This window comes from Malaclemys terrapin, chromosome 18 (assembly GCF_027887155.1).
Source record: "Malaclemys terrapin pileata isolate rMalTer1 chromosome 18, rMalTer1.hap1, whole genome shotgun sequence".
NCBI classification, from domain to species: domain Eukaryota; kingdom Metazoa; phylum Chordata; order Testudines; family Emydidae; genus Malaclemys; species Malaclemys terrapin.
Genome location: NC_071522.1, coordinates 25,460,802 through 25,602,467, shown reverse-complemented (window position 1 = coordinate 25,602,467; position 141,666 = coordinate 25,460,802). Strand labels below are relative to the sequence as shown.

The 141,666-nt window shown below is 51.2% G+C and overlaps 2 protein-coding genes, 1 long non-coding RNA gene and 1 pseudogene across 4 annotated transcripts; all 4 read left to right on the top strand.

The window, feature by feature from the left end:
- The first annotated feature begins 11,125 nt into the window (after positions 1 to 11,125).
- On the top strand, positions 11,126 to 13,432 carry LOC128825870 (fibrinogen-like protein 1-like protein; annotated as a pseudogene).
- A 2,004-nt stretch (positions 13,433 to 15,436) lies between these two features.
- Positions 15,437 to 21,102, top strand: LOC128825708 (uncharacterized). Its single transcript, XR_008442705.1, has 2 exons — positions 15,437 to 17,080; positions 17,982 to 21,102. It is a non-coding gene; the product is annotated as an uncharacterized LOC128825708 (long non-coding RNA).
- A 31,280-nt stretch (positions 21,103 to 52,382) lies between these two features.
- Positions 52,383 to 119,859, top strand: MLXIPL (MLX interacting protein like). 2 transcript variants are annotated; one of them, XR_008442704.1, is made up of 19 exons: positions 52,383 to 52,882; positions 69,957 to 70,063; positions 70,391 to 70,473; positions 71,886 to 71,975; positions 73,082 to 73,126; positions 75,484 to 75,682; positions 77,284 to 77,364; positions 90,700 to 90,899; positions 91,132 to 91,702; positions 95,782 to 95,855; positions 104,760 to 104,934; positions 106,219 to 106,331; positions 106,580 to 106,699; positions 107,155 to 107,282; positions 108,591 to 108,714; positions 111,644 to 111,773; positions 112,725 to 112,873; positions 117,869 to 117,965; positions 119,664 to 119,859. XR_008442704.1 is itself a non-coding variant. In XM_054008449.1 (18 exons), exons 1-17 carry the CDS (start codon positions 52,587 to 52,589, stop codon positions 112,844 to 112,846), a joined length of 2,658 nt encoding a protein of 885 aa, XP_053864424.1. In that variant the 5' UTR covers positions 52,383 to 52,586; the 3' UTR covers positions 112,847 to 112,873; positions 117,869 to 118,013. The 2 variants fall into 2 exon arrangements, 1 of the variants encoding a protein (XP_053864424.1); XM_054008449.1 differs by lacking the exon at positions 119,664 to 119,859 and having other exon boundaries at positions 117,869 to 118,013.
- A 922-nt stretch (positions 119,860 to 120,781) lies between these two features.
- On the top strand, positions 120,782 to 141,410 carry TBL2 (transducin beta like 2). Its single transcript, XM_054008349.1, has 7 exons — positions 120,782 to 120,938; positions 123,799 to 123,929; positions 125,329 to 125,513; positions 126,470 to 126,621; positions 138,765 to 138,891; positions 139,943 to 140,095; positions 140,637 to 141,410. Exons 1-7 carry the CDS (start codon positions 120,821 to 120,823, stop codon positions 141,091 to 141,093), a joined length of 1,323 nt encoding a protein of 440 aa, XP_053864324.1. The 5' UTR covers positions 120,782 to 120,820; the 3' UTR covers positions 141,094 to 141,410.
- The last annotated feature ends 256 nt before the right edge of the window (positions 141,411 to 141,666 follow it).

Sequence of the window (141,666 nt, the reverse complement as noted above, 5' to 3'; positions counted from 1 at the left end):
TATGGGGGTGGGTTTGAGCACTGTGATAGGGGACGGTGGGGCTGTGGTGGGGCTGTGGGGGATGGGTTTGATGAGCACTGTGGCAGGGGACGGGGGGGGGTGGGGGACGGGTTTGAGCGCTGTGGCAGGGGGCTGTGGTGGGGCTGTGGTGGGTGGGTTTGAATGCTATGGCAGGGCACAGGGTGGGCTGTGGTGATGCTGTGGAGGATGGGTTTGAGCGCTGTGGCAGGGAACGAGGCGGCTGTGGGGGATGGGTTTGAGGGCTATGGCGGGGTCGGGGGGCTGTGGTGGAGCTGTGGGGGATGGGTTTGAGCGCTGTGATAGGGGACGGGGGGCTGTGGTGGGTGGGTTTAAGGGCTGTGGCAGGGAATGGGGGTCTGTGGTGGGTCTGTGGGGGATGGTTTGAGTGCTATGGCAGGTGTAATAAATGAAGAGGGGGTGTAGCTCCCTTTTATGGACACCAAGCCAGCCAGTTAGCTATAAAGTCCCTCTTGGTGGCTGTTCTCTGCATGCTTTACCTGTAAAGGGTTAAAAAAGTCCCCAGGTAAAAGAAAGGGAGTGGGCACCTGACCAAAAAGAGCCAATGGGAAGGCTAGAACTTTTTAAAATGGGGAAAAATCTTCCCCTTTGTGTATGTTGTTGTTCTCCGGGGAAGATGTATTTTCTTTCTTTTTGTTTTTAAATAAAATGTACCTATTTTAAGAACAGGATTAGATTTTTGGTTTCCTAAGAGGTTTAATTAGCTGGGGGCAACAGCTAATTTCCTTTGTTTTCTTTCTCAGCTCTTCCCCTGATGGGGGGTGAAAGGGTTGAGGGTACCCCACAGGGAGGAATTCCCAAGTGCAGCTTCCTGGGTTCCAAAAAGGGGGCGTTTGCATTTGGGTGGTGGCAGCATCTACCCATCCAAGGTCAGAGAGAAGCTCTATGATTGATTGTTTAAAAAGTGTGAATTGGGAGTGCTTTGTTGCAGGTGGGCCCTGAGTGGGCCTGACTGTTATGAAAAGGCAGTCAGCGACAAACAGCAGCAGAGAGGCTAACAGAGGAAGTTTGACTGGGAACTTGCCTGGGGAGAGCCCACTGGGGCTTTCAACTTGCAGGTTCCTCTGAGTAGTTGCTACAACAGCTGAGGAAGCTCTTAGACGGAAGGTAATATGGATGGTGAGTGTCAAGGCTGCTTCCCCACTTTGAACTTTAGGGTACAAATGCGGGGGCCTGCATGAAGACTTCTAAGCTTAAATACCAGCTTAGATCTGGTCTGCAGCCACCATTCCCAAATGGATTCCCTTCCCTGGGGGAAGCCTTGAGAAACCTTTCACCAATTCCCTGGTGAATACAGATCCAACCCCCTTGGATCTAAAAACAAGGAAAAATCAATCGGGTTCTTAAGAAGGTTTTTAATTAAAGAAAAAGGTAAAAATCATCTCTGTAAAATCAGTATAGAAAATAACTTTACAGGGTAATCAAACTTAAAGAGCTCAGAGGACCCTCCTCTAGTCTCAGGTTCAAAGTACAGCAAACAGAGATAAACACTCTAGCAAAAGGTACATTTACAAGTTGAGAAAACAAAGTAAAAACTAACACGCCTTGCCTGGCTGTTTACTTACAAGTTTGAAATATGAGAGACTTGTTTAGAAAGATGTGGAGAACCTGGATTGATGTCTGGTCCCTCTCAGTCCCAAGAGCGAACGACTTCCCAAACAAAAGCCTTCCCCCCCCCCCCCCCCCCCGATTTGAAAGTATCTTGTCCCCTTATTGGTTCTTTGGGTCAGATGCCAGCCAGGTTACCTGAGCTTCTTAACCCTTTACAGGGAAAAGGATTTTGGAGTCTCTGGCCAGGAGGGATTTTACAGTACTGTACACAGGACAGCTGTTACCCTTCCCTTTATAGTTATGACACTCCCCTCAAATCACAGATAGTGTTGGACAGCTGGTTCCACACTGGCTGTGATTTCTTCCTGGAGCTCTAGGAGAAAACAGAGTTAATAAGACACATGCACCTTTAGACATACTACTGATTATATAAAAACTAACAATATGTTCCACATTCCAAGAACAATTTTTAACCAGTTGATCCTGGGAAACTTTCCCAGGAGAGTGCATCAGCCACTTTGTTAGAAGCCCCTGAAATGTGTTGTATTTCAAAATCAAAATCTTGGAGAGCTAAACTCCACCGAAGAAGTTTTTTGTTATTCCCCTTGGCGGTATGAAGCCACTGTAGCGCAGCATGGTCTGTTTGTAGTTGGAAACGCCGTCCCCAAACATATGGGTGTAGCTTTTCCAGCGCGTACACAATGGCATAGCATTCCTTTTCGCTGATTGACCAGTGGCTTTCCCTCTCAGACAGTTTCTTGCTGAGAAACACAACAGGATGGAAGTCTTGATCCGGTCCTTCCTGCATTAAAACTGCTCCTACGCCCTGCTCGGACGCATCTGTGGTTACTAGGAACGGTTTGTCAAAGTCTGGGGCCCTTAGCACAGGGTCAGACATGAGTGTCGCCTTAAGCTGGTGAAAGGCCTTTTGACACTCATCAGTCCACTGAACTGCATTTGGCTGTTTCTTTCTGGTTAGGTCTGTCAGCGCGGCGGTGATTTGGCTGTAGTGTGGTACAAATCGCCTATAATATCCAGCCAAGCCTAAGAAGGATTGGACCTGTTTCTTTGACTTTGGAACCGGCCACTTTTGGATAGCATCCACTTTGGCCTGTAGGGGATTTATAGTTCCTTGACCCACCTGGTGCCCCAGGTAAGTCACTCTGTTTTGGCCTATTTGACACTTTTTAGCCTTAACAGTTAGTCCTGCCTGCCGGATGCGCTCGAAGACTTTTTCCAGGTGCTCCAGGTGTTCTGACCATGAATCAGAAAAAATGGCCACATCATCGAGGTAGGCAACTGCAGATTCTCCCAATCCCGCTAGGAGACCATCTACAAGTCTTTGGAAGGTGGCGGGTGCATTTCGCAACCCGAAAGGGAGTACATTGAATTCATACACCCCTGCCTGGGTGACGAAGGCTGACCTTTCCTTAGCGGGTTCATCTAGTGGTACTTGCCAGTACCCTTTGGTTAAGTCTAAAGTAGAGATGAATTGGGCATGTCCCAATTTCTCCAATAGCTCATCTGTGCGTGGCATTGGATAGTTGTCAGGACGAGTTACAGCATTTAGCTTACGGTAGTCCATGCAAAAGCGTATTTCCCCATCTGGTTTGGGAACTAGAACCACTGGAGATGCCCATGCACTATTAGAGGGGCGGATTATACCCATCTGTAGCATGTCCTGGATCTCCCTTTGAATAGCAGTTTGGGCATGAGGTGACTCCCGGTAGGGTGGGATTCTAATTGGGTGAGCATTACCTGTGTCAATGCAGTGGTATACCCGTTCGGTCAGTCCTGGGGTGGCTGAGAACATCGGCGCGAAGCTAGTGCACAGCTCCTTGATCTGCTGTCACTGCAGACGTCCAAGGGTCGCGGAGAGGTTCACCTCTTCCACGCCACCATTACTTTTTCCTTCATAGTAGACACCTTCAGGCCACTCGGCGTCATCTGTTTCCTGGGCTGTAAACTGGAAAACCTTTAATTCTCTGGAATAAAAGGGCTTAAGAGAATTAACATGGTATACCTTAGGCTTTATGTTGGAGGTGGGGGAGGCTATGAGACAGTTAACAGCTCCTAGGCACTCCTGGACCATGAATGGTCCTTCCCACGAAGCTTCCATTTTATGGGCCTGGAGCGCCTTTAAGACCATGACTTGGTCTCCTACTTTGAAGGACCGTTCTCTGGAATGTTTATCATACCAGGCGTTTTGCTCTTCCTGAGCTTCCTTTAGGTTTTCTTTAGCAAGGGCTAAAGAGTGTCGGAGGGTGCTTTGTAGGTTGCTTACAAAGTCTAGAATGTTAGTTCCTGGAGAAGGCGTAAACCCCTCCCATTGCTGCTTCACCAACTGTAATGGCCCCTTAACCTTGCGGCCATACACAAGTTCAAATGGTGAAAACCTAAACTGGGATGTGGTACAGCCCTGTAGGCGAAAAGCAACTGCTGCAACACGAGGTCCCAATTATTGGAGTGTTCATTTACGAATTTACGTATCATGGCCACCAAAGTTCCATTAAACCTTTCCACCAGGCCATTGGTTTGATGGTGGTAAGGGGTGGCAACCAAGTGATTCACCCCATGAGCTTCCCACAGGTTTTTCATGGTCCCTGCCAGGAAATTAGTTCCCGAATAGGTAAGGATGTTGGAGGGCCAACCTACCCTGGCAAAAATGTCTGCTAATGCCTGGCACACACTTTTAGCCCTGGTGTTGCTTAAGGGTACTGCTTCCGGCCATCGGGTAGCAAAATCCATGAAAGTCAGTATGTACTGCTTTCCTCTGGGGGTCTTCTTTGGGAAAGGACCCAGAATATTCACAGCTACTCGCTGAAATGGGACCTCAATTATGGGGAGTGGCTGGAGAGGGGCTTTGACCTGGTCTGGGGCTTTCCCACTCATTGGCACACCTCACAAGACCGGACATAATTAGCAACATCCTTGCCCATTCCCTCCCAGTGGAAGGACTTCCCCAACCGGTCTTTGGTTCTGTTCACCCCAGAATGGCCACTGGGGTGCTCATGGGCTAAGCTCAAGAGCTTTACCCGGTACTTAGTGGGAACTACCAACTGTCTTTGAGGATGCCAGTCTTCCTGGTGTCCACCAGAAAGAGTCTCCTTGTATAAAAGTCCTTGTTCTACAACAAACCGGGATCGGTTAGAAGAGCTGAGAGGCGGTGGGGTGCTCCGTGCCGCCACCCAAGCTTTCTGAAGGCTGTCATCTGCTTCCTGCTTGGCCTGGAACTGTTCCCTTGATGCTGGAGACATCAGTTCCTCCTTGGACTGTGGACTTGGGCTTGGTCCCTCTGGAAGCGATGCAGGTGCTGGGGCTGTTTCTGTTGACTGTGAACCGCTGTCTGCTGGTGCACTATGTGGTATTTCAGGCTCTGGCTGAGCCTCTTGGGTAGGGTTATCTGCTGCTTCTGCCAGTTCAGGCTCACTGGTGCCCTCTGGTGTTGGAGTTGTAGACGGGTTTGCAAGCGGTTCTGGGACTGGCTTTGGCTGGGTCTCTGGGATTGGATCCACATGGCTGTTGCAGTTGTTGGCAGGGGATCCGGTTCCACCACCTCTGTCTGGGTCTCTGGTAACACACACGGGGCCCTGGTGGACGGCTCAGGAACAGGGATGGGGGTGAAAGCTTGTTTAGCCTGGCTGCGGGTGACCATTCCCACCCTCTTTGCTAGCTTCACATGGTTGGCCAAGTCTTCCCCCAGTAGCATGGGAATGGGATAATTGTCATAGACTGCAGAAGTCCACATTCCTGACCAGCCCTTGTATAGGACAGGCAACTTGGCTGTAGGTAGGGTTAAAGAGTGTGACATGAAGGGGTGAATTGTCACCGGAGCCTCTGGGTTGATGAGTTTGGGGTCCACTAGGGATTGGTGGATAGTTGACACTTGTGCCCCAATGTCCCTCCACGCGATAACCTTCTTTCCGCCCACTCTCAAGGTCTCCCTTCACTCCGAGGGTATTTGAGAGGAATCTGGGCCTGGGGATCTTTGGTGTGATTGTGGTGTAATGAACTGTAGTCGGTTGGGGTTCTTGGGGCACTGGGCCTTTATATGTCCCAGTTCATTACATTTAAAACATCGCCCTGCTAAGGTATCACTGGGTCGAGGTTGGTTGGTAGAGACTGGTGTGGTGGGGTGAGAAGGCGTCTGGGGTTTCCCTTGGGATGTAGGGGGGGCCTTGGGTTGTCCCTGGTGGTAGGGTTTTGTTTCGGGTTGCCCCTTCTGATATTCGCTCCAACTGCTATTAGTTTTTTCTTTTCTGTCACCTCCACCCATTTGGCTCCAATCTCCCCCGCCTCAGTAACAGTTTTGGGTTTCCCATCTAGGATGTACCTTTCTATTGCCTCAGGAACACCCTCTAAAAACTGCTCCATTTTCACTAGGAAAAACAAATCTTCCAGAGATTTAACATTTGCTCCTGAGACCCAGGCATCACAATTTTTGTCAATGTGGTAGGCATGTCGGGTAAATGACACGTCTGGTTTCCACCTTAGGGCTCTGAACCGCCGACGGGCATGCTCGGGTGTTAACCCCATTCTGATTCTGGCCTTGTTCTTAAAAAGTTCATAACTGTTCATGTGTTCCTTAGACATTTCAGCTGCCACCTCTGCTAAGGGTCCACTGAGCTGCGGCCTCAGCTCTACCATGTACTGGTTTGTAGAGATGCTGTACCCAAGGCAGGCCCTTTCAAAATTTTCTAAGAAGGCCTCAGTATCATCGCTTGGCTTGTAGCTGGGGAATTTTCTGGGATGGGGAGCAGTACCTGGAGAGGGGTTGGCTGGTATATTTTGTCTAGCCCTTGCTAACTCCAGTTAATGTTTCATCTCTTTTTCTTTCTGCTCCATAGCTCTTTTGTGGCATCCTCTTTGGCTTTTTCTTCTTTTTCCCTCTCCTCCATAGCTCTTTTGTGTGCAGCCTTTTTGTTCTCCACAGCCTGGAATTTGGCTAACTCTAGTTCCTGTTGCATAGTTTTTTTCCCTTTGCCTGACATTTCCCCCCTGGTCTACCTTAGCTATGGGGGGGGGAGGGGGGAAAATAGCTTGGAATCTTTGGTTACTGTAATGTGACTCTTTAGAAAAAAAACAAGTAAAACAGGTTTTTGTGACTTGTCTTGGCAATATGTTGATGACCCTCCAGTGATCACAGCTGGAGCTTCCCTTCTAACAAAAAGCCCTCTGTTAGAAGCTCTTATCTGTTTGCCTTCAGGGTATCTCTCCTTCACTGCTTCCCCAGCGTCAAAAAGGAGGGGAAAAAAATCTGGCTTTTGGTTCCTAAAAAATCCCTCACCACTGCTCACCATGTCAAGGTTCCTTCCCCACTCTGAACTTTAGGGTACAGATGTGGGGGACCTGCATGAGAAGCTCTAAGCTCAATTAACAGCTTAGATCTAGTCTGGCTGCCACCACTCCCAAGCACTAGTTCCCTTCCCTGGGTAGCCTTGAGAGATTCTTCACCAATTTCCTGGTGAACACAGATCCAAACCTCTTGGATCTTAAAACAAGGAGAAATTAACCATCCCCCCTCCTTTCTCCCACCAACACCTGGTGGATCCAGATCCAACCCCCTTGGGTCTAAAAACAAGGAAAAATCAATCAGGTATAAAAAAAGGCTTTTAATTAAAGAAAAGAAAAGTAAAAGAAAACCCTCTGGGAGAGATTAGCATACCAGCTACTCTCACAGACAACAGATTCCAAACACAGAGGATGTTCCCCTGGGCAAAACTTAGTTACACAAAAAAAATACCCAAATACCCAATTTGATGATTCCTTTAATTGCACAAGACAGGTTACAAAGAAATAAACACAAACCTATTTATTTCCTTCACTAATACTCACTACTTAATAAGAGGCTGAATTCTGGAGCTTTTCCCTTCGGTCAAAAGTGAAACTGCACAGACAAAGGGAACTTCCCTCCTTCCCTTTGAACCATCTTGTCCTCCCATTGGTTCCTCTGGTCAGGTGTCAGCTAGGCTAGGTGAACTTCTTAACCCTTTACAGGTAAAAGAGGCATTATCTGTTTATGACAACATGTTATGAGCTTTCTTATAGATATCTTGCACATTGCTTTTTATGGATAAATATCCTGCAAGACCTGTGTTTGGTGTAGTGAGTTTGCAGATTCCCTCAGACCTGACAAAGAACCGGAGGACAATTTGCCTATGAGCCTCTGTCTCCACTCTGTCCACTATTTACAGAAAATGTTTACCCAAAATTTAATGAAGTGCATATAACTATATAACACATTTGCACTCACCTCAGATTACTTTACAGCACTGTTAATCTGCCACAGCTGTAAAACCAATGGAGTTTTACACCGGTCATCTAGAGCAGACATACACAAATGCATATCAAGAGAGCAGGTCGAGAGGGTCAGGAGTGCATATTGTTGGTTGGGACTGGGGGGGCAGGGGGGCTATCTGCAGGTCGTGTGCATTTCAGGCTCCTGGGAGAGGAATGTGTGGAAGAAAGCTATGCTGTCTATATGAGCTAGCAGTCAGTGTGCTCTCATTACTAATGCCTCACCTCCAAGAGATGGTGGCCCACTTCCAGGTCAGAAAGGGGGGGTTCAAATAAGATCTGGAAAAACAAAATCAAAAGGCTTATCAGCTGTTCTGACCCCTTGGATAGATCTCTTCACCCTGCTAAAGGGAAGTGCTTGAAACCCCTGCCATCATCTGAGTCTGTAAAAAAGCAGGCTGGACACAGCAGTACTGAACAGACTGCAGGACGGGGGTTCTCAACCTTTTTCTTTCCAAGGCTCCTCCAACATGCTATAAAAGCTCTACAGCCCACCTGGGCCACAACAACTGGTTTTCTGCATATAAAAGCCAGGGACGGCATTAGGGGGTAGCAAGCAGGGCAATTGCCTGGGTCCCATGCCACGAGGGGCACCACGTTGGGGACCCCTGATATACAGGGTTTGTAGTTTTGTTCAATGGTTTTCAGCACCTCCACTAGAAAACTGATTCCAGCGCCCCTGTTCAAAAGCCCCAGTTCTGGCTGGCGAAGAATTCCCTGGGCGCAGGAACTGAAGAAGGCGGTGATAAGGCTGTTTCCCAAGGACTCCCTCTCAAGCCTTGCGGGGGTGTCGGGGATGGGAGGGGCGTGTCAGGGGCTGGGCTGCACCATGCAGTCCTGTGCAGATTTTGGGCAGTGCTGCAGCCCACAAGGCAGCCCCGAGAAGCTGCCATAATTTAGGAAACATCTTCCCTCCCCCTCCCCCTCCACCATCTAAATTATGCTGGGGCCACTCCAGCCTCCAGATTAGTCAGGAGGACACAAAGGTGGTTTAAAGACACCTTAAGCCCCCTGCATCCTGCCTGTAGTTAGAATAAAGCTAGCTTGGGTATGTCTGCATGCGCTGCAATCACACTTCTCACTCAGGGCTGATCTACACTGGGGGAGGGATCGATCCAAGATATGCAACTTCAGCTACGCGAATAGCATAGCTGAAGTCGAAGTATCTTGGATCGAATTACCTGGGGTCCAGACAGCGCGGGATCGACGGCCGCAGCTACCCCGTCGACTACGCTACCGCCGCTCGCTCTGGTGGAGTTCCGGAGTTGACGGTGACCGTGTTCGGGGATCGATATATTGCGTCTTAACAAGATGCGATATATCGATCCCGGATAAATCGATTGCTACCTGCCGATACGGCTGGTAGTGAAGACGTACCCTCAGCTGCAGTGTGGACAGACCCTGAGAGGCTCAGCACAAAAATGTCACCCTTCGATTTTCACTTGGCCTGTCCACACGTGTTTAATTGCAATGACTGATTTACATGTTTGGTAAAGGAAACCTTTCTTCAGGATTGCACATCCACCTCTTCCAGTAAGGTGTCAGGGCTCACAGTGAACTTCACTGCAACTAACAAAACCAGGGGAGACTAAATTTGACACCCTGGATATTACTAAAGGCTTGTCTACACTAGAAAGTTGTATGGCTTTTATTGTACCGGTACAATTACAGCCATACAACTCCACACTATGGGCTCAGTTATATCAGTATATACAGGAGGAGCTTATATGGGTATAGCTACTCCTGATACCCATATCAAGCACCTTTATACCAGCATAATGACATCCACTCTAGGGCTTTTACCGGTGTAACTATTTAGCTCTAAAATCACTCCCCTAAATTAAATCGTTCAATTGGTACAAAAATGGTGCCTAGGCCAGAAAGCAAGGCAAAGGGGAGGGGTGTAATCTTAAAATAACCCAACCTTTCAGACCTTCTTTATAGATCATAAAAAGAGCTAATGCTTCTACAGTGTTTTGAGCATATAAAGTGCTATCAAACACCAAGTGTTAGGATTTTTAAAAGAGCACATGAATAAAACAAGCCTTTGAGTAATCCCATATTCTGAACCAATTCCAGGCTGGGTAGTTGTATTCTGCCCACCTAAAATTCCCTTTCCAGTTGGCTAATGGTGAGCCCTGCACCTTGTGTCATCATTTATATGTACATCAGTGCAAAGACCTACCACTCTGACTTGGGAACATTTTCCACCCCTTTTGCATGTGGTTTTTCTCTTGGACTGACCCACATTCCCCCATCCCAAGATAAGGAGCAGGGCTAATCATGGAAGAACAGTGTCAGGGGAGGCAAAGGGCCTGATTCTGCTCTCATGTTTGGTGTAAAACAGGAGTAACTCGATGGACGCCAATGTTGGGACTCTAGTGTAAATGAGACCAGAATTGATCTCTGTGGTTGCCTGGTAAATTTCATTCCCCATTCAGGGCAATTGCTTCCTCCGCCTATTGGCATAAGTGCTTTGCTCATTAAAATAGGACAAAAGGAAAGGGGAAAGAAATGGTGACTGATAGAATATGAAGCTTAAGCCTCGAAAACAGGAAGGTCACATCAAGCCTGGGACGATAAGAGCCAAGGTCAGCGAAGAGCAGGGCACTTGGTGCCAAGGTCACTCAGAGAAAGAAAATGAGATTGACACTCATCTCTTGCTGTTCTGGATACATATTACTATCTCTCCTTTCCAGTTCCCCTTCCTGCCAACCTCTCTCTCTCTCTCTCTCTCTCTCTCTCACACACACACACACACACACACACACACACACACACTCTCTCTCTCTCTCTCTCTCTCTCTCTCTCTCTCTGTCTCATTAAGAAAGAGCTCATCTGCATGGGTCAACTTTCCTCTCATTCAGACTGATGCAACTCCACTGAGTTAATGCTGATCTACAACAGTGTAAGTGAGGAAAATCATGCCCCAAATCTGCTAACAACAAGAGGCAAACCCTCAGCTGGTGCCATAGCTCCATTGGATCTGCCCCCAAATAGCTTTTCTGGAGGAATGGGAAAGGTCGTTAAATGTGGAATAGCAGCTCCACAGTCATTTTTGTTAAGATTAGCACTGCTGTCATGGCAGCCACCCAGGAGGGATGGAAAAGAACAGAAGCTTCTGTCTCAGATGCTGCAGGCAGGACATAAGGACAGTTCACGCTCTCGGCCTCTGGATCCTGACTCACGCAATGGGCTTGGGAGAACATCTCACTCTAGCTTTCTCATTCCCAGAGAGATGCTGCTCATGTTGCTTCAGCCTGTGGTGCCAAGTACAGTGTATAACAGCACTGAGTCATTTTTAAGGCTGGCCAGACTTGGAACAGAATAGAGAGAAAGAAAAAAAGATAGGCTAGTATAGAGAAGTGGAGTGAAATGATGCACCAAGATAGAGGCAGCAGGAATCTAAAACGTCAGTGTGACGAAGTGGGGATTTTCCCTTGTTATGTTGTATGTGGGTCTTACTGTTGAGCCTATGTGAATTTTACTGTTTGCATGAATACTGTGTGTGCCTCAGTTTCCCTGCATGCTGCACTAATACCTCGGTGGTGGAAATAGGGATGTGTGACTTTGGCTGAGACCTCTGGGGCAGGTGAGGCTGCTCCAGCTGCCTGCACATATCCTATGACTGGTGCCCTTTGTAACCTGAGACCCAGAAGGGGGATGCAACCAGGTGATGACCAGGTGACTCTTTGGCCTGGTCCACACTAACCCCCCACTTCGGACTAAGGTACCTTAGGGTTACCCCTTTGGAGTGTGGGCCCGGTGCCATGGTGCCAGTGGTGCCATCGTAAATCCAGTACTGATGCAAAGTAGCTAGTTAGAGAATAAACTGCCCAGGAGTGGGTGGCAGAACTTAATGCCAGGGCTGTGCCAGCAGGTTCAGGCTCAGTGTCTGCATCCATTGTTGAAGCCTCTTTGACAATGGGCTGGCAAAGCATGCGGGGTGTCAGTGCAGACACTGCTGTCTGTGGCACACTGGAAGGGCCCTTTCTCACTCACCCAGGGTGGGAAGAGCTGAGCAGGGTTCTGTTGCACGGGGTTTAGTGAAAGCGATCTCTCTCTTGTGCACAGTCTGGCCCAAGGACTGCAGCAAGATAACCTGGAACAGGGTCAGTGGCGTCTTCGTCATCCAGCCCACAGGACTCCACCAGATTGTCATTTACTGTGACTTGAACAGCACCAGCAAGGACTGGACGGTCCTCCAGCGGAACTGGCATGACACACAGATCACCTGGGCTGAGTCCTGGAGCACCTACAAGTACGGCTTTGGCAACGTGCACGATGACTACTTGAAGGGTTAAAATTCATGTGCATTTTATATAACAACCTGGTATATGGATTGTGCCAGCTCTTTTTCAGACCCGAAGTCCAGAGTATGGTTAAGAGACCAGAGGCCTAGCTAATAGTGATCAGCTAAGAGAAAGCTGGGGTAAACAAGATAACATTGCCTTTGCTAAGATCTGCTTGGTCAGTAGAAATGCCAGATGTTGAAGCAATAACTGAATAATTGTGTCTTATTCAAAGTTTCAAATTGAACAAAGGATCCCTGTTCCTATTGAGTCAGTCTCTTCTGTAGGGAACGTTCTTCCCACAGATCCAACCTTGAGTGTATGGAAATTGGCACATGTCAGTATAAAGATATGGCATCCTTCCACCTCCCTGTCACAGGGACCAATGCCCTGCCTTAAGACAATCTGTATTATCATATCCTTTCATTGTTTCTTTGCTTTAACCCCTAGGACTGTACCTGTTGGACAATCAAAGGAGTTGCTCCATTCCTATGGACCCCAAATCAGAATTCAACATATATATATATATTATACTAATAACCTTTTATCAAAGTATTAATTAAATGTTAACTTGCTAACTTGAGACTATGGGCGGAGACATTATGTAACCTTTTAACCATTGGCTAATGTGCTATCTTGTCTTGCTGTAAAACCTATCCCGGGATGTGGAACTGCCTACCCCGTCACTTTCCCCCGCCCATGGAAAATCTATATATTCTATTGTAATCAATTGATTGACAGTGTCTCTGAGCCTAATAAGCCAGGTGACACTCTGCCAGCGCTGTGTGTAATAAACTCCTATGCTTGACCTCTACACGGTGTGGATTTATGTCCTTCACTACTGGCTGGGGACGGAGTACATCTATCAGATCGCCAAGCAGAAGGTCTACCAGGTCAGGTTTGTCATCCACGATTCATCCGGCACCATGAAATACGCAGACTACAACCTCTTCGGTCTGGAAGACGAGTCCAAAGGCTACAGGCTGAGGCTGGGCTCTTACACTGGGACTGCAGGCGATGCCATGACTTCAAACAATCCTACCACCGTGCATGACAACATGAAGTTCTCTGCTAAAGACCTGGATCAGGATGCTTCCAGTGGGAACTGTGTGTCTAGCTATGGTGGGGGCTGGTGATACTTGGCTTGTTATTCTGTTCGACTGAATGTCAAAGGGAGCATCACTCGGGGTAGTTTCTGTAGTGGGAAGTGCCAAGCCTCTGCCATCCTCATCAAACCAGCGTCCTACTGTTAGTCACCCCTTCCCCACCCTCCTGTCTGCAGTGAGGCCAACCTCTGCTCCATGAAGGGATGGAAAAACTCGTGTGTGTGTGTGTGTTGTCTTGATTTAGTTATATTCATAATCAGAACAATTGTTTGCAAAACCTGAAGTATCCCGATACAGCAGGTCTGGGGAGAGTAAATGCCTCAGATCTGTAGCGACTTTTCACTGTCTTTTAGCTCTTAGACTCATGTGCAGTTCCAGAAGTCACTGGGTTGGGGAAATCCAGAAACACAGAAGGATTTTTATAAACACCCACTCTATTGCTCATTAGCAGGGATTAAAGCTTTGGAGTAAAAAGACATTTTAAAAGTGGTGGCCTCAGTTGGTAACTTTCTGTTCTGTGCCACTTTCTGCTGTGCTGTCGTGGGCACCTTCCTGCCTTGGGTGTGTAATGCCCCCTCTCCGGTTACCTTCTTTAATGCCAATCCACTTACAGATTTTGATGGACAGGTCTGGGTTCTTCTGGATCCCACCACCCACTCAGCAGGGTGTATGAATTTATTTGGCGGTGCCTCCACTCCCCTTGCTCCTTCCTGGCAGGGTCACCAGGGCAGCTTGGGAGGAAAACTCTAACCACAGGGTAATCCCCAATTACTTGCCAGATAGTTGGAGACTTCCAAGAAATAATTACAATATATTCAACACAATAATTATATTAAACAGGAGGCAAATATAACATAACAGGGTAAAACATTATTTTTAGGGTCACCGGTGCCCACTCTGATAATACCCGTGACTTTCCCCAGTCATGTGACTTGAGGTAGCAAATGTAAGATTAGTGTCCCATTGGTACTCATAAGAACATAAGAATGGCCGTACCGGGTCAGACCAAAGGTCCATCTAGCCAGTATCCTGTCTACCGACAGTGGCCAATGCCAGGTGTCCCAGAGGGAGTGGACCAACAGGCAATGATCAAGTGATCTCTCTCCTGCCATCCATCTCCATCCTCTGACAAAAAGAGACTAGGGACACCATTCCTTACCCATCCTGGCTAATAGCCATTAATGGACTTAAACACCATGAATTTATCCAGTTCTCTTTTAAACGCTGTTATAGTCTAGCCTTCACAACCTCCTCAGGTAAGGAGTTCCACAAGTTAACTGTGCGCTGCGTAAAGAAGAACTTCGTTGTATTTGTTTTAAACCTGCTGCCTATTAATTTCATTTGGTGACCCCTAGTTCTTGTATTATGGGAATAAGTAAATAACTTTTCCTTATCCACTTTCTCCACATTACTCATGATTTTATGTGTACTTTGTTGGGGCCCTTGATGACCTATGACCACAAAATTCTTCTCTGCAGTGGTTTAGCAGTGTGGCTGATGGGGTTCAGTACAGCCCAAAGGACTCACAAGTGGGAGAAGGTGGTAAATCCCTCCACAGGTTTAATATGCAGCAGGTTATAAAATCCCCAAACCCTCACTCCCTGGCTTGAGGACACAGTTCAGGGAGTAGGGGGTCCCCAAAACCAATTCCCTGACTGACTGACTAAAGGATGGTGTACTCACAAACTCCATGAATGATCCTCAGGTTCAGATATGACTCTGGACACCTCAGTCACTGCAGAGGGGCTGATCTCTGCTCACAGGGATCTTCTTTAGGCAGGAGTCAGGCTGCTTCGGTCCCAGGATTTCCCCTCACCACAAAGGGATGCAGGGCTCAAGGTACAGATTACACAACTGTACTAAAATCCAAACTGTCGTCTCTTAGCCCAGCGTCCAGACACACTCCCAGCAGACAGCAGCCCTGGACTAGCAGCCAGAGCAGAGCTGACCATGTGGGGCTGGTCTCCCCTAGGGAGCTAGAGGGCTAAATCAGCCTGGCTGGGGAAGTTTCCCAGCAAAACTCTACAAACTGGGAATCATCAGTGGAGAGGGAAAAGCCCACTGAGGGATCTTGCTTTCAGGTCTCTAGAGGCCAGTAACGTAGCTGCGGGGGAGCAGGGGTAGCGGCTGCTACCCCACTAAGCATGTTTCATAAAGTGGCGCCATAGGGGTTAACATGGCGCTGTTAGGTCCAAGGAAAATGGAGTATAGAACAGGTTGTTTGGCCAGCTTAGCCAAAGTTCGGCTAACTGTAGTTGCTGGGCCATTCCTGTCTCTCTGTGAAACATGAGGACATGCTTGCTTGGGCTTCAAAGAATGAGATAAAGGGGGGGACCGTATTCTTGTACCAAATGTACTAGGAACGGTTTGTTTGGACATATGGAGACTTGCAGTCTCCACTCCCTGTTTCTGTTCTTAACTCCCTCCTTTCTCCTAGTTTCTGGTGCATGACAACAAAGCTCATAAGAAGTTGCTGAGGCATCATGAATTGTTTGTAGTGTCAAAGAAGATAGATATGCATGAATATTAGAAGCTTTCTAACTAATAAAGGGGGATTGGATTGCTTTAACTATGACGCGACGGAACTGTCTATATAATCTCACTAGTTATTGTAATCGTGGCTGGTTCTCTCTGGAGACGGGCCGCTCTCTATTGTTGTGTGCACTCTTCAATAAAGAGCTTGTATTGGACCTTGCTGGTGTTGCCTGTCTCTCACTCTGCGGTCAGACAACGAACCTTGCCGTCTGGGTTAAAAAGTCCCCGACAAATTTGGCGACTCCGCCGGGACTTGTCTGACTTTCCGGTGCGGGATCAGACTCCGAAGCAACGCAGCGCGCATCCTCTGGCTTCGAGGAGCCTTGCCCGGTAACCTGATCCCTGCATCGGCGATAAGGCGAGTTCTGTGAACCAGCTGAAGCCCGTAGAAACCCAGCAATGTCCACCTACCCGTTGAGTAGGATCCAGGTCTTCGGGGTTCGAGTCCCTGGGGAGGTCAGGTCTTTGGGGTTCGAGTCCCTGAATAAGGTAAGCGATCGCCATAAAGGGGTTAAAGTCCCTGGGAAAGGGGTTAGAGTCCCCGAGAAAGGGGTTAGAGTCCCCGGGAAAGGGGTTAGAGTCCCCAGAGAGGGGTTAAAGTCCCCGCAGAGGGGTTAGAGTCCCCAGTGAGGGGTTAGAGTCCCCGGAGTAGGGTTAGAGTCCCTACAGGCTAAATGGGACAGTTTGGCAGCAAGTGCCCGGGGGACGCCCCGTTGTCTCTGGTACTTAGAAATTGGAAGGAAATCTCTGGAACAACCGGTTTGACTAAATCTAAATGAGAAACTTATGCCAAATTCAATGGCCTTCCTTTACTACCCATTTGTCCCCGACTAAAGACTGGCCAAGGTGCAGAACCTTTTTTGTTGACAGGGTGGATTCCCTCAGGAATATCCTGGTTGATCTTAGACCGGGACAAATGGATTATTTATTTGTATGGTATAACTATAAACCAAAAGAAAAACTGCTTTCGGCCCCAGCTGGCTGTGAAAAAATATAGACAGAGGCAAACCAAAGGCAGTACAAGTTACAGTGCTGAGATTACATTTGCAAAGCTTAACTATCAAGTGAGATCCAACAGTCTGCCTTTGAGACCCTGGAGCTGGCGTGGTTTGGGGACGCTGAAGAAGCCACAGGCAGCCGGCCTGGACTGGAATCTCTGAAAGAGACTCTGCAGGAGAACCCAGGGTGTAAAAGAACAGCCCTCCCAAGAGTGAGAAGTTAACTCTATAGTTGCTAGAGGGAATTAAGCAGTGAAACTTGGTAAGAATTTCTGTAAGTAATCCAGGCAAGAAGTTATTTAAGTGGGATTATTCGACTATGAATACCTTAGTCTAATTTGCTGAAGAACACTCCTGCTGTGTACAATCTGTATTTTATAAGTTTAAGATGAATTGGTATTGTTTAAAGTTGCAAAACCGAGAATACTTTTGCCAGGCACAGGAAACTAGTGTTGTTTAAGGTATTTAGCATTTAATCCTTAAAGTGACTTAATGCTACAAGATTTAAAATGTTTTAAATAAAGACCAAAGGTTGTGGCTGCAGCAGGGTAGTCAAAGCCAGAAGAATAAAAGATTTAAATTTTGTTTTTGGGTAACAAAATAGCAGATAAAAGATCTGGTAAAGAGAGAGAAGGACAGTGCCCCTGGCTCTGTGTGGTCGAGCTGACACTTTGCTGTGGGTGCATGGAGATTTTGTAAGCATAAAAGAAACAGTTACACCTTGTGTAGAAATTGATGTGGCTAGTGTGGTAGAAATTGAATTGTAGAGAGGATGTGCATTTTCCCCAGAACATGTGCAGTGTATATTGTAGCAGAGGTAAAAGAAATGCAAACCTGCCAATATAGGTTGTGTTGTCTTTTTCAGATCACTGTGTGTTTGAAAGCAGGAGTTACAAGTAAAAGGCAATCAAAAGTCTGGGAAAGTTAATTGTGTCCCTTTTTAAGTAAGAATCTTTAAGCTGTGGATAGCTTTGGATCTGGAAGCAAGCCAGAAAGCATCTGTATTAATGCAAATTATCTTATTAATAAGGTAGAAGCCACTGAAACCTGGGCTGCCTATAAAACAAATACAAGGAAATATAGGGTAATTGCTCTGTTTTGTCTAAAATCAACAAGAGTATGTGTATATAAAGGAAATATTTTAAGTAAATAATGTCTTTCAGATCATCAGAGAAAACGGATGCCAGCTGAACAGCATTCAATGTACCATGCATTTACTGGTACAATAGGAATTATTTTTGTGTTCTATGTCCTGTCTTGTGGTGTTTGTCTTGTGGCCAGAATTGTTGTGTTTAATATTTTCATAAGACAGTCTAGTTCAAAATTAAATAAAAGAGTTAAATAAAAAAGCAGATACTTGTTTTATTCAACTTAGAATACAAAGTGTTTAAATAAATCAGGAAAAATGTGATATACTAAAGTCTAATACATTTGCTTAAGTAAAAAAAAAAGGCTTCATTGGTCAAATCTTTTAATTAAAAAAAATTTTGTTAAAATTTGCATACCAACAGTCTTTGGAAGCAAGGACATGGAAGGTTAACCCATTCCCCATATTGCCCATGGAATCCTTCTGGCTACCTCAGATTTCTAGCCAGAGGGCTGGGGAGGGAGGAAAGCTATTGGACACCAGAGGTTGTACCGAGTGGACTCCTCAAAGGTGGGTGTGCTGGTCCTGGGTTGTTGCTCCAAAGCTCTGTATAGAAGTTATTTTACTGGAAGGGTGTACATGGCATACATTGAATAATAAGACTAATGTACTGTATAATGGCAATGTGTATGTGTTCATTGTTGGGAAAAGGTGTATGAGTGAAGAGTGGAAGTTTCCTTTGTAGGTTAAAAGAAGCCAAGAAAGGAAAAAAAAAAAAGGAACAGAACGAGTTAACTGGAAAAAAAAATAGCTAGGAAGCTCAGTCCAAAGATAAGATGCTGGCCCATCCAAGGGCACTGCCCACAGCTAAGACTTGGCTGACAGCCAAGAAAAGGGGGGCCTGAATGTGCCCAAGCAGCTGTAAAATCTGCAAACCACTGCCAGGCATTAATGAAATGTGTTAGGTTTTTTCCACAGGTAAAGAAGCACTACCTAAAGACGGTAGCAGTCCTGCCATTCATTGAAACCAGGAGACTGAGTCTACGTAAAGTCCATTAACGAAAGACTGCTTTGACTCCATGCTGGAAAGGCCCTTTCCAAGTCCTGTTAACCACCAACACTGCTGTGAAGTGCCAAGGACTGCCTACCTGGACTCATACTTCTCACTGCAAAAAGACCCCTAAACCTCGGGAGGACTCTCCGACTGATGATCAGCCTATTCCTCCTTCTAACTCTGCTGTGCCTTCTGGACAGCAGGGTAAAGGAAAAAAAAGACAAGGTGAAGTGCTAGTAACCTCTCCCTTGTCCACTGACAGACCTACTGTGCCTTTGGATTTTTTTCTAAAAGAAGCAAAACCCATTACAGGGTAATGTGCTAGTAACCTCTCCCCTGTATGATGCTGAACCACACTGTTTCAGAAAAAGAGAAGAAAAAACACTCGCTCCATTGAAACCACCAAAGTCCAGGAATTCCTGACTACAAAAAAACATTAAGAACTGACCCTGGTGAAGAAACAAAGAATTATACACTGGCAGGAAGAAACTTGTGGGACCCATGCTTGGGAATGTGGTTTTGATTGAATTTTGGGGTTTATTCTACAGGCTGCGCCCTGTGTTTTGAATAAGTCCTTCAGCATGTATTGCCCTCCCTAATTGGATTTTAAATGCAAAAGGGGCTGTATTAGATTAGCACAACAGAGAGCTTTGGTTATTTCCTCTAGAAAGAAGAGAGACTTGACCGGATCCCTATGGGATAGGGCCAACAGTACAGCAGCAGTTTAAAATATTTTTAAGAACCAAAAACATGATAAAAAATTAGGGCAACTAAAGAAGGCCACAAGCCTTATTTGTGGAGCACAGCTAACCCAGGTACAGGCTGGAATTGGTGAGTTACATGTTATCTCCACCCTTAGTTCTATGACCAAGAAGTTGCTGCCAGAAATGGTATTGAATATCACTGAGGCTGGGAAGGCATTGCAGTGGGATCTAGCATGTTCAGGCTTGGCCCACTGCCCTTACAGACACATCAGGAGTACCATCTGATCTGTGGCCATAAAGAAATACTTGGAGACTTTCCTGGTGGAAGTGCGGACATTCTCAATGCTCCTTCCAAGCATATGGACTGGTTAGGGAGGTGTGGGCTCCCACATACCGAATCCTGCCGGGTCCATGGGGAAGATGCATGTGGGATTGGGTAATTCACCGAGACATCTGGGAAATTAGACTAACGCCGATGCCCTGGTGGACTTGGCAACCGCACAGAGAAAACTAAGGCAGATGGTTCTCCAGAACCACTTGGCTCTAGATATTTTACTGGCCTCTCAGAGAGGAACATGTGCATTAATTGGACAAGAATGCTGTGTGTATGTCCCAGACGTTTATAATGCCACTTGGGAAAGAGCAAACCACCTTATGGAGGTAGCAAAGGACCACGGAAGGAAGCGAATTGAATCCTGGTGGAGTAACCTGTTCAATTGGATTCCAAATATAGGTGGTTGGCTCCATAATGTACTCCGAAGCGCCGTTGTAATTATATGCAGCTTGCTGGCCTTGTATGTTATGATAAAAGTTGGATGGGCGCCAAGGTGTGTTCTATCCAAAGGTAACAAACTCCCAAGTTTACCACTCACAGTAGTTAGTTGTCCCAGGAGTCCCTTCAAGGAACTCCAGGGACAAAGGGGGGACTGTTAGGTCCAAGGAAAATGGAGTATAGAACAGGTTGTTTGGCCAGCTTAGCCAAAGTTAGGCTAACTGTAGTTGCTGGGCCATTCCTGTCTCTCTGTGAAACATGAGGACATGCTTGCTTGGGCTTCAAAGAATGAGATAAAGGGGGGGACCGTATTCTTGTACCAAATATACTAGGAACAGTTTGTTTGGACATATGGAGACTTGCAGTCTCCACTCCCTGTTTCTGTTCTTAACTCCCTCCTTTCTCCTAGTTTCTGGTGCATGACAACAAAGCTCATAAGAAGTTGCTGAGGCATCATGAATTGTTTGTAGTGTCAAAGAAGATAGATATGCATGAATATTAGAAGCTTTCTAACTAATAAAGGGGGATTGGATTGCTTTAACTATGACGCGACGGAACTGTCTATATAATCTCACTAGTTATTGTAATCGTGGCTGGGTCTCTCTGGAGACGGGCCGCTCTCTATTGTTGTGTGCACTCTTCAATAAAGAGCTTGTATTGGACCTTGCTGGTGTTGCCTGTCTCTCACTCTGCGGTCAGACAACGAACCTTGCCGTCTGGGTTAAAAAGTCCCCGACAGCACCAATGGTGCCAGGGGGCCCACGCTCCGCTCTAAAGCTTGGCACTGGGATCTTGCAGCAAGGCAGGCTTTGTCGGCAGCAGCCAAGCTGATCAACTGTCTCCCAGCTGTTGGGCGGCAGGGAGGGTAGGGGGAAGAGCTGAGCTCCAGCAAGCTGCTGGCCGCTCCTGGGAGCAGGAGAGGCGGGGGCCCAGCTCCAGCAATACTTGGGGCCGGGTGTCCTCCCCCACCTGTGCCCCCCCCCGCGACTTCCCCGAGTGTCCCCTGGCCCCGACTTGCTGCCCCCGGTCCCCCCGACCCCCCCGCTCGCCTTTCACGGGCCTCCTGGAGCAGTGTCCCTGTATCTTCAGTGTGCTGCCTCCCGGCAGCAACTGCTGCTGCAGGGTCCTAGTGCCCCCCAATTCCACTGCCGGGGCAGACTGACTCTGAGCCTGCCCTTCCCCCTCAGACCCTTTCATTTTCCAATGGGACCCTCCAGCAGCACAGGGGCCCCCCTGCCCGCGGTCACCTCTCCTGCCCCATGCTGGGCAAAGGGCAGCCCCATCCCTCACCCCAAGTGAGGCTACAGTCAGGGGCAACAGCAGGGGAGGAGGCGCACGCAGCACCCACCACGGGGGAGGCGAGGGAGATTCCTGGACCTGAGAGGGGCCCTAGGAGCACATGCTGTGACAGTGGTGGGGGTGAGTGTGTTGCTGGGGGGCGGGAAAGGGGGGCTCCTCCCCCAGAGCTCGCTGCTGCTGGCAGGGAAAGGGCTGGGGGGAGTCCTCCTCTCTGGCCCCTGTCCTGGAGCAGCCTGCCTGCACCCCAAACTCATTTCCAGCCCTGTCCCACCCCAGAGCCCACATCCCCAGTCAGAGCTTTCATGCCCCCTCCACGCCCTCAACCCTCTACCCTGGCCCTGAGCCCCTCCAGCATCCCAAACACCTTATCCCCAATCCCAGCCAGAGCCCTCAACCCCCACACCCCCACTCTCGCCCTGAGCCCCTCCCACACTCCAAACCCCTCATCTGCAGCCACACCCCACAGCCCTCACCCCTGCACCCCATCCCTCTGCACCCCTCCCATCCCCAAATTCCCTCCCAGAGCCTGCACCCCAATCCCCTGCCTCAGCCTAGGGCCTGCACCCCAGACCTCCTCCCTCACCCAAACTCCCTCCCAGAGCCTTGGGCAGGTGGGGATCGGAGTTTGGGCGGGGGCGGGTTTTGGGCACCACCAAAATTTCTACAAACATGCCACCCCTGGGCATGCCCCTCCAGCCATAGGGGCAGGGGCACCCACCCACCAGTCAACTGTTTATGGGGCCCGTGGGGGCCACGAGCCATCAGCTGTTCGGCCGGGGCGGGGGCAGTAGGGTAGCTAGGGGAGTGCTGTTTAGCTGGTTTTTGGCCACCAGCCAATCAGTGAGGGGAACTCTGCTCCTGGAGCAGGGGCTGGCTGGGCTGAGCTGAGCGACCCCACCAGTGCGGTGCAGCCCCACCTGCTTCTCCTACCTGCTTCTTGTGGCAGGCGTGCTTTCTCTGGCTCTGCAGCTCCTAACCTCTCACCCAACTAATGGCAGCCAGTAGCAGCACCTGGTAAGTGTATTTCAGAGGGGGTCTTGTGGTGAGGGTGCTGGGGGGGGGGGGACTGAAACCCTGTCCCGGGGGCTGTGCTGAGAGCTGGCACCTGCCTGCTGGCGGGGTGGCCATCTGCATGGGGGGGGGGGCACCAGCTGCCACCCAGCTCTCTGCATCTGGCAGGGGGCTCAGCCAGAGGCATCTACAAAAACATCCCCTGCAGCCCCGCAGCACAGAGAGACTGAGTGTACCAGCCCCTGCCTGGCATCTGGACCAGGATGGGCATGGTGGGTGGGGGGGTATCTCCTGGTCTCCTGTGGGGTGTGTGGTGCCCCCTCTGCTTGCCCTCCCTGCCCAGGCAGAGACGCTTGCCTCTCAGAGACAGTGGCCACGTCCATGTAGTGCGCTTAGTCCCCCTCCCTGGCATCTGGGTGACAGCCTCAGTTCCCCTCTCCTACCCCTTCCCCACTGCCTCTTCCCTTCCACCCCCCAACCCCTAAGAGGCAATCAGGGGAAACCTTCCTAGCAGTGCAATCTCTGCCTTGGGGGTGTGGATGGAATTGTCTCCCAAGGGAAGGCTGGAACTATCTCCTGTTGTAATGGTATGTGTTTAGTCCATGTGCTCTGGCAAACACAAGTCCAGGCACCATGTTGGGTCGGAGGGGGAAACCTGAATTGTCTCCTAAGGGAAGGACTAGTGATCATGTTGGCGGGTGCGGGGGAGGCATTGCTGAGTCCCAGGGTTGAGAACAGGGGCAGAGCCCAAAGGATCAAGTCAGCGGCTGGTCATCCCCAGCCCACTCCTGGGTCTGCTGTGCCCAGACTCCAGCTGCGCAGGGAAGGAGAGCCTGGCGCGAGCAATCTGCTTCTCCTTTGGAGCTTTTAATTTAAAAAAGGCAGAAATCTGGTGGCTCCAGACAATACGAAGTCTTTTTTTCACATGGGGGCTAAGCTCCCACTTTGTCCCCCCCCCGCCTAAGAGGCTGCCTGCCCCGCTTTGGGGGCTTTCCCCTTACAGTGCTCACCTGCCAGGAGGTTGCAATTTGAGGCTGGGGCTTTGGAGAGACAGACCCCTGGTGGTGTCGCCCCCACACACACACACCCCAGCTGGTCTCAGCTGATCCCTTTGCTACAGTGTGTGCACGGGCCAGGGGGTGGGGGCTGCAGGGGCTGGGCCAGCTTCGCAGTGCTTAGCTCTAGTGCCTCTCCCGAGTTGGCAGAGAGGTTTGCGGAGTCGGGGGGGGGGGGCGCCCTCCCCTCCCCCAGCTTGGACCCAGCCTTGGGCTTGTGACACAGCAAATCTGGAGTTGTGGGGGGTATGGTGCGTGCGGGGAGGAAAGCTCCTGGTATCGGGCAGTAGCTTCCATCACATAATCAAATGTGGTAGAAACGTCATCTGTACACTTGTAACACTTACCACTACAGCATTAGTCAGTCTTGTAACATGTGAATCCCTTGCAAGAGCCAAGAGGCCCACATTTTTTTAAACATTTTGTCTTCACCTTTTTTAAAATGCAAAATAACACAGTACTTATAAAACAATATCATTCTTGTGTTTTTATTTTAAGTATAAAATAAATATGTATAACGAATTTAAAAGTATGTAATTTGATATGTGGGGTGGTGCCTTTTTTTATGTGTTCGCTCCCCCTGATGTTAGAACCTGGCTACGCCCCTGCTAGAGGCCAGTTCTCAGGGGGAACCTGCTTGCAGGCCTGGGACTCACCAGCTCCCCACACAGCCAGTCCTGCCCTTGCCCTGGCTGGCTCCAGACTGACAAAAAATGGCTTCTCCCCTTTCCTGAACTCCCTAGGAGGGCCTCTCATTCCTTATTGGTTGCTGGGCAGACTCTGAGCCTGCCAGGGACAGTGTGCCTCTCCCTGAGCTGCCAGCAGACAGAGCCCCAGGAATCTAGGTCATCTCCTTGGGGGTTACAGGGGAGTTGGGCTGCCAGACCTGACTGGGTTCATTGCCCCACAGTCTTAGGGGTCTGCAGGTTCCTATGAGGGAATTTTGAGCAACGGCCTAGTAGGATTTGAAAACTAGGCCTTCGCATCTGAAGACATCTGGGTAGCTGCAGCAGAGGCCTTGAGGGGCCCTTTAATCAGTATCTTGAATTACTGTCCACATGTGCAAGTAGGTCCTAGTCCAAAGCCAGTTGATAACAGACAATCTTCCATTGACTTCAGTAGGTGTTGGATCAGGGCCCTGGAGTAGGGTTGTTGAGATGGGCCCGTTGCTCTCAACTGCACCAAAATTAACTCTTTGGGACACCAGTCCTTTCTCACGTTTCGGGGAAAAGAGACTGGGATGCTGGGAGAGGAGACTATGGGCTACCTGCTATTGATGCATTACCCAGAGAGAGCCTGTGGGGCAGACACGGGGTCTATTGTGCTCCCACAGCAGGCAGAGCTGCTCCTCAGCCTGAGAATCAGGGCTCTGCCCCAATTCTGCCTGGCCACGTGCTTCGGTGAAGAGGACACAGACCCAGGGGCTGTCTCCTGTAGGGGTTGTTGTTTGTTGGCCTGCAGTCATACAGTTACATGGAAACAACTCTGGGCCTCAGGCTAGGACCAAGCAAAAGGGGAGGGAAGGGATTTCCCAAAGGGCATGAGTTATTTAGGAGCATCTCTTTCTTGCTTGGTCCCTGCAGGCCAGGGCTGAGACATGGGCTGTGGTATGTTGGAAGCCTGTGCTGCCGTTGCTCGTTGTACCTGTTCTGTGGGTAAATGAAGGATTTAGCCTCCAGGGCTAATTTTAAAAATAAAAAATTGCAAAACACTAGCTGGGAAAAGGTGAATCTGGGTCTGCTCTAGTGACTGATCTCGCCAGGAGGGGCAGATTAACAGGAGGATTGGAGTGTTAATTTACATAGAGGCCTCTGTCCAGTACCGCTGTATCTCTAGGCGTGAGTTTAGCAATATCCCATAAGTCAGGGGCTCTCAACCTTTTTCTTTCTGAGCCCCCCCCCCCCCCCCCCAACATGCTATAAAAATTCCATGGCCCGATTTTGGTTGCATGATTTTAGGTCTTTTCTTAGAAATCTATGTCTACAGGCCACAGGCCTTAAGTCTATTACAGACTGTCTCCCGGAGGAAGGCCAAGTCAACTGGCCCCATCATCATAACAAGGGTGTGGGGAAAGCTAGTCCTATGTCTGCCCTGTTCTGTAGACAGAGGTCTTCATTCTCCAGCAGTGGCAAATTACCATATGGGCCCACGGCTAAGGCAGGAGGTTTCTGCCCAGCCTGCTGAGAACTAAAAATCACTAAGAGACCGATCTACAGAGGTGACAGCAGAGAGGCAGGGGGCTGGCAAACAGTTGTCTGGCTGGTGGGGGGACCAGGTAGTGAGGAACAGCGGCTGGCAGGGTGTGTGGCGGAGAGGAGCTGTGGCTGGTGGGGTGGCCCACTAGAGCAAGTGCTCAGATGGTGGCACAAGCAAGAGCAAGGGGCCTTCTTCCCTGGGTGGGAGGTGAACTCACACAGATGCACCTCTGAACACTGGGTCCTCACTGACCAAGGACAACCACTGTGTGTGGGGTGTGGTAAGAAAGCAGAGGGGGGCAAAAGGAACTGAGTTGTAGAACTCAAGAACATGAGGCGGAAGGCACTGCCCCACACTCTGGGGTGGGTGTCCTGCTCACAGCTTTAGCAGATTTAAGGGTAGTCCTGCAGCAAAAAAACTTCAGGACCAGACTTCAAAGAGAAACTGCTGAGCTTCAGTTCATCTGCAAATTTAACACCATCAGCTCAGGATTAAACAAAGACTGTGAATGGCTAGCCAACTACAAAAGCAGTTTCTCCTCCCTTGGTGTTCACACCTCAACTGCTAGAAGAGGGCCTCATCCTCCCTGATTGAACTAACCTCGTTATCTCTAGCCTTACTCATTCTTGCTTGCATATTTATACCTGCCCCTGGAAATTTCCACTACATGCATCCGAAGAAGTGGGTATTCACCCATGAAAGCTCATGCTCCTATATGTCTGTTAGTCTATAAGGTGCCACAGGACTCTTTGCAGCTTTATGGTTATGAAACCTGCATGCAGCATTTTCTCTAATTAATGTTGGGTGACTTCCCTCCTTTCATTAAAAGTTTCTTTGCTACACTCAGACTCTGTGCTTGCGGGTAGGGAAGTATTGCCTCTCAGAGGTGCCCAGGGTGGTGTATAATTTTCTCAGGTTACTGGGTGAGGCCCCGAGCCAGTTCTGTGTTGTATTGTTAAATAGGAACCCCTAGATCAGGGATCGGCAACCTACAGCATGTGTGCCAAACACGGCACACGAGCCGATTCTGAGTGGCACGCTGCCTGCCCGGCGAGAGGAGTAGGAGGGGCCGGAAAGAGCCACGCTGGGGGAAGAAGCAGGGGAGGGGGGAAGCTTGGCTGCTGCAGGACCAAGCTTCTGTCTCCTGCCCCGGCAGGGGAGAGTGGTGGGGGGGCGGTCCCGGCCCCCCGCCCCACTCAGCCCCCCCGACCACCGCTCTCCCCTGCAGAGTCAGGAGGCAGAAGCTTGGTCCTGCAGCAGCCAAGTTTCCCTCCTCCCCCGCTTCTTCCCACAGCTTGGTGCATTCTGGCCCCTCCTCCTCCTCCTCCTCCTCCCCCTCCCTGCTGGCGATGGCCCTTGCGAGGGGGAGCGGAGCCGAGCCGAGCTGAGCCGAGTGGAGCGGCAGCGTGCACACAGCTCCGTAGAGCAGGCAGAGAGAGGTAGGGATGGAGCCTGGGGGAAGGGGGTGGAACAGGGCATTTCCCTCCCAGCCCCCTGCCATGAGCCGGGCAGGGCAGGGGGCTGGGAGCACCCCCATGAGCCGAGCACCCCAGCCCTCTGCCCTGCACCCCACACACACCCCAGCCCTCTGCCCTGAACCCCCCCACACCCAGCCTTCTGCCCTGCACCTCCACACCCCCCAGCTCTCTGCCCTGACCTCAAGTTGCCCCAACACCCAGCCTTCTGCCCTGCACTTCCACACACACCCAGCCCTCTGCCCTTACCCCTGAACTCCCCACACATCCAGCCTTCTGCCCTGCACCCCCACATCCCCACTGCCCTCTGCCCTGACCTCTGAACTCCCCCACACACCCAGCCTTCCCCAGGTGTGTAGTATATCTAGAGGTGCATGTGTCTTATTAACTCTGTTTTCTCCTAAAGCTCCAGGAAGAAATCACAGCCAGTGTGGAGCAGGCTCTCCAGCACCGTCTGTGATTTGGGGGGCGTGTCATAAATATAAAGGGAAGGGTAACAACCTTTATGTATGCAGTAATATAAAATCCCTCTTGGACAGAGGTACAGAATCACTTAGCTGTAAGGGGTTAATGAGTTCAATTAACCTAGTTGGCACCTGACCAGAAGGATCAATGGAGAAAGAAGATACTTTCAAATCTGGGGTTTTGTTTGTGCTCTTTTGTATGTGTTCCCTCTTGAGACAAAGAGAGAGACCAAGCAGATAATCCAGCTCCTACTGAAATGATACATCTAAAATTACAGAAATTGTAACTAATAGCAAGGAAATGCGTTAGATTATCTTTCATTTTAGCTTGTGAATTTTCCCTATGCCAAGAGGGAGGTTTATTCCTGTTTTGTAACTTTGAAGCTGAGCCTAGAGGGGAATCCTCTGTGTTTTAAATCTTTTTATTGCCCTGTAAAATTACCTTCCATTCTGATTTTACAAAGGTGCTTCTTTTACTTTTTTTTTAATAATAAAGTTCTTCTTTTAAGAACCTTATTGGTTTTTAGTGTCCTAAAAACCCAAGGGTCTGGTCTGTGCTCACCTTGTTAACCTATTTGGTTGGTAGTTTATTCTCAAGCCTCCCCAGGAAAGGGGTGAAGGGGCTTGGGGAGATATTTTGGGGGGGATAGGGCTCCAAGTGGCCCCTCCTGAATGTTTGTTTAAATCACTTGGTGGTGGCAGCAATACCATCCAAGGACAAGGAAAGGAATTTGTGCCTTGGGGAAGTTTTTAACCTAAGCTGGTGGAATATAAGCTTAGGGGATCTTTCATGCGGGTCCCCACATCTGTACCCCAGAGTTCAGAGTGGGGAGGGAACCCTGACAAGGGGTTATTCAAGTAATTGGGAGTACTTGGCTAACAATGGACCTTGATAGACGCCAATCCACACTTGAGCTTTCCTGGGAACGTCCTGTAAAGAATTGAGTCACGCATGGAAATGTGACTTGCCCATGTGACTCCAAAACTGCATCTTGGAGCTGGATACTGCATAGGAGAGGAGGAGGGGTTTCCACCCATAAGAGAGAGTCTATTTAAGCCCTGGGAAATCCCTCTGTTTTGTCTTCAGCTGGCTCAAGAGATAGCCTCTCCACCCCAAAGAGATGCCTGAAAGAAACTGGAACAGTAACTACAGTAACTACAGGGGTGTGAGGGATTGCTGGACCCAGACTAGAAGGAGGCTAGTCTGTCAAAGAAGCTTATTGGAACATCTCTGAGACTGAGATTTACTTGCATTTAGTTTCCTATTATATTAGGCTTAGACTTGCTTGTTTTTGTTTTATTTTGCTTGTTAATTTACTTTGTTCTGTCTGTCTTTACTTGGAACTACTTAAATCCTACTTTTTATATTTAATAAAATCACTTTTTACTTATTAATTAACCCAGAGTAAGTATTAATACTGGAGGGGGGGCAAACAGCTGTGCATATCTCTCTTTCAGTGTCATAGAGGGTGAACAATTTATGAGTTTACCCTGGATAAGCTGTCTACAAGGTAAAACGGATTTATTTGGGGTTTGGACCTCATTGGGAGCTGGGTATCTGAGTGCTGGTGACAGGAGCACTTCTTAAGCTGTTTTCAGTTTAGCCTGCACTTGTCGGGGACATGGTTCAGACTTGGATCTGCGTTTGCAGCAGGCAAGCATGTCTGGCTCAAACAAGACAAGGCACTGAAGTCCCAAGCTGGCAGGGAAAACAGGCTCAGAGGTAGTCCCAGCACATCAGGTGGCAGTCCCAAGGGGGTTTCTGTGACCCAACCCGTCACAGGAACTTGTCTCTGTAAATATGATTGATGTTGGTTACATTGGTAATGGCCTCTAGATGGCGATCTTGTCCCAGGATTGGTCAAGCTGCATTTGGTTGTGAAATGAACCAGTACTGCGGGGGCTAACCCGGACCCCTCACCCTGCTCATGAATGTGCTAGAGGGGGGTGTTGTCCTTTAAGTCAGGGTTCTACAGGTGCTGCCTAAAATGTCAATTCATATTTCTTTAGCACGCTCTCCACATGCCCCCTCCACTGCAGGGAGCAGACGATGTTACTGCCCTGTGGGGATAGTTTCCATTGGCTAATTGGGAAAGAGACCATCCCAGGAGAAATATACCCTGTTGTAGGTTGTAGCTCCCACTGCTCTGGAGTCATGATGGGTGAGCTGGCTATTGGCTTTTCCCTATTCTTCCCAACACTCCCCTCCCCTGCTGAGGTATCCCCCCAAATCCCACAGACAATGTCAATACCCCCTTCACCAGGAGGATGCAAAGCAGGCCTGCTACTGCCTCCTGGGGGGTTCATGGAAAAGTGACTCAGGCCTGGGCATTATGGGCCAAGGCTTAGAAGAGAGATGTCAAAGAGGCAAGGAAGAGGTATGAGCCTAGGTACTGGAAACATCCCTATTGGGGGTAGTGGGGGTGTAGTACCATCTCCTCCTGCTAGACCAGACTTTCCCAACCTTTTTGTAACCTCTTTCAAAGGAATGACCTATTTGGGGATGCCCCCATCCCTGCCCAGCAAACTGATACTTGGCCTTCTCTGCCCTGCCTTTTTTCTCCTTCTCACCCCAAGGTCTCCTCTACCTCCCCCCACCCTATCCCCAGCAAAACCTTTATCTTCTCCACCTCTCTCTCTCCTCCCAGCCTCTTTCTTCCCCCAGATCTCCTCTGACCCAACCCATCAGACTCCCTCTCCCAAATCGGGAGATGGCTGGCAGGTGTCCTCTAGTTCCTCTAGTTCCCCCCCGCTCTCCTAGCTGCTACGTTTTGTGCAGCCTCATGTGTGACACTTTATGTATATTATTCAATGTGCTAATATGCATATTTTCAGATCAGTTGCATATAACTATAAACTTCAGGCAATGTTCAATACATCCTTTCCCTAGCAGTGGTGGGGGTAAGGCAGCTGTGACGTTCGGGCAGGCAGGAAGATGGGGTGGTTCAAGGGTGCTGGTGAGTGCCTGGGATCACTGTATTTGGTTAGGTGGGTTGGTTCTGGAGTGCTTGGGTTGGGGGATGCCAGAGGGTGTCTGGGGTAGCTGGGAGGGTATAGGCCTTGGCATGCTGCCAGTATTAGCTGGGGTGGGTGCTGGAGTACATGAAGTGGGGAGGGCAGCTGGGGTCATTTCTGAGGGCAGGGGACTAGGATGTATCTGGGTCTCTGTGTGGTAGAGGTTTGGGGTCTGGCTGGGTTCTCTCTGGGAATCTGGAAGTGCTCTGGGAGTCAGGGGTCTAGCTAGGGTTCTGACTAGGGGTGGGTAGGTTTGGGGTCTGTCTGAAAGCAGGGAGCTCACTGGAGATTGGTAGAGCAGGGGTCACAGTGGGGGCTGACTGGGGAGCCCTTTGCTAGTACTGAGCCCTCTCACCTCATCGCCCTCCCTTCCAATCAACTAGCCACTGCGGCTACCTCACACCCTCTCTCAACTGCTTCTTCCCTGCGTGAGCCCAGCAGGGAACGCAGCCAGAGGAGAGCCGAGCAGGCCGTCTGAGTCCTGACAGTTCGAAGCCAGGCTCTGCAGCCTCTAGGTCCTGTCCCAGTGCAGCTGGATGCTGCAGTGAAATGGTGGCTGAGCAGCAGGTTGGCATGACCACCCTGCCAAGTGTGTCACTGTCATGCAAGGTGTGTGACATCTGGCAGCCCTCCCCACGGAGCCCAGGCATGTGGGGGGCAGCACCTCCTCCACATGGGTGAGGGGGAAGCCTGGCTCTTGCCCCAGCTCCCCAGCTGGTTAAATCTGGTGCTGTCTCTGCAAACAGCTGCTTCTCCTCAACAGGAGGAAAGGGAAGTAGGAGGGAAGGCGCAGTTGCAGTGGCACACCACAGCTCTCCTGAGCCTGGCACTGGTTCTTGCTTCAGCTCTACCCATCCACAGGAAGGGACAGCCTCCTTGTGGTCTCCTCCAGAGCTCGGGACTGTCAGGATTGCGCTCCAGGCACTCTGTAAACCCTGGGACAGGGGGTCGTGAGTGCAAATGAAGGAGAAGGAGTCACGGTAAAACAAGGTAAAGAATAGAAGAGACAGGATGGTTTCCCAAGGGTTTTTTGCTAGCTTCTTCTACTGTGGCTGAAATGAACATGTGTGATTCTTCATGTGTCCTGAAGCTGTGAGCATGGTGGGTGTAGCCTGTGCCCCATGTAGCCGGATAAAGAACAGATGAAGACATTCCAGTTCATGGATCTGCCTTTGGACAGCTGGGAAAACTCCTCATAGTATTTAGCACCTGTCTCTGTGAGGGCAGAGTCAGCTGAGGTGGCATGAGGCCAAGGGAGCGAAGGAAAAGGGTGTAAAATGGGCTGGGAGGTGGCTTGAACACCATCTTCAGTGACATTATTGGCCCACTGGGAGGATTTGAGGACTGGCCCTGGCCCTAAGGTTAATTGAGTTTGAGACCCCTTCATTAGATGTTTGGGTCATAAGGTGTATCCTTCAGCTTCTCTTCTGGTTAGAATTGTGAGCTGCACCTGACCAAATATAATTACAGTCAGTGGGACACAGCAGCAGTTTTTTTCTAGCAAGCTGCCCCCTGACTTAATGGATGAGTTGAATTCAATTTGCTCAGGTCAGCTCATTGCCAGAACCTCTCTTCAGGCAGCTATAGGCCATGTCCACACTACTCAGTTTCGTCGACATAAGGCAGCTTGTACACACTGCAGTGCTCCTCCTGCTACACTGACGTCGTAAAACCACCTCGACGAGAGGCAGAGAGCCTAGGGTGATGTACTTAGAGCAACACAGTGTCAGTGTAGACCTTGCGTTATTTATGTTGACCTAAATGGCCTCCAGGAGGTATCCCACAATGCCCTCTGTGACCGCTCTGGTCACCAGTTCAAACTCCGCTGTCCAGAAGCCAGGTACACAGGTGAATGCCCCTTCCCTGTTAAAGCCCCAGGAAGTTTAGAACTTGCTCTTCCTGTTTGCTAGGTGTAGAGAGCTCACATAGCAACTGCCCAGCTGAGCCTGGGCTCCGTGCAGCAAACATGTTCTTGCCTGGAGTACACGGGAGGTGATGGTGGATCTTCTGGGTCTGTGGGGAGAGGAGGCTTTGCAGGCACAGATCCACTCCAGCTGCAGGGACTTGCTTAGGGCATGGAGGGGAAGGGCAAGGGAGGCAAATAGTCGCTCTGGGGCGGAGCCGCAGACATGCTGCTTCTATGAGGAGGGGGCTGGGGTCAGGATGGCAGTGAATATGCCCCCATGGAGCTCTTCCTATCGTCTTGTGTTCATAACACACAGCACATGACTGAAGAGCAGTGCAGGATCCATGCTTTCTGACACTGATGGCTGGCTCACAGGTTACCAGAGCAGTTGAAAAGCAGCTGGAAACCTAGTAGGAAACCCATGGAACAATGGGATTGAGAAACCTGCATCATGTGACGCTGAACCTACCCCCATGAGGCATTGCAAACCCTTCCGAAAACTTCCTGCAGCCAGTTGCACAGTGGGATAGCTACCCACAGTGCTCTGCTCTCTGTGTTCATGCAAGAGCTGCTACTGTGGAAGAGCTCAGTCAACACAAGGAACTAGTGTGGACATGCAACAGCAGCTTAATTACAGAGGTGGCTGTATGTCAACGTAATTTAAGTTGACTTAGCTTTGTAGTGTAGACATAGCCTTAGACTTGGCTGATTCGGGGGCTAGATCATTGGCAACTGGGATTGCCATAAAGAGAGGCTCTTGATTAGCTGCTTCAGGATTATCAAAAGAGCTACAGCATGTGGTACAGGTTTTAATGCTTGATGGAAGAAACTAGGTTACTAAAGAGATGACTAAGGGGGATATGGTAGAGGTCTATAAAATCATGACTGCTGTGGAGAAAGGAAATAAGGAAGTGTTATTTACTCCTTCTCATAACACAAGAACTAGGGGTCACCAAATGAAATGAATAGGCATCAGGTTTAAAACAAACAAAAGCAAGTATTTCTTCACACAGATTACCAGTCTGTGGAACTCTTTGCCAGAGGATGTTGTGAAGGCAAAAAAAGAACTAGATAAGTTCATGGAGGATCGATCCATCAGTGGCTATTAGCCAGGATGGGCAGGGATGGTGTCCCTAGCCTCTGTTTGCCAGAAGCTGGTAATGGGTGACAGGGGATGGATCACTTGATGATTACCTGTTCTGTTCATTCCCTCTGGGGCACCTGGCATTGGCCACTGTTGGAAGACAGGATACTGGGCTAGATGGACCTTTGGTCTGACCCAGTATGGCCACTCTTATGTTCTTATGTTTTTATGTACTAAAACAGATGACACGCTGCACTCCCAAAAGATTCTTGGGCCATGCTTTGATCTCTGGGCTTTTGTCCTTCCAACTTTAAAATAAACAGTATAACCCTCATTATACCGCTTGTCAGCAATCTCATTCGTCTTCCTCCTGGTATCACCAAAACAACCAGTTTGGTTCAGGAAGGGACAGAGGTTCTTAATGTGGAAACCAACTTCTCCATTCACTTTTCAAGCACTCCAATAGCAGAAACAACAAATTTGAGGCTTCAGTTGAGGATACCAAGCCAGCCTATGTGGATCTGCACCTTTCACCCCCATCCCACCCCACCCCCGTTTGGTTCCCCCCTCTCTTCAGGGAGGCCTGAACTGCAAGAACCTCAGATCCTTGGGACTTGCAGGTCATTCAATAGAGGTTTGCCCGACAATGTCATATCATTCTCTCTCCCTCCCATCAACCTAAAGAAATCACATTTGAGCCCATTCCAATCCATAGAGTTTATAGGCGCTCCTGGATTCCAGGCTGGCAATCATCTCTCTCACCTCTCACACCCACAAACACTGATAAGAACTGGTTTGAGGTTACTAGGTTGCATGACCTTTTCCACACAGGTGACCCTCTTTGCCAGATTGGGACAGATCTCTTCAGTCCTGGATAACATCTGAGCCTGAACCAATGTATCGGGATTCCTCAGTCGATTCTTTTGTCCCTTTGTTGGTGGTTAGATTAGGACTACGTTTGTCAAGGAATAGCTGTCTGATCTCTCCCACCCAGACACTAGTCACCAATGCATCCACAAGCAGCTTGGGTGCATATCTGGCTCAATTCCACAGTCACAGCCTATGGACCTCTGAAGATCCATCAGCTTGCAGTATTGGAGCTGAGGGTGATTTGTTACGCCTGCAAATCATTCCTACCATTGTCGAGAAACCAAGCAGTGACAATATTAAACAGACAATGCCACAGCAATGTATTGTATAAAGAGACAGGGAGGAACCAGATCAGACCCCCTCTGTCAAGAAGACATTCTACTCTGGGAATGGCGCCTCAGTCACTACATATATCCCATAGTGAGCCATCTCCCAGGGAATCGAAGGTTCTGGCAGATAAACCAGTTGGACCCTGAATGGCTGGTGCAGTTTTCGGCCTCCCACTCTCAGTTTGTGGGTACCCCAGCTTCCTCACTCACAGTCTGTGGTTCCAAGAGTCCAGCAAAATCAAGGGCCCGGTTTCATAGACAGTTGGGGCTCTACCTCCTGCCCTGCTATAATGATGTCAGCAGCTAGGACAGGGAGGCCTCACCAGAGTCACTAGGCTGATGTAGATAGTCACTATGGATTCCTCTGCTCCCACTGGCGTGCACCCAACTCCTCTCACTCCGATGCTCCATCTGCTGGAGGCTGTGGCCTGTGGCTGAATCCCACTGCGCTTTGCGCTGCCTGCTGGGGGCTGTGGCTGGGCCCAATGGCTGCCTGGCTCTGCCTGCTGCTCAGGTGAACAGAACTGCTGCTGGGCTCTAGCCTCTGTCCCGCTGGCTAGACAACTGGCCCCTTGGTGAGCTCTGCCTGCATACAGCAGGGACAGCTCATGGCTCAGCTCTTCCAGATAACAGGGGATCAGTGGGCTTGGGTACCCATCAGAGTCCCTGTCACCCCCCGGAGAGGTGTTCCCAGCAACAACCCAAGAATGATGCAAACTCCTGCTCTTTGCCCTCTAGTTTTGTCCAGGGCCTCTTACCACCCTCTCCCTCGGCAAACATCAGCGATTGTTAGGGTGACGCCACACCCAGTCATTGGCCAGGCTTTGCCCCGGTGGGTTCCCAACAGGATCATCTCGAAAATATGGGCCGCAAACACAAAACTTAGTGCAATTATACCCAAAGTCCCCAAACGACCCGCAGTTACAGTAATAGGCAAATAAGGTACTGCCTCTCTCTGTCCACTCCCCGTGCTGTCCAATAGATGGCACAGCTGATATTTAAATGAGGTGCTGTCTCACTCATTTAATTCCCCTTGCTGTCCCACGGGTGCCTTCAGAGAGCTCACCGATACCTCCCTCCTCTGGTAAGTTCAGGCTTCAGGGCTGACATTTCACCCATGTCTCCAATTCCCAGGATGCTACAGACAGAGAGGTCGGAGAGGGCTCAGCTGATCCTGGTGGCCCCAGCGTGGCCTTATCACTTCTGCTATCCAGACCTACTGCGTCTATCCAATCATCAATTCATAACTCTTCCACCTCTGCCAGACTTAACCACGCAGGGTGCAACCTCCCTCTGCATCCCTGTTCACCGCTGGACCTGGGAACCCTCTGGTTATCATTACTGCGTAAAGGCTGTTCTCATGACATACAGGACATTATCATGGAAAGTAGAAAACCTTTGACCACGGAGCAGATTTGGCTAAACTGAGGAGTTTTTCCCTATGGATGCATTCTGCTCCTCTTCAATCAACTATTCCACCAATCCTGGACCATCTTCAGTTGCTAAACCAGTCAGGACTTTCACTTAATTTGATGAGTGCACCTACCTGAGATTTCAGACTTTCATCCTCCTAGTCAAGGTTCCTTGGGTTTTTCTCAGGCACCAGTCATAGGATTCCTTGCAGACTTATTGCTCATGTATCTGCCAATAAGAGAAATGCCACCTTCTTGGGACTTAAACTTGTGGAGCTCCCTTTGGAAGCTCTGGCCCACTGTTCTTATTGTCATTTATCAATTAAAGTGGCATTTGTCATGGCAATCGTTTTGGCATGTACAGTAAGTGAGATCCAGGCATTTATGCCTGCTCCTCCATATGCAGTATTCCTTGCAAACAGAGTAACTATGTAACCTCACCCTCGGTTTATCCCTAAGATTGTCTCAAACTTTCATATTAATCAATACATACACTTACTGGTATTTTGTCCAAGGCCTCACCTGTCCCTAGATGAGACAAGGTTATGCACCCTAGAATAAGAGCAGTTAGAAAATCTCCTAGACTCTTTGCAGCATATGGCAGTGCATTAAAGGGTAAACCAACCTGCTCTCAGAATTTATCCACATGGATTGTGGATTGCATCAAGATTTCTAACATCATTAATAAATTACAACTCATAGACTTTAAGACTTTAAGGCCAGAAGGGATCATCGTGCACATTGCAGGCCATAGAACCTCACTCACCCCTCCTGTGATAGACCCCCTAACCTCTGGCTGAGTTCCTGAAGTCCTCAATTCATGATTTAAAGACTTCAAGTTATGGAGAATCCACCAGTTACACTAATTTAAACCTGCGAGTGACCCATGCTCCAGGCTGTAAAGGAAGGCAAAAACCGCCAAGGTCTCTGTCAATCTGACCCTGGGGGAAATTCCTTCCTGAACAACAAATACAGTGATCAGTAGGACCTTGAGCATGGGAGCAAGATCCACCAGCCAGAAACCTGGGAAAGAATTCTCTGTAATAACTGGTTTCAGAGTAGCAGCCGTGTTAGTCTGTATCCGCAAAAAGAACAGGAGTACTTGTGGCACCTTAGAGACTAATAAATTTAAATAAATAAATTTGTTAGTCTCTAAGGTGCCACAAGTACTCCTGTTCTTTCTGTAATAACTCAGAGCCCTCCCCATCCAGTGTCCCATCACCATCACAAGCCACTGGAGATATTTGCTGCTAGCAGTCACAGATGGGCCACATGCCATTGTAGGCAGTCTCATCATACGAGCCCCGCCATAAACTTACAAAACTCAGACTTGAAGCCAGTTAGGTTTTTTAGCCCCACTACCCCCTTGGAAGGCTGTTCCAGAACTTTACTCCTCTGCTGCTTAGAAATATTTGCCTAATTTCAAGCCTAAATTTGTTGATGGCCAGTTTATAACCATTTGTTCTTGTGTCCACATTGGCACTTAACTCTTCTCCATCCATGCCATTTATCCTTGGATGTATTTATAGAGAGCAATCATATCTCCCCTTAGCCTTAGTTTGGTTAGGCTAAACCAGCCAGGCTCATTGAATCTCTTCCTGTAAGGTAGGTTTTCCATTCCTCAGATCATCCTATGAGCCTTTCTCTGCACCTGTCCCAGTTTGAATGAATCTTTCTTGGGAGAACAGAATTGCACACACTATTCCAGATGAGATCTCATCAGTGTCTTGTATAATGGTACTAATACTTCCCTGTCTCTACTGGAATTACCTCACCTGAGGCATCCTTGGACTGCATTAGCCTTTTTCATGGCCGCATCACATTGGCAGCTCATAGTCATCCTGTGAGCGACCAATGCACCCAGGTCTTTCTCCTCTACTGTCACTTTCAACTGATATGTCCCCAGTTTGCAGCAAAAAATTATTGTTGTTAGTCCCTAAGTGTATGATTTTGCACTTTGCACTATTAAATTTCATCCCATTTCTATTACTCCAGTTTTCAAGGTCATCCAGATCTTCTTGTACGATATTCCGGTTCCTCTCCATATTGGCAATACTTCCCAACTTTGTGTCATCCCCAAATTTTATTAGCGCAATCCCACTTTTTATGCCAAGGTCATGAATGAAAATGTTAAATGAGATTGGTCCCAAGCTGGATCCCTGAGGAACTCCACTAGTAACCTCCCTCCAGCCTGACCAGTTCACCTTTCAGTATGACCCGTTGTAGTCTTCCTTTAACCAGTCCCTTATCCTCCTTTCAATTCTCATGTTAATCCCCATCTTCTCCAATGTAACTAATAATTTTCAAACTGGGCCTTATTGGAATTGAGGTAGATTAGATCTACTGCATTTCCTTTGTCAAAAAAATTGGTTATCTTCTCAAAGAAGGAGATCAGGTTGGTCTGGCATGATTTACCTTTTGTAAAACCCTGCTGTATTTTATCCCAATTACCATTTACGTCTACGTCCTTAACCACTTTCTCTTTCAAAATTTGTTCCAGCTACCAGATCAAGCAATTGCTCATTCTACCAGGCCCAAGTTAGCTCAGCAGCAGGTTTCAGTAGACTCCCAATCATCTAAAACTGTAGAGCAGCAACATGGTCCTCGGTATATACCACAAAACCTTACTCTTCAGTATTTAGTGCGGATACTCAGCTTCTGCAATCCACGTGCAGATGGGCTCCCAGCTCCCACCCGTAAATGGGGGATAGGTAGACATGGGTGGCAGGTGGAGCCCCCCCTTCAGGGAGGCTAGTCCCTGGCTCTGCCCCTTTCACCCATGGCCGGAGCCCCAAGACCCTCCTACTCATGCTGGCTGAAGCCCCAAGTCCCCCACACCTGCCTGAAGGAGCCCCAAGCCAGCCATAGCTGTGCTGCGCCTCACCTCCCCAGACCCCAGCCTGCCCTGGGGAAAAGCATCTCACTCTCACGAAGATGCTTTTGCTATGTCCCATGCAGGTTCCAGGGCGGCTGAGGAGGCAGTATTTGCTACTCAGCTTCCTGGGCAGCACCAGGAAGGCAGAGTCTCCCCTGGCCTGTTATACCCACCACCCATGCACGTGGGCAGGAACTGCAAGAGGAAGAAACAATGACTTACCTTATACAATACAAACTGCTGCTCTTTGAGATGATCTGTGTTCATGGATCCCACAACCCATCCTCCAGCCTTGCAGCTCAGAGACTTCTCTGGAAACTGTGGATGGCAAAGGAACTGAGGGTGAAGGGTCATGCTGCCCCCTTATGCCTGTGAGGTGGGATGCAAGGGCATGAACTGCTGTTTGAACTCCCGAACTCCTGGGCCAGGGGCACTGCCACTCCCTAGGTGGGAGCCACATGAATAAAACATCTCCAAGAACAACAGTTACTATCGGGTAAGTAACTGTTTCTCCTAGTGGGGTATTGCACTTATCAGTAGTCTTCTACCGCCGCAGCTCTAGACTATGGTCCATGGAGCCTTTCCTGGTTCTTTGCAGATTGAAACACTTTGAAAAGCATGCAGTGCGGGTTGGGAGGGAGCTGTTTGCATGGGGATCTTTCTCTGTAAATGCGCTAGGAGGAAAGAACTAGACAAGCCCAGTTCTATTGTATTGATTGCAGGAAGGACTGTGCTCAAAGTTGGTATGTGTGACACTGACAGACTGGTCAACTGGGTATGACCCGTAACAACTTAACAGGCATTGAAATGTAATCAAGACAATCTACAATCAAGACAATTGTATGTGAATTTCAAAGAGGTGTACTAAACCAGAAATCATTAACCCATTTATTTGTAGTGATAGAAATCCAGGCTAAGTGTATTTCTCTGTGTTTACCTGTATCTTCTTGGAAGTTTAACAATGTAACCAGGTTAGCTTGTAGATGCTAATTCCCTTTCATGTCTTAATGGCATTATATTATGCATGCGGATGGTTCAATTAACCTTAAGATCAAAGATGTAAGCTACTGTAGGAATCAATAATATTATTTACTTTGTCTTCAGCTTAATTATCTAGGCTATAATCAACTGTCTTGATAGTTTGAATGGCTAATTGCCTTATGAGGGTCCTGTGGCACCTTTAAGACTGACAGAAGTATTGGAGCATAAGCTTTTGTGGGTAAAAACGTCACTTCTTCAAGTCATCTGAAGAAGTGAGGTTTTTACCCACGAAAGCTTATGCTCCAATACTTCTGTTAGTCTTAAAGGTGCCACAGGACCCTCTGTTGCTTTTTACAGATTCAGACTAACACGGCTACCCTCTGATAATTGCCTTATGTAAATGAATGCCACTAGTTTACCTGTATATGCATAGGAAATAAAAGTTTAGCTTCTAAGCAACAATATGCGCTGCCTATTCTTCATGCAGGAAAGTCCTGCTGTGACAATTGCTGTCAAGAGGCTTATCAGCTTGCTAGAAAACTATACAGAAAAAGCCCCGGATCTGATCCTTTTTATCTCAGGTCTGCTTAAACTTTGACCGGGACAGTCTAAGCCACAAGACTGAGGTCTCCAGGTTTACTCTGGATTTACCATGGGATTCTCATGAAAGAATTTGAACAAACTCTGCATTTGGACTGCCTATTGGAGTATAACCTTTTAAATTGATTCCAGAGAGATTTTGTAAATCAGTAGCCTTCCCATCTCCACTGTGAAACTGACCTAAGGACTTTTCCCATACCTGTATGTATATTGATCTATTAACCACTGCAACTCTCCTTTTTGTTTCTTTCTATTATTAAAACATTTAGTTTTAGTTACTAAAGGGTTAACACCTGTGTGATTATTGGGTAAGATCTGAGACTCATATTGAGCTGGGGATCAGCATCTGGTTCTTTAGGACTGGTGGACCGAACATCTGGGGAATCTGGTTTTCAGTAACCACTCACTATATTAGACTTGGCTGTCTAGATGGGGATCAAGAGCTGGAATGCTTAAAGGGGACTGTATTTTACTTCTTGGTAACCAGTCTGGTATTTCAGAAGCTGTTTCATTACGGGCTTGGTGAATCTAATTCTAGAATAAACGCTCAGGAGAGGGGCGGCAGGTCCAGGTATTCGGTGGCAATTCGGCGGACGGTCCCTCACTCCGCCTGGGAGTGAAGGACCTCCCGCCGAATTGCCGCAGCAGATCGCGATCGCGGCTTTTTTTAGATCGCGATCGCAGCTTTTTTTTTTTTGGTTTTGCTGCTTGGGGCAGCCAAAACCCTGGAGCCGGCCCTGCTCCCAGTGTTGTAATGAATCTGCAGGGCACAGTGATGAGGTACAGGCTTGTTTTTCTCTGAATTGTGAGCAAATGAAGAGTGGGTTGGAGAATGAAAAAATGATTCCTGAATGATGCTTGTGCCAATCAACAGAAAAGTCAGTCAAATAAACTCTCTGTGCATGTTATTCACCCAGCTCTCAACAATGATCTCCATACTGAATGTCATGGAGACTACTCACCCGGGCAGGGACTACTCATCTGAGTGCAGATTTGCAGGGTTGAGCTCTCAGTGGGAGTTGAGGACACTCAGCACCTCACAGGATCTGGCCCTCAGTTTGGAAATCAGGCCCTATGAGACTGACCCCAGCTCTATGCCGCTGTTCGCCCTGGTTATAATCAGGGGGCTATGCCAAGAGTAGCTGAGGTAGACACTTCCATATGCCTGTGCTGGGGCTGGTCCATGCTGCTCTTGTATATTTATTCTGAAGAAATTGTGTGGGGGGGAATGATTAAAATAAGAATTTTTAATCTCTGACCAATTCATCCTCCTGCTGATCTAGTGACAGTGTGGAAGCAAAACTGCGTGACTGGCCAACAAAATGGCAGATGAAATTCAATGTTGATAAATGCAAAGTAAGGCACATTGGAAAATATAATCCCAACTATACATATAAAATGATGGGGGTCTAACTTAGCCATTAGCACTCAAGAAAGAGATGTTGGAGTCATTGTGGATAGTTCTCTGAAATCATCCTCTCAATGTGCAATGGCAGTCAAAAAAGGGAACAGAATGTTGGGAAACATTAGGAAAGGAATAGATAATAAGACAGAAAATATCATGTTGCCTCTATATAAATCCATGGTACGCCCACATCTTGAACACTGCATGCAGATCTGGTTGCTCCATCTCAAAAAAGATATATTGGAATTGAAAAAGGTTCAGAAAAGGGCAACAAAAATGATTAGGGGTATGGAACAGCTTCCATATGAGGAGAGATTAATAAAATTGGGACTTTTCAGCTTGGAAAAGAGATGACTAAGGGGGGATATGGTAGAGGTCTATAAAATCATGAATGATGTGGAGAAGGAAATAAGGAAGTGTTATTTACTCCTTCTCGTAACACAAGAACTAGGGGTCACCAAATGAAATTGATAGGCAGCAGGTTTAAAGCAAACAAAAGGAAGTATTTCTTCACACAACGCATAGTCAACCTGTAGAACTCTTTGCCAGAGGATGTTGTGAAGGCCAAGACACTAACAGGTTTCAAAAACGAACTAGATAAGTTCATGAAGGATGGGTCCACCAATGACTATTAGCCAGGATGGGCAGGGATTCAAAACCATGCTCTGAGTGTCCTTAGCCTCTGTTTGCCAAAAGCTGGGAATGGGCGACAGGGGATGGATCACTTGATGGATCACCTGTTCTGTTCATTCCCTCTGAAGCACCTGGCATTGGCCACTGTCGGAAAACAGGAGACTGGGCTAGATGGACCTTTGGTCTGACCCAGTATGGCCGTTCTTATGAGGCCATAGTGACATTCGTTCAAGTCCGCATGGCGCCAGGAAAATTAATAGATTCATAGATTCCAAGCCCAGCAGGGACCACTGTGATCATCTAGTCTGACCTCCTGTATAGCACAGGCCAGAGACCTGACCCTAAATTCCTAGAGCAGATCTTATAGAAAAACAGCCAATATTGATTTTTAAATGGCCAGTGATGGAGAATCCATCACAACCTTGGTAAATTGTTCCAATGGTTAATTACCCTCACTGTTAAAATGTATAACTTTTTTCCAGTCTGAATTTGTTGAACTTCATCTTCGAGCCGTTGGATTGTTAGACCTTTCTCTGCTAGACTGAATAGCTCATTATTAAATATTAGTTCCCCCTGTATATACCTATAGACTGAAATAAAGTCACCCTTAACCTTCTCTTTGGTAAGCTAAGTAGACCGATCTCCTTGAGTCCATCACTATCAAGCAGGTTTTCTAATCTTTTCATCACTCTTGTGGATCTTCTCTGATCCCTCTCCAATTTACCAACATCCTTCTTGAATTGTAGGCACCAGAACTGGACACAGGATTCCAGCAACGGTCGCACTAATGTCAAATACAGAGATAAAATAACCTCTCTATTCCTACTCAGGATTCCTGGTTTAAACATCCCAGGATTACATTATCTGTTTTTGGCCACAGCATCACACTGGGAGCTCGTGTTCAGCTGATTATCCACCACGACCCCCAGATCTTTTTCAGAGTCACTGCTTCTCAGGATAAAGTCCCTCATTGTGTAAGTGTGGCCGACATTCTTTGTTCCTAAATGTATACATTTATATTTAGCTATATTAAAATTCATATTGTTTGCTTGTGCCCAATTTACCAAGTGATCCAGATCACTCTGAATCAGTGACCTGTCCTCTTATTCATTTACCACTCCTCCAATCTTTGTGTCATCTGCAAACATTATCACTGATGATTTTATGTTTCCTTCCAGGTCATTGATAAAAATGTTAAATAGCCTAGGGCCAAGAACTACCCCACTAGAAATACACCTGCTCGATAATGTATAATTACCTGCTGAGACCTATCAGTAAGCCAGTTTTTAGTCCATTTAATGTGTGCCATGTTCATTTTATATTGTCAGGATTCTTTTTGTTCCTAATATATTTTAAAAACTCCTTCCTATTGTCCTTTGCTTTGTTGGTCATAGATTTCTCCTTGTGTCCCTTATTAATCTTCTACAGTTCATAACTTCTGATTTATATTCATTACTATCAATTTCCTTTTTCTTCCATGGTTATATATTATTTTTTTATTTTTTATAGCTGCCTTCAGTTCCCCTCTAAATCAGGTTGGTTTTTTAACCAGCACAGTTTTCTTCCTCAGTTGTGGGATTGTGGCTTTTTGTGTGTCTAGAAGGTGTTCTTAAACAATTTCCAATTATCGTTCATATTTTTCTGCTTAAATTCTTCCTACTAGCTGATTTGGCTCATAATTGTTATTGGCTTTGTGAAACTGGAGCTGTTAAACTGGCCTGAAGTTTATTCTGCTTGCACATTACAAATGTGATCAAGTCATGATCACTTGTACTTAAGCTACCATTAATTTTTTTTTAACTATTTATTTAGGAAGTTTTAACAAGTTTACAAATCCTTGCCATGTAAATATCAGAAACAAAACAAGCATTACAACAATTAGCTTTTGTTCAAAGAGATGTTATACAGGAATATAGTCATCTGAACTTTCTATTTAACAGGATGTTACCATATTACAGTGTAAGCACCATTTCAACACCTATGTTGTTTCTAGTGAGTTTGTCAAAAAATGAGTGAAATAGAGTCATAGACTTTAAGGTCAGAAGGGACCATTATGATCATCTAGTCTGACCTCCTGCACAACGCAGGCCACAGAATCTCACCCACCCACTCCTGTAATAAACCCCTAACCTACGTCTGAGCTGTTGAAGTCCTCAAATCATGGTTTAAGACTTCAAGGTGCAGAGAATCCTCCAGCAAGTGACCCATACTCCATGCTGCAGAGGAAGCGAAAAACCCCCAGGGCCTCTGCCAATCTGCCCTGGAGGAAAATTCCTTCCCAACCCCAAATATGGCGATCAGTTAAACCCTGAGCATGTGGGCAAGACTCACCAGCCAGCACCCAGGAAAGAATTCTCTGTAGTAAATCAGATCCCACCCCATCTAACATCTCATCACAGGCCATTGGGCATATTTACCGCTAATAGTCAAAGATCAATTAATAGCCAAAATTAGGCTATCTCATCATACTTATCTTAGGCTATCTCCATAAACTTATCAAGCTTAGTCTTGAAGCCAGATATGTCTTTTGCCCCCACTGCTCCCCTTATGTATGTTTATCAGATCAGACATGTCTGTCAAATGTTAATATTCAAAAAAATTGGACAGTTATACTGGTTCTTTTGCAGGCAACCATTAATTTTTAGTTCTGTGATCTCTCTTTATCTGTTAGGACAAGGTCTAATAGAGAATTCCCCCATGTTGGTTACAAGACTTTTTGAGTTAGGAAATTGTCATTTCTAATGTTTGAAATTCCAAGAATGTTTTAGTGCTGGGGCAGCATGAGACCTCCAGCATGTGTCACTCAGATTGAAGTCCCCCATGATCACGTAGCTTTTCCCCTACACATTACAGATAGGTGTGTAAGGAAGCACCTAGTGTGATTTGGTGGTCTGTAGCACACACCAATTAATACCCTGGTCTGTGCTTTATCTGTTAGGACATTGCTCCATAAGCATTCCAGATCATTTTCTTCCGAGTTATCAGTGACATGGAAACAGGTCATGGCATTTTTGACAGAGTGCCACTCGCCCTCCCCTTTTGCCTTTTTGATCCTTCCTACATAGGTTACAACCATTGATTTCAACATTCCAATCGTGCAAATCATCCCACCAGATGTCAGAGATACAGCATGCTCCCGATGATCTGAATGACCTGGGGGACATGGATTTTATTCGGATAATCGAGAGGGCAGGAGCCATTGAGCCATTCAGCAGTAGGGTGGCCTCCCCTTGGCCAGGGCCGCTCCCTCCTCCTCCTCCTCCTCCTCCTCTCAGCCCTGGCTGGGGGTCTCTGCTCGGCCTGCTCTCTCTCTCTCATGAAAGCAGGGGTGGAGAGTGCTTCCTGCGCTGCCACAAGAGCCATTCAGCTGCAGGGTGGCCTCCTCTCAGTGGGGGACCATCCTCCTCCTCACAGCCCAGACTCTGCTGTATTATCTGAGCTTCTGCATCATCCAAATCCCTTCCTTGTCCCCCAGCATGAGATCCACACCCTCTGCAGCATCTGTCTCCAGCTGGGGGACAAGGAAGGGACTCGGATAGTGTGGAGGTTCAGTTAACAGGGTTCCAGATAAACAGGCGTATATAGTACCAACTAGTGCAAATGTAGGCTCCTAAATGAGCAATTCCTCTTGTTTGTAACCCAGTCTCCTAGCACTGGTGTGTAGGCAATTCAGTAATTCCTTCTCTTCACGTCCTTTGATTCCTTGATTAATTTTGTTCTCAACATCTCAATTTTGTGCTGTTTATATCTTCCCTCCCCTTTTGCTATCAGTTTAACACGCTCCTGTCTACTCTAGCCAGCCTGTACCTGAGGAGGTTGGTTCCCCCTTCTACTGAGGTGGGGACCATCCAAACTATACGTCCCCCTCTCCACATAGAGGGTAGACCAATGTTCCACAAAACCCTCTACCCTACACCGTTTACTCATCCAGCGCTTCACTTCCAGAATCTCCTGCCTTCTGTCTTCCTTGGCATAGACTCATAGACTTTAAGGTCAGATGGGACCATCATGACCATCTAGTCTGATCTCCTGCACATTGCAGGTCACAGAACCTCACCCACCCACTTGTGGCTTGTGGGACTGGAAAGATCTCAGAGAAGATCATTTGGACACTCTTCTTCTTCAACATGCTTCCAAGTTCCCTGAAGTCATCTACTATCTACTACTACAAATGATACTGCGCGGTGTGACACTGAGCGGATCAAGAGTGACTACAGGGCTCTGGGAGTACGGGTGAAGGAGTTTGGAGGGCAGGTGGTATTCTCTTCAATTCTTCCTGTCAAAGGTAGGGGCCCGGGCAGAGATGCATCATGGAGGTGAATGCCTGGCTGCGAAGATGGTGTCGCCAGGAGGGCTTTGGCTTCCTAGACCACGGGATGCTATTCGAGGAAGGACTGCTAGGCAGAGATGGCGTTCACCTTTCGAGGAGAAGAAAGACCCTATTCGGACACAGACTGGCTAACCTAGTGAGGAGGGCTTTAAACTAGGGTCGACGGGGACAGGTGAGCAAAGCCCACAGGTAAGTGGGGAACATGGAGACCGGGGAGATGGGTCGGAAACGAGAGGGAGTGTGGGCTATATTGGCAGAGAGAAAGGAGGGTCAGGACAAAACTGGGAGGAAAGATCAAACCAGTATCTTAGATGCCTATATACAAATGCGAGAAGTATGGGGAATAAGCAGGAAGACCTGGAAGTGCTAATAAATAAATACAACTATGACATTGTTGGCATCACTGAAACTTGGTGGGATAATACACATGATTGGAATGTTGGTGTGGATGGGTACAGCTTGCTCAGGAAGGATAGACAGGGGAAAAAGGGAGGAGGTGTTGCTTTATATATTAAAAATGTACACACTTGGACTGAGGTAGAGATGGACAGAGGAGGTGGAAGTGTTGAGAGTCTCTGGGTTAGGCTAAAAGGGGTAAAAAACAAGGGAGATGTCATGCTAGGAGTCTACTACAGGCCACCTAACCAGGTGGAAGAGATGGATGAGGCTTTTTTCAAGCAACTAACAAAATCATCCAAAGCCCAAGATTTGGTGGTGATGGGGGAGTTCAACTATCCGGATATATGTTGGGAAAATAACACAGCGGGGCACAGACTATCCAACAAATTCTTGGACTGCATTGGAGACAACTTTTTATTTCAGAAGGTTGAAAAAGCTACCAGGGGGGAAGCTGTTCTAGACTTGATTTTAACAAATAGGGAGGAACTCGTTGAGAATTTGAAAATAGAAGGCAGCCTGGGTGAAAGTGATCATGAAATCATAGAGTTTGCAATTCTAAGGAAGGGTTGAAGGGAGAACAGCAAAATAGAGACAATGGATTTCAGGAAGGCAGATTTTGGTAAGCTCAGAGAGCTGATAGGTAAGGTCCCATGGGAATCAAGACTGAGGGGAAAAACCACTGAGGAGAGTTGGCAGTTTTTCAAAGGGACACTATTAAGGGCCCAAAAGCAAGCTATTCCGCTGGTTAGGAAAGATAGAAAATGTGGCAAAAGACCACCTTGGCTTAACCACGAGATCTTGCACGATCTAAAAAATAAAAAGGAGTCATATAAAAAATGGAAACTAGGACAGATTACAAAGGATGAATATAGGCAAACAACACAGGAATGCAGGGGCAAGATTAGAAAGGCAAAGGCACAAAATGAGCTCAAACTAGCTACGGGAATAAAAGGAAACAAGAAGACTTTTTATCAATACATTAGAAGCAAGAGGAAGACCAAAGACAGGGTAGGCCCACTGCTTAGTGAAGAGGGAGAAACAGTAACAGGAAACTTGGAAATGGCAGAGATGCTTAATGACTTCTTTGTTTCGGTCTTCACCGAGAAGTCTGAAGGAATGCCTAACATAGTGAATACTAATGGGAAGGGGGTAGGTTTAGCGGATAAAATAAAAAAAGAACAAGTTAAAAATCACTTAGAAAAGTTAGATGCCTGCAAGTCACCAGGGCCTGATGAAATGCATCCTAGAATACTTAAGGAGCTAATAGAGGAGGTATCTGAGCCTCTAGCTATTATCTTTGGAAAGTCATGGGAGACGGGAGAGATTCCAGAAGACTGGAAAAGGGCAAACATAGTGCCCATCTATAAAAAGGGAAATAAAAACAACCCAGGAAACTACAGACCAGTTAGTTTAACTTCTGTGCCAGGGAAGATAATGGAGCAAGTAATTAAGGAAATCATCTGCAAACACTTGGAAGGTGGTAAGGTGATAGGGAACAGCCAGCATGGATTTGTGAAGAACAAATCATGTCAAACCAATCTGATAGCTTTCTTTGATAGGATAATGAGCCTTGTGGATAAGGGTGAAGCTGTGGATGTGGTATACCTAGACTTTAGTAAGGCATTTGATACAGTCTTGCATGATATTCTTATCGATAAACTAGGCAAATACAATTTAGATGGGGCTACTATAAGGTGGGTGCATAACTGGCTGGATAACCGTACTCAGAGAGTTGTTATTAATGGTTCCCAATCCTGCTGGAAAGGCATAACGAGTGGGGTACCGCAGGGGTCTGTTTTGGGACCGGCTCTGTTCAATATCTTCATCAACGACTTAGATATTGGCATAGAAAGTACGCTTATTAAGTTTGTGGATGATACCAAACTGGGAGGGATTGCAACTGCTTTGGAGGACAGGGTCATAATTCAAAATGATCTGGACAAATTGGAGAAATGGTCTGAGTTAAACAGGATGAAGTTTAACAAAGACAAATGCAAAGTGCTCCACTTAGGAAGGAAAAATCAGTTTCACACATACAGAATGGGAAGAGACTGTCTAGGAAGGAGTACGGCAGAAAGGGATCTAGGGGTTATAGTGGACCACAAGCTAAATATGAGTCAAGAGTGTGATGCTGTTGCAAAAAAAGCAAACATGATTCTGGGATGTATTAACAGGTGTGTTGTGAGCAAGACACGAGAAGTCATTCTTCCGCTCTACTCTGCTCTGGTTAGGCCTCAGCTGGAGTATTGTGTCCAGTTCTGGGCGCCGCATTTTAAAAAAGATGTGGAGAAATTGGAAAGGGTCCAGAGAAGAGCAACAAGAATTATTAAAGGTCTTGAGAACATGACCTATGAAGGAAGGCTGAAAGAATTGGGTTTGTTTAGTTTGGAGAAGAGAAGACTGAGAGGGGACATGATAGCAGTTTTCAGGTATCTAAAAGGGTGTCATAAGGAGGAGGGAGAAAACTTGTTCACCTTAGCCTCTAAGGATAGAACCAGAAGCAATGGGCTTAAACTGCAGCAAGGGAGGTCTAGGTTGGACATTAGGAAAAAGTTCCTAACTGTCAGGGTGGTTAAACACTGGAATAAATTGCCTAGGGAGGTTGTGGAATCTCCATCTCTGGAGATATTTAAGAGTAGGTTAGATAAATGTCTATCAGGGATGGTCTAGACAGTATTTGGTCCTGCCATGAGGGCAGGGGACTGGACTTGATGACCTCTCGAGGTCCCTTCCAGTCCTAGAATCTATGAATCTATGAATCTGTAAAATAGCCCACGACACAGGGTCATTAGTGCTGATATGAACCATTGCCAATATGAGCCATCACCCACTAACTTCAAAAGCCTAGCCAATTGAAGAATGACGTCTCATGTCTTGGCCAACCTGTGGTCTGCCTCTCCCTTGCAGAATCTTCTTTTGATTCTTCTGAGTATTGAATCTCCAACAAGAATTGTTTGTCTTCCTTGGATGATTGGAGACCGCTTTGTGGGCAAGCTTGCTTTTTTTACAGGTTGGGCTAAGCTGCCATCCCCAGGTGTGTCTCGTACATCTCTCCCTCCCCTTGCCCCTGCAGAATCTTGACAGGCACCTTCCAAAGTTTCCAGATGGAGGCCCTGGTGTTGATTGGAAACTTCTAGCTGTGTGGAATTCCGCTTGGTCCTTCTCTCTGGTGGCCACAGCCTGCCTACCTCCTATGTCTCCATCTGTGCAGAATGCTGCCGTGACCTCTTGTCTCTGGTGGTTATGAACTGCTGGGCCTTCTCTCTGTCTTCCTCTCTCCCCAATTCCTTGGTGGCCAGCTCCATTCTTCTTTGAACCTGAGCTACTGGTGTTTCCCAAACCTGGCAGTCTAGGAACATCTCAGCTTCTCTGCTTCTCAGCAGCATCTCTGTTCGCCTCTCCAATCCAATGATCTTTTCCTCCAGCACAGCCACCAACTTGCATTCCATGCACAGGAAAGAAAGCATGACAGGCACATCCGTTCCATCGCTGACCATCTTGATATCACATGTGATGCTGAACCTGGAAGGAAAACCTCTCCCACTCGCTCTCTCTAAACTCCTCCAAACTCCTGTTAGCTGCTTGTTTGCAGCTCTGTGATGCCAGGGCAACTCTTTTCATTAATATTATTATTCAGTTGAGGTCTGGCTACAGTACTGCACCATCCTTTAGACTTCCCCCTACGCAGACCATCATCCACAGCCAACACAGAGCATGGAGACTTGGGCAGAGGGTCCTGCCTGCCCACTGCTACCTTCATTGGCTGTAGAAACCTCCTGGGTCTAAGGGAGAGATTCTCAATGGTACCCATGGAGCTGGCTGCCTGACTCCCGCTGAAAGTCAGAGGCAGGTGGGATCCATCTTTGAAAATCTCCCCCTAAGACTTTTGTTTGAACTTTTCAGGCCCTGAATGGACTAGGTCTGCTGAACTTTCTCTGAGTCCTTGCCCCCTCGGAGGTCCCCGGGGAGACACTATCTGTATCTTTGCCTGACTCCGAGAGAGACCCTGGAGAAGCCAGTTTAAAGCAGGTTCTCACCCCGTCTGTTTCCAAGGCCCTGGGGCATGGCTCAGTGAGTCGCTCCCTGCTTTGTGCTGAGCTGGACCCTGGTTGCTATAATCTCCTCTGTTTTTGTCCCTTAATCTGTATTTGTTCCCCGGGAAGTGTTGCGGGATACATTAGTACAGAGGCGCTAGGTAAATACCATGTATTTTTCTCCCACACGCAGGCAGAGCAGCCACCGAGCCAAGGTAAACAAAGCCGACTGAGCTCTCTAGCAGCAGAGTGAGGACCTGCTGCTTGTGAGTCCTGTCTCTGGCTTCCCAGCTAGGGGGGTTGGGAACAGGAGGAAGCTGGCGCAGCTTCTCCTTTAAATTCAGGTAGCTTGTTATGGAAATAAAATCTAGTGTGACCCAGAGGTGCCACCTTTTCCATGGATCCAGCAGACAAGGAGTTAACTCTCTGCTTGACTCCTGTGCCCACCCCTAGCCCCACCCAAGGGCATGGCTGGGGTAAAGAAGCTAGGCTGAGGGCTGAGGCAGGGGCGGGATTACACCCTATAGATAGGACTCACGGGGAGACAGCAGGGGAACTGCAAGCTTAGCAGGGAGTCTTAGAGGAGACCGAGCAAGCAAGCAAGGGACAGGGTGTGGGAGGGAAAGGGTGTGGAAGCAACATGCTGACCAGGGGGCGTGGTGCACACTCATTATGCTAATGGGCATGTGTGGGGTTGCTGTGATGTGGGCGCTCTAGGTACCCAGACAGACAGAGAGGTTTACTGGCAGGCGGCTACTTGCTACCAACACCGGGCACAATGGCTGAAACGCAGGTGGGGTTGCACGGACCATTCCCGGACCCACAGGTCAGGTCAGGTCCAGAATCGGACTCTGATTCAGACTCAGAGGGCCTGGGTACGGGCAGTGCTGGGCCAGGCTCAGGCTCCCTGCCCCACTCGCAGGTCATCCACAGCGGCCACTTCATGGTCTCCTCGCCGCACAGCGACTCGGTGCCCCGCCGGCGCCACCATGGTACTGAGCCGGAGCCAGCTGATCCCCACACCATCGACCTGACCCTCACTCGGCTCTTCGAGTGCATGAGCCTGGCCTACAGGTGAGTCTGAGGATCCTTTTGCCCGGGACCACTGGGTTCCCTCTCCCCTGGGATCAGTGATCCCCTTCCCCGGGATAAGCCTCCTGGCCCAGAACTTGTGGGCTGCGGAGGACGGGGGACAGACTGAGGAGTCTGCTTAGGAATTTCCCCAACCAAACAACCGACCAACCTTCTCCCTCTTAACCAAGAAAGGAAGCAGCAAAGGCCCGCGGGACCCCATTTGGCTGACCAGATGTCCCGTCACCCTGCAGCCCTTTACAGGGCACACACTGGTGCTAAGGAGCTGCAAAGCAGCTGCACAAACCCTTGGGGAATGCTCCTGGGGCAGTAGGGTCACCCTGCCCAGTGCAGAGCTGGCTCTGCTAGCTCTGGACCGTCCCCTCCCCCAAGCACTCCCTGGCTCAGGCACATTCTGGGTGAATGAGGAGTGTTCCAGAAGCAGAAAGGGATATGGCTGTGGCAACTATATCCTGGCTGCCACTAGTTCCATAGGGACCCTTGGAAAGCCAGGTACAGGGTAGGGCAGATTTCAGGGCTGCCTTCAGCTGTGCCTGGGGCAGGAGGCTGAACAGAGCCCTGGCGGCTCTGGGATGGAGCAGTGCAAGCTTCAGTATATTTAATACTATTACAAATGCTGGAGGCAAAGCAGGGTTTGAGGTGGAGGGTGACAGCTCATGACCCCCAGTAATAACCCCCCCATTCCCCACCCCGAGGGGTCCCGACCCCCAGTTTGAGACCCCCTGGGTTAATTTAATTTTAGCACCCTGTGTCCATTCACATGCATGTGCTATTTTGAGCATTTCAGTTTTCACAACATCCCAGATTCTGGAACAAGCTCAAATGCTCAGTTCGTGGAGTATGTACATAAGCTATACTAAAGACAAACCCACAGTAACCGTCTCCAGTTTGTGAGGGACCCCATGGAGCCAGTCTCTAGGAAACAGATAAATTCATGGAGGTTAAGTCCATTAATGGCTATTAGCCAGGACAGGTAAGGAATGGTGTCCCTAGCCACTGTTTGTCAGAGGGTAGAGATGGACGGCAGAAGAGGAATCACTTGATCATTACCTGTTAGGTTCACTCCCTCTGGGGCACCTGGCATTGGCCACTGTCGGCAGACAGGATACTGGGCTAGATGGACCTTTGGTCTGACCCGGTACGGCCGTTCTTATGTTCTAACCTAAATGAACCCAAAGTTATGGAGACAGATATGAGTCAAGGAATCCAGCAGAGTATCAGAAACCTGGAAAAATCTCTGACTGGATGCGCTCAGGTGTTTGGTCACAAGCTGAGGTGGTTCAAAAGTTTTGGATTTTTTTTAAGCAGAATTTTTTTATTGTTTCTTTAAACACAGCAAGCAGCAAATATTTGGCCACATGCTTCTGAAACCCCAAACCATGTTCAGGTTTTGGCAGACTAATTTCAGCTTTTCAATTAAAAAAACCACAACACATTTTGAAGGAAAGCAGACACTGTCCGTGATTTTTTCTGCTTTTTAAAAACCCCTAGTTTTCGATCCAAAAAAAGTTTTGACGGAAAATATTTGTCCAACCCTTTTAATGAGTGATACCTTGTAAAGGTGACTTGAAAAGAAGTTTTCTCAAAACTGGGTTTGTGCTGAGATGCGGAAGGTTTTAAAATGTTTATTTTTCCCAGGGCAGCCTGGGGGGGGGGGGCAAGTGGGGCAATTTGTCCCGGGCCCCACAGGGGCCCCCACGAGAATATAGTATTCTATAGTACTGCAACTTTTTTTTATGGAAGGGGCCCCTGAAATTGCTTTGCCCCAGGCCCCCTGAATCCTCTGGGCGGCCCTGCCTTTACGTCCCATCAGCACAGGCACATCTCACCTAGATACATGTTTAGCATCTTTTGCTAACGAGACTGCCAGAATTCAGCTCTGTGACTTCCAGGAATGGACTCGGTAAACAGCACAGCGCTAGGTCACGGTCGGCACTTTTCATCAAAACAAGTTTTTAAGAGAAGCCTGTTCTGTTCCCCGGGACGAGGGAAACAGACAAGCTGCAGTTTGGTAGACGCTTTCCAAGTTTGGGATGAAAAGCCAGAAATGAAGAAATTTTCTGGACAATTTTTTGTTAAAAATGTTTAATGTTCAGGTTCACTTTTTTAATACTTTAAAAAAAAATTTGAAATCCAACATTTTTCTTTTTCATTTTTATGTAAATAAAACAAAAGCAAAAATCTTTCATGAGCAGCTAAAAAGAAACCCACCATTTATTTTCAAAATTCCCCTCCCAAGCCCACTGGCATTTTTAACCAGCTCTAAAATTTGGGGGTCACACGCTTTGTAGCTTCTGTTGGCCAAGATGCCACTAGACATCAGGGGCTCCTTGTATCCCCCCCACAAATTTCTTGTGTGCCATCTCCCATCCCACTTTATTTTAGGGACTTTCTGCAATGCCCACAGGAGATCTGTGTGCCCCCATTTGCCATCCCAGGGTCCTCTTTTCCTCCCCATGCCTGGGGCTCTGTGTACCCCTCAATTTCCCCCTCTGCATACCATTGTCCCCCTTTCTCCCTCCATGCCTGGGGCTCTGAAAACCCCCTCATTTTGCTCCCTCACTTCATGCCAGGATTTCTGTGTGCCCCCCATTCACCTCCCCCGCACTATTGTCGCCCATACTCTTCCCCTACCCCGGGGCTCTGAGTATGCCCCCATGTGTCTCTCTTCCCCCTTCTAATCTTATTTCTGTCTGACAGCTCAGTCCATTTTACACTGTATTGGGAGGGAGGGCGGGTGGGCGGGCAAGGCCTAGACAGGGTGTTGTTATAGTGGAAGCTGGTAATCGCTGCCGTCACAGGTTCTTTGATCTATAGACAGTTACAGAGGTGGACGAAACTGATGGCCCTGCTAACCCACTGCCAGTTGTCACAGTTTCAGGGTTACTGCACCTGTATGCCCCCTCCATGGTCCCTCAAAGGCTCCCAGTTAAAGGTTTCCAGCTCCCAGCCATCACCTCTCTTGGGCAGAGACCCATGCCTCGCTCTGTCCTGATCAGGGGTTGCAAAGCTGCATAGCTCCCTGGATTTACTCTGTGATATCCCCAGCAAGCCAGGCTGCCTAAACAGGCCAGCGCCTGCTCTTTGCTTTCTCTCCTAGGGTGGTGACCTGGGTATTGCCTACAGCTGAAGTTACCACCCAGCTGTTTCTAAGCAAGCCTGTGTAGTGTTAAGATAAAAGCATTACAGAGAAAACCTTTTAAAACAATAGAAGAACCTACACACATGCTAAAAAGCTCACCAGAGCTCACCCCAAATCCAGCCTGGAGCAGTCAATCCTTCAAAACCGCAACTGGGTTTTCCCCCTGGTTACAAGTTCATATCTGTCTTAGACCCAGAACCAAATCAACAACTGGGCAGAGCAGCCATTTCTTTAGGCAGCTTGGGCCTTTGCTATTTTTCTTCTGTAACAGGTAATCAGCAGACAAAGACCCACTCCTCAGAGCATAGCTTCAAAAGGCTGGGTTTTTGCATAACCTCTGCCATAGGATTCCCCAGGAAATCCACTTCACACTTTGTCCCAAAACTCCATTCTGGTCTGACACATTTTCACTATAACCTTTTGAACTCTCAGATCTTATATTTGTCACCCTAGAGAGGTTACACACAACCCCGGCCCATAATAATATGTACGCTTAATACAATCAGATCCTGGAAATTGCCATGTCTGTCACATCTCCGCCTAAAGAAATGAGTGTTACGGAGTATAGCATTATAGGGGGGCCTATTGACTTGTTTCCTGCACAGAGCATCAGCACCAAATTTGCTTTCCTTTTAACACGAGTCACGTCTATAGAGAATCTTGGAGTACCAGGCTCCATTTTAGCAGTTTGGCATCTGGCCCTTTCATTTCCTGTAGCCGGGTGCATGGGAAGTGGTCAGTGAAGTGGTAAGCAAGGACTGTCATTTGCTGAGCGCTCACAGCATGGCCAAACATTATTTTTCCACTGTCACCTCATTTTTCTCTCAGGGAAGCAATTTCTTGCTTAGGTACCTAAGGGGTGTCTCTCCCCCTTTTCACCAGTTTGCATCAGCACTGCCACAAACCCTGTGTCAGAGGCATCTGCAAACACCACAAAAAGCTTGTCGAACTGTGGGCTTACCAGAACAGAGTCTGTGCTCAGGGCCTCCTTCATAGACTCATAGACCTTAAGGCCAGGAGGGAGCATCGTGATCATCTGGTCTGACCTCCTGCACATCGACCCCTAACCTCTGGCTGTGTTACTGAAGGCCTCAAATCATGGTTTAAAGACTTTAAGTTATAGAGAACCCACCTGTGATGGGTTGGATCACAGAAACCCCCTTGGGAACTGCCACCTAATATGCAAAGACTATCTCTGCTCCTGTTTTCCCTGCCAGCTCAGGACTCCAGCACCCTGTCTTGCTGAGCCAGACACTCCTGTCTGGCTCCAACACAGACCCAGGGTCTGAATCACTTGTCCCAAAGCTGCAAGTTTACCTGAAAACAGCTCACAGTAGTGTGCTTGTCTTTAGCACTCAGATGCCCAACTCCCAATGGGGTCTAAACCCAGATAAATCCGTTTTACCCTGCATAAAGCTTATGCAGGGCAAACTCATAAATTGTTCGCCCTCTATAACACTGATAGAGAGAGATGCACAGTTGTTTGCTCCCTCAGGTATTAATACATACTCTGAGTAAATTACTAAATAAAAAATGATTTTATTAAATATAGACAGTAGGATTTAAGTGGTTCCAAGTAGTAACAGACAGAACAAAGTAAGTCACCAAGCAAAATAAAATAAAATGCACAAATCTATGCCTAATCAAACTGAATACAGATAATCTCACCCTCAGAGATGCTTCAGTAAGTTTTTTCTCAGACTGGACCTGTGTTACTGAAGGCCTCAAATCATGGCCTTCCAGTCCTGGGCACAATTCTTTCCCCTGGTACAGCTCTTGTTCCAGCTTAGGGGATTCTTCATGATGGCTCCTCTCTCCCCTTTGTTTTCTTCCACCCCTTTATATATCTTTTGCATAAAGCGGGAACCCTTTGTCCCTCTGGGTTTCCACCCCCCCTCACTGGAAAAGCACCAGGTTAAAGATGGATTCCAGTTCAGGTTACATGATCACATGTCACTGCAAGACTTCATTACTCACTTGCCAGCACACACATATACAGGAAGGCTCACAGGTAAAGACAGCCATCTGCAGACAATAGGAGTCATCAAGATTCCAAACCATCATTAATGGCCCACACTTTACATAATTACAATAGGCCCTCAGAGTTATATTTTATATTTCTAGTTTTAGATACAAGAGTGGTACATTTATACAAATCAGATGATCACACTCAGTAGATTATAAGCTTTGTAATGATACCTTACAAGAGACCTTTTGCATGAAGCATATCCCAGTTACGTTATATTCACTTTTTACCATATTTTTCTAAAGCTATCCCAGTTACATTATATTCACTTATCATGTTTTTATAAAACCAAATAGACTGCACAATGTCACACCACCATTTACACTAATTTAAACCTGCAAGTGACCCGTGCCCATGCTGCAGGGGAAGGTGAAACCCCACCAGGGTCTCTGCCAATCTGACCTGGGGGAAAATTCCTTCCTGATCCCAGATATGGCGACCAGTTAGACCCTGAGCTTGTGGGTGATGTGTCGTTTTGCAGAAGGCCTGTTGGCACTGTTTGGACCCTTGTGTTGCTGACCGTTTTTACACAGATCAATGAGGGGAGCAGGCAGAGGGAGGGATAAACCTCCAGTGACACTCTGCCATGCCAGGAAAGGATGGTATTGTTTCACTGTCTTGGGAGCGGGCCAGTCCGTAATCACCTCCACTTTGGCAGGCTCTGGTTTTAGACAGCCGCTCCCCACTCTATGGCTGGGACAACCCACTTCCACCATCCCCACCTTGCATTCCTCTGCCTTTACAGTCAGGCCTGCTGTCTGAATGCTGTGAAACACCATACTTACCTGGGTCTTGTGCCCTTCCAGCTCTGACTGAAAACACAAACATCATTGATATATGCCAGGCCAAACTCCCCTAGCCTATCCAGTCACCGATCCACCAGCTGCTGGAAGGGAATCAGGGCACCCTTGAAGCCAAAAGGGAGCACCAGGAACTTAAAGAGCCCTGTTGGGGTGGCAAATGCCAATTTGAGCCTGGCACCTGAATCCAAAGGCATCTGGGGGAGGTCACTTGTGGTCAGGAATTGGCCCTTCCCACTTGGTCTGATAGGACACCAGTCCATTCTAGGCATGGGGTATGCATCCACCGCAGTGACTGTAGCGAGCTTTCTACAATCCCACAGCATCTGACTGACCCATCCTTAGGCACCAACGCACAGGGGCATGCCCATGGAGTGTCTGACTGTTGGATCATCCCTAATTCCAGAATGTCAGTGATTTCCTCCTCCAGGCTCTGCTCTGTTTTCCCAGTAACCCAAAGGGTGGACTTTTAACCGGGGCCGGTCTCCACTCGGTGGATAGCAAAGCAATGCCTGTCCAGGCTTACGGGAAAATACCTGGTGCTAACCCTACAGCACACCCCTGATCTCTGCTTGCTGTGTGGGGTTCAGTGATCACAGAGGACTGTGGAGTCAGGGGAGGGGCAGGCCTCTGTTTCTGCCCCCAGATCTCTTAGAGGATCCTCTCCCTCCTCCTCCTAATGCTCGCACCCGGCCAGCGCTGGAGTCTCTTGGTCAGAACAGGGGTTCATCACGTTCCCATGCTACCCTCTGTGGAGGTGGGAGAGGTTAGCGGCTCCACCACACAGGTCACCTCATTGAGCTGTTTCATGGTTTTAAAGGGCCCTTCCCAGGCAGCCTGGAGTTTATTCCACCACACTGGGATGAGAACAAGCACTCAGTCCCTGTGCCATACATCCAGGCACGTGTTGTGGTCAGATCAAGCTTCTCCTGAGCGCTCGCTGGATTCTCCTGGGCAAAACCCAGTGGTTCAGTGAGTACTCCCAGAAGGCCAGCACATCCTGCAGCAAGGACTCCCCTTGGGAGAGGCCGTACCTTCCCACTCTGCCCTCATTAGGTTCAGGGGCTCCCATACTCTCCTCCCATAGAGCAGTTCAAAAGGGGAGAATCCTATAGATTCCTGGGGAACCTTCCAATAGGCAAACAGCTGGTAAGGTCACATTTATCCCAGCCAACAGGGGGTTGGTCCACAAAAGTTTTCAGCATCATTTTAAGGGTCCTATTAAATCTTTCAAGCAGCTCATTAGCCTGGGGTTGATAGGGAGGTGATGGTAAGTGCTGAACTCCATGTTTCTCCAATAGACTGATCTGCATGGGAGAGAGAGCTCGGTGGTTTGAGCATTGGCCTACTAAAGCCAGGGCTGTGAGTTCAATCCTTAAGGGGGCCATTTAGGGAGCTGGTGCAAAAATCTGTCTGGGGATTGGCCCTGCTTTGAGCAGGGGGTTGGACTAGACCTCCTGAGGTCCCTTCAAACCCTGATATTCTATTCTATGCAGGGCAGACATAAAGTTTGCCTCCTGATCAGTCAAAATATCCTGCAGAAATTCTGCCCAGCTGAATAGTGCCAGCAAAGTGTCAGCCAACTTTTCTGCCTCTGTGGAGGATGGAGCTGCTGCCTGTGGAAAGTGGGTGGTGTAACCTACTACCACCAGAATAGCCTTTTCCCCCTTCTGGTTAACTTTGCTAAGGGGCCCCACAATGACCATCTGAATGGGTTCCACTATGATGGGCAGGAGGATCAGAGCAGCCTTGCCCATATCCTGGCCCTTTGCCATCTTCTGGCAGGGGTTACAGGACTTACACTATTTTTGCATTGCCTCACAAACCCCAGGCCAGTATGAAACGTGTAGTAAGTGCTGCTATGCATGTGCCCTGAGAAGGGTATATCACGGGCCAGGCTGAGAAATCTAAGGCAGTACTTTTGTGGTACCACCAGTTGTCTCTGTATTCCCCGTGGCTCAACTTTCCCAGGGGGCAGCCACTCTCTATGGAGCAGCCCCTGAGACCCAGAAAACGTTTTCAAGGGCTGCCAAGGGAGTCTGTTGAAGTCCTCGTTTTTTCTAGCTAAGGGTCAATCAGTTGCAATCAATTCCAAACTGGGAGCTGGGATTCTCTGCTCAGCCTGGTCACTGGGGCCCATCCCCAGTCCCCCTCAGATCAGCATATCAGCAGGACTCTACATGGCCGTGGCCACACACTCACACTATCAGACAGCCACTCAGAGCTTCTCCTCAGTTGCCAGCATGCAGCTCAGGGTCACAGCCTAGGGCTGCAGCTGCTGGCTTTTGGCTCCAGGAGACCACACAAATGACCTGGCCCCAGGAACGTTTGTCATTTCCCAGCAAGACCTCTCCTGGCAGTTGGGAGTGTAACCCAACATCCTTAGGCCCTTTACAGTCACCCCATTTCAGATGGATCTGAGCCACCAAGGAAAGGGGGTCCCACTAGTCCCTGACTGGTCAGAAAGCTATCCGGGATGATGCTCAAGGGGCCAGCACCCTTTTGTGAGCCAGAGTTACCTGGGCCCCAGCATCCCTCCATCCCTGGGCCTTTCCCCATCCACCGCCACAGGGAAGCTGGTTCCCCTTTGGGGTCTGACAAGGTCAGGTTTCTGCTGGGACCTTTGGGGCTGGTTCCATCAGTGGTGAGGTCATTGCTACCTGGACCCACTGTGGGTTACCACTAGCCCCTGGTCTCCCTAGCACTGGGCAATGTGTCGCCTTATGGCCAGACTTATGGCAATAAAAACATCTTACCTCCCTGGGTTCCCTTTTTGGGCCCCTCTTAGGGTTTACCTACCATCCAAGTCTGGATCTAGCCCATTCTCCCTTCCTGGGAGGTCCCCTTCTGGGAGGGCCAGATTGGGGTCCACTTTGTGGCCATCTCCCTTGATTTTCCTCTCAGATCCAGGCCGACTATCTGTATATTTTTTGTTCCATTTCCCAGCTATGGTCATATCTCTAGGATCTTGGTCTATTAACCATGATTTCAGGCCAGAGGGGCAGAATCGATAGAACTGTTCTAAACCCATTCATTCACCGGCCTCATTGACTCTGGTAACCCCTTACGCAGTTCCCCATTTTCTTACGTAACCCCTAATTTGAGCTGAAACCTCAGCATAGGTCATGTCCCCTTTTTTCTAAACTCCCTGAAACCTTTTCCTGTATGCGTCAGGGGTCAGTTTAAACTTCTGCAACAGAGCTTGTTTACATTGCTCATAATCTATATAGTCCTCTCTATCCAAAAGGGTGAAAATGTCTAAGGCTAGGTCTACATTGGGGGGGAGGGGGTCGATTTAAGATATGCAAATTCAGCTACGCAAATAGCGTAGCTGAATTCGACGTATCCGAGCCGACTTACCCCGGTGTGAGGACGGCGGCAAATTGACCATCGCAGCTCCCCCGTTGACAGCGCTTACTCCTACCTGGGCTGGTGGAGTATGCGCGTCGATTCGGGGATTGATTGTCGCGTCCCAACGAGACGCAATAATTCGATCCCCGAGAGATCGATTTCTACCCGCCGATCCAGGCAGGTAGTGAAGACAAGCCCTTAGACCTTTGTCCCTGACAGCAGTGGAGCCAGATACCAGACCATGTCCTTCTGCCCCACCTTGTTCTATTTACACCCCATTTCAAAAGCATTTAGAAACACACCCAGGTCATCCCACTCCTAAGGCGAGGAAATAATTTGGCATCTATGCCACCCACCATATGGGAATACAGATGCACTTATCCTGAAACTGGGACACCAGGGATTCCATGTGTCCTCCCATTCCCTCTTCTAGTGTTCTGATTTTCACCACAATCACTAGGGCTCTGCTCTTAGATGCATTGAACAATCCCTGAAATGTTGGAACGTATTGGATGAAGCATTATCACATTTCAGACAGAGAAATGCCATCAAATTGAGAGTAAGGCCTCGCTTCGCTTGGCCAACTATATTTACACAACATACTGCTCTATGTGTACAACATAGAGGGAGAGGGAAAGCTCTGGCACACATAGGTTCTTATATGGGCTCCATTATTGTAGTTTCTGTGCACCTCTCCATCTTTAACGTAGACACAGAGCAGGGTGGGAAGAATGGATGGGGCATGGAGGCAGAGAGACTAAGGCCATGTCTACATTAATTCATTAATGATCTGGATGATGGGATGGATTTCACCCTTAGCAAGTTTGTGAGCTGTGAGGAGAGATAGATACGCTGGAGGGTAGGGATAGGGTCCAGAGTGACCTAGACAAATTAGAGGATTGGGCCAAAAGAAATCTGATGAGGTTCAACAAGGACAAGTGCAGAGTCCTGCACTTAGAATAGAAGAATCCCATGCACCGCTACAGGCTGGGGACCGACTGGCTAAGCAGCAGTTCTGCAGAAAAGGACCTAGAGATTACAGTGGACAAGAAGCTGGATATGAGTCAACAATGTGCCCTTGTTGCCAAGAAGGCTAACGGCATATTGGGCTGCATTAGTAGGAGCATTGCCAGCAGATCGAGGGAAGTGACTATTCCCCTCTATTTGGTACTGGTGAGGCCACATCTGCAGTATTGCGTCTAGTTTTGGGCCCCCTACTACAGAAAGGATGTGGACAAATTGGAGAGAGTCCAGCGGAGGGCAATGAAAATGATTAGGGGGCTGGGGCACATGACTTACGAGGAGAGGCTGAGGGAACTGGGGTTATTTAGTCTGTAGAAGAGAAGAGTGAGGGAGATTTGATATCAGCCTTCAACTACCTGAAGGGGGGTTCCAAAGAGGATGGAGCTTGGCTGTTCTCAGTGGTGGCAGATGACAGAACAAGGAGCAGTGGTCTCAAGTTGCAGTGGGGGAGGTCTAGGTTGGATATTAGGAATAGGATATTTGGCTATTAGCTGCCAAAATAGCTCAGTCAGGTGTGTGTTAGACTGAAGATCTAGAAGTCCCTAGTTCAATCCCAGGCTTTGGTATGTTGTTGGAGGAGAGATAGCTCAGTGGTTTGAGCCTTGGCCTGCTAAACCCAGGGTTGTGAGTTCAATCCTTGAGGGGGCCATTTAGGGATCTGGAGTGAAAATCTGTCTGGGGATTGGTCCTGCTTTGAGCAGGGGGTTGGACTAGGTGACCTCCTGAGGTCCCTTCTACCCCTAATATTCTATGAAAAACTAGGAAGTGGTGAAGCACTGGAATGGGTTCCCTAGGGAGGTGGTGGAATCTCCATCCTTAAAGGTTTTTAAGGCCTGGCTTGACAAAGCCCTGGCTGGGATGATTTAGTTGGGGTTGTTCCTGCTTTGAGCCCTAATCTTCCATGATACACTGGGGTGCTATAGCAGCATAGCTACGGTGCTGTAACTCCATAGTGTAGACACAGACTACAGCCAGGGAAGGGGTTTTTCCATCATTTTAGGAGCTTCACCTCCCCAAGTGACTGTAGCTAGTTTGACCAATTCTTCTGGCAGTCTAGCTGCATCTACACTGGGGTTTATGTTGGCATAGTTACAGCACTTGGGGTGTGGATTTCGGCAAACTAAATTCTAAGTGCAGACCAGGCCTGAATAACTTGTCCAGGGTCACCCAGGAAGTCTGTGGCAGTGCAGCACATTTAACACTGGCCCACACTTCCTCTCTATGTAGGATACTAAATATAAGCGTTGAGGAGGCCAAGCAGGAGGGGCCAGTAGTCACAACAGGAGATAACTAGGGCATGGACATGTGTTGTAGCTGTGTGGATAGGAAGAAAGGGCTGGATTTTTGCTACACTATGGAGGGAAATGCAGTGGGGATGTCTGTACATGGGGAGAGGGCTTTGAAGATGAATCCAAGGTTGTGAGCCTGAGAACCAGGGAGGATGGTGTCTGCTGTGGCAATGGCGAATAGAGAGTTTTAGGGGAAACAATGCAAAGCAGGGTTGTGGCTATGTTTATCTTAGCTGGAGGATATGGCAGGGAAAGAGGACAAGACGAGGATCTGGGACAGGTCTGCAGAGGCAGCTCAGAGAACCACCAGCAGAGACCCGATGAGGAACGTTAACAGTTTACTGACATAGTTACAGGGTATTTCAGGGTTCTAAATGCACCATGGAGCCTGTGCTCTCAGGGGCGCTGGGGAGGGCAACCATTAGTGTTCTGGGTCTCCCAATGCACCTTGAGGAGTGTGCCCCGGTGCCAGGATGTGAGCCCTGGACATGGCACTCTCTGCAGGGGGAAATGAAGTATTAATGGAAGGGGTGCCCGTTTGTTACGCACTGGTGGGGTGTCTGGTTCAGGAGCAACAAATACAGGATTCAGGTGAAGGATCAGGCTCAGCGGTTGAACAGGCCTGTGGAAGGCTGAATTCTGAGGCCAAGGATTTATCATGTGACCTGACAGCCATTCTTGTTACTGCCAGGCCAGGCTGGGGTGGTTGCATGTGCGGTTGGCATCATGTTTAATTGAAGTGGCGTTTTATCCCAGGAAAGCAGTCAGGAGGGCCTGGAGGAGTCTTGTGCAACTCCACCTTGTCCATTTACCCAGAGACCCAAGCGCGGGATAGTCTCTACTGTGCATTGCTGGGTGCTTTGTCTGGTCTCATTTAAATGGCTCAAGTCCTGGGGCTCCCGCTTCCCTCGGGGGATTGTTCCCCAGGTCCCTGGATCTCCCTGACAGGAAGGAAGATTTTCCTGATATTCAGCCTAAATAATCCCTTTCTTCATTTCATCCCACTTCTCCTTGGTCTAGCCCTGAGCCCTAACCTGATTAATTTCTGCCCCCCTGGTATTTATCCCCGTCACGTGTGCACAGATCACATTCCCCACCCCATGTGAAGTCATTTAGCTAAGATCTGCAAATCTAGTTTTTCACTCTTCCTGCAGTCCCTCTATTTTTGTTGCTTCTTCTCAGAGCTCCCTCCCACTTGTCCGTGTTTATCTAGTTTTGGGAGGTCCCGATTTGAATGCGATATTCCAGTGGCAGTTGAACCAGAGCCACAGAGAACCACCGACCTGTCCCCTACCTGGTCTGTGACGTGATGCCTCCAGGCCTTTCCCTGGGCTGGTCACGCTTACATTTCCTCTAATTGCTATCTGCTCTCACCCTGTATTCTCACGCCAGGGTCTCTCTCCCTCTGATTACAGCCTTGCACCGGGGGATTCACTCATGTTTGTCACAATGGATCTCGTTCTGTTTCCTGGCCCTGTTTCTGGTCTCTCTGTTGCTCTTGCCTCCCACACTGTGCCATCTGCACCAACATTCTCTGTGTGTGCCTGGGAAAGGGCTGTGGCATGGGCAGGGGCTGTTGTGCTTGTGCGGTTGGGGGTGTTTTGGAGGGTGGGAGGGGCGCATGCATCGATCCGGGCACAGCGGAAGTTAGTGCTGTGTTAGGTCTCAGTGACATTGCTGCAAACTCCACCCAGGACCCTCCTTCACTGAGCTGTACTCAGGAATAATCCTCAGGCTTGGCACTTTTTGACCATAGATCCCCCCCACCCCAAAACTCCCCACCTTTGTAAGTATGTTGGTCCCCATTTTACAGGTGGAAAACTGAGGCACAGAAGTTAAGTGACTTGCCCTACATCACAGAGTGAGTCGGTGGCAAAGCTAGGGATAGAAACCAGGACTCCTGTGTTCCAGTTCCTTCCCTTTTCCATTATGGCCTTATTGTTGTGGCACTACCAAGGCACCGAGATACATTTCCCAGCCTGGCTGAACTGACTCTCAGTGCAGGGTAATGACATCACGGGGAACTGACTGTCTGACTTGAAAACAATCCCAACCATTTCCCATCTCAGGCCTGGGCCATGAAGGGGAAGCTGCCTCTGGCCCTCCATGACATGCCTGTGATCAGGACCTGAGGTTTCCCTTTCTGAGTTTCGGGTGGCCGGCCAAGTGGCTCATCTGTCTCTTCAAGTCCCGCTACCCAGCTCAGCTGCGCTCTCCTCCAGGAGTTGTTCCTGAAGGGGTAGGGCCGTCTTCAAGGGTGGATCAGGGAGCAAAGATCAGCCTGATGAACTTGACAAATGATTACGTGATAATTAATGTTGGGAAACAACATAAGGATAATTAAGCCCTAAATTCATCTCCCTCTTCTCTCCATGCTTCTAAGGGGGGCTCCGTGTCCTGCCATGGGGAGAGAGACTGGCACCATGTCCAGTGTGGGCATAGGGGATTTTTTAAAGCCTTTTGCAGACGGGGGAGTTGCTGTCTCTTTAAGGGGTCAAAGTTCAGCACTTTTGGCAGTGACTGAGCCTGGGTAACCTTGGCCGGCTGGCACTGGCCAAGCACCCAGGAAATTCTGCAACTCAATTGGCTCGCCTGCTTGGCACTGGCAGGGTGTTTGCTTTGTAGCTCCGGGGAAAGTTCAAATTCCCTGGTGATAGCAGATGCACCCCTCTGTGCACCTCTCTCCTGTCTGCCTGACACCCCACCCCCAACTCCACAGCCCTTGATGGGCACTCCGGTGAGTGGTGCTCGCATCATTGGCACAGGAGCTGCCCCAGAGTGTAACCCCACTGCACGGGTCCCACCGGATTTGCACTGCCGCTGGCCATTTGCTCCTCCCTAGTGCACCTGCCCTTTCTCAGCCAGGGCCCCAGCTTATCACACCCTGGGCCAGGAAAGGCCCAGACAGAGCTGGGGGCGGCCATAAGCTGTTTGCTTTCTCACTGTCTTTTGTTCTTGTGTAGGGAGGAGCAGCATGGAACATGGAGAGACCCCACCACCCCTTCCCTAGTGTGTTCATAGAGAGTGAGGTGGGGGTCCCAACTGTACATTATAACCTCCCCCTCCCCATAGCAGGGGCAATGGTGACAGACCATCCTAGGGGCTCGCAGGCAGACACCTCACTGTGCCAGGACTGGGGAGCACCTCTGAGGAGGGAGAATCACAGGGAGCAGCCCCACCATGCAGCCAGCGGAGACTGAGCAGCGCTAGTGTGCCCGGCCTTCCAGGAAGGGTGCACTGCCAGGAGCTCCGTATGCTGGAGCCTCAGAAATCCCAGGGATCTCCTGGCCTCCCTCCAGGAAGGGGTTCTAGACACATGTGGTTCTTGAAGGATCCTGTCGCACACTCTGTCAGTGACACAGCCGATGGCCCTGGGGACGCTATGGAGAACTGACCATAGACACCATAGGCCAGGTGTTCAGAAGGACACAGCATGGTGGGTGCACGCTGGATGCTGAGCTCTTCTGAAACTCGGCTCCAGGAGCCTAGGTCACAGGAAATAGATTTCAGGGGAGATCATGCAGGAGGAGAGTTTCGTAGATTTGAATGGACAAAGGAGAGAGCTGCAGGAGCAGCCTGCCTCAGGGCTCCCATCTTAGTGTATCTGGCGGGACAGACTTTGCTCCCATGACATTCCCATAGAGACACACCAGGATGGTGCCTTCTCAGGCCCCGTCAGGGCACTGCACGCGGGGGCAACTCTAGAAAGCTAGGGGGATGCTGGGAACAGCAGGGTGTGTTGTATAAAGAGAGGATCCACGCCTCCTGCTTCTACATCCTGTGCATAGGAGGAGTCTCTGGAGAAACCGAGCTCCACCCCTAAGAAATGGCTGTAGAATTCCTGCTGCAATGCCAGACAAAACATAGTCTCTCTTGCAAGGGACCTTTCCTGGGCTTGTCCCCAGAATCCTGAATGACATCCAGAAGCTAAAAGAATTCCAGTTCAGATCCCTGGCATCACGTGCTCACTCTTGCTCACTCCATTTAGGATGGGCACTAGCTGATTTTCCAGGGGACCTCTAAACTGCAGCCAGTGCAGTGACCCAGCCAGGAGCTAGACAAGGCAATGGAGAGCAGCAGAGTGGGCAAAGTGTCAGTCCGCTGGGCAGCTAGTGCTGGGAAGGAGCTATGGGGCATTGCTGCTAAGTGATAATCCAGGAGCAGACAGGGATCCACTAAGACCCGATAGGGGTGAACTCTTCAGGCAAAGGGCAGCACAACAGCACAACGGGGATGCTGCGAGGTTGGCCCCAGCCAGCTCTGAGTCTCCGAGGCTGGGGGAGAAACACAACAAATTGCAGGCTCCCAAGGCAGGGGCTGCAGAGCTGAGCAGCAACAGCCCCAGGCACTCTGCTGCCCATAGACCTCAGACTCTCCTCGCAGCCAGGGGTTCACATGGCCAGCGAGCAGCTGCCCTGAGCCCTCTGGTGGGAGGAGCAAAAAGCCATTGAGGGGCCAGGCCTGTGACTGGGACGGTTGATGTGTTTAAAGAGCCCTGGCCTCAGCTGTACCATACCCCAGCCCTGAAGCCTGCCCTGCCCCAGCTGTCCCATACCCCCAGCCCTGAAGCCTGCCCCTCCCTGGGCCTTGGCAAACTCTTGCTGTGCACAAGCATCCAGGAAGCCCCTGACTGAAGTTACACTTGGGTAACTGCCCTGAACTCTGCTACCAGGCATGGTCTCCCAGGGCAGTGGCCGCCCAGCTGCTCTCTGGGCTGGAAGGAGATGTGCTCTCCTGAGCCCAGGTGCATGGATTAGTGTAATGAGGCTGCCAGCACTGCAGGCCCATTAGGGGCACACAGCTACCACAACAAGCTGTAAAACAAACACTGCTGCCTCTGGGAGCCTGGATACGGGGAGAGAGGGTGCAGGCCAGGCCCTGAGAGCAGGGAGGGGAAGAGAAGGGAGGCAGAGAGCAGGCCTAGACCCAGGGGAGGCGGAGATGAGGGGGAGCTTTTGAAAAATCCTATCTGCAGATCACCACCAATGGAGTTGCACAGACCTTGGCAGCACTGAATGTGACACAGCCAAGTACTGTGTTCAGCCCCAGAGCAGTATGCAATCTCCGGCTGCCCTGTCATTTCCTTTGGCTATGTACCCACATTGTGCAGTAGTGTACATGGAAGCTGTTAACAGCTGTCCTGCCCCACCCGAAAGTGGCTGCATTTCAGGACCGGAGGAGGCGATACTATTCATCCCTTACCCAACTCCCAGGATTTATGAGGCACCATTACTGCTGGTTTATAAAGCCCTGGGAACTCCTCTGATGGACAGTGCTGCTAGGACCAGCCATCTCCCATCATAGAATCATAGAATCTCAGGGTTGGAAGGACCTCAGGAGGTATCTAGTCCAACCCCCTGCTCAAAATAGAACCAATTCCCAACTAAACCAATCTCACCCCATCCCTCTCCTGTGTATGTTTCAGTGGGAAGCTGGTGTCTCCAAAATGGAAGAATTTCAAGGGTCTGAGGCTGCTTTGCAGGGATAAAATCCGCCTCAACAATGCTATCTGGAGAGCCTGGTACATCCAATGTGAGTACACAGCCCAGCTGCCCTGCGGCTGGGCCCTGAATCCTCCCTGTGCAGGCAAACCTATGGCTCCAAGAGCCTGGCCCTCGTCTGGGGGCCCAGGGGGAATGACTCTGGGAGGGGGAGAATTCTCTCCCATGGTAGGGGAGGGGCAGATATTCATCCTGAGGAGGGACTCAGAGGGGGTGAGTGACTGAGTGAAAAGGGCAAGTCCTCTCCCTGGATGAGGTGAGGGAGGGGGCAAGTCCTGTCCCCAGGTGGGGACAAGGCCTGTCCCTGGATGGCGTGGAGAGGGGTGACTAGACCCTGACTCTAGCCTCTTGTGGGCAGATGTGGAGCGGAGGAAGAGCCCCGTGTGTGGGTTTGTGACCCCCCTGGAGGGCTCCGAGGCGGAAGAGCACCGGAAACCCGAGGTACGTACACAAGCGCTCTTCCCAGCCACATTGGTGGGGGGTGGGGGAATAGATCTGGAGCCGCTTGTTGGGGTCTGGGCTGAGGGTCTCTACTGGCTTGGCTCTGACAGGCTGGGGGCAGTGATGGGGTGGTGGGAGTTGTTTCTGCAGTTCCCAGGGTCCAGTATTCAATGGCTTCTCTTTTGGCTGAGGAAAGCCAGCCCTGAGGCCAAGCGCCCAGATGGGAGCCACATTGCACTCCCACAGCTGGGGAAGGGGATATGTATGTGTCAGGCCTCTGCCAGCAGGGGTCGCTGTGGGGAGGGGGCAGGAGCGCTGGCAGTGGGGGGGAGCTCCCAGCTACGCCAGCCCAGCCTCTCCCAGCAGGGGTCGCTGTGGGGAGGGGGCAGAAGCGCTGGCAGTGGGGGGAGCTCCCAGCTACGCCAGCCCAGCCTCTCCCAGCAGGGGGTGCTGTGGGGAGGGGGCAGGAGCGCTGGCAGTGGGGGGGAGCTCCCAGCTACGCCAGCCCAGCCTCTCCCAGCAGGGGTCGCTGTGGGGAGGGGGCAGGAGCGCTGGCAGTGGGGGGAGCTCCCAGCTACGCCAGCCCAGCCTCTCCCAGCAGGGGTTGCTGTGGAGAGGGGGCAGGAGCGCTGGCTGGGGGGGGGAGCTCCCAGCTACGCCAGCCCAGCCTCTCCCAGCAGGGGTCGCTGTGGGGAGGGGGCAGAAGCGCTGGCAGTGGGGGGAGCTCCCAGCTACGCCAGCCCAGCCTCTCCCAGCAGGGGTCGCTGTGGGGAGGGGGCAGAAGCGCTGGCAGTGGGGGGAGCTCCCAGCTACGCCAGCCCAGCCTCTCCCAGCAGGGGTCGCTGTGGGGAGGGGGCAGAAGCGCTGGCAGTGAGGGGAGCTCCCAGCTACGCCAGCCCAGCCTCTCCCAGCAGGGGTCGCTGTGGAGAGGGGGCAGGAGCGCTGGCTGGGGGGGGGAGCTCCCAGCTACGCCAGCCCAGCCTCTCCCAGCAGGGGTCGCTGTGGGGAGGGGGCAGGAGCGCTGGCAGTGCGGGGAGCTCCCAGCTACGCCAGCCCAGCCTCTCCCAGCAGGGGTCGCTGTGGGGAGGGGGGAGGAGCACTGGCAGTGGGGGGAGCTCCCAGCTACACCAGCCCAGCCTCTTCCAGCAGGTGGTGCTGTGGGGAGGGGGCAGGAGCGCTGGCAGTAGGGGGAGCTCCCAGCTATGCCAGCCCAGCCTTCCCCAGCAGGGGGTGCTGTGGGGAGGTGGAGAAGGAGCGCTGGTTGTGGGGGGAGCTCCCAGCTACACCAGCCCAGCCTCTCCCAGCAGGGGGTGCTGTGGGGAAGGGGGAGGAGCACTAGTTGTGGTGGGAGCTAACACCCAGGTGCTTGCTGAGGGTGCCTGTGACCTATGTGCTGGCTGTGTCCTTGCTAGGCTGTTGTGTTGGAGGGGAACTACTGGAAGCGACGTATCGAGGTGGTGATGAAGGAGTATCACAAGTGGAGGATTTACTACAAGAAGCGGGTCAGCATCTCCCTTCCCCACGTTGCTCATTGCTTTGGGGCTGTGAGGCCAGAGCGGGGCACTCGTGGGTGGCGAGGCCCAGACACTATAGCACTGGGCATGCTTGACATGCACAGATCCTGAGCTGGCCCCTGACAGACAGTGGTGGCAGCTTGTTGGGAGGCTGAGGGCTGCACCTGTCGCTGTGTAGGGTGGATTACAGATGCCCCCTTGTCTCTGATAGAGGGCAGGCCTCAGGTCTCAGCAGCCTGGCACAACTCACTCCCCAGACCTCACATGGCCTGGCCTGGCCTGGCTTGCCCGCAGCGGGATCCCCAGGGCTGCACTTTGCCAGGCTACCTGCAGCGGGATCCCCGGGGCTGCGCTTCACTGGGCACTGATGGGCCCCGTTGCCCCCATCAGCCACCCCAGGAGCAGGTGACCTGGGACAGAATGAAGGAGGAAAAATCAGCAACCAAAGGGTTCTGCAGAAATCTGCTGGCACCAGGCAGGGTGGTGATGGCACCTAGTGATTGTCTTAGGTTCCTGGCACGTGACCTCTCTCCAGAGTCTCCCATTTTGAAGTGCTGCAGTGGCTGGCTGCGTAAGCCAGGAAGAGCAGCTGCTCTTCCGGGGGCAGGATCTCTCATTCACTGCTGCTTACCTACTGGAGCCAGCGTTCCAGCAAGACAAGGGGAGGGCGCTGCCAGGCGTCTGTGATATCCCCTCTATTCCCCAGGCAGCCTTCTCGTGATCCTGCTGGGGTTTGGCGGGGGGGAGGATCAGAGCCTTTATAAAATAAATACAAATAAAAATGCCACTGTCACTTGGCCAGTGCGTGGGGTCATGGTCCTGGCCAATAATGGGAGGTTATCCATGCTGAGGGTGGCCAGAGTGTCTACTTTGTGGTGCCAGGGTCCAGATGCCACCCTACAGCACTGCCCTCTCCCAGGTCACCCCACCCCTGGGCTGGAGACCACTGCAGTCTCATCAGCCCTGCCCAAAGGGAAGAGCCATGGTGCCCTTGTTCACCTCCCTTGTTGGCTGCTTGGGGTGCACTGCCAACCTCACCCCAGCCTAGCTCCCCCATCAGGAGGAGGGGCTGACAAGCCATGTTTTTCGTGCAGCTTCGAAAGTCCAGCCGGGAGGGTGAGATTTCCAGCCCGAAGCAGGTGAGTGCCCTAAAGGGGTGAGGGGCGGCTTTCTGCAGGAGGAAGTGGTGGGAGGAGTGGCACTCGCTCCGGATCCCCAGCATTGCCAACTCCCATGGTTTGATCACTTGTCTTGTGATACTTGGTGTTTTCTTAAAGCCCCAGCTGCTGGAATCTGGTGATTACACTAGTATCTCAGTTTTGGTGTCTTTTAAAAAGTAAGTTTCTAGCCCTCATGGATGTGTGAAAATGCCGGAAAGTGCCTCCAAAAGGCTCAGATCCCAGAAGGCAGGTACCACATGCCCTGAATGCAGTGGTCTTTTCTAAAGGACTCCTGGCTATTAAGCCAGTCTCATGATTTTTTGGGACCCAACTCTTTGGAGTTCGTGGGGCTGGAGATGCTGGAGCCTCATCTTCCAAGTTGGAATGTATGAAATTAACAGGAGCAACGTCCTGGCAATGAAGGGTTAAATAAAGTCCTGGGCAGGTAAATATTCATTTGGTTAAGACCACTGAGCTGGCTTAATCGGCTAAGCCCTCTACACAGCACAGGGGTGCTGGCAGGGGAAGCATTTCTGCAGCTTCAGAGCTGCCTTTGGGAATGGTTTGAAGCCTGGCCAGCGCCCAGGGGCCAGCATGCCCTCCGGGACCCAGCTGGAGCACTGCTTCACCGCCTGGGCTGAATTCAGCTCCAAGAAATGGGACCTGAAATGGAGAGAAGAGTCCAGTTCCAGACTCCAGCCATCCTGCTCCCAGCCCCACCCTGCGTCTCCAAGCATGGCGTCCTTGCCACCACAAGCAGGGAAGAGACGTCCCTCAGCTGGCTGTACAAACCTGCCAGGTCTGGGAGCCGGAGCGAGAAATGGTAGAACTATGGCAGACCTCCATCGTGTCCCCCAAAAGAGGGGATTCAGGCCAGGCTCAGAGAGAGCTTGAGGCCTGAGTGTGTGACTGGGAGACACAGTGGCATTCAACAAGTGTCCTCCCTGGGCTGCCACGTCCCCATCTGTAAGTGGGGCTGTGAGGATGAAAGGAGACTTGTGTTGGTAAATGCAGATGTACAGCCCTACACATGGGCTAATTATGTTCCCCAGACAGGCTGGCTGTGGGTCAGAGGGGGCTGCTCCTTGTCTGTAAATGTGGTTGGGAGAGGCCGGACAGACTGTATGTTTGTAGGCTGGGGGGCGGGGAGAGGGGTGATATTGTTCCATTTGCTGCCATGGTTGGATGAGAGCTGGGCCTGAGCTGCAAGATCTCCTGGACTTGGCCCTGTGGTTTGAGTTTGGGCCCTTCTGTGTCTGGAGTCAGGCGAATGTCGAGTGACCCTCACTCCAGCACTGATTCCTCTGGGTCCGGAGGGCGCTGCAACCAGCTCTGCAGGTCCAGATTGTCCCGTCCCACCCTGCAGCCCAGCTGCCTCCAGGAGGGCAGTGGCTGGCCAGACCCACACATTGGATGGCTCCACTAAGGCAAGGGAGGGGAAATGGTGGGATTCTCCCAATGCCCCAAAATTCCAGCTGGATGCATTTTGCTCTCACTATCCCAGACTCTCTGGGTTGAGACAGGGGATGTGATCTTGAATGAACCAGGAAAACTTTCTTCAGAGAGTCTGGGGTACAGGAGCTGTGGCAGCCCCACCTGCTGGGGAAGGCTCTAGTACAAGAGTCATTTCCCATCGCGACATGCAGCCATTTCTGGGCTAGGCGAGGGCAACTGTTCCCCTGCGTAGCTACACCCCACGGCACTCTCGGGCAGGCAGCAAAGGACAGGTGTCAGATCAAACTGCAGGGGGATGGGATGGAGAATGGCAGAAGGTCCTTGCCAGAGTTTGTGTGTGGCCAGGGCAGGGAGGTTAACAGCCCCCCAACCCCCGATTAAAGGCTCCCTGAGGACTGCAATGGCTGTGAGGACAGAGGACCTGGAACCAGCACCAGCCACCTAGCACTATAGAGAAGGTGCTCTGTCAGAGCAGGAGAGGGGGCTGCCCAGTGGAGAGGGACCAGGGGAGGCCAGAAGCTGCCAGGGGAGAGGGGCCAGGGGAGGCCGGGGGCTGCCAGGGGAGAGGGGCTGGGCGGGTGCCCGGGGAGAGGGGCCGGGAGAGGCTGGGGGCTGCCAGGGGAGAGGGGCCAGGGGGCTGCCAGGGAAGAGGGTCTGGGCGGGTGCCCGGGGACAGGGGCCGGGGGAGGCTGGGGGCTGCCAGGGGAGAGGGGCCAGGGGGCTGCCAGGGGAGAGGGACCAGGGGAGGCCGGAGACTGCCAGGGGAGAGGGGCCGGGGGAGGCTGGGGGCTGCCAGGGGAGAGGGGCTGGGCGGGTGCCTGGGGAGAGGTGCCCAGGGAGAGGTATCTGGGGGGACTCCTTTGATGAACTGTCTTGTGTAGAATGAGGGTGTGTGGAAGCCATCGGAGAAATGGTGCAACCAGCTATTCTCCAGCGTTGTGCCCATGCTGCTGGGGGATGAGAATGAGGAGGCCGGAGGGCGGCAGCTCTTTGACTTGGACAGCTTCCTCTCGGACATCTCAGACACACTCTTCACCATGACGCAGCCCCCCTGCTCCCACCAGACGCTCCCAGAAGACGGTACGTTCCTAGGACCATGTTCTCACCCATGAACCTCACCGGGGGTGTGTGTGGCTGAGGGGTTATGGGGGGGGGTCTTGCCCTAGTTGCATTAGCTTCTTCATGTTTTCTTAGCACCCACCCCCCCAAACGAGGCACTCTGGTCCTGCCCTGCACTAGCCAGGCCCGGTCTCTGGAGCGATCGCCCTAGGGCGGCTCCTCCCAAAGCAGCGAGGTCAGGTTAACGAGGTGCCACAGGCAGTGCCCGCGCCCTTACCTCCAGCGCCCTGCCCCCACCCGGCAGCCCACGAGCCATTCAGGCGGGGCAAAGGCAGCGGCAGCACTTCCCATGCGTGCAGCGGAGTAAACGATACAGGGTGCTAGTCCCAGGAGCAATGGTCCAGCGCTAATAATAACAACATACACTTCCAGAGCACCTTCCTGCCAGGGGACCTCAGAGCTCCACTCAGCCACCACGGACATGCAGCCCCCTCTGGGGTGAAATGTGGCCATTGTGTACCACTGCACAGCAAGCTAGAATGACAGGCGGAGAATGCCGTGCCCTGCTGAAAGTGGGCGCAGTGTAAAGCCTGGAGTGGGAACAGGCTAACATGTTGATTGATAGCCTCTTTGGTAGCCCCCCTCTCCCCCAGTGGCCAGGGCCATGGGCGTGTCTCAGGAGGTCAGTGGGAGAGGTGGGGCTGAGACAGGAGTGTTCCCTAGCAGCTGTTGTAAGAGCCCCAGTGGGGCAGAGTCCCAGGGAGGGCTTCAAGCTGCTAGTGCTTTACAGTGGAGGGAGCAAAGTCACTACTGGCCCTGTAGGGAGGCAGTGTGGCCTAGAGGCTGGCACACTGGGCTGGGACTCAGGATCCCTGGGTGCTATTCTCGCCTCTACCGCTGGGTGACCTTGGACAAGTCACATCCCTTCTCATGCCTCGGTTTTCCCATCTATAAAATGGGTATAATGAGACTGGCCTCCTTTTCAGATGTGCTGAGACCCGTGGCTGAAAGGTGCTGGATAGGGGCTGGAGTTTATTATTAATATCTCCCCTTCCAGGGCAGTTCTCCCCTGCCGCATCCTTCTGCCTGGCTGAGCCCTCCCTGGCCTGTGCAGGACAGGCTCTCTCCCTCCTGCTCCAGGAGCCCTGACATCTCAGCCCTCCCCTCCTGCCTTAGGGAAGGAGAATCTCCCACCAGAATGCAGCACCCCCTCCTGGGCTTCTGGCTCCCCCAACCAGCAGGAATAGGGGATCCAGCCCCCAGGGCGGGGAAATGCCTCCCACCCCTTGTGCAGATGATGGAGGCTTCAGGCCATGGGGGGAACAGCAGAGGATTCTGGGGGGAGGGGGGCTGCCCAGTATTAGCGCTGGAGCAGATGAGTTCTCAGCTGCCCCCCTTCTACTGGCTAGAGACACATTCTCTGCAAGGCCATGAGGCGAATGGTCTCCCAGGAGAGCCCAATAATGGGGCAGAGGCAGAGAGGCAGGGCAGGAGGCTACTTGAGGGCTAACAAGCTGGCAACAGTGAGCCAGGGAATGTAGGGCACAAGTGAAGGACTATGGGGAGCAGGAATCAGGGACCAGGGAAAGGGGAACTGATGGGCTGGTTCTGCCCTTTTGCAGCCTACACTGGGAACGCCGACATGATCCAGCCAGGCCTGACCCCACTGCAGCCAAATCTTGACGATTTTATGGAAATCTCAGGTAGGAGCCAGCCCTGGCAGAGGACCAGCTGTTTGCGGAAGCTGGATTTGTGCAGCGGGGATGGGGACGCATGGTCCATCTCCCCACTGCCTCAGAGAGCTTAGTCACAGTGGGCTGGAGCTGAGTGCTGTCCCCTGGCCTGGCAACAGAGGGGGCTGACAAATGGCAGTGGGTAGAGCTGAACGGGGATCTGCGGGGCCCCTGGGATTTCACACCAGTGAGCTGAAGAAGGGGAAGCAGTGGCACTGTGATGAAACAACCCAATGATACTAAGCTGGGGGGAGTTGCAAACAGAACAAGGACGGAGTATACAGCTGGTCCTGGGGAGCCAAGCTGCGCTGGGGCAGGAGGGCAGGAGGCCAGGTCCTGGGGAAATGAATTTCTCCAAATGTAGCTCTCTTTACAGGAATGTGAAACCACAAGGGGGTTTGGCTGCAGACAGAGGAAGGAAAACTCTCCCCGCAAGAAAGAGGAAATCTCTAGGGGGCGAGCAGCTTTCTGCTGTGCTGCCAGGGCTGGGGGCGGGATGGGGGAAGGAGCCTGGGGGGGATGGGAGGGAGCTTTCGGAAGGGTCCCCTCATTGCCCCTGTAACTCCCCTGTCTGCCCCTGCACCCCTGAGCCATTGAAACAGCCTACGTCTGGCTGTATGGGGGCTAGATCCCCCCAGTAGGACCCTCAGGGAACTCCCGGTCACCATGCATGGCTCAGGGTCCGGACAGAGGTGCAGCCCTATGACAGCTGCCCCTTGCAGCTGAGAGGAAAGGAAGTGGGGTCCTGATGGTGGCCCCCAGGGTATCAGGTCCTGATGGTGCCGGGCAGTGATTTGCTGCCAGGGGAGGGCAGTGACTTAATGCGTATGGTAGCTGACCCCGCAAGGGGCTGTTCCTGCGTCCCCTGGGCAATGCCGTCCTCCCAGTGCTGCTCATGGAACCAGCCTCCTCGTCTGGGGGTTGGGCTTGCAGGCCGGTCATGGGCCACCTGTGCAAGGGAGGGAGAAGGAAGGGGAGGGGGCGCATCCACTAGGTGCTGGGCTTCTCCATCGCGCTCCAGCGGCTCAGCCCCCAACTCTACCCCAGAGGGAGGGACAGTGAGGCCAGACTGAGCAATAGTAAATGGTGGACCCTGCCCCAAGATGCTTGCGCCACCAGCTCTGCAAACGGGAACAGCCCAATCTGAGAGCAGGGGTGCAAGGGCTTCTAGGGGATAGGAGTCATGGGGTGCCCCATCTGGGTGGGGGGCAGGAGTGTGAGCATCTGGGGGCCTCTCTCTCCCCTGCTGGAGTGGGGCTGGGAGAAGAGAGGCTGCGAAGGAGGCTAAGAGAGTTGGGGGGGGGGGTTGAGAAAATGCAGGAAAGAGTTTGCAGTGGGGAATCGGGACAGAGTCAAACCATGAAACTTGGGCTAAAGGAAACCCAGTTCTAGAGACTTGTCAGGGAGAGCAGAGACGCCTGCTCACAGCACTGCAAACTGGGCTGGAGCGAGATGCTGAGCAGCACTGAGGAGAGGGGCAGGGAGCCAAGGGAGGAACACAAATGAGAGATACAGCTCAGGCCCCTCTGTACTTTTTTTGGCCGTGGGGCAGCCCCACCCAAGGCTCCAGCATGGCCCCTTGCCTTTGATGGGCCCAACCTGTCCCCAAACCAACTTGCAGCTTTGGGCTTCAGCTGAGGGGAGTGCCCTAGCTGTGAATGTGGAAGGTGCCCAGCCAGCACAACCTGCTGAGCTCAGCAGAGGTCGGTAAGGAGCTATGTAGAGGGCCAGTCACTTTGGCTGCACCGTATCTCGCAAACCAGGAGTGGCTGGGAGTTCTGTCCTAGTGGAATGGCCTGGGCATCACCACAACTCTTGTGCCTGCAGCTTCATGTGGGCTCAAGGCAGACCTTTGCGAAGGCTGGTTGGCCTGGGCCTCCTGGAGCTCCATTGCCAGTATCCACTTCCCACTTTCCTCCTTGGGAGGAAACAAGTGACCTTGCATCATTTGGCTGCTGGCTGATGCAAGACCAGATGCTGGCAGAAAGCTGAGGCTGGGACGGTAGACGTTAGCACAGCCTGTAGGTGCATTCCTGGGGCGCCCTCTGGACGAGCCAGACATGGAGAAAGTGAATGCAGATTCTGCACTCTTACACCACTTCCTGCAGCCCCGCTTGCTGGAGACACCGGGGATGCCCCACCTCTGGCCAGCACCCCCTAATTCGTTTCCTACAGCACCCCCTGGGGGGAAAGGTCAGGACTGGAGCAGCTGGAAGCTCCCCACAGCCAGTGCTCCTGCAGCCAGGAGCTAGGGCTAGTGGGAAACTTTCTGCTGAAATTGTTTTTCGATGAAAAATCAGGTTTTCAGCAGAATGCTCCCGAAGACTGTTTACTTTCTATGGAAAATTCCCACATCACTGAGAAACAGAACTACCCCTGTTACACATGGCGCCATGGTGCCTCATGGGAATTGTCGTGTGCATGCCTCACACTCCCATTCTGACTCCATTGCTCACGCTGCACCATAGGCAAGGAACCTGAGATTCCTAGATTAGAAGGCCAGAAGGGATCCCTGGGATCTGACCTATATAACACAGGCCAGAGACCTGCCCTGAATTAATTCCTGTTTGAACTAGAGCAAAGCTTTTAGAAAAACATCCCAGATGTAACAATTGTGAGTGCTTGAGAATCCACCATGACCCCTGGTAAATTGTTCCAAAGGTTAATTACCCTCACTATTAAACATTTGCACTTTATGTCTAGACTGAATTTGTCTAGCTTCCACCTCCAGTCATTTGATCTTGTTCTGTCTTTGTCTGCTAGATTGGAGAACTCACTAGCAAACTTTTATTCCCCATAGAAGTACCTAAAAACTATGATTGATAGATTGAACTCCTTGAATGAAGGCAGGTTTTCCAAACCTTTAATCATTTTCATGGCTCTTCTCTGAACCCTCTCCAAATTATCAACATCCTTCTTGAGTGGTAGATGTCAGAACTGGACACAGTATTCCACCACTGCCAAATGCAGAGGTAAAATAACCTCTCTACTAATACTCGAGATTCCCCTGTTTGTACATCCCAGGATCACATTAGCCCTTTTGGCCACAGCGCACTGGGAAAAAGAACAGGAGCACTTGTGGCACCTTAGAGACTAACAAATTTATTAGAGCATAAGCTTTCATGGACTACAGCCCACTTCTAGCTCATCTTCAGCTGATTGTCCACCATGACCCCCACATCTTTTTCTGAGTCACTGCTTCTCAGAGTCTCCTGTCCTGTAAAGTATGGCCTACATTCTAGGGTCCTAGATGTATGACTTTACATTTGGGCAAGTTAAATTGCATATTGTTTGCTGCATTCAGCTTACCAAGTGATCCAAATCACTGCATATCAGTGACCTATCCTCTTCATTGTTTACCGTCCCCTCTATCTTTGTGTTGTCTGCAAAATTCATCAGGGATTATTTTGTTTTCTTCCATGTCACTGACAAAACTGTTAAATAGTGTTGGGCCAAGAACCAGCGGGACCCTACTGGAAACACACCTGCTTGATGGTGATTTCCAATTTACATTTACATCTTGAGCCCTATCAGTTAGCCAGTTTTTAATCCATTTAATGTGTGCCATGTTAATTTTGTATATTCTAATTTTTTAATCATAATGCTTTGCAGTTCCGAGTCAAACACCTTACAGGAGCCTAAGGATATTACATCAAGCGGAGTGCCCCAAGGGTCGGTCCTGGGGCCAGTTTTGTTCAATATCTTCATTAATGATCTGGAGGATGGTGTAGACTGCACCCTCAGCAAGTTTGCAGATGACACTAAACTGGGAGGAGTGGTAGATATGCTGGAGGTTAGGGATAGGATACAGAGGGACCTAGACAAATTAGAGGATTGGGCCAAAAGAAATCTGATGAGGTTTAACAAGGACAAGTGCAGAGTCCTGCACTTAGGATGGAAGAATCCCATGCACTGTTACAGACTAGGGACTGAGTGGCTAGGCAGCAGTTCTGCAGAAAAGGACCTAGGGGTTACAGTGGATGAGAAGCTGGATATGAGTCGACAGTGTGCCCTTGTTGCCAAGAAGGCTAACGGCATTTTGGGCTGTATAAGTAAGGGCATTTCCAGCAGATCGAGGGACGTGATCGTTCCCCTCTATTTGGCATTGTTGAGGTGTCATCTGGAGTACTGTGTCCAGTTTTGGGCCCCACACTACAATTGGAAAAATGCAATAGATGCTAAACAAGTCATATTGAGTGAACGAAGCCTGTCCACTGTAGATTTGCTGTTAACCTTGTGTCTTTTGCTAATTCACCTATGGGATAAAACAAAAGAATTCACACTAGTGGTAAACCCTTTAAAGATGTGGAACATATCTGATTTGTGGAATAAGCTGTTATACATGCTGGGGATGGTGACAAGACAGCCCCACCAGCATGTTACTTTACAGCCCATACCTGTAAAAAGCAGCAAAAGCATAACAGGCCCATGCTGCTGTCTAGAAGGGGAAACCGAGGCACACGGCCTCATGGCATTGGTGGCTAAATGCCAAGACACCTCCACTTTAATGGGTATTGCTGCCTGCATTCTGTTAGCAATACTAAAAATGATTAGGGGGCTGGAGCACATGACTTATGAGGAGAGGCAGAGGGAACTGGTATTGTTCAGTCTGCAGAAGAAAAGAGGGGGGATTTGATAGCAGCTTTCAACTACCTGAAAGGGGGTTCCAAAGAGGATGGATCTAGACTGTTCTCAGTGGTACCAGATGACAGAACAAGGAGTAATGGTCTCAAGTTGCAGTGGGGGAAGTTTGGGTTGGATATTAGGGAAAACTTTTTCACTAGGAGGGTGGTGAAGCACTGGAATGGGTTACCTAGGGAGGTGGTGGAATCTCCTTCCTTAGAGGTTTTTAAGGTCAGGCTTGACAAAGCCCTGGCTGGGATGATTTAGTTGGGGATTGGTCCTGCTTTGAGCAGGGGGTTGGACTATATGACCTCCTGAGGTCCCTTCCAACCCTGATATTCTATGATTCTACATCAACACTATTACTTTTATCAACCAAACTTGTCATCTCATCAAAAGATGTCATTAGTTTGATGGGAGCTATTTTCCATAAACCCGTGCTGATTGGCATTAATTATATCACCCTCATTTACTTGTATATTAATTGAGTCCCAGATCAGCTATTCTATTATGTTGCCCAGAATTGATGTCAGACTGACAGGCCTGTAATTACCTAGATCATCCCGTTTATCATTTTGAAATACACCTCTACCCCAATATAACGCGACCTGATATAACACAAATTCGGATATAACGCGGTAAAGCAGCGCTCTGGGGCGGCGGGGCTGCGCGCTCGAGCGGATCAAAGCAAGTTCAATATAACGCGGTTTCACCTATAATGCGGTAAGATTTTTTGGCTCCCGAGGACAGCGTTATATCGGGGTAGAGGTGTATTGGCCCAACATTCTCTTTCTTCCTGTCCTCTGGAACTTCCCCCAAGGCTCCTAGAGTTATTGAAAATCAACAGTAATGGTCCAGTGAGTTTCTTGGCCTGCGCCTTTAAAAGTCTTGGATTACATTAGTTATCCCATCCTGCTGATTTAAAAATATCTGACTTTAGTAGTTGCTCTTTAACATACTCTTATGTTGCTATGGGAATGGGAAGTATTTTATAATAATCTTCATCCTCATCATCATCTCTGACATGACTACACTGGCTGTGTTTTTTCACAAATACAGAACAGCAATATATATTAAGCACTTCTGCCTTTTCTGCTTTTTCCTTGACAGCCCTACCAAGAGGGAGAAAGGGGTGCTTCATGGAAGAGGTAACTAAATAGGCTAGCGTAAGGCACCCAAACTACAACTCCCATAAGGCACCATGGCACTAGTTTGAATAAAAAATTTCAGTTTTTAGCCAAAATATTTGGCTGAAAACTCAAAATTTTCCGTGACCCCCACTTCCCTATTTTCCAACTCGCTCTGCTAGGAGCTCCCCACAACCAGCACTCCTGAACCGTGACCTACATCAGCCATTCCTAGTCTGTGGTCCATGGAACATGTGGCTGGGGCTCTGTGGAGGGCAGACTGGGAATGCGGTGGTTCTTATTTCCAGCTACTAAAATGCATGAATGGAAGCACAAGCTCCCTTTCCTGTTCTCTACAGCTGCCCCACGGAGGTTATGTGATTGAGGGGCAGTGATGAGTGGGAAGGGGCGACTCTATGGAACACTCTCCAAGATGTGACAAAGAGTCCTGTGGCACATTATAGACTAACAGACGTATTGGAGCATAAGCTTTCATGGGTGAATACCCACTTTGTCAGATGCATGTAGTGGAAATTTCCAGAGGCAGGTATAAATATGTATAAATATACCTGCCTCTGGAAATTTCCACTACACGTGTCTGATGAAGTGAGTATTCACCCACGAAAGCTTATGCTCCAATACGTCTGTTAGTCTATAAAGTGCCACAGGACTCTTTGTCGCTTTTTACAGATCCAGACTAACATGGCTACCCCTCTGATACTCTCCAAGATGTTTCCTTTCTTGTCTTTCCTGGGGAGAGCCTGGCGTGCTGGACGGGTGGAGTGACCACTCAGCCCAGCAAGGGCTCTGAGCTGAAGCAGCAGTTCAGTTTGGTCCCTTCATGCTCACTCTCTCTGGGCTTGTGCTGCTGCTGCTGCTTTTGCATGGAGACTGTAGGAAGTCGTAGCATTTCTGCTGAGCACAGCCAGAGAGGAAAATACCCTCCTGCTGGGAGAGGCTGGTTGTCTTAAGCCGTATTTCTAGTGGGCACCAAAGGCCCAGTGCCCGCCTGGCCAGTGCTCCTAGGCCTGGGATGGAGGGAGAGGCAAAGGTGTAGTGCGGGAGCTCGTTGCATGCAAATAGGAAGAGAATTGTTCAGAGCCAGGACTCTACCCAGTGCAAGGGAATGACGCATCCCTTTCCCCAAAAACGTTATAATCCAGGATCACAGCCCCTGGAAAAACCTGAAATGTGAGTGCGTGTGTGTGTGTGTGTGTGTGTAGTGGGGTGCGTAGAGGTGTGTGTTGGGGGGCTGCTGGGGATAGGGAACATCGCAACACCCCCATTGCCAGGAAGGCTGCTGGAGCCAGACTTCCAGGTGCTCAGCGCTGTTCTCAACTGGAGCTGCTGGGTGCCCACTGCTTTTGACAATCTGGCCGCTTGGCTGAGCGGACTAAGTGGGAGCTGAGCTGCTCTGGAAGTGCTGGGAGACCGAAATGCGCAGAGTGTGGGCTGTGGGGAGAGTGAGGTGGGCCTGGGGGGTTGTTGGCCCCATCGCAAGCGTCAGGCAGCGAAATAAAACAAGCAAAGCCCAGGAGGGAGAGACAAAGCCTGAGTCGAGGATAAGCCTGGGCCCTGTCACGGTGCTGTGTGCCTGTCAGTCAAGGAGCAGAAGCCAGTCCGGAATGAGGAACCACCCTGTGCCCTTAGGGTGTGTGGGAGAGGGGTCTGAGTCAGATGGAGAAGTCCTAATGGCAGAACCAGGGGAGCAGCTGGGCCTGGTGTCTGACTGCTGTCTGCATCCTTCTTCAGGTAGGACCCTGCTCTTTGCTCTTGGGACTGTTGTGGGGCTGGGCTACCCCGGCTGTCCCGAAGGACAGCCCCTCCCTTCTCCACGGACTGGGGGGGGGGGGGTTAAAGCCCATAGATGGCACTGAAGGGGCTTTGAGTTGGAAGCTGGGGAGGGTGGAAAAGACACAAGAAGGAGCTGTACCGCCCCCTGGGACTCTACTGAAGACAGCCCCAGTACTCTTGTCACTGGGGCAAAGGGTTTGGGAGCTCAGGTATTGGGCTGTCAGCATGAGCTCCTGCTCTAAGCTAGAACTCCAGCCCACCATAGTTACCTTCACCAGCCCAGGGTGTCTCAGTGGGACACAGCAGCCAGTGCCCAGGACCATGTGCTAGGGGGAGGAGGGGAGGCGTGACTGGGACAGAGGGGTCTGGGGAGAGCATTAGACTGTCCTGGAGGGATAGGGGGGCACATACAGTCTCTGCACTGAGAAGCAATTGGGCAGGGCTTGCTGCCTGTCTCTGTCGTGCACTTGGAGAGCTCCTCCGAGGAATCGAATTGAGCACCAGGGAAATGCCTAAAATACAACAATCTGCACAACCCCCTGCTGTGCCGGCAGCTCATTCCCTTGGCCATGGAAACAGCCCAGCACCTCTGCCAAGGAAGACCAGATGGGGGAGGCTGGCTTTGCCGTCTCTGTGGGTGATTGAGGGGCTTCGCACTTTGTATGGCTGAGATCCTGGAATACTGCGCCGAGTAACCCGAGACGCCCACCCCAACACCTCCCCCACGACCCCACTACCATGGCTGAGTGGCACAGGCAGGGGCCGGGCTCCTGACTCTGCACTGCCCTGCAGTGAGTTACTCACACCTGTGCAAAGTGGGTGCAGAATGGCTGCCTTGAACACCTGGGTCCCTCCTCTCTTCTCCCTGGGCCCCTGCACCCACCAGAGTGTCCCTAAAGGAGGCAACTTTACAAAGGTGAAAGTGGGGCCTCCGGGGTTATCATCTCTGTAGAGAAGAGAAGTGTTTTCTGTGGCAGCACCACAGGGCTCACTCCCCAGATGGCCTCAGCCTGAGGAAATGTCAGAGCCCAGGGAGGCCCATCCAGAATGATCTGTGCAGCTGCTGGGAGCTGAACCCTAGAGACTAGGACCCTGCTGTGCTGACGAGTTTGCAATGGACATGAGGCTGAGAAGGTCAGTTAGTGGTGGGGTTGGCCGGTGGCTGGTTAATGCCGGGGCTCCCCCAGGGTGGCTGGTGTCAAAACAAGCTCTTGGCTCTGCTGGGATCCCCATTCCTTAGTGCATTCCCTGCTAGACACAATTCCTCTGGTCTCTAGGTTACGGCTTCACTGCAGGGAGACGTGTAAGTCCCATCTCAGACAGACATACACGCACTGGTGCTTTGACTGAGCTAACATGAGACAACTAGCAAGTAGCAGCAGCGGTGCGGCTAGACACCTGAGCATGTACCTGGGACCTGAGATGGGGTTGTCATCAGGCAGCCGGCCTGCACTACCACAGCTATGCTGCTGTTCTCAGCGTGCCGGCTCCATCAGAGCTAGCCCATGTACATCTACCCGAGCTGGGAATTGCACCTCCAGCTCCAGTGTGGATGAACCCTAGAGAGAACCAATCAGCTCTCCCAAGCCAGGGCAGTGCTGAGATCTGGGGCTTGGGTTGTGATGGGGACTACAGCATCCCTGGATCCAGCACATGGCGAACACCCTGCCGCAGGCTCCTGGGGACCGGCACCCGCACGAGGTCGGGGGTTGGGCTCCCAGCCAAGGGTTCATGCTAGGCAGTGCTGTGCTATAAACAGCACTCCCAGGGCAGTGGAAGGGGAAGCAGGAAAGCAGCAGACATCCAACAGAGCTGCAGGTGTATGTGTGAAGGGGCTGAGGAAATCTCCTGGGGGAGGGGCGTCTCTGTCAGGCTCGGTGGGCAGACGGTCAGCTCCCAGGGGGACAGCGACTTGGCTGTAGGACCGAGGTACAGTCCTAGTGGAGCCCAGGCCCCTCAAATCCCTCCTTTTCTGGAGAGGCTGAGCTTAGTGAGACCCACTGCCAGGGGCTTGTGTCAGACATGGCCCTGTGCCATGTGTACAGATGCCTGGGCACAACCCCGCCTGGGCAGCTGGCTGCCCTTGCGCGCCTGCCTTCACACGGAGCACAAGGCTGCCTCCTCTCCAGCAAACCCGTTGTGGGGCTTGCAGCGCCCCGACCCCTGCCGGAGACCTGAGCACATGTCCTCAGCACACTGGTTTGCACAGTGCATAACCAAGGCCAACTCCACCCTGGCCCTCCTTCCTCTGATCTGCCTCTAATGGGGCCCCAGAGGGCAGCGTGTGGCACAGGGCCCCTTCCCAAGGGGCATGAGGCACTAGCATCATCAGTGGCTGGGGCTAGGTGCTCAGCCAGGTCCATTAGAAGCCCAGGAGCCCCATGTGCTGGGCACTGCCCCAGAAGAGGGGGGGGTTACAGGGCGAAGGTCATTCCCTGCATGGAGGTGGCAGGCCCAAAACTGCCCGCCCAGCACTTTGTGCTGTGCCTGTCTGAGCTTGCAGAAGGAGTGGGGTTGGAGATGGGGACAGGAAGGGAGAGCGGAGTCGCAGCAGGGTCACGGGGCCTGGTTTCGGGAAGGCTGCAGGATGTGGTTAGCCACAGGCCACACGCAAGGTTAGAGCACGGGCATGGGGGACTCAGAGCCTACAATGAAAATAAACCTCCACCCAGACCGCCGGCGGGGTGTTAGCCTGGCACTGCCATGCTAGGCAGGGCCTGATCCCCCAGCACCACTCTTAGGCCAGGAGCCTCATTGGGATAAAGCTCACCGGGGTGATGGGGAATGTCTGCAGGAGTTAACATGGCACCCAGCACATGAGGGACCCGGGTTGGCCGAGCTGCGGGAAGAGACACACATGGGACCAAAAGCTAAGGGAGGGGACACACGTAGGACCCAGGGCTGGGGGTGGAGACACACATGGGACCCAGGGGCTGGGGGAGATTATATGTGTGGGACTCAGTGCTGGCCGAGCTGGGGAAGGGGACACGTGGGACCCAGGGCTGCGGGAGATGACACATGGGACCCAGGGCTGGGGGAGATGACACATGGGACCCAGGGCTGGGGGAGATGACAGACATGGGACCCAAGGATGGGGCACGGGTCACTTGCTGGAGGATTCTCTGCACCTTGAGGTCTTTAAACCACGTTTTGAGGACTTCAATAACTCAGGCATAGGTTAGGGATTTGGGTGGGTGATATTCTGTGGCCTGCTTTGTGCAGTAGGTCAGACTAGATGATCATAGTGGTCCCTTCTGACCTTAAAGTCTATGAGTCTATGAGACATGTGGGACCCAGGCCTGGCTGAGCTGGGGGAGGGGACACGCCTGGGACCCACGGCTGAGGGAGGGGACACACGTGGAACCCAGGGCTGGCTGAGCTGGTTACACCCCATTCAACAGCGCACATGCTGACCCCACCAGCCTGTGGAATTGGAGGCTGGAGCTGGGGCTGCAGATCTGGGTGATGTCTCTCTTCTGTTCTCCAGGGGTTTCCCACTCTGCTCAGGCTGGTGCAGGATGGAGCCTGGAGAGGCTCAGTCGTGCTGCAGGCTGGCCTCACCCCGAGAACCATACTTGCCATGGCTGGACGGATGGGCGAGGGAAGGAGGGTCCCGCCCTGCTGCAGGCGGTGGCTCCCTGTGGCGTGGGAGGGTTTTCCTGTGTCCCTCTCCCTGTGTGCAGCACGGTTGGGCTCCTGGTATAGGGGCTGCACGGAGCTGCCTCTTTCCTCTTTGCACCAGAAACTCCAGCATTTCACAATTGCTGCTGCCACGATAGAGCATGGGGAGCTAGGAACTCCCTTAGCCCCACCCCACTGCCCCGAGCCCCCAGAACCCACGAGGGAGAGCCAGGGGACACTGACACCCCTTTGTTACCGAAATATCAGGTCCACCTAGCTGAGAGCCAATAACAGCCAGACAGGGATAAGGAAGAGTTGCTTTATTCTGCAGAAGAAAGGAGAGCTTTGCACCTTAGTACAAAAACTCTGTCTTACACACATTTTACAGATCCTTTATACACATTCAGACAAAGGTCCTTGCAGTGTTAACACTTGATTGGTGGTTGTCAGACCCGTGCTTTTGCTATCTGGCCAGTGAAAACCGGCTTGGGACCAGCTCCAACTACCTTAAGGCCTTGAAGGGAAGACAGATGAAAAGTTCAGGCTATTGTGTACTTGAAGTGTCTGCTTTCCCCCTAATGGCCACTGGTTGACATAAAGGCTGCTCTGTTAAGGGGGGGTCACTAGTCACTTTCACATCTTCACCTCAGCTAGAGGCAGGGGCGGCTCTATGTATTTTGCCGCCCCAAGCACGGAAGTCAGGCAGCTTTCGGCGGAGCGCCTGTGGGCGGTCCGCTGGTAACGCGGATTTGGCGGCATGCCTGCGGGAGGTCCGCTGGTCCCGTGCCTTTGGCGTACCCGCTGCCAAATTGCTGCCGAAACCGTGGGACCGGCAGACCTACCGCAGGCATGCCACTGAAGGCTCCCTGACTGCCGCCCCCACAGTGATCGGCAGGCCGCCCCCCGTGGCTTGCCACCCCAGGCACGCACTTGGTGCACTGGTGCCTGGAGCCGCCCCTGGCTAGAGGCAGAAAAATTGGTGAGCAAAACCCTGTCTCCCTGGGATACTCTGGAAGTTCCCCACCTCTGCCATCATCAGCCTCCCCCAGCATGGGCGGGGGGAGGGAAGGGCGAGACTGCTTCTGAATTTGGGAAAGAAAGTTCTGTGGGGTGAATGAGAAGCAGGACAGCTGGTCCTTGCTCCCAGTGGGGGCACTATGGGTGGAAAAGCCTAGGGTGTCTGGGGCCAGGTGTAACAACTCCTGGTTATTGGAGGCTTGGAATGCCAGGGCACAGGCAGCTGTCGGAGCAACCCGCTGTGCCTGTCTGAACATGGGGCAGGTGGGCACACTGCTCATCCAGTCTGGGCATGTGGGGCAGCAGCTGTCTCTGACTGGCCTGGACTGTGAGCCCCAGCAGTGTCTGGGCTATGCTGCCGAACTGGGCCAGGCATGCTAACAAGGACTGGTTGGGAGCTGGGTACGGAGCCCTGCCACAAGCCGGGTTGTATCTGGCAGGACCTGGCGCAGCACGCCAGCCTCGCCCCTTGCTTTAAGGAGTGTCTTCCCCATTCCCAGCATCCCCGCAGAGAGTCCCCCTCCCCCGCGGTAACACCCCACTCCACTGTGCTGGGCCCGGAGAGGGTGCAAAGCCCTGGCTGATGCTGCCTGGGAGGGAGGCACTTTGGGGGACTGATGGAGGGATGGTGCTGGGAAGGGGCGAGTGAGCCAAGCAGCCCCTCCCCCTGAGACCACCCCCCGGCATCAGGGGCTACTCCCGGGCAGGAGAGGTGAAGGGGCCTGGTCTCTGGCAGGCAGGAGCCTGGAGAGTACGATACTGTAGATGGATTAAGGTGGGCTGGAGGCCTGCATGGCTTTAAACATGCAGAGCTGGGCTCTGACACAAGAGTAGTGGCCCCTTGCTGGGGTGCAGGGGTGGGCTGCCTGCAGGGGGCAGGGAGGAATGATTTTCCCCAAGTCAATTCTTACACAACTGCCTAGGCTCATGTGAGGGAGGGATAGCTCAGTGGTTTGAGCATTGGCCTGCTAAACTCAGGGTTGTGTGTCAGCCCAGATGGCCCAGTGCTCTGGCTGGGGCTGTGCTGTGAGTGCAAACCTTATACCTGCCCAGGGGGCCGAGTAGCATGGGCTTGGGCTGCCTCAGGAGATGGGGGTCACCATGTCTCTGCTATGCCTTGCAGATCTCTTCACCGGCCACCGCCCACTGCCTAACCAAATGCATCTGAGCTACCAAGAGCAGCCCTGCTTCATGCCCATGGCTGACACCCTATATGGCAGCAGCAGTGCCCCACCTGCCAGCCATGCAGACCCACTGATGGCCTCCAGAGCCCTGTCTGCCAGCTACGTTGATGCCCCAATCCCGCCCAATGTCCACCTACAGGTGAGCAGGTCTCCAGGCAGGGATCACATCCTGGTCTGCTTCTCTCTGGCCCTGGGATTGCTCTGCCCTCTGTGTTTGCTTCATCGAGGCAATGGTGCCAGGCCCCTGTGCTGCTGCGCAGCGGGCTCTGTCCCCGTCTCCCTTGCTGTCTGTTATCCCTGTCCCTCTCAGTCCTGGTCCAATCCAGCAGTCCAGGGGCAAACGCTCTGTAATCTGCATCTGTCTCTTTCAGTCTAGCAGCAACTGCTCCTCCCGGCTCAGCCTGCCTGGCTCATTCCTCAGCCCTGATTTCCAGCCAGCCCCGCAGCCCATGGACCCCCGCAGCGGCCTGTGCTCTGACCTCAAGCACAAGCCCCCGCTCCATTATGGGCTCCCCAGCAAGAGTCTCAGCATGGAGCCCTTCGCCCCTTCCTACTGCACCCCAGCAGCCCCCCCAGGAGCCTTCCTGCTGGGCCAGGACCCCCTGTACCCACCGGCTTCAGCACCGAGATCCAAATTCCATTACTCCAGCTCCATTAGTGGCTCTTCACTCTCCACACCATGCTTTACCCAGCATGCACCAGGCTTGAGCTACAGCGTGGACCTTCTGCCAACAGCATACCCTGCTCTGTCCAGTGCCCAGCCCCTGCCCCCAGTGATGCGGAGCGGCCCCAGGTTTGCCACCCCTAAAGAGCAGTCGCCGCCTGGGGGCAGCAGGCCAATGGTGAAGCCAGCCAGCCCCAAGACAAAGAGACCCATGGGACTCCCTGTGCCCACGCGTGTGGCTGTGCCCAACCCCTGCCTGACCCAGCTCCTGACTGCAGGTAACAGGGTGGGGGATTGCTTTGGGGGGGTTGCCGTTTGCCGCTGGCTGAGGGCATCGGACTGCCCCCATCTGGCCAGCTGGCTTCATTCAGCTGGAGTGGGAAGCAGGTACCAGGCTGTTGGGCAGGAGGATGTCTTCTCCCCCCCACCCACAGTGGCAGATGGGCTGACCCTGCGTTCTAGAGAGGGGAAGGGGAGCTGATATCTGGGCACGGTCTGGTAGCGCCCCCTCTTTGGGATCATTACTCATCTCATTCGATGCCACTCTCCATGGCACTGCGTTGTTGCAGGCACCTAGCCTCCTCTCTTCATGCCAGCGATACTCTTTCCCTCACCTGCTGATACCCAGGCTGCCATGATGCGGAGGAAGCATCCAGGGCAGGAGAGAGCGAGGGGGGGAGGGAGCAGGAGGTCTGGCAGAGGAGGAGGGGTGCAGAGAAATGAGTCTGAGATGGTGGCTGAAATGTAGGAGGAGTCACCTGGGAGCCTGAGTTTGGGAATCGCTGCCTGCAGGAGGCAGTGGGAGTGAGAGCCTTGAGCCGCTGGCCAAGGGCATGAGGTGCTAACAGGGCAGCGGTGTCTCAGCAGGCAGGTGAGGACAGGTGATCACAGCACCTGTATCTGAGGCTGCAGGGAGCCCCAGAAGGGCACAGGGCAGGGGGTGACTCTACCTCGGCTCGGAGAAGGCCGTTGGTGACCCTGGTGAGGGCAGGATGGGTGCAGTTGTCCATAGGGTGCTGTGAGTGTCCAGCTGTGGGACAGGATCTGAACCCTGGGCCCAATGCTAGTCACACAGATTAGGAGATTGGTTAGCACTGCCCTTTTACCCCCTGGGATCGTTCACCTCTCAGTGCAGTGCCCTGCCCCCGGAGCCCATGACAATGACCGCCCTCTCGGGGGAGCCAGGGGACCTGCATTCTGAGCAGTTTGGGGGGAGCTGCCCTTCCCCAGGTCAGGTACCGCGGCCCCTCAGCTCTGGGTGACCACCTGGAAGAGAGGGGGAACTCAATGGCTGCAGTACCTCAGCAGGCACAGTCTGGGCCAGACATTCAAAAGAACATAAGAGTGACCATAGTGGGTCAGACCAAAGGTCCATCTAGCCCAGTATCTTGTCTTCCAACGGTGGCCAATGCCAGGTGCTTCAGAGGGAATGAGCAGAACAGGTCACCATCAAGTGATCCATCCCGTCGCCCATTGCCAGCTTCTGGCAAACAGAGGCTAGAGACACCATCCCTGCCCGTCCTGGTTAATAGCCATTGATGGACATAATATCATTAGAATGGCCATACTTGGTCAGAACAAAAGTCCATCTAGCCCAGTATCCTGTCTACCGACAGTGGCCAATGCCAGGTGTCCCAGAGGGAGTGAACCTAACAGGTAATGATCAAGTGATCTCTCTCCTGCCATCCATCTCCACCCTCTGACAAACAGAGGCTAGGGATACCATTCCTTACCCATCCTGGCTAATAGCCATTAATGGACTTAACCTCCATGAATTTATCCAGTTCTCTTTTAAACGCTGTTATAGTCCTAGCCTTCACAACCTCCTCAGGCAAGGAGTTCCACAAGTTGACTGTGCGCTGTGTGAAGAACTTCCCTTTATTTGTTTAAACCTGCTGCCCATTAATTTCATTTGGTGGCCCCTAGTTCTTGTATTATGGGAATAAGTAAATAACTTTTCCTTATTTACTTTCTCCACATCACTCATGATTTTATATACCTCTATCATATCCCCCCCCCTTAGTCTCCTCTTTTCCAAGCTGAAAAGTCCTAGCCTCTTTAATCTCTCCTCATATGGGACCCGTTCCAAACCCCTAATCATTTTAGTTGCTCTTCTCTGAACCTTTTCTAATGCCAGTATATCTTTTTTGAGATGAGGAGACCACATCTGTACGCAGTATTCAAGATGTGGGCATACCATGGATTTATATAAGGGCAATAAGATATTCTCTATCCCCTTTTTAATGATTCCTAACATCCTGTTTGCTTTTTTGACCGCCTCTGCACACTGCGTGGACGCCTTCAGAGAACTATCCATGATGACTCCAAGATCTTTTTCCTGATTAGTTGTAGCTAAATTAGCCCCCATCATATTGTATGTATAGTTGGGGTTATTTTTTCCAATGTGCATTACTTTACATTTATCCACATTAATTTCATTTGCCATTTTGTTGCCCAATCACTTAGTTTTGTGAGATCTTTTTTACGTTCTCCACCATCTGCTTTGGTCTTAACTATCTTGAGAAGTTTAGTATCATCTGCAACTTTGCCACCTCACTTTTTACCCCTTTCTCCAGATCATTCATGAATAAGTTGAATAGGATTGGTCCTAGGACTGACCCTTGGGGAACACCACTAGTTACCTCTCTCCATTCTGAAAATTTACCATTTATTCCTACCCTTTGTCTTTTAACCAGTTCTCAATCCATGAAAAGATCTTCCCTCTTATCCCATGACAACTTAATTTATGTCAGAGCCTTTGGTGAGGGACCTTGTCAAAGGCTTTCTGGCTATCTAAGTATACTACGTCCACTGGATCCCCCTTGTCCACATGTTTGTTGACCCCTTCAAAGAACTCTAATAGATTAGTAAGACAGGATTTCCCTTTACAGAAACCATGTTGACTTTTGCCCAACAATTTATATTCTTCTATGTGTCTGACAGTTTTATTCTTTACTATTGTTTCAACTAATTTGCCCGGTACTGATGTTAGACTTACAGCTCTGTAATTTCCGGGATCATCTCTAGAGCCCTTTTTAAATATTGTTGTTACATTAGCTATCTTCCAGTCATTGGGTACAGAAGCCAATTTAAAGGACAGGTTACAAACCATAGTTAATAGTTTCGCAACTTCACATTTGAGTTCTTTCAGAACTCTTGGGTGAATGCCATCTGGTCCCGGTGACTTGTTACTGTTAAGTTTATCAATTAATTCCAAAATCTCCTCTAGTGACACCTCAATCTGTGACAGTTCCTCAGATTTGTCACCTACAAAAGCCGGCTCAGGTTTGGGAATCTCCCTAACATCCTCAGCCATGAAGACTGAAGCAAAGAATCCATTTAGTTTCTCCGCAATGACTTCATTGTCTTTAAGTGCTCCTTTTGTATCTCGATCATCCAGGGGCTTCCTGCTTCTGATGTACTTAAAAAACATTTTGTTACTACCTTTTGAGTTTTTGGCTAGCCATTCTTCAAACTCCTCTTTGGCTTTTCTTATTACATTTTTACACTTAATTGGCAGTGTTTATGCTTTTTTCTATTTACCTCACTAGGATTTGACTTCCACTTTTTAAAAGATGCCTTTTTATCTCTCACTGCTTCTTTACGTGGTTGTTAAGCCACGGTGGCTCTTTTCTAGTTCTTTTACTGTGTTTTTTAATTTGGAGTATACATTTAAGTTGGGCCTCTATTATGGTGTCTTTGAAAAGCGTCCATGCAGCATGCAGGGATTTCACCTTAGTCACTGTACCTTTTAATTTCTGTTTAACTAACCTCCTCATTTTTGCATAGTTCCCCTTTCTGAAATTAAATGCCACAGTGCTAGGTTGTTGAGATGTTCTTCCCACCACAGGGATGTTAAATGTTATTATATTATGGTCACTATTTCCAAGCGGTTCTGTTATAGTTACCTCTTGGACCAGCTCCTGCACTTCACCCAGGACTAAGTGGGCCCTGGTGGAGCACTCTCTCCCTCTACGCAATTGCTTGAGAAAATAAAGTATCTGACTTTGTTGTACCCAACCAAAAGAGTGAGAACTGTGTTTTTCTCCGACATCCCGGTCATCTCAAACCCAGCTATCTATGTTTCTAATGATCGAATCTCCCATTACTAACACCTGCCTTTTCCTAGTGACTGGAGTTCCCTGCCCTGCAGAGGTAACCTCAGTGCGAAAGGATACCCTAACACAATCTGGAAGGAGAGTCCCAACTATGGGAAAGTAGCAGGAGTAAGTCTGCATCTCCCTGCAAGGCTTCCTTGTGCTAGCCGCTCACGCTGGTGGGAGGGGATGTCCTGGAGCCCCAGTCTGGCTCCCTTCTCATGCTGCGTCCTCACCTTCTGCTGCCTTCTGTCTTGCAGCTAAACCAGAGCTGGCCCTGGACCCTCCGTCCACTCCCAGTACCACCCTCATCCCCACGTCGCCAGCCACCCCGGTAAGAGCTCACCAGCAACACCCTCTGCCGGGCAGCCAAGGGCATTGGCCTTTCACCGCCGCATGCTGGGTTCAGACATGGGCTCTGGCAAGCAGCAGTGCGTAGGAGACGGCAGTGAGATCACACGTTGCTTCTGTGTGCCTCAGTCCTAACAACAGGCAGAGCTGGACGAGCAGGGTGTGTTTCAGGGGAGGAGCGAGGGGCACTGGTGGAGCTGGGGGGTATTGGGGCTGGATGAGCAGGGTGTGTCTCAGGGGAGGAGCGAGGGATACTGGTGGAGCTGGGGGGGCATTGGGGCTGGACGAGGAGGTTGTGGGTCAGGGCAGGAGTGAGGGGCCCTGGTGGAGCTGCGGGGGCATTGGGGCTTGACGAGCAGGGGGTGTCTCAGGGAAGCAGCGAGGAGCACTGGTGGAGATGGGGGGGCTTTGGGGCTGGAGGAGCAGGGTGTGTCTCAGGGCAGGAGTGAGCAGCACTGGTGCAGGAGGGGGGCATTGTGGCTGGACGAGCATGGGGTGTCTCAGGGCAGGAGCGGGGGGCACTGGTGTAGCTGGGGGGCATTGGGGCTGGACGAGCAGGGTGTGTCTCAGGGCAGGAGCGAGGGGCACTGGTGGTGCTGGGGGGTATTGGGGCTGGACGAGCTGGGGGTGTCTCAGAGGAGGAGCGAGGGATACTGGTGGAGCTGGGGGGGCATTGGGGCTGGACGAGGAGGTTGTGGGTCAGGGCAGGAGTGAGGGGCCCTGGTGGAACTGGGGGGCATTGGGGCTTGACGAGCAGGGGGTGTCTCAGGGAAGCAGCGAGGAGCACTGGTGGAGATGGGGGGGGCATTGGGGCTGGACGAGCATGGGGTGTCTCAGGGCAGGAGCGAGGGGCACTGGTGGAGCTTGGGGGCATTGGGGCTGGAGGACCAGGGGGTGTCTCAGGGCAGGAGCGAGGGGCACTGGTGGAGCTTGGGGGCATTGGGGCTGGACGAGCAGTGTGTGTCTCAGGGCAGGATTGAGGGCTACTGGTGGAGTAGGGGGGCATTGAGGCTGGACGAGCAGGGGGTATCTCAGGGCAGGAGTGAGGGGCACTGGTGGAGCTGTGGGGGCACTGGGGCTGGATGAGCAGGGTGTGTCTCAGGGCAGGAGCAAGGGGCACTAGTGGAGCTGGGGAGGCAATGGGGCTGGACGAGTAGGGGGTGTCTCAGGGCAGGGACGAGGGGTACTGGTGGAGGTGGGGGGGCATTGGGGCTGGAGGAGCAGGAGCTATCTCGGGGCAGGAGCAAGGGGCACTGGTGGAGCTGGGGGGCATTGGGCTCGAAGAGCAGGGGGTGTCTCATGGCAGGAGCGAGAGGCACTGGTGGAGCAGGGGGTGTCTGAGGGCAGTAGCAAGGGGCACTGTTGGAGCTGGGGGGCATTGGGGCTGGACGAGCAGGGTGTGTCTCAGGGCAGGAGTGAGGGGCAGTTGTACAGCTGGGGGGGGTCATTGGGCCTGGAGGAGCAGGGGGTGTCTCAGGGAAGGAGCGAGGGCACTGGTGGAACTGGGGGGCATTGGGGCTCGACGAGCAGGGGCTCTCTTAGTGCAGTAATGACCGGCACTGGTGGAGCTGGGGAGGCATAGGGGCTGGACAAGCAGGGGGTGTCTCAGGGCAGGAGCGAGGGATACTAGTGGAACTGGGGGGCATTGAGGCTGGACGAGCAGGGGGTGTCCCAGGGCTGGAGCAAGGGGCACTGGTGGAGCTCGGGGGCATTGGGGCTGGACGAGCAGGGGGTGTCTCAGGGCAGGAGCAAGGGTACTGGTGGAGGAGGGGGGCATTGGGGCTGGACGAGCATGGGGTGTCTCAGGGCAGGAAGGGGGGCACTGGTGGAGCTGGGGGGCATTGGGGCTGGAGGAGCAGGGTGTGTCTCAGGGCAGGAGCGAGGGGCACTGGTGGTGCTGGGGGGTATTGGGGCTGGACGTGCTGGTGGTGTTTCAGGGAAGGAGCGAGCAGCACTGGTGGAGCTGGGGAGGCATTGGGGCTGGATGAGCAGGGTGTGTCTCAGGGCAGTAGCAAGGGGCACTGTTGGACTTGTGAGGGGCATTAGGGCTGGACGAGCAGGGGGTGTCTCATGGCAGGAGCTAGGGGCACTGGTGGAGCTGGAGGGGCATTGAGGCTGGACGAGCAGGGGGTGTCTCAGGGGGGAGCGAGGGGCACTGGTGCAGCTGGGGGGCGGTCATTGGGCTTGGAGGGCAGGGGGTGTCTCAGGACAGGAACAAGGGGCACTAGTGGAGCTGGGGGGGCATTGGGGCTGGAGGAGCAGGGGGTGTCTCAGGGCAGTAGCAAGGGGCACTGTTGGAGCTGGGGGGCATTGGGGCTGGACGAGCAGGGTGTGTCTCAGGACAGGAGCGAGGGGCACTGGTAGAGCTGGGGGGACATTGGGGCAGGAGGAGCAGGAGCTATCTCGGGGCAGGAGCGAGGGGCACTGGTGGAGCTGGGGGGCATTGGGGCTGGACGAGCAGCGGCTTTCTCATGGCAGGAGCGAGGGGCACTGTTGGAGCTGGGGGGCATTGGGCTCGAAGAGCAGGGGGTGTCTCATGGCAGGAGTGAGGTGCCCTGGTGGACATGGGGGGCATTTGGGCTTGACAAGCAGGGGTGTTTCAGGGAAGGAGCGAGGGGCATTGGTGTAGCTGGGAGGGCATTGGGGCTGGAGGAGCAGGGGGTGTCTCAGGGCAGGAGCGAGGGGCACTGGTGGAGTTGTGAGGGGCATTAGGGCTGGACGAGCAGGGTCTGTCTCAGGGCAGGAGTGAGGGGCAGTTGTACAGCTGGGGGGGGTCATTGGGCCTGGAGGAGCAGGGGGTGTCTCAGGGAAGGAGCGAGGGCACTGGTGGAGCTGGGGGGCATTGGGGCTCGACGAGCAGGGGCTCTCTTAGTGCAGTAATGACCGGCACTGGTGGAGCTGGGGGGGCATAGGGGCTCGACAAGCAGGGGGTGTCTCAGGGCAGGAGCGAGGGATACTAGTGGAGCTGGGGGGCATTGAGGCTGGACGAGCCGGGGATGTCCCAGGGCTGGAGCAAGGGGCACTGGTGGAGCTCGGGGGCATTGGGGCTGGACGAGCAGGGGGTGTCTCAGGGCAGGAGGGGGGGCACTGGTGGAGCTGGGGGGCATTGGGCCTGGAGGAGCAGGGGGTGTCTGAGGGCAGGAGCAAGGGGCAATGGTGGAGCTGGAGGGGCATTGGGGCTGGAGGAGTAGGGGCTTTCTTAGTGCAGGAGCGAGAGGCACTGGTGGAGCTGGGGGGGCATTGGGGCTCGAAGAGCAGGGGGTGTCTCAGGGCAGGAGCGAGAGGCACTGGTGGAGCTGGGGGGTATTTGGGCTGGAGTGAGCAGGGGGTGTCTCTGGGCAGGAGCGAGGGGCACTGGTGAAGATGGGGGTATTGGGGCTGGAGTGAGCAGGGTGTGTCTCAGGACAGGAGCGAGGGCACTGGTAGAGCTGGGGGGACATTGGGGCAGGAGGAGCAGGAGCTATCTCGGGGCAGGAGCGAGGGGCACTGATGGAGCTGGGGGGCATTGGGCTCGAAGAGCAGGGGGTGTCTCATGGCAGGAGCGAGGGGCACTGGTGCAGCTCGGGGGCGGTCATTAGGCTTGGAGGAGCAGGGGGTGTCTCAGGAGAGGAACAAGGGGCACTGGTGGAGCTGGAGGGGCATTGGGGCTGGAGGAGCAGGGGCTCTCTTAGTGCAGGAGCTCGAGGCACTGGTGGAGCAGGGGGCATTGGGGCTCGAAGAGCAGGGGGTGTCTCTGGGCAGGAGCGAGGGGCACTGATGAAGATGGGGGTATTGGGGCTGGAGGAAGGAAGGGGTGTCTCAGGGCAGGAGTGAGGGGCCCTGGTGGACATGGGGGGCATTTGGACTTGACAAGCAGGGGTGTTTCAGGGAAGGAGCGAGGGGCATTGGTGTAGCTGGGAGGGCATTGGGGCTGGAGGAGCAGGGGGTGTCTCAGGGCAGGAGCGAGGGGCACTGGTGGAGTTGTGAGGGGCATTAGGGCTGGACGAGCCGGGTCTGTCTCAGGGCAGGAGTGAGGGGCTGTTGTACAGCTGGGGGGGGTCATTGGGCCTGGAGGAGCAGGGGGTGTCTCAGGGAAGGAGCGAGGGCACTGGTGGAGCTGGGGGGCATTGGGGCTCGACGAGCAGGGGCTCTCTTAGTGCAGTAATGACTGGCACTGGTGGAGCTGGGGGGGCATAGGGGCTGGACAAGCAGGGGGTGTCTCATGGCAGGAACAAGGGGCACTGGTGGAGCTGGAGGGGCATTGGGGCTGGAGGAGCAGGGGCTCTCTCAGGGCAGGAGCGAGGGGCACTGGTGGACCTGGGGGGGCATTGGGGCTCAAAGAGCAGGGGGTGTCTCTGGGCAGGAGTGAGAGGCACTGGTGGAGCTGGGGAGGCATTGGGGCTCGAAGAGCAGGGGGTGTCTCAGGGCAGGAGCGGGGGGCACTGGTGTAGCTGGGGGGCATTTGGGCTGGACGAGCAGCGTGTGTCTCAGGGCAGGAGCGAGGGGCACTGGTGGAGCTTGGGGGTATATTGGGGCTGGACGAGCAGGGTGTTTCTCAGGGCAGGAGCGCGGGGCTCTGGGATAGCTGGGGGGCATTGGGGCTGGACGAGCAGGGTGTGTCTCAGGACAGGAACAAGGGGCACTGGTGGAGCTGGGGGGGCATTGGGGCTGGACAAGTAGGGTGTGTCTCAGGGCACAAGCGAGGGGCACTGGTGCAGCTGGGGAGGGCATTGAGGCTGAACGAGCAGAGGGTGTCTCAGGGCAGGAGTGAGGGGCACTGGTGGAGCTGGCATGGCATTGGAGCTGGACGAGCCGGGGGTGTCTCAGGGCAGGAGCGGGGGGCACTGGTGCAGCTCGGGGTCATTGGGGCTGGACAAGAAAGTTGTGGGTCAGGGCAGGAGCGAGGGGCACTGGTGAAACTGCGGGGGCATTGGGGCTGCACGAACAGGGGGTACATCAGATCATAGATCTCAGGAATGTAGGACATGAAGGCACCTTGAGACGTCTTCTAGTCTGTCTCCTGCACTGACAGGGGTTGTCTAGACCATCCCTGACAGTTGTTTGTCTACCCTGCTCTTGAAAGCTCCAGTGATGGATATTCCGCAACTTCCCTAGGCAATTTGTTCCAGTGCTTAACCACCCTGACAGTCAGGAAGTTCTTCCTAGTGTCCAACCTAAACCTCACTTGCTGCAATTTAAGCCCATTGCTTCTTGTCCTTTCTTCAGTGGCTAAGGAGAACAATTTATCACCCTCCTGTTTATAACAATCTTTTATGTACCTGAAGACTATCATGTCCCCCATTCCCAGACCCGAAGAAGAGCTCTGTGTGGCTCGAAAGCTTGTCTCTTTCACCAACAGAAGTTTGTCCAATAAAAGATATTACCTCACCCACCTTGTTTCATCATATCCCCCCCAGTTTTCTCTTCTCCAGACTAAACAAACCCAGTTTTTTCAATCTTCCCTTATAGGTCATGTTTTCTAGACCTTGAAACATTTTTGTTGCTCTTCTCTGGATTTTCTCCAGTTTGTCCACATCTTTCCCAAAGTATGGTGCTCAGAACTGGGCACAATACTTCAGGTGAGGACTAATCAATGCAGAGTAGAGTGAAAGAATTATTTCCTGTGTCTTGCTTACAACACTCCAGTTAGTACAGCCCAGAAAATGTTTGCTTTTTTTGCAACAGTATTACATTGTTGGCCCACATTCAGTTTTTTGATCAACTATAACCCCCAGATCCTTTTCTGCAGAACTCCTTCTTAGGCAGTCATTTCCCATTTTGTATTTGTGCAGTTGTTTATTCCTTCCTAAGTGGAGTACTTTGCATTTGTCCTTATTGAATTTCCTCCTCTTTACTTTAGACCATTTCTCCAGTTTGTCCAGATCATTTTGAATTATAATCCTACCCCCCAAAGCACGTGCAACCCCTCCCAGCTTAGTATCATTTGCAAACTTTATAAGTGTACTCTCTATGCCATTATCTAAATCATTTGTGAAGCTATTGAATAGAACCGGAACTAGGACAGATCCTTGCGGGACCCCACTCGATATGCCTTCCAGCTTGATTGTGACTTGAGCCATTGATAACCACTCTCTATGCACAGTTTTGGAGCCAGTTGTGCACCCACCTTATAGTAAGTTCATCTAGGTTGTATTTCCCTACTTTGTTTATGAGGTCATGTGAGACAGTATCAGAAGCCTTACTAAAGTCAAGATATACCACATCTATCGTTTCCCCCATCCACAAGTCTTGTTACCATGTCAAAGAAGGATATTATATTGGTTTGACATTATTTTTTCTTTACAAATCCATGTTGACTGTTGCTTATCATCTTATTATCTTCTAGGTGCTTAACAAATTGATTGTTTGATTATTTGCTCCATTATCTTTCCGGGTACAGAAGTTAAGCTGACTGATCTGTATTTCCCTGGGTTTTCCTTATTCCCCTTTTTATAGACAGATACTATATTTGCCTTTTCCTGTCCTCTGGGATCTGTCCCGTCCTCCACAAGTTCTCAAATATAATTGCTAATGGCTCAAAGATCTCTTCAGTCAGTTCTTTGAGTATTCTAGGATGTATTTCATCAAGTTTGAAGACCTCTAACTTGTCTAAGTAATTCTTAACTTGTTCTTTCCCTATTTTAGCCTCATATCCTGCCCCATTTACACTGATGTTCTCTATGTTAGTTGTCCAATCATTGCTAACTTTTTTGGTGAAAACTGAAATAAAAAAGGCATTTAACACTTCAGCCAATGCTGCATTTTTTGTTATTGTCTTTCCCTCCTCATTTAATAATGGGCCTACCCTGTCCCTGGTCTTCCTCTTGCTTCTCATGTATTTGTAAAATACTTTCCTGTTACCCTTTATATCCCTAGCTAGTTTAATCTTATTTTGTGCATTTACCTTTCTAATTTTGTCCCTACATGCTTGTGTTGTTTGTTTATATTCATCCTTTGTAATTTTATCTAGTTTCCACTTCTTGTATGACACTTTTTTGAGTTTCAGGTAATTGAAGATCTCTTGGTTAAGCCAGGGTGGCCTCTTATCATATTTCCTATCTTTCCTACACAGTGGAATAGTTTGCTTTTGTGCCCTTAATCATGTCCCTTTGAAAAATTGCCAACTCTCCTGAAATCTTTTTTCCCTTAAACTGGCTTCCCATGGGATCTTACCTACTGATTCTCTGAGTCTGGTAAAGTGCCTTCTCAAAGTCCATTGTCTTTATTCTGTGGTTTTCCCTCCTACCATTCCTTAGAACCACAAATTCTGTCATTTCATGGTCACCTTCACCCAAGCTGCCTTCCACCTTCAGATTCTCAGCTAGTTCCTCCTTGTTTGTCAGAATCAAATCCAAAACAGCCTCCCCCCTAGTCACTTTCTCCACCTTCTGTAATAAAAGGTTGTCTCCAATGCATCCCTAGAACTTGTTGGATAATCTGTGCCCTGCTGTGTTATTTTCCCAATAGATGTCTGAGTAGTTGAAGTCCCCCATCACTACCAAGTCCTGTGCTTTGGTTTTTGGTAGTTGTGTAAAAAACAGTCTCATCCACCTCTTCTTCCAGGTGAGGTGCTCTATAATAGACCCCCTACCATGACATCACCCTTGTTTTTTACCCCTTTTATCCTGTCTCGGAGACTTTCAACAGGTCTACCTCCCACTGTTGTCTCAGTCTCAGTGCAAGTGTAGATATCTTTGATATACAAGGCAATTCCTCCTCCCCTGCCTGGCCTTCCTGAACAAGCTGTACCCTTCTGTACCAGTATTCCAGTCATGTGAACAATCCCACCAAGTTTCTGTGATGCCAGTTCTGTTCTATTTATGATTATTCACTAGTATTTCTAGTTCTTCCTGTTTATTCCCCATACTTCTTGCATTGGAGATATTTATTACATCGCAGATATTTATTACATTTCCCCTCTATATTCCCTCTGGTCTCTCCTTTGTCAATGTTGTGATTTCCCATGTTCCCCTCAGATTCAGATCCTTCACCCAAGTCTCCATGTTCTAGACTTACCTGTGGGCTTTTGTCAGCTACCCCTGTTGGACCTAGTTTAAAGCCCCCTCACTAGCTTAGCCAGTCTGTGTCTGAAGACACTCTTTCCCTTCCAAGTCAGGTGGACTCCATCTCTGCTCAGCAGCCCTTCTTCTCGCAACAGGATTCCATGGTCGAGGAAACCAAAGTGAGCGGTGACACCATCAGGGCAGGAGCGAGGGGCATTGGTGGAGCAGGGGGGAATTGGGGCTGGACGAGCAGGGGGTGGGTCAGGGCAGGAATGAAGGGCATCGGAGGAGCGAGGGGGGCACTGGGGACTGGACAAACAGGGAGTGTACCAGGGCAGGAGCGAGGGGTACCAGCAGAGCTTGGGGGACACTGGGGACTGGACAAACAAGGAATGTACCAGCACAGGAGCGAGGGGCACTGGCAAAGCTCAGGGGACACTCAGGATGATATTTTACACCCTGTATTTCCAAGTGGAGAGCATTTCCTGAGGTTAAAGAAAATCCCTTTTGCCCCTGCCTGGCTCAGGGCTGGCAAAGAGTCCCTTGGCTGCCAATGGGAGCCGTCTCACATGGCGCTGCTCCCCTGGAGAGGGTCTGTCCCTTGTCCAGTCCCTAGGAGCCCCAGGGCTCATGCCATGTTGCTGTAACCTTGTGAGGAGTTGGGGGCCCTTCCTTCTCCCCATCCCCTTAGGTCTAGTTTGACAGTGAGCCTCACGGGCAGTGACCAGCTCTACTTATCTACTAGACTCAAGCTGCTGTAGGTACTTCAATATCTGTCTCCTGTATGCTGGCTGGGGAAGGGCCCTGGCCCCTTCTCGCCCTTTGCCTCCTGGGTTGCAGGTCTGAGACTTTCAGCCGGGGAGCCCAAAGTGCAAACTCCTTCTCTCTGGCTTCTCTCTTTGCAGGCAGGGGGCCTTGCTGAAGTCCCCTCTGGCTTCCTGCCCCGCATGGCCCAGCTGAGTCCAGGGCTGTCTCCTGGCTCCAGCCCTTCGCAGTCTGTCCCCATCACATTGGCTGTGGCACAGCCAGGATCCCTGCTTGTCCCCAAGACGGAGCAGCTCTCCCCCCCGTCGGCCTGTGGTGAGCGGTGCAGCGTCTCTGACACCTCTTCTTTGATTACCAGAGAGAACAAATGCCCCTGCAGGTGATGCAGGCTCAGCAGCCTTTCAGTGTGGGAAATCCATCTGAAGAAGGCTCCCCCTTATATCGTCAGAGCCAAGCAGGCTGCTGGTGCTGCCCCCCTGAGATCCTCTTGAAGATCCACCCCACCCCTCAGTTCTGTTTATTAACCCAAGAGATGGATGGGTGGGTGTTGACAATACAGAGTGATTGGGATTAGCAGAGACTAGGCAGACGGGTGAGAAAAGAGAGATCCAGAAAAGCCAGGACATGGAGCCACACCAGCGACACGACACCAGAGCCAGCCCTGCTGCCCTACTGCTGTCCTAGAGTGGGCAGAACCATGTGGACAACTTGAACCAGCTTGACTTAGCTGACATGGTCCTGGTGGGTAGCTGCATGCAAGGTCAGTGGGCAGTTCCGGGGGGAACTAGTGCCAAATGCTGGAGGGTTCGCCAACAGGGCAACCCAGGGCAGCTGGTTGGAGTCTTCGTCTCAGTGTTTTTTCTGCAAAAAATGTGCCATTCACCAAATGGAAAATGTTCGCAGTAACTCTTCATTCTGCTTGAAATGTTCTGCTTTTACAATGGAAAAAAAAAAAGAAATCACAATTCTTTCAGTAAAAATATCAACTTGGGTTAAAATGTTTGGTTTTTGGAAAAAGTAATTCAATGTTTAGTTTTCAAAAACCAAAAATGTTTGCCTGAAATGTTTGGTTTTTTTAAACAAACCTTTTTGGGTTGTTTCAGGTTTTCCTTGAAAATCCACATTTTTTTTGCTGGAAGTTTTTGAAAAAAAAAAAAACGTTCAAAATTACTCAGGGAACATAACTGGCATTTTTTGAGCAGCTCTGAAATTGGTGGGGATCTTCCCACCCCTGCTGGGATCCCGTGCCCACATGAGGTCACCCATTGCAGCGAGAACAGAAAGGGGCAATGAAAAGTACTAGGGGCACAACTATTGGTTAGTGTCAAGGCTTGTAGGGTCCCTCCCGGCTCTACTACTGACCTGCTGTGTGAACTTGGGCGAATCACTTAACTTGCCTAATGAGAATAGCTCATGCCTGCCTCCTGGTGGGATTGAGAAGAGTCGGTAAAAGCACTGATGGAAAGCACTACCGACAGATACGATGCTGCTAGCATGTCAAAAGACAAGGCCTGTTGGGATCAGAAAGGAGCACGGGGAGCTTTGACAGTAAGTGCTGCCCACTCAGCCCCACCCAAAGAGTCTCATTTTATCTTCCAGCCAGTGACTGGCTGAAGCCTGGACGAGTCTCCCCGGTGCCGGTTGGGGTGCTGACTGCCGGGATCTCACTGCATCACTCCACCCCCAGCCGGGGTAGGCCGGAGTCCAGCAAGGTATGGAACAGTCCAGGGCTCCCAGGGAGACTATCTCCTCTCTGCCCACCCAACGGGCACAGCCCTGTCCTCCCTGCCCCTCCAGGGCTCCAGACTGCCCGCTTCCCTCCCCTTGTGTTCCCATTGCATCATATCTGCTCCCCCTGTTGCAATGTCAAGGGGTCTGTCCTGGCCTTGGCTCAGGTGGAGGGTGCTGGAGGTATCCCCCCTCACCCCTTGTGGTGCCTGACTCTGCCCCTGCCCTGCAGACAGAGAGCCGCCGCATCACGCACATCTCCGCTGAGCAGAAGAGACGCTTCAACATCAAGCTGGGCTTTGACACCCTGCACGGGCTGGTGAGCACTCTAAGTGCCCAGCCCAGCATCAAGGTGAGTGAGAGGGTAGCAAAGCAAACCCCAAAGCAGGCGCTGAGGGCGGGACTGGCAGCTCCCCAGGTGACACCCAGTGCCCAAAGTACCAACCACAGTGCCCCAGCCCCCCGCAGAGAGTCCCCAGAGCTAGGAGTGGGAGTGCCAGGCTTGGGCTGCATCAGTCATTCAGCTCTGCCCTGGCCAGGCAGCTCCTGGGTGCATCTGCGGCTCTAGGCCCCCAGCCCTTTCCCCAGCTACAGACTCTTGTGGAATCGGGCATTCTGTGCTGACCAACCATCTAGGTCTCGGAGCCCCTGTAGGGGTGGCTGGGGGAGGCTGTGTCTCCCCAAAACCTGATAGGCCCAGCCCCCTGCTGGGGAGCTCCTTCCTCCTGGGAGGCAGAGCGATGGGAGGGAGATGAGGGACAGCCGCAGGAGATCAGCGTCATTCAGCCCCCACATCTGGCCCCTCAGGTCAGCAAGGCCACCACACTGCAGAAGACAGCAGAGTACATCTGCAAGTTGCAGCAGGAGAGGGGCGCCCTGCAGGACGAGGCGCAGCGGCTGCGGGAGCAGATCGAGGAGCTCAATGCAACCATCAAGTAGGATGGGGGGAGAGGGGAGGGGAGCCATGTCATGTGACGGGAAGGGCGGAGAGGGGTGGGGAGCCATGCTGGGGAGGGGAAAGGCAGGGAGGGAAGGGGAGCCTTGCTGGGGAGGGGAAAGGCAGGGAAGGGAGGGGAGCAGACAGGGAGTGTGCTGCAAAGGGTGACCACTCAGTAGGGGGCGCTCTTCCCTTGTCAGTGTTGAACTTAATCCCCCAGCATGATGCAAAGGGGCACTGGGCTGCTTTCTGCTGAATGAGATGTCAAATCTAAAAGGGGGCCCTTCCCATGAGGCTGGCGGTGCAGCGTTGCTGTGCAGTGTGTGCTATCAGCAGCTGCTGTGTTCCACCCCAGAAGTAGCAGCACATCAGTCATGTGGGAGGAGGTTTCCCGCTATGTTTGTAATGCATTTTGGGACCCGGAGATGGAGAGTGCCCCAGCAATGCAGGGTTATTATTAATGGAGCCGAGGCGCACTGCCCCTTTCCATGAAGCGCCCAACCTGCCATGGTGCCAATGGGGGGGGATTAGCCCATGTGGGCACAGTTCCCCATACAGCCCCAGCTCCTCTCTCCACAATTCAGTCACTCTGGTTCGATTGTAAATGCCCCACGTAGTCATGCTGGGAGGCTGGGGCTGCAGGGAATGGGCTTGGGGCTGCCTCTGCTACAGTCCTGGGAGCCAGCCCCTCCAGAGTGGGGCAGAACCTGGAGCCCCACACACAGGGGTCTTGGGAAGGATCACCCTCCTGAGGGGAACTGTGGAGCCTGCCAGCCCACCCCACTGGGCCCCAGGTACCAGGGGCAGAATGGGGAGCAGTGGGTGGGCCCCAGCCAGCTTCACCCGGATGCAAGCAATAGCCCACCCCCGGCAGTCTCCTCCCCCATGGCCAGGTGGAGCGGGGCACCAGAAGCCTGGCACCTCTTAGAGAGCCTGGCATGGTCATCAGTATGGGGCAGCCCTCAATGGGAGAGAGTGCACGGGGAGGTGGGCAGGAGCTGCTCGCTGCCCCTGGGGTGCTGCCCACCACCACCTCTTGCTGACTCATCTCAGAAGTGGGGCTTTCCTCAGGTGACCATCAGCCATGGAATCGCTAATCGCTGGTGATCAGCTCAGCCATGCCTAGGGCCAGTCCATCACTCCCTGCCGCAGCATCCCTCCTGGACAAGGCTGGGGCGTGGCAGGGGGTGAAGGCGGCTGGAGAGCTGGGCCTGGGGGTGGGACATTGACTGTTCTCCCCAGTCCCGATCTCCCTGTGTGTGTGCCTGTCAACCGAGGCAGATGCCATCTTCTTGTGCCCCTGCAGCCTGTGCCAGCAGCAGCTGCCCGCCACAGGAGTGCCCATCACCCGCCAGCGCTTCGACCAGATGCGTGACATGTTTGACGAGTATGTCCGCTCCTGCACGCTGCAGAATTGGAAGTTCTGGGTTGTATCCTTGGAGACGGGCACCCCACCCCGTTGTCCCCTGCCCAAACACGTGGGGTCCCTGCAGCTTGGGGTGCTGAGGAGGGCCAAAGATGTTACCATGGTGACAGCCTCCTGGAGGCAGACATCTCACAGCCCCTCCCCTCTTCCATCACCTCTCAAGGGACACCCGTGCCTGCTAGAGCCTGGCTGCTGGGAAATGGCTCTGAGTCCATGGCTTCTATGCCCTGCTCCCGCACCCCAGGCACTGGGACCGCAGGTATCAGCCTGCTCCCTGGAGCCAGCTGGAAGTTTTTAAGACTTTGAAGCACGCTCCCCTAGGCTAGTCTCCAGATCCCCTCTGCAATCCCCAGGGTCCAAGCTGGACTTTTGAATAGCAGTGTCCCCTTACTGCTCCAGCCCAGGGTGTCTCTTACACTGCTCTGCTAGTGAAAAGCAGCCCCTGCAGACTCTACTCACACAGCCAATAGCATGTGAAGGCACACCCAGCAAAGTTACACGAATGCTCCCACAGCCACTCATTAACTGTATACAGGGTGACACCCGCAAATCCCCCAGCCCCAGCCTTGCACCTCAGAAATGTGCATCTCACACTGCTTAAGACCCCCTTGCCCAGTGTAAGCTCATTAATTAGTTCATCATTTCATCAAAGGAAATGATCATGCCACAGCCTTTGTTAACCTGAGTAGAGATTGCCCAGATACTACAGTCAAAACACACTGTCTTGGATAAAATATTAAAACAAGTTTATTAACTAGAGAAAGAGAGATTGTAAGTGATTTTGAGTGATAAAAGCATAAAAGCAGAATTGGTTACAAAAGGAAATAAAGTGATAAAATCACAATTCCTACGCTTTACCAAGGCTAATAGTCAGGACCAGATTAACTCTCCTGTGGGCCTGGGGCTATTAGATTTTGTGGGGCCCCTGGTGGTTTAGAGTGGGGGATTGGGCTCAAGCCTGGGGCAGGGGATTGGGATGCGGGAGGGGGTGCAGCTCCAGCTGGGGGTGGATGGGCTCTGGAGTGGGGCCAGGGATGGGACAGGGGATTGGGGTTCAGCAAGAGGTTTGGGGTGCAGGTTCTGGGAGGGAGTTTGGGTGCAGGCGGCGGCTCTGGGCTGGGGTAGGGGGTTGTGCTGCAGGAGCCGGTGCGGTGTGCAGGTTCTGGCCAAGAGGCGTTTACCTCGGGTGGCTCCTGGTCAGCGGCGCAGCAGGGCTAAGGCAGGATCCTTGCCTGCCCTGGCTCTGTGTTGCTCTTCTCCCCGAGGTGGCTGGCACGTCCAGCCCCTAGGCAGAGGGGCCAGTCCACTCTGCACAGTGTACGCTGCCCATGCTTACAGGCGCCGCCCCTGCAGCTCCCATTGGCTGCGGTACCAGGCCAATGGTAGCTGCAGAGATGGTGCTGGAGGCGGGGGCAATGCGCAGAGCAGAGATTCCCTGAACGTCCCTTGCCTAGGGGCCACAAGGACATATCGACAAGCTGCCGCTCACGGCTCCAGCTGGTGCGGAGACATGCCGCTGGCCAGATGAAAAGAAGCTGCAGGCCGTATCCGGCCTGCAGGCATGCAGGGCCCCCCTTAGCCCGCAGCCCTGTACTGCAGCCCCTAAAGCCCCTCCATTAACCCGGCCCTGCTAATAGTTCTAAAAGCAAAAACCGTTGTCTCACCATAATCTGCAATACATTTCACAGGCTGTTTCTTCTCAGCCTGGGACAACCCCTCCCATAGGCGCTGAGTTTCTAATCTGCCCAGGCCCCGCCCCCACTCCACCCCTTCCCCCAAGGCCCCACCCCCACCCTGCTTCTTCCCACCTCTGCCCCACCTCTTCCCGCCCTCACCCTGCCCCTTCCCCACCCAGTTCCACCCCCGAGCCTGCTGCGCCTCACTCCTCCCCCCATCCTCCCAGCGCCTCCTGAGTCTGACGCCACAAAAGAGCCGATCCGCGGCAGGCGGTAGGCACTGGGAGGGAGGTGGAGGCGCTGATGGACAGGGCCCGCCGGTGGGCAGGAGGTGCTGGGGTGGGATGGGGAGGTTCTGGTAGGGGGGGCTGCCAATGGGTGCTCAGCACCCACCATTTTTTTCCCTTGGCTGCTCCAGCCCATGAGCACCAACGGAGTCGGTGCCTATGACCCCTCCCACAGTTCAATGATACATCTTGGTCTTTCAAACGATCTTGCTTCCATGTATGGAGGTGGGAGAAGAAAGGTAATGGGGAAGCCATTGTCTCTTATACTCTTTATATCCTCCTCCTCCTCTCTGTGAGGCACACCTACCCCCGGCTGGGGTTCAGATCATCACTCTGTGGTGTACATGAGATTCAAAGCCCCTTGCAGGTGGATTGTAAATTTCTTGCTGACACCATCTGTGTTCTTGATGTTTGAAGCATCTTCAGGGATGACATGCAAGGCCTTTTGTTATTTCTAAGGACCTAGTCTATGGGCATTCCCCAGACTCACAACATGTTTCAGTAACAAACATATAGCAAAATCTCATGACTCCCTACACAATGATGATACACATGTTAACAGGACAGCAATATTCAGTAAATCATGAGTTTTCAAACGATACTTCGCAAGGCATGCTTTGTACAAAATATATCAGAACAAAAGTGGTGAACATGGGGTACAGGGTATCACCTGACACCCCCCACACTCCTGGTATCCACGTGCCCTGTAGTCCCCCCGGTGTTGGTTTTAGGACACCTGTCCTTGTTCCCAGCAAGATGCTGTGGGCTTAGAGCTCATGCTCCTGCCCTCCAGATGAGCCATGGCTGGTCTAGAACCACACGGGGTGGCACTAACTCTGCAGCCTGCTGTGTCGCTCCCCAAGTGCCAGGAGCCAGCAGGAAAGGGGCAGCAGCAGAGTAAGGGACATGGGGGCTGGTCAGTCAGTTCTGCCTTGTGATGGGGAGTCCTTAACTGCTCTGTTCACATCAGTTCAGCATCATCATCCGGCCTCTGTTTGAATCCTTCAATAGCATGGTCTCCACAGCCAGCATGGACAGCCTCAGCCAGACGTCACTAGCCTGGCTGGACCAGTATTGCTCCCTCCCAGCACTTCGGCCTAGTACGTAGTCCCACTTCGTCCCTTGCCTGCCCTGGAGAAGGCAGGGGCTGGCCCTGCCTGGCATTTGCTCCCAGCTTGCAGCCCCTGCTGTTCGTGCCTGAGCTGGGTGGGAAGTCGTCTCACCCGTCAGTGCCGTGAACAGGAGAACTGCACTGTGATGGGGGCATGTGAGGGGGCTGTGTTTGCATTGGGGGATGCTGTCTCGGGGGAGTGGCGCTCTCAGGGCCAGCTCTTGGGTTGCCCAAAGCTGCTCTGGCAATGCTCTTCCCCCCTGCCTTGGGGTCAGCAAGGGATTCACTTCCTAGCTCAATTCTGCCCTGGTTCTCCTGCTCCTGAGCTTGGCCAGAGGGAGGTCCAATCTCTACATTAGATGGGGCTCAGGGGCAGGGACCCGCCAAACTGGGATGTGGTTCCGGGAGCAAGGTCAGGATTGGAAGGATGGGGAGGGGAAGACTGGCTTGTTGGATGTACAGTCTCCTGGTCTGCAGCTGCAGCAAGAGACATTGATGGTTTCCCAGTCTCATACTGTGGACAAAGGGAAAGGCTGCGCATTGCAAACCCAGAGGGAAGAGCAATACTTTTCACATCACACAATTAGCCTGTGGAATTCCCGTCCACATGAGCTCCCCAAGGCAAAACTTAGCAGGATTCAACAGGGGATTGGACAAAGGTGCAGATAATGAGAAGCGCCATGGGTACATGGGACAGGATTTAAGCCCTGCCAGGGGTTAGGAGGACACCTCCTCTGGGGCAGGTTATGCCATAGCTGCCTATAAACAGGGATCTTCCTGTGCAGCAGCTGGCCCAGGCCAGTGTGAGAGCCGGGGTATGGGTTAGATGGCCAGGCACGGCGGTCCCTGTGCCCTATGGCAAGCTGACAGGCTGCCTGAAGCAGCTCAGAGCCTATCAGCAGAGGACACTGACTCATCCCATTTGGTTTGGTCTCCCCAGCTGTCCTGAGCTCCCTCCGCCAGCTGAGCATTTCCACCTCTATCCTGACTGACCCAGCATGCATACCCGAGCAGGCCACCCAGGCAGTGATGGGGACAGACCCCAGCAACAACTCCTCCTAGTTACAAGGGAGGAACCCGTCACACCTGGTAAGATGCTCCATTTCTGCAGAACAACCACTCACCTTCACCAGCAAGAGTCTCCTATTGCAGTCTCAGTCCCGCCGTCGCCATACTGCCTCCCGGGGACTGCACCCCCATCCATGTGGTGGGAGGCCGTCAGCAAAAGGAGAGACAAAATCAGTGCATGATCCAGGACACATGCTGTATCGACACATTCCACTACCCAAGATGCTGATGTCCAGAAGAGCTTTGCCTCGGAAAATCCTTTACCTGAAAATAGCACCGTGCAAGGCTACAGAGTAACACAATGGTGGGAAATGCCGATGGTCTTGGAGAACCTGGTTCCTTCACAATGACTCCCTCCAGGTGCTGATCTCGAACTAAAACACTGGTGTACTCTAACTTGAACAAGAGGTGAAGTAGCAAAAGCTGGTGACTTTAGGGAGAGGGATAGCTCAGTGGTTTGAGTATTGGCCTGCTAAACCCAGGGTTGTGAGTTCAATCCTTGATGGGGCCATTTAGGGATCTGGGGCAAAAATCTGTCTGGGGATTGGTCCTGCTTTGAGGAGGGGGTTGGACTAGATGACCTCCTGAGGTTCCTTCCAACCCTGATGTTCTATGATTCTATTCTAAGTGGAAGCTGAGGGACAACCCCGAATGTGGAGAGCTTAGGCAAACATTTGAACATTGGCTGATGAAGTGCCCTGGCAACGTCCTGTACTCCCAAGGAATTATTGAGATCAGTGAGAACACCGGGTCTTGGCTGCAGTTTTGGAGTGACAAGCTATGATGATGACCAGTGAGAGCAGGGCCCCAAAGGGTTCAGAGGAGCCCAGGGTGCCCACTGAGAGGAGAGCGCCTTCCCCAACTCACTGCTCAGCTCTAGAGGCAGCAACCACTGACCATGGGAGGGAATCACTCAGCTGCATCTCCGGAGATCAAGGGACAGGGAGACCACAAGAGCTGCAGAAAAGCCCACCTCAGCAACAAGATGCTAGTTCCTCATCCCCCACCTGTCCTAGGGATGGAAGTGCTCCTGGAGAGTTGCCAACAATGAGGCTACAAAAACAACAAAGAGTCTGGTGGCACCTTAAAGACTAACAGATTTATTTGGGCATAAGCTTTCGTGAGTAAAAACCTCACTTCTTCGGATGCATAGAGTGAAAGCTACAGATGCAGGCATTATATACAGACACATGGAGAGCAGGGAGTTACTTCACAAGTGGCGAACCAGTGTTGACAAGGCCAATTCAATCAGGGTGGATGTAGTCCACTCCCAATAATAGATGAGGAGGTGTCAATTCCAGGAGAGGAAAAGCTGCTTCTGTAGTGAGCCAGCCACTCCCAATCCCTATTCAAGCCCAGATTAATGGTGTTGAATTTGCAAATGAATTTTAGTTCTGCTGTTTCTCTTTGAAGTCTGTTTCTGAAGTTTTTTTGTTCAATGACAGTGACTTTTAAATCTGTGATAGAATGACCAGGGAGATTGAAGTGTTCACTTACTGGCTTGTGTATGTTACCATTCCTGATGTCCGATTTGTGTCCATTTATTCTTTTGCGGAGGGACTTGGCCAATGTACATGGCAGAGGGGCATTGCTGGCACATGATGGCATATATGACATTAGTGGATGTGCAGGTGAATGAGCCCCTGATGGTGTGGCTGATGTGGTTGGGTCCTCTGATGCTGTTGCCAGAGTAGATATGGGGACAGAGTAGGCAACGAGGTTTGCTACAGGGATAGGTTCCTGGGTTGGTGTTTCTGTGGTGTGGTGTGTAGTTGCTGGTGAGTATTTGCTTCAGGTTGGGGGGTTGTCTGTAAGCAAGGACTGGCCTGCCTCCCAAGGTCTGTGAGAGTGAGGGATCATTTTCCAGGATAGGTTGTAGGTCGTGGATAATGCGCTGGAGAGGTTTTAGCTGGGGGCTGTATGTGATGGCCAGTGGTGTTCTGTTATTGTCCTTGTTGGGCCTGTCCTGTAGTAGGTGATTTCTGGGTACCCGTCTTGCTCTGTCAATCTGTTTCCTCACTTCCCCAGGTGGGTATTGTAGTTTTACGAATGCTTGATAAAGATCTTGTAGGTGTTTGTCTCTGTCTGAGGGGTTGGAGCAAATTCGGTTGTATCTTAGGGCTTGGCTATAGACAATGGATCGTATGATGTGTCTTGGATGGAAGCTGGAGGCATGTAGGTACGTATAGCGGTCAGTAGGTTTCCGGTATAGGGTGGTGTTTATGTGACCATCACTTATTTGTACTGTAGTGTCCAGGAAGTGGATCTCTTGTGTGGACTGGTCCAGGCTGAGGTTGATGGTGGGGTGGAAATTGTTGAAGTCCAGGTGGAATTCTTCAAGGGCCTCCTTTCCGTGGGTCCATATGATGAAGATGTCATCAATGTAGCGCAAGTAGAGGAGGGGCACTAGGGGACGAGAGCTGAGGAAGCGTTGTTCTAAGTCAGCCATAAAAATGTTGGCATACTTTGGGGCCATGCGGGTACCCATAGCAGTGCCACTGACTTGAAGGTATAAGTTGTCCCTAAATCTGAAGTGGTTGTGGGTGAGGACAAAGTCACAAAGCTCAGCCACCAGGCTTGCTGTGGCCTCATCAGGGATACTGTTCCTGACAGCTTGTAGTCCATCCTCATGTGGAATATTGGTATAAAGTGCTTCTACATCCATGGTGGCCAGGATGGTGTTTTCAGGAAGAACGTCAATGCACTGTAGTTTCCTCAGGAAGTCGGTGGTGTCTCGAAGATAGCTGGGAGTGCTGGTAGCATAGGGTCTGAGGAGAGTGTCCAAATAGCCAGATAATCCTGCTGTCAGAGTACCAATGCCTGAGATGATGGGGCGTCCAGGGTTTCCGGGTTTATGGATCTTGGGTAGTAGATAGAATACCCCTGGTCGGGGTTCTGGGGGTGTGTCCATGTAGATTTGTTCCCGTACTGTAGCTGGGAGTTTCTTGAGCAGATGGTGTAGTTTCTTTTGGTATTCCTCAGTAGGATCAGAGGATAGTGGCCTGTAGAATGTGGTCTTGGAGAGTTGCCTGGCAGCCTCCTGTTCATAATCCGACCTGTTCATTATGACTACAGCACCTCCTTTGTCAGCCCCTTTGATGATAATGTCAGAGTTGTTTCTGAGGCTGTGGATGGCATTGCGTTCTATACGGCTGAGGTTATGGGACAAGTGATGTTGTTTGTCCACAATTTCAGCCTGTGCACGTCTGCGGAAACACTCTATGTAGAGGTCCAGTCTGTCATTTCGACCATCAGGAGGAGTCCACGCAGAGTTCCTCTTCTTGTAGTGTTGGTAGGAAGGTTCCTGTGGGTCAGTGCACTGTTCAGTGGTGCGTTGAAAATATTCCTTGAGTCGGAGACGACGAAAGTAGGCTTCCAAATCACCGCAGAACTGTATCATGTTCGTGGGGATGGTGGGACAGAAAGAGAGTCCCCGAGATAGGACAGACTCTTCTGCTGGGCTAAGTGTGTGGTTGGAAAGATTGACAATGTTGTTAGATGAGTTGAGGGTACCATTGTTATAGCTCCCAGTGGCAGGTATTAGTTTAGATAGCTTACAGTCCTTTTTCCTCTGTAGAGAAGTGAAATGTGCATTGTAAATGGCTTGTCTCATTTTTGTAAAGTCCAGCCACGTTGAAGTTTGTGTAGAAGGCTGGTATTGTATGAGAGTCTCCAGTTCTGAGAGCTCATTCTTGATCTTCTCCTGTCTGCTGTACAGGATGCTGATCAGGTGGTTCCTCAGTTTCTTTGAGAGTGTGTGGCACAGTCTCTCACCATACTCAGTGTAGTATGTTGATTGCAATGGATTTTTTACCTTCAGTCCTTTTGGTATGATGTCCATGGCATCATGTGCCAGCAATGCCCCTCTGCCATGTACATTGGCCAAACCGGACAGTCCCTCCGCAAAAGAATAAATGGACACAAATCGGACATCAGGAATGGTAACATACACAAGCCAGTAAGTGAACACTTCAATCTCCCTGGTCATTCTATCACAGATTTAAAAGTCACTGTCATTGAACAAAAAAACTTCAGAAACAGACTTCAAAGAGAAACAGCAGAACTAAAATTCATTTGCAAATTCAACACCATTAATCTGGGCTTGAATAGGGATTGGGAGTGGCTGGCTCACTACAGAAGCAGCTTTTCCTCTCCTGGAATTGACACCTCCTCATCTATTATTGGGAGTGGACTACATCCACCCTGATTGAATTGGCCTTGTCAACACTGGTTCGCCACTTGTGAAGTAACTCCCTGCTCTCCATGTGTCTGTATATAATGCCTGCATCTGTAGCTTTCACTCTATGCATCCGAAGAAGTGAGGTTTTTACTCACGAAAGCTTATGCCCAAATAAATCTGTTAGTCTTTAAGGTGCCACCAGACTCTTTGTTGTTTTTGTAGATACAGACTAACACGGCTACCCCCTGATACTTGACAACAATGAGGCTAGTGCATGAAGCTCTTTGTGGTTCCATGGAAGATGCCCCATGAGAAGGTCAGCATCTCTCACTGTCCAAGCCTTATCTTCACAAATATGGCTACTTCTGTTCAGTATGGGAGGGCCTAGACTCTGGATAACCAACTCTATCCAGACTCTTTGTGTGTTTGCTTTAGTCTCCAGCCCATTGTTAATAGCTCCTATGTCCACACTAGGTCTGAGTGGTTACTCTGGCTGGTGGGGGTTAAATTCTAAGCAGTGGTTGTTCTGGTCATATCTCTGGTGGAATCCCCACCTCCCTTTCAGTCCAATTTGAACTCAGAAGCTGGCTTCTGGAGTGGAGAATACTGTACAAATCAACAGAAAGTTCCTGTTCATATTGTTGTTGTGCCCAGCTGAATAATTGGGCTGCTCGGTTGTCTCCTGCTGCATTTTGTTGCCCTTTTGCTCCTTTTCCTGTAATGTGAGCAACGTATCTTCTTGTCTCTCATGTTTGGAACAGTAGCTCAAAGGCAGCTGCTGGATTTCCCCTTCATGGGTGTTTCCCAAGCAAATGTTCTCTGTCTTTTAATTTTAGGATGTTCTAGAATGCAGGAGTTTTCCCATGAATGTTGTTTGATGTCATGTTGCCAAAGGAATGTCCTGTTCCTATATCCCATGCATGCCCTGGCTCTGTAAGTAATGGCAGATCCTTTGTGATAAAGAGACTTTGTTCCCTCCCATTTTGATGGTGTATTTCTTAAGTTTTTCAGCATTTCTCACCCTGTTGCTGCCTCTGGATACACAGAACTGAGCAACAGGGACTCCTGCTGCCAAAAGCCCACACCAAAGTATTCCTCCTTTCCCTGGGCTCTGTAATAGACCAAGTGGAACATACTGTGAATAGATGGTTTGCAAAGGAACAGTGCATAGTAACCTGCACCAGCCCCAGGCAGGTTTCAGGTGCTTATGACTATGCAGGTGTCTCCAGCTGCTGTGCCTGCATACAACCTGCTGGTCCAAGAGCTGGAGCCACAACCTCTGTAAGAAGTGGGGGAAATGCTCCCATATTACGTAAGGGAGAAAAGTCCAACTACAGGGGCTCTGGGAGGGGAGGAGCCAGGGACGCAGGCCACATGCGGGCAGTAGGATGGGGAAGCCACTCACCAGAGCAGAGCCATCTACGCCAGTAGTGATGCACCCCTGCACCCTCCCTCCTGGACTGTGTCTCATTCCCACACTCACCACCCCCCTGCTGGAGCCCCCAGAGCTCCCCTTGCTTGGCACTGCTGCCTACAGGGTTGGTGTTTCCCCCCGGCGTCTCCTGAGAACAGCCCGGGGTGGGTGTGACAGGCTCAGTCACAGAGACCCCCTTGGGACTGTCACTTTACATGCTGAAATTACCTCTGAGCCAATTTTCCCTTATGGCTTGGGACTCCAGAACCTTGCCTTGTTGAGCCAGACACACTAGTTTGCTGCAACACAGACCCAGGTCTGAACCATGCCCCCCCAAAGCTGAAGGCTTTAATTGAAAACCACTCAGCAGGTTACCTATCTCCAGCACCCAAACACCAGTTCCCAGTGGGATCCAAACCCCAAATAAATCTATTTTACTCTGTATACAGCTTATACGGGGTAAACTCATGAATTGTCCGCCCTCTATAACACTGATAGAGAGAGATGCACAGCTGTTTGCTCCCCCAGGTATTACTCAAATACACTGAGTTTGTTAATAAACAAAAGTGATTTTATTAAGTATAAAAAGTAGGATTTATGTGGTTTCAAGTGATGACAGACAGAAAAAAGTAAGTCACCAAGCAAAATAAGGCAAAAACACCCAAGTCTAAGCCTAATATATTAAGAAACTGAATACAGGTAAATCTCACCCTCAGAGATGTTCCAATAAGTTTCTTTCAAAGACTAGACTCTTTCCTAGTCTGAGCCCAATTCTTTCCCCTGGTAATTCCTTGCTAGTTCCAGCATCTTAGGTGAAAAGCAGGGTTTTTTTCATGACTGGGACCGCTTTGTCCTGCTCCATCCCCTTTTATAGCTTTGGCATAAGGCGGCAGAGGCCCTGACTCCACCCCTACCCTGCCACTTCCCACCCTCATTCCAACCCCTTCCCCAAAGTCCCCGCCCCAACTCCGCCCCCTCCCTGCCCCTATTCCGACTCTCCCAAGTCCCCGCCCCGGCCCCGCCTCCTCCCCTGAGCATGCCACGTTCCTGCTCCTCCCCCTCCTTCCCAGAGCTTGCTACAGCTGTTTGGCAGCAGCAAGCACTGAGAGGTAGGCGGAGAAGCAGGGATGTGGCGTGCTCAGCGGAGGAGGAGGTGAGGTGGGGCAGGGCACTTGGCTGCTGGGGGGTGCAGAGCACCCACTAATTTTTCCCCACAGGTTCTCCAGCCCCAGAGCACTCACGGAGTCAGCACCTATGCAAGGCGGAGATCCTTTGTCTCTCTGGGTCCCCACCTCTCCTTCTAAATGGAAAAGCACCAGGTTTAAGATGGATTCCAGTATCATGTGACATGGTCACATGTCACTGTAAGACCTCATGGAAGGCTTGCAGGTAAATAAACCCATTCACAACCAATTGTCCTAGTCAATGGGAGCCATCAAGATCCTAAGCCACATTAATGGCCCACACTTTGCATACTTACAATAGGACCTCAGAGTTATACTTCATATTTCTAGTTTTAGATACATTCATACAAATAGGATGAACACACTCAGTAGATTATAAGCTTTGTAATGATATCTACATAATGAGACCTTTTGCATAAAGCATATTCCAGTTAAATTATATTCACATTTATAAACATATTTCTATAAAACATATGGAATGCAACATCACCGTGGGTTTGCAGTTTTTACCACCGTCTCTGTGTGCAGAGGGAAGGGCATCAAGCTAGAAAACAGTAGGCAGTAGAGTGGCTCTGGTGTCCCACCGTGACACTGGTCTGGCACACAGGGGTGCTGGGTTCTGTTCCTGGGTTGGTGGCTAGTCATGTCATCTTTTTGTGCCTCGGTTTCCCCATCTGCCAAACAAGGCTAATGGAACCAGCCTCCCAGGGAGGGTGCTGTGCAGGAGGGTGAGGGAAGGGCGCAGGGCGCTGCTGCCAAGAACCACACAACACCCTTCCCCATCGGTGCAGATAGGGGACAGGTCCAACCAGGTTCACACAGACGTCTGCGGCGGAGCTGGGATCCGAACCCGGGGCTCCAAACTTCGGCCCGCACAGGGCCCTAGCCACGCAGCAAGCAGCTACCCATTGCCTCCAGAGCGCATGCGCACAGGGGATTGCCTGCGGTGCAGCTCTCCCTCAGCAGTGGTTGCTTTACAAGGACCTGTCAGGATGAGCCACTCATCCCAGAGTAGCGTCTCTGCGCATGCGTAAATACGACTCCCCTGATGATGACACGCCTCTTCCAAGACTACGCGAGAACTGCGCGTGCCTCTTGCTGTTCATTGAATCGCAATGCCGCCGGCGTGGTCTCAGCGTGCGCGTGACTGCCGCGCCGTGCTCGGCCCCGTGCGCTGAGGTGGCGGCAAGATGGAGGCGGCGGCGGCGCTGATCGGGGTCTCGTTGTTCCTGGGCGCCCTGGTCCTGCTGCTGCTGGCGGCGCTGGGACAGGGCTCGCCGCGGGAGCCGGGCGCCGGGGAGCCGGCTGGTAAGCGGCGCCGGGGCCGCCCTCGATCGGGCCCCGTGCCCAGAGCCCCGCGGGACGCGGCCCCTCAGCGGGCGGCTCGCCCCAGCCCGGCAAGCCAGGCTGGGTCCGTCCAGCTCAGCGGTCTGCCTGCGAGAGCGGCCCGGGCCAGGCGCTGCCGAGGGAGCCGGCGGACCCGGGGAGCGCTGAGGGGAGCGCGGGGCTGCCGGGGTGGGTGTGGGTCCCGGTGTGCTCAGCACCGGCCCGGGGAACGGGGCTGGGTACGCCCGGCCGGTGTGCGGGGTCGCCCGGCTCGGAAGCAGAGCTAGGGCGGGACGGCGAGGCGAAAGCGGCCTGGGAGCTGCAGGGAGTAAAGCCAGGGCGCTAGCTCCCGTCAGCGCTTCCCAGACATCCGGCAGGCCGAGCCGGGGTATCCTCCGGCCCGGAGCCAGAGACACGGGCTCTTCTAGTCACCTAGGATGGGGACACTAGAGTTTCCGACCCCCTAATTCTGTGCCTCAGCCCCAGTGCTATCCTTCTCCCCAAGTTGTCTGTCTGCCAGCGTACCCATAGCCCCAAAATCACCCTGCTCTGGGAAACAAAACTGGTCTCCAGGCCAGGAAAGCTCTCTAGAACAGGGGGTTTCAAACTTTTTTTTCTAGTGTCACAGTTAAGAAAATTGTTGAGGCCCGTGGCCCAACAGAGCTGAGGATGAGTGGTTGGAGTGTGGGAGGAGCTCAGGGTTGGGGTGAGGGCTGTGCGGTGGGGCTGGGAATGAAGGCTCAGGATGTGGGAGGGGGCTCTGGGCTGGGGGAGGGGGTTAGAGTGCTGGAGGGGGTTAGGGTGCTGGGCTGGGGGTGTGGGCTGTGGGCTTTGGCCTGAGGATGAGGGGCTTGGGGTGCAGGGAGGGGATCTGGGTTTGAGGGGGGCTCCGGGCTGGGGCAGGGGGTTGGGGCGCAGGCTTACCTCCAGCAGCTTCCCGCCTATTCTGGCGCAACAGACCTCATTGTGCTCCGTAAGCAACCAGCAGCACGTCCGGCTCGTAAGCAGAGGCACGCAAGTGGCCCCTCGTGGCTCTCGCCTGCAGGCACCGCGCCCCCGGCCAGTGGGAGTATGGAGCTGGTACTTGGGGTGGGGGCAGCATGCGGAGCCCTGTATCCTCCCCACCTAGGAGCTAGACCTGTTGGCCGCTTCTGGGGGCACAGCACGGCGCTTTAGTCAGGCGGCACCGCCGCAGGACTTTTAATTGCCTGGTCCGCGGTGCTGATCAGAGGTGCTGTGACCCAGTACTGGGTCGCGACCCACAGTTTGAAAACCACTGCTCTACAACGGACAGCAGATTTTGATGAAGAACAGAACTCAAAAATCCACTTTCTGTTGTCCACCTGATTGGTAACAGCAGCATTCAGACCAAAGCATGCCGCTAGTGTAGATGCCGATATACTGGTATATTGTGGTTTGCCAAACCTGAATGAGCTATACCACTAACTGCCAGTGTAGCTGCATCTACATTATGGGGGGTTTTCTGCTTTAGCTATAGTTAAAACAGCAAAACTTCTAAGTGTAGACAAGGCCTAAACCCACTACATTAACAAGCCTCATAGCAAAAGGGCATCACTTGCAGATGTTTTAGTCCTTTGAGACACCATCTTACACTATAGCTCTGCCCTCTCCTAATTGCACTCTTAGTAGGATTGTACTTTTCCTGGGGTCCCCAAAATGCATTCTTGCTCTGGTGGGAATCTGTAGTTTTGCTGGCACTAGCCAAATCCTTTTGCTTAAAAGAGTAAATGTTTGCCAGGAACTGATGGTGGCTGGGCCTGGGTGTCATGACCCACCTGTAGGAAGATCCAGATCTGCTGGCCTGGGTGTGAGTGCTTTCTTCCTTCTGGAGAGAAGCCTTCTATCCGTTTCTGGGGTCTGGGCCCCAGAAACTATTGAATATTAATGTCAGTCCTCATAATTGGGAATGCAGTATGTCACCTTGATGTAGCTTCAGTCACTGCTTGTGGAGCAGGATAATGTACCAGGCAAACCTGAGTTAAATCGTTTCCATCACACCCTGGAGCAAGGTGACTCTTAGGAATAGTGGTGTATGTTTAATTTGCTAACATTATAATCCTGTTTTGTGTTCTTTTCTTCAGTAAATACACTCTGTTCTTGTTGCTTAGAGACAGCCTTAGTGTCCAGGATAAAAAAGAGACCAGTAGACTCGTTTAGTTATATTTTTGCTTCAAGTAGAAATCCAAGAGCCTTTTTTTTTTTTTTTTTTTTTTCATACCGCATGTGGAGAAGGACAGGGATATGAGTGCAGGATGACTAGTGGAATACTGTCAGCATGGGAAGGGGAATCTAGGCTGAGTTCCTAGTGGTGATTTTTTTCATATAACTACAATGTTCTTCTACAGCTTTGCATCTGTAAATTACTGGTAAAAACTCTCAACCCTAACTCCAGCATATATATATATGTATATATAAAAAACATGGTATGTTAACTAGTTTCAGTTTTATGTTTCTAACAATAAGTGGTGCAAGCAATTGCTCCTTATGTTACGTACACGCTTTCATACCTAGACAACTCAGGGCAAGTTAAGGGGGCAATTAATTTCCCACACCCTTCCCAGGAACAACTGATTTATTTTGCTTTACCATGAGAATGTCTTTTTAGGGGCTGTCTATCTATCAGGTGAGAATCTTTTAGCAAAGAGGAGGGAGCAGACTTTCTAAGGAATGCCTTAGCATCAGAGCTGCTTCGTAACTCTTTCGTGTGTCCCATTGTGCATGGTGGGTCTGGTTTACTCGATTTGTCTCTTTGTTTCCTAATGAGATACAGATGTCAGGAAATCACCTTGATGCCTCTTCCTCCTCCTGTTTTTTTTTCTAGACCAGAAAGTAAATGGGGAAGCAGTAAGACAGACATCGGGACTGAGGAGACAGAAGCAGCACCAACGAAGCCGCAAGGATAAGCCCCAGCAACACAACTTCATACATCCACTCCTAGCTGCCGCTCTCAAGGTAACTGGCATATCAGTTGGTGAACATCAGCACCTGTTTTTTTTTTTTTTGCCTGGCAACGGACATTGACCTACTGTTATGCATGGGGACAGGTACCAACAGATTTCCATGCATCTGCACACACCTGCTCAGAGATCTGCCATTCAAGCATGAGGCACAAGTTCCCTGCCCGTTCCAGGATGTGCCCTCTTTGGGACTGCTTTGTTTAATGTCTGCAACCCCTGAGCAGCTCCTCCTGGGAACTTGGAAAATGAACACTTCTTGTCATGTCCCTGTCCCCATCCCAATCTGTGATTGCTGCAGCTCCTCACAGACCTCAGTGCCTTCGCATTCCTCTGCTGGGCTCTTCTCTGCTGCTTCAGTCCGCTCTGAAATGCTGAGAGTTCCTTAAATGATGGGTAATGTCTCTCCTTTTGTCAGTAGTTGCCTCCTGAAATCAAGCTGCAGGAAGGTGCTGTAGGCAGTCACACAGGCAAGGGGTAGCATGACATGATATGAAAAATGCTATATAACAGCTTGGTGGTATTTTTGGGAGGCAATATAGCCTAGTGGAGAGGGCACTGGATTGAGACTCAGGAGACCTGGGTTCAGTTTCCAGTTCTAACCCTGGCCTGCTTAGTGATCTTGACTTCCTTGTGCCTAAGGGCTGGTCTGCACTGGGGGGATCGATCCAAGATACACAACTTCAGCTACGTGAATAGCGTAGCTGAAGTCGAAGTATCTTGGATCGAATTACCTGGGGTCCAGACGGCGCGGGATCGACGGCCGTGGCTCCCCCGTCGACTGCGCTACCGCCGCTCGCTCTGGTGGAGTTCCGGAGTCGACGGTGAGCGCGTTCGGGGATCAATATATCACGTCTTAACAAGAAGCGATATATTGATCCCGGATAAATCGATTGCTACCCGCCGATATGGCGGGTAGTGAAGATGTACCCTAAGTTTCCTCATCTGTAAAATGGAGATAATTATCCCGAACTCCTTTTGGAAGTGCTCTGAGATCTAGCGTTGTGTAAGTGTTAGGAATTATTATAATTCTTCCTATTGTAGCCCACCTCATTCTTCACACACAATCCTGTGTCCATTCCCTCTGACTCACTTGCCCAGTGCCCTGGAGAATCAGCTGTGAAAGGTTTGCCCTGGAACAGTAGAAGAGCAGGGGGAAGGAGAATGGGTGTGAGGACCTAGGGATGGTTGTTGCTATGTTTGGGTGGGAAGGGGGTCTTTGTCCTGTGGGTTTTTGCTCTTGAAGCAGATGGGATTCATGTACATGTTTTTCTCTCTCTGTGTCTCAGCTGTGGCCAGTGGTCCCTTCAGCAGGTCTTGGAGCCCTGGGATGGAACAGGCAGATTACCTGTTCCATTCATCACACAGAAAGCTGGTGCTAATCATGTTTTCTGCAGGGTCACAGTGGGAGCGTAACCTGCCTCGACTTCAGTAGCAATGGCAAGTACTTGGTGTCCTGCGCTGATGACCGCACTGTCCGGATCTGGAGCACCAAAGACTTCCTGGAGCGTGAGCACCGCTGCATGCGAGCCAATGTGGAACTGGACCATGCCACACTGGTCTGCTTCAGCCCAGATTCCAGGTGAGAAGTGACTGCTGTGGGTGTGGCCGGGAAATCAAAGCAGGAGACTTACAAAGGAAGGGTTTTCTTTTCCTAGCTTGACAGGATAGCCCTTCTGATTACAAAGGCCTAAGTGGGGGAGCAGGATCTTGTCCAGCACACTGCCTCTGAAGATTTATTAGATCCTTGCTGATCTGAACAAGTAAATTCCCTCACCTGAAAATTAGTTCCTCTTTTCACAGGGTTTAGTGAGTTCAGAATTGGCCTGTTCCTATTTCAGCTTCTTTCTCCCTCACCCCACCGTCTGGGCCTGGCAACAGGAAAATGGATTTGAGTGGGAGGTTAACTGCAGGCCAGCAAGCTGCAGCACTTCCCAGGCTTTCAGGCCAGTGCTGTGAGCAGAGCTGCAGCTGTTTGCGTGCTGTAAATCTGCTGAAAAAGTGGCAAATGATCCTGGAGTCTTTGTTTTATGACTTGTATTAATGTAGCTCCTAGGAGCCCCAGCCATGGACCCAGCCCCCATTGTGCTGGGCGCAGTACAAACAACAAAAAGACAGTCTCTGCCTCAAGGGGTTTACAATCGAAGTGCAAGACAAGAGACACGAGGTGTATTCCCATCTCTCTGTACCCAAGGAAACAGAGAATATTGGTCAGCATGATAAGCTGTGGTCTTTAAATATAAAAACTGGCCAAACCCCTTAATTACAGTAATGACCCCAGCCATCTCTCCTAGGTTGTGCCTGATTACATGTAGCTGTAGCCTTATTGGTTTGAATCCAGCCCAGATTGTAGGGATCAAAAGTTATTTTCTGACTGTTTGACCTGTATGGAATGAGCTGGGGGGTCTTGGTGTAATACCCAGTGGCCAGGTGCCTGCATCACCAAAAAACCACTATCAAAATGGGCATTAGGTGCCACACTTTGCATTCTCACAAAGGGAGTTGGCTACAGGAAATGACTGTCCTTCCTTCATTCAGAGCCTTCATCACCTGGCTGGCAAACGGAGAGACCATTCGTGTCTTTAAAATGACCAAGAAGGAGGATGGCAACTTCACTTTCACTGCAGCCCCTGAGGACTTCCCAAAGAAGCACAAAGCCCCCATCATCAACATCGGAATTGCTGAGACAGGTACAGAGACAGGGCTGCCCCCTTTCATCTGGGCTTGTGAGCCATCTGCCCTGTACTTTCTGAAGAGCAACAGCTGCTGGTTTGAGCATTGGTTACACCTCGGATCTAATTCCAGCCCACTTGCATCTGAAGAAGTGAGGTTCTTACCCTGCCCAATTCCAGCTCAGTAACTGACTGAGTGACCTTGGAGAAGTCACAACACTTGTCTCCACTCTCATGTGTTAAGTAGATATATTTAATGTCCACAAAAAGAGTTCTTCCTATAACAGCCAGGAACATTCAGATTCACTTCCCAGTGCATATGTTCTCCCTTCTTGACTCTTCAGAGATTCTGCTTGCAAAGAGGTTTTAATAAGAGGTCTGGTCTCTAACACTGTACGTGCTGTGTTCTGACACACAGATGTGTTTTTAACTGGTAAGAATTTCTCCAAGTGCAGGTTGATAGGATGAGGAAGGGAGTGCTCACCGAGAGCAGCTGGGATCCATGTAACAAAACATTGTTCCCAACGGTGGGATCTCAGCTGCTGTACTGTTAATCCACACAGGTCCTGATGGATTAAGATTTACCTCTGAATGTCTTGTGATCCTGCTCAGAGTTGTGGCTGCAAGAAAGGTCACATCATTGTTTATAGGAGCCCTAGCATTTCAAGGGACACTGTTGACCTGTGTGTGACTCCAGAGTGAAATGAGTATTTTCATTGGATTTCTTTTTTTTAGAGTTGTGGAGAAATGTTAGTTTTTAACACAACACTTGGCTGTGATGTTGGAATCCCAAATATTGCAGCAAAGAACCTGAGGGCAAACCTGACTGAACAAATGGGATGTTGTAGCTGTGTCAGTCCCAGGATATTAGAGAGACAAGGTGGGTGAGGTAATATCTTTCACTGGCCAACTTCTGTTGGTGAGAGAGACAAACTTGCAAGCTTATACAGAGCTCTACTTCAAGTCTGGGAAACTTAGAGGGTATGTCTACACAGCAATGTAAGACTAGAGTTAGTGGGACTCGAGTCAGCTGACCTGGATCGGAGAACTCGGATTGAGCATCTACACTGTATTTTAACCCTAAACTAGGGATTTTCTGTCCCATGCTCAAGCACAGGGCCAAGTCAAAGTAACCCTATCCCTATGAATGTCTTTCACCATGGGAAAACTCTACTGCCCACCCTGTTTCCTAACTGTGAGGTGCTATTGATGGGACTCTGGTGCCATAAGGAGCACATAACTGCATAATTAGCTCCTTTGGTGGCTGTCTCAGTAGAATGACTGCAGTTCGAGGTGGCTTTATACTGAGCTACCATCTAAGTTGAGAACTGGGCTCTCCAGCTCTAATCTGAGTCACATTGGCAGGAAAATGCCCGTGTGCACCTGTCTGGGGATAATTGGCATATCAATCTCCAGGGCTGTCAAACTATTAAAATGAAACGTTGCTATTCTTAATTTTTAAAATGGGATGTCTAGTGAAATTGTTTTTGTTTGGCTTTTTATTTATTTTTGTCTGTCTTCAAGTTTGACATAAAATGTAGATTTCACCTCTCTGCTGTCAGAGAGGTGAAGAGCTTCACCAGGGTTTGGGGTGCAGTGTATTCCAGCACCCACGGGGTTCCCTTATCCCTGCCGCACCCCAGGAGGTAGGGATAAGGGATCCCTGGGAAGCTGTGGGGAACTGTTGGGACTGGCTCCCACTCACCGCCCTCACAGGGTACGCTGCGTGGGTGCCCTTGGACATAGCTCCAGGGAGGGTGGGGGACCCAGGAGCAAGGCGGGACCAAGCAGCTGCCCTTCAGGAAGGGGGAGCATGCTGGGGGAGGGATGACCCCCGGTACCTTGGCAGCTGGGAGCCATCTCCCACCGGTCAGCTTTGCTCCCTGATCTGAGCAAGCGCTGTGCAGCAGCAAGGAGAAGCTGGAGCCACCACCACAGGAGGCTGCAGGGAGGTTTTTGGGCTGGCTCCTACTCACCACCCCCACAGTGGGCCAGGGTGTTGAGGTCATGCATCAAAATCTGGCTGTGCTCTTGTGACCAGGGAGCAGCTCTCTTTGCAAAAAGCTTCTTTGCATTGAAAACCCTGCCAGTGTGCTTGCAGACTGGTGTTAACCCATTGTCTGCTGAACACTGATCGGAGTTGGAGAGGGAGGTGTGGCTTCTGCTGCAATAGAGTGCAATGGCAGGAAGAGGACTAAGGAAGTTGCCCCAAGGAACTCTGGGCTATATCCGGAGGACCTCTGGGGCCACGTACGCACAGGAAAGCAATAGGGCTCAGAGACCCTGTAGCCCTGTAGGGTCCTGGGACCCTAGGTTTAAGCCTTAGATTAACAATTGGTGTTATTGGTGGATGCAAGGGGGCTTAGGCTTATGTTGCTGTGTAGCCATACCCAGAGTGTCGGAGCTAAATAAAATAGCATAAGTAGTTAGCATCTATTTCAAGGGACCATTCAAGGTAAGCTGTCTGTTATCTACAGCCAGGCACTCGGAGGCTACAGAAAATGCTCCCAATACCTTAACACACACAAAACTGCCTTCACCAAACAAGGACACTCCACCATTGAAATAGATAGCATCATGGAATGGGCCACCCAAATACCCTGAGAGAACCTGCTTCAACACAGAAATAAAACCCCCTCTGACCACATCCCCCTAGTTGTCATCTACCATCCCAAACTGGAATCCATGTCAAACAACTAAACCCATACTCGATGGGGACCCCATCCTGAAAGAAATCTTTCCTGAACCCCCTCCACTAGCCTTCAGATAACCTCTCCAAGCTCATCATCAGACACAAGCTCCCCACAGCCCAGGGGACTCCCAATGCAGAGCAGCACCAAACCCTGCCAGAACAACAGATGCAAAACCTGCAGACCTATCTCCACTGCTACAGCGATCAACAACCCCCACAACACACCTTTCAAGATCCATGGTCCTATAGATGCCTATCACAACACACAGTGTACCTCATCCAGTGCACTAAGTCACCCACATAGTTGCTATTGGGGCAAAGTAGACAATCACTGCTCTCAAACTCATATGGGAAAATGGTAACAGACAAAAAAAAACCCTCTCACCAATGGGTGAACACTTTTCACAAAGCAGTCACTGTCTGACCTGTCAGTCCTCATGCTCAAAGGAAACCTAAACAACACTTGGAAAAAGTGAGCTTAAAATCATAACTCTACTAGACACTAGGAATCATGGACTGAATAGAGACTGGATTTATGGCTGCTTATAACAATCTATAACCAAACCACTAATAACCCCCCGCCCACACACACACGCACTGCTCTTCCCACCCTTCCTTTCCTCCCTGTGATTGGAGGGATGTTAATGGGCCACTTCACCTTGAATTAACTTGGGTTAACTACCTACTTAACCCTAAACAATGTGTTCCACCATGTATTTAGCTGTGATATTCTGAGGCCAGGTCTACACTACAGAGCTATGTCAGTATAACTAAGTTCAGGGGGGTGACATAGTTACACTGACCTTAACCCTCCATGTAGACAGTGCTATGTCGATGGGAGAGCTGCTACTTCCTCTCGGGGAGGCGGTTTAACTACGCCGATGGGAGAGCTCTTTCCCATTGGTGTAGGAGCATCTTCACTTAAGTGCTACAGTGGTGCAGCTGGGCTGATGCAGTGTTCTAAGTGTAGACCTGGCCTGAGTAAATTTCCCAGACCTGAAGAAGAGCTATGTGTAAACTCAAAAGCTTATTTCTCTCACCAACAGAAGTTGGTCCAATAAAAGCGATTATGTCACCCACCTTTTGTCTCTGAACAAATGGGAAACATTCATTGTGTCCAAGCTGAGAGAAATACACAAAGTAAATGGCATCAGCAGCAATCTGCAGTGCATTAGTAGCATGGGTTGTAACCAAATCAGTTTCTTTATCCATGACTTTTAAGTGGGCAGCGTCCCTTCAATTTTATTACCTGCACCTGTCGGGGTGAGTTTCTTGTGGGGAGTCAAGTCTTTTAACTGCATCGTTAGACTCCAACTCTGACAATGGATTCTGAGAGGTGCCAGGCCCAAGAAGCTGTGACTTCCCAGGCAGTGCTCAGAATTTAGACTGATGGCAGCCTGTACATTAGCTGCTTCTTCGAGTGATTGCTCATGTCCATTCAACTTGGGTGTGTGTGCTTGCCACGTGCACAGGTACTGGAAGTTTTTCCCTCAGCAGTATCTGTAGGGGACTGGTTCTGGCGCCCCCCTGGAGTGGCGCACATATGCCATGGCATATAGGGCGCAGCCAGCTCCCTCCATCCTCAGTTCCTTCTTGCCGCCAGTGACAGTGCATAGAACTGTTGCTGCTTCAGCTAGCACTGTTGCTTCTCGTTCAAACCCATTTACCTCTTGTATATTATTGTATATAGTTACCCTCTAGTTTTAGTTTCCCTATTTGTTAGAGACTTAGTAGGTCCCGAATGGGACTTCACCTCGGGATGGGGCATCAAGGCTTTAAGCCCTGTGATCGCTGTAAAAGGCCCATGCCCATTAGTGATCCACATAACAGTTGTTTACGGTGCTTGGGCAAAAGTCACATTAGTGATAAGTGCAGAATCTGCAAGTCCTTCAAGCCCAGGATGAAGGAGGAGCATGACATTTGCTTGAAAGCACTCCTTATGGAGTCTGCCCTTACCCCAATGCTGAAGCAGCGCTCCGATTCGGCACCAAGCACCATGACCTCAGCGTGCAGTGCCCTGCCAGTACCGTCTGTGAGCCGGCATCAGTCCCTTTACATGGCTCCAGTCAAGAAGCCCAAGAAGACGGGGCGAAGAAGGTCTCCAGCTTCCCACAATGGAAAGGACAAGTCTGGGGTGGATCAAGGCCCTGTCTTGGGCACCTCTTCACCCCTTTCGGGATCTCAGGCCCCAGCTCAGGTCAAGTGGTGTACCCCAGCCCGCTCCCCGCTGGCTACCCTGGATAGCAACAGAGGTCCTTGTCAGCTCCAGGTGCCATCCACACCGGAGGCCCTGCAAGCAGTGCAAGAGATTGTCCCTCCCCATGCTTCCCACTCCGGCCCCTGTGGGGTCCCAGTCACAGGGAAAACCCACGTTTGGACCACTACAGTCTCCACCTCTACGGCAACACTCCCCATCCCAGGGAACATCCCGCCAACGGTCACCCTATTGCAGCCGACATGCTTCTGACCATGATAGGCAGAAGCTTCCAGCCCCATCTGGTCTCCGGACCTCGGACAAGAGAGACTCGAGGTGCAGCTTGCCAGTGACTGGGTGCAGACCTCTGGAGGCACGCGTCAACAGCAGGAGTTTGAGTCAGTGCCCAGAATCTCCGCAGCACTGGTACTGCTCCAGGAACAGTTTGAGGGACTGATGGTACCGTTCTCCAGACCGTTGCCGATCCTCCAGGGCAGCATCACCGCATGCGGCTGCATCTTCATGACGCCAAGCCCGCTCTGGTTCCTGGTACCACTCATCAAGCGTGAGGTGTAGATTGCCAGCCCAGGGCCGTTGCGGATCCACCGAGTGCTGCCGGTCGCTGAAGCCCCTTTCCAGGCGCTCATCGAAGTCAGCCAGATCCAACTCCGGGAGGGGGACCAGTACCGATTGGGTCACCTCTCAGCCCTGTCTTGGTCGCAGGGTGCGACCACTCGGCTCTAGCTCAGGTTCAGAGCAAGGGTCCCTAGCTGCGGGACAAGCTCCGATACCTCTGGTGCAGACTACATTGACAGCACCACAGCCAGCCTCGTGGCCTCCGACTCCGTGGCTGGCACAGTGGTACCCATGGAACTCATGGGGGTTCACTCAGCCCTCCCAGGCTGCCTGCTCGGTATCCAGAGCTTTTGAGAGACCTGCTACCTCCCTCCCCCGTTCCCCTCTAGTTCAAGAGGCCTCGGCTGCAGGCACAGGAGGAAGTGGGCGAGCAAGCTGCTGGACCACCTCTGTTTGCGGAGGACCCTTGGTACTGGCCAGACGAGGTTATAGTGGGGCCCCCTCCACCTGTTCCCCAGGATGATGCTAAGATGCATCAGGAGCTGTTAAAGAGGGTCGCTGCCAACTTGAGCCTCCAGGCAGAGAAGTTAGAGGACTCCCTCTTTGATATTCTCTGCCCCATAGCCCCGGCCAGGGTAGCTTTGCTCCTACCTCTGGGGGTCGCAAAAATTACAAATGCCCTCTGGCAAACCCTCTCCTCCTTGCCTCCGATCTCCAAGAGGGCAGAGCACAAGTACTTTTGTGCCAACCAACGGTCACAAGTACCTTTATTCCCACCCTACTCCCAATTCTTTAGTGGTAGAGGCAGTCAACCACAGGGAGAGACAAGGTCAACCGGGGGCTACCCCTAAGAATAAAGACTCAAGGAGACTAGACTTGTTTGGGCGTAAAGTTTATTTGTTCTCCAGTCTACAGTTGCGGGTGGCCAACCATCAGGCCCTCGTAGGCCGCTATGATTTTAATATGTGGCAGGCCATGACCAAGTTCAAGAGCGCCCTTCCTGAGGCCTCGAGGAAGAAGTTTCTGGTGATCCTGGATTAGGGCTCGACTGTGGCCAGAGCAACTCTCCAAACGGTGTTGGACACAGTGGACACCGCCGCCCGTACCATGGCATTGGCCATCTCATTGTTCAGGGCTTCTTGGCTGCTCCTCTGGTCTTTCCTCGGAGGCTCAGCAGTCAATGCAAGACCTCCCTTTTGACGGGCACACCCTGTTCGCAGAACAGGTAGACAATAAACTTCATGGCCTGAAAGATTCCCGCACAACCCTGGAAACACTGGTCCTTTACATCCCTGGCCCTGCCCACAAGCGGTTTAAGCCGCAGCAGCCTCAGAGCCAGGGGAGCCACCCTTGCCAGGAGCCTCCCCATAAAAAAAAATCCAGGGGTTACAAGAGGCGCCCTGGCCACCAACCATTGTCTACATCGCAGTCAGTCTTGACCCATAGTAAGCAGACGGGCAAGCACCCGTTTTGAGGGTATGCCTGAGGGCGACCTACCAACCTGTTTCCCCGGATACTTCCTCCCCTCTTTTTTTTTTCCTTCCTCCCTGCATGGGCGTCTATAACATCAGACTAATGGGTCCTCAATACGGTGGTGCAGGGTTACACCCTTCAGTTACTTTCTATCCTCCCTCTTCAGGGACCCTTCTCATGAGTCTTCTCGCACAGGAGGCAGAGGGTCTACTGCAGCTGGGTGCGGTGGAGTTAGTTCCTGTGGAGTACAGGAACAAGGGGTTCTATTCCCGATACTTCTTAATCCCCAAGGCCAAGAGTGGTCTGTGGCCCATCCTAGACCTGTGGGGCTTGAACCACTACTTAGTGAAACTGAAGTTCTGCATGGTCTCCCTGGCCTCCATCATCCCCCTCCCTAGATCTGGGAGACTGGTATGCAGCTCTCGATCTGAAAGATGCATACTTCCATATCGCCATCTTTGAGGGACACAGACACTTCCTTTGGTTCATGGTAGGTCCCAACCACTATCCATTCGCGGTCCTTCCGTTTGGCCTAGTGACAGCACTGTGGGTATTTACCAAGTGCCTGCCAATGGTGGCGGCTTACTTCAGACATTTGGATATCCAATCTACCTGCATCTTGACAACTGGCTTCTCAAGGGCAACTCCAGGTTCAAGGGGACGTTGCAGTGCTGTGGGCATGTGCCATCGCCGCGGCTGTTGGTGAACAACACAAAATCCACGTCCGTTCCGGTACAGAGGCTGCAGTTCATCAAAGCGGTGCTTGACTCAGCCTCCCCCAGAGTGTTCCTGCTGCTGGCGAGGTTCAGGGCATTAGCGGAACTCATCGCAGAAGTCTCTGCGTTTTCCCCTAACCACAGCCAGGGTTTGCCTGCGCCTCCTAGGTCATATGGCGGCATGCACGTATGCTGTGCGCCATGCCAGGCTCCGGATGCGACCCCTGCAGCAATGGTTGGCAACTGTCTACTCCCAGTCCAGGCACCACCTGGAAAAGTCTGTCACCATTCCCGTAACGATACTTACCTCGCTCCCATGGTGGTCTGACCCCGAGAATGTCCTAGAAGGAGTCCCCTTCGACAGCACTCCCCACTCGGCGAAGTTGGTCTCGGATGCCTTGGATCTTGGTTGGGGGGCACACCTTAGCGATCTCCAGACTCAGGGTACGTGGTCCCCAGAAGAGATGACGTTCCACATAAATGTCAAAGAGCTCAGGATGGTCCGCAGGGCGTGCGCAGTCTTCCTTCCTCACCTGTTGGGCAGAGTGGTCACAATCTTGAGAGACAACACAGCCTCGATGTTCTATATCAACACATGGGGGAAGCTTGAACCTCAGCCCTATGCCAAGAGGCACTCCATCTTTGGGACTTGTGCATCAACCACGGAATCCATCTAGAAGCGTGTCACCTCCCGGGAGTCAAGAACACGTTAGTGGATCACCTAAGCAGGGACTTCTCTCAGCACGAGTGGGCGCTCCACTCAGAGGTAGCCTGCGCAATCTTCCAGAGATGGGGATCTCCCTCTCCGATGTCTTCCTCCTATCCTGGGTGGTAAGCCTGATGTACACGTTCCCTCCGATCCCGCTCATCAGCGGAGTCCTGGTGAAAGTCAAGAGAGACAGGGCCCAAGTTATGATTGCTCCAATGTGGCCGGGCCAACATTGGATTGGCACACTGAGCTTGGCAGCGGTCTTCCTGTGGCCCCTGCTGGACCGACCAGACTTACTGTCACAGGACCACGGTTGCCTCTTGCACCCTGACCTCGCATCATAGAATCATAGAATATCACGGTTGGAAGGGACCTCAAGAGGTCATCTAGTCCAACCCCCTGCCCAAAGCAGGACCAACCCCAACTACATCATCCCAGCCAGGGCTTTGTCAAGCCTGACCTTAAAAACCTCTAAGGAAGGAGATTCCGCCACTTCCCTAGGTAACTTCCTAGTGCTTCACCTCCCTCCTAGTGAAAAAGTTTTTCCTAATATCCAACCTAAACCTCCCCCACTGCAACTTGAGACCATTACTCCTTGTTCTGTAATCTGCTACCACTGAGAACAGTCTAGATCCATCCTCTTTGGAACCCCCTTTAGGTAGTTGAAAGCAGCTATCAAATCCCTTCTCATTCTTCTTTTCTGCAGACTAAACAATCCCAGTTCTCTTAGCCTCTCCTCATAAGTCATGTGTTCCAGCCCCCTAATCATTTTTGTTGCCCTCCGCTGGACTCTTTCCAATTTTTCCACATCCTTCTTGTAGTGTGGGGCCCAAAACTGGACACAGTACTCCAGATGAAGCCTCACCAATGTCAAATAGAGGGGAACGATCACATCCCTCAATCTGCTGGCAATGCTCCTACTTATACAGCCCAAAATGCCGTTAACCTTCTTGGCAACAAGGGTACACTGTCGACTCATATCCAGCTTCTCGTCCACTGTGACCCCTAGGTCCTGTTCTGCAGAACTGCTGCCTAGCTATTCGGTCCCTAGTCTGTAGCAGTGGCTGGGATTCTTCCGTCCTAAGTGCAGGACTCTGCACTTGTCCTTGTTGAACCTCATCAGATTTCTTTTGGCCCAATCCTCTAATTTGTGTAGGCCCATCTGTATCCTATCCCTACCCTCCAGCGTATCTACCACTCCTTCCAGTTTAGTGTCATCTGCAAATTTGCTGAGAGTGCAGTCCATGCCATCCTCCAGATCATTAATGAAAATATTGAACAAAACTGACCCTTGGGGCACTCCGCTTGATACCAGCTGCCAACTAGACATGGAGCCATTGATCACCTGTTGAGCCCAACGATCTAGCCAGCTTTCTATCCATCTTATAGTCCATTAATCCAGCCCATACTTCTTTAACTTGCCAGCAAGTTGATGCTGCGTGGCTGAACCCTGAAGAATGGACCTGTTCGAAGGGGGTCCAGCAGGTCCTCCTGGGGAATAGAAAACCCTCGACTAGACAGATCTACCCAGCAAAATGGATGAGGTTTTCCCACTGAGCAGCTGAACGGGGCATCTCTCCTTGGCATTCTTCAGTGCAGTCTATCTTAGGCTACCTGCTTCATATGAGGAACCAGGGCCTGGCACACTCCTCTATCAAAGTGCATCTGGCAGCCATTTCCGCCTTTCATCCACCTGTCCAGGGGCAGATGGTGTTCTCCCATTTCTCAGAGATCTCGAGAGACTTTTTCCTCAAGTTCGGTCCCTGGTCCCTCAGTGGGATCTCAGCTTGGTTCTGTCCAGACTCACGGGCCCACCCTTTGGCCTTGTGCTCCCTGTCTCACCTATCATGGAAGATAACTTTCCTGGTGACGTCGGCGCGGTGAGTTTCTGAGCTGCGTGCCCTGACCTCAATACTGCCGTACGTGGTCTTCTATAAAGACAAGGTCCAACTCCGGCCCCACCTGGCCTTCCTTCCCAAGGTGGTGTCTACTCTCCACATGTGCCAGGACATCTTCCTTCCGGACTTCTGCCCTAAGCCTCATGAGACTAGTGAAGAGAGGTGCCTCCATGCTTTGGACATAAGAAGGGCCCTGACTTTCTACCTAGATCGGACAAAGCCTTTCCGTAGGTTGACTCAGCTTTTCATCTCTACAGTTGATAGGATGAAGGGTCTCTCAGTGTCCATGAGGAGGATTTCTAACCGGATTACCTCTTGCATAAGGACTTGTTACGAGCTGGCAGGGGCCCCGCTGCTGCTGATCGTCAGAGCCCACTCGACTATAGCGCAGGCATCCTCAGAGGTCTTCCTGGCATGTGTTCCAATCCAGGACATCTGTAAAGCTGCGACGTGGTCCTTGTACACACGTTCACGGCCCACTGTGCTATCTTGCAGCAGGTCAAGGACAATGCTGGGTTTGGCAGAGCTGTGTTGCAATCTACATGTCCGTGAACTCCTTACCTGCCTCCAGGGGTACTGCTTGGAGTCACCTAAGTTGAATGGATGTGAGCAATCACTCAAAAGAGAAAAGACATTTACCTTTTTCCGTAACTGGTGTTCTTCAAGATGTGTTCCTCATGTCTGTTCAATGACCCGCCCTCCTTCCCCACTGTCGAAGTTTCCAGAAAGAAGGAACTGAAGGTGGAGGGGGCTGACAGCGCCCTATATACTGTTACATGTGCGTGCTATTCCAGGGGGCGCCAGAGCCGGTCCCCTACGGATATTGCTGAGGGGAAACTTCTGGCACCGGTGCATGTGGCGAGCACACACACCTAAGTTCTTCACATCTCGAAGAACACCAGTTATGGACAAAGGTAACTGTCTTATTTCAAAGTCAACCCTTCCTAGCCTGGTGCACCCTGTGGAAACTAAAGGGACTGAGTATCAATGCAGACTCAGGGACTGAGCCTTCTTGCAAGTGATCTTCACAAGATTGATGAGCAAGGAGGACACACTTAAAGCCTTGTGTCACTGAAGCTTGTAGACTCTGGTTGGCATATTCTGTGCACTATGGGAAAGCTTTATCTGGCTGAATGCAGAAAGCCCATGGTCTACTTAGGCTAGGTCTACACTACCCGCCTGAATCGGCGGGTAGAAATCGACCTCTCGGGGATCGATTTATCGCGTCCCTCGATCCCCGAATCGGCGCTCTTACTCCACCAGCGGAGGTGGGAGTAAGCACAGTCGACAGAAAGCCGCAGAAGTCGATTTTTGCCGCCGTCCTCACAGCGGGGTAAGACGGCTGCGATACGTCGAATTCAGCTACGCTATTCACGTAGCTGAATTTGCGTATCTTAAATCGACTCCCCCCTGTAGTGTAGATGTACCCTTAGTTACAAAAAGGAGCATGCCCAGGGGCAGAAGCATTTGGGACCTTTAGTTCCTGCCCTGTTCTTTACTACAACTGCTCCCGCTCCAAAAAAAAGTTAAGCCCAATCAAGTGCAGGGGTCCTGCTCAGAGGGGAGAGTTTTGGTCCAAGAGCAGCTGAAACTGCCTCTCAATGAGCATTTGCCAGCCTTGTGCCTCTCTCTGCCATTGCATCCAGGAAGAGGGGAGCTCAGAGTGGATCTCTCCCCCACCCCACAGCTCTCAGAATTCGGGAATTCTTTTGCTTTTTTCTTCCCCTCCCTGATGTCTGGGAATGGATCGCTTTCTAGACTAGACATTCCTCTCCTGGTGGTTGGTGGGACAGCCCACAGGAAGCTTGAGTGATATGACTGCTTGGCTGCTAGCATGTTCTTCTGTGTGGCTAGACTAACACTAGACTTGGGAGACTACTAATCTTTGTCCTTCATTTCCTAGGGAAGTTCATCATGACAGCTTCCAGTGACACAACCATTCTGATCTGGGACCTGAAGGGTGAAGTCCTGGCCAACATCAACACTAACCAGATGAACAACGCCTTTGCAGCTGTATCTCCTTGTGGGCGGTAAGGAACACAAGACTGCTGCCAAGGGGATGGGGGATCAGGATGCTATCTGCTCCCATCGGGGAGTGTGAGGGGCACAAGAAATAAAACCGGCTAGGAGCCTCACTCCTTCCCCAAAGGGGCATCATCAACTTGAATTGTTTGCAGTTGATTAATTTTTAAATTTCAATAGATCCACTTTTAAACAGTACATCCTACTCCTAAAAACCTTTGAGAAGTTATGGAAGGTTATGTTCCCCTGCTTGTTTAGAAGGGCCTTTGGGCAGGTCTAAAAGTGGTACCACCAGGCATGTTCTGGCTCATCTCTCCTTCCCTTTCTACACCTGCTTGCTGCCTGTTCACTTTCAGCATTGCTGCTGCTGTTACTGCTAACCATGTTCTTGAAGACTGGGAAAGAGTGTATGTCATCAGATCTGAGACTGACTGACTGACTAGACTTGTGCTGTCAGAGGTGCAGATGTGTTGCTGTTTTTTTTCCCCAAGTTTAAGAACATTGTAGGGGTTACTTTTACCAAATCTTCTGATGGAAATGTGATTTTTCATAGTGGACATTGTCCATTAACCAAGATCACTCTGTAATGATCTCTCACCAGTGAGGCCATGAGCTCATCAGCCCCCAAGCTTAGGCACTAGAGGATCCTGACCCCTGACGGCAAGTGTTTGGGCTCCCCTTTCGCTGGGCTAGAAATATGCGATGCCAGGGTTTCCTTTCTTTGGAGCGGTCTCTCTGCATCGTCCTGTCCCATACTGATCCCTTGGGATTGCCATTCACCTGTCACTGCAGTGACTTCTTGGTGGCAGGTGAAATTAATTTTCCGTGTGACCCAAGCTGTGATTCACATCTCCTCCACACAGGATCAGCCAGCACCCTGAATGCTTTCTTATACACACTCACTTTTTGGCACCCCCAACTGGTTGCTTTTTATTCCTTCAGTTTGTTTAGGAGGGATCCAAAAATGGAATCATGCTGGTGCTGTCACAGGCCTGGGAGATGCTTAGTGACTGGGCTGGCATAACTGATGAACACACCTGCTCTCTCTCCCCTCCCCAGGTTTGTAGCATCATGTGGTTTCACCCCTGATGTGAAGGTATGGGAGGTGTGCTTTGGCAAGGGAGGAGACTTCCAGGAGGTGACCAGGGCCTTTGAGCTGAAGGGCCATACTGCTGGCGTGTACTCCTTCTCTTTCTCCAATGACTCCAGACGGTAAGGAGCTACCCTGAAAAATATCCTTATCCCATGCCCTTGTGGCTTGTTAGTTGGCCCCTCCTAATGTATAGGAGCAGTACGCCTGTATGGACTCCCCTTTCTCGGCAGTGTGCCCCAAAATTCTGTCCATCCTGACAAATAGGAAGCTTGGGAAAAGGAATCCATGGCAGCAAATCTGAGCCAGCATGGAGACTGCGCCAGGCAGGTCCCACTTCTTCCTCCCCCACTCCAGACAGATTGCACTAACCTTGGTACATAGCCATTCTTCCCCACTTGGATGGAGAATGAAGACTCTCGTTTATATTAACATTTGAGATTTCCTGTTCCTTCAGTTTTGACCCAATTGGTGACAGGCCCATATGCTCATGTTTGAAGGGAATTGCTTTTATGAGCACTAACCTTCCCTTCCTGCACTGTTCAGGAGAGTTGTTCCTTCTTTCAGTTCCATAACAGGGGCTGTGGTTTGTGAGGGTGGAGAGAGGAATGGTGCCGCCTAGTCTCTTTGCAGCTGTGATGTGTGTGCTCTCTCCTGCCATAGGATGGTGACCGTTTCGAAGGATGGCACGTGGAAGCTGTGGGACACAGATGTAGAATACAAAAAGCAACAAGATCCTTATCTGCTCCTGACAGGGAAATGTGAAGTGATGGAGCCTTGTCGCATTGCCCTGTCCCCTGATGCTCGTGTGCTGGCCATCTCTAGCAGCACCAGCATCACTGTGTACAACACCCGGAGGGGGGAGAAGGAGGAGCACTTTGTCAATGTCCATGGAGAGTACATCACGGACTTAGCCTTCGACATTAACAGTCGCTATCTTGTGTCGTGTGGGGACCGGGCCATCCGGGTGTTCCATAACACGGCGGGTTATCGGGCTGTTGTGGAAGAAATGAAAGGCATGCTGAAAAAAACTACTAACGAGGCTACCAGAGAGAGACTGCAGCAGCAGATCACAGATGCCCAGAATGCGCTGGACAGTATCTATGCCAAGAAGGACTAAACTTCTCTGGGAAATGGGTATGTGCAGACTCTTCCAGGTCAGGGAGCCTCATGCTCTGTGTGGTGGGTTTTTAATAACTGAATGAGTTGTAATAAAAGAGTTTACTGACAGCCTGACCCCCCCCTCTCCCCCCTCTTTTGCGGTTGCCTTGTGTTGTTTCTGTACAGAGTTGAGTTGAATGGAGAGTTACAGAGCTGAGTGGCTGGTGCCTTTTACTTCGTCTGGGGGGGGTTAGTGGGGCTCTATGCTGCGAATTAGCTGCCTGGGGAGGAGAACTGAGAGAAGGAGACTACTAATAAACTGCACCTCAAACCTGAGCCACAGCGTGAGAGATTTTGTGCCAAATGGAGGATTGGTTTTGTGTGAGGAAGTTAGAAGGAGCTCGTCAGTGCCACTCCTCAGGAGCAATGGAACTGTCTGTCGGAGGTAAAGCTCGTCCATGCAGGAGATGGGCCTTCTTAGGGGATTGCTCCAGACTGTGTTGAACTCTCACAAGAACTAGAAATGTGTACAGCTGTTGTTCAAATGCAAGACCCATTTCTTTGACTTCGTCTTCCCAAACAACACACAACT

Excerpts from the sequence above, each read along its gene's own strand:
- MLXIPL (XM_054008449.1), top strand. The coding sequence starts at position 52,587 with ATGGCTGAAACGCAGGTGGGGTTGCACGGACCATTCCCGGACCCACAG. Across the intron at positions 70,064-70,390 it reads GAGAGCCTGGTACATCCAAT|ATGTGGAGCGGAGGAAGAGC; the intron begins GTGAGTACACAG and ends TCTTGTGGGCAG. Across the intron at positions 106,700-107,154 it reads GTGCCCAGCCCAGCATCAAG|GTCAGCAAGGCCACCACACT; the intron begins GTGAGTGAGAGG and ends CTGGCCCCTCAG.
- TBL2 (XM_054008349.1), top strand. The coding sequence starts at position 120,821 with ATGGAGGCGGCGGCGGCGCTGATCGGGGTCTCGTTGTTCCTGGGCGCC. Across the intron at positions 123,930-125,328 it reads TCCTAGCTGCCGCTCTCAAG|GGTCACAGTGGGAGCGTAAC; the intron begins GTAACTGGCATA and ends TGTTTTCTGCAG. Across the intron at positions 125,514-126,469 it reads TGCTTCAGCCCAGATTCCAG|AGCCTTCATCACCTGGCTGG; the intron begins GTGAGAAGTGAC and ends TCCTTCATTCAG.